The sequence below is a fragment of the Tinamus guttatus genome, unplaced genomic scaffold (genome assembly GCF_059628265.1).
Source record: "Tinamus guttatus ecotype Peru unplaced genomic scaffold, ASM5962826v1 Tinamus_guttatus_pri_ptg000070l, whole genome shotgun sequence".
Taxonomy (NCBI): domain Eukaryota; kingdom Metazoa; phylum Chordata; class Aves; order Tinamiformes; family Tinamidae; genus Tinamus; species Tinamus guttatus.
The window spans coordinates 237,574-381,752 of record NW_028288604.1 but is presented as its reverse complement, the minus strand read 5'-3'; the positions used below and the strand labels follow the sequence as shown (position 1 = coordinate 381,752).

General features: G+C 42.0%; 1 protein-coding gene across 1 annotated transcript; it reads left to right on the top strand.

Moving 5' to 3' along the window:
- The first annotated feature begins 100,633 nt into the window (after positions 1-100,633).
- Positions 100,634-119,180, top strand: TBX18 (T-box transcription factor 18). Its single transcript, XM_088519748.1, has 8 exons — positions 100,634-101,004; positions 101,632-101,800; positions 103,313-103,414; positions 106,399-106,570; positions 112,321-112,488; positions 113,705-113,769; positions 117,224-117,318; positions 118,344-119,180. Exons 1-8 carry the CDS (start codon positions 100,746-100,748, stop codon positions 119,066-119,068), a joined length of 1,755 nt encoding a protein of 584 aa, XP_088375874.1. The 5' UTR covers positions 100,634-100,745; the 3' UTR covers positions 119,069-119,180.
- Positions 119,181-144,179: the final 24,999 nt, after the last annotated feature.

Genomic DNA, 144,179 nt, shown 5'->3' with positions numbered 1-144,179 from the left:
ATCACCTCCAGCTCCGAGACAGATGTGCAGCTGGTGATGTCACAGCTTGTAAGACAACAGGCTTAGGAGATTGATAACGGCATACAGAGTCTTTCCTTTTGGATTGTATTTTCCTCAAGATGCCAGCACTTATGGTGGAAAATTACCATCTGAGATCCATTTGTGACATCTGGTAAATGAGCGATGCAATCTCATCTCATTTCCCAGCACGTCAAGGGTCTGCAATAACTGACCAACACCGCTAGCCCTGTTAGTTGCTGGCACTGCCACAGAAAAATACTCACCAGGTCCCTCCAGGACATCTGATCTGCTATTTTCTGCAGGCAGCCCAAGCAATAGCCATCAAGCTTGTTTTGGTAGCTAAGTATTTTGCTTTGGTAGCTAAGTACTGAGCCTGGCATGAGTCCTCACTACTCAAAGGATGCTCTATCAGAGCCCATGAAAGGCACAAGCCTCCTGGAGGAGCCAGTTTTTTAGCAGCGAGTATGGAGAGACCCTTGGGCGCTCATGCGCCTTGCTGGACGATCTCAACACCTCAAATTAGAAGAGGTGAATGCAGTCTCTATGGCTTCAAAGTTGGAGCTTTCCATAAGGAAATACTGCAACACAGGTACAACTAGGCTGCAAGTTTATCTGCAGAAGAGGGAAAAGTTATAACCCATTTTCATATCACAAGAAGCCCTTATTCATGTAGGATGAATAAGTAGGATTCATCATGTAGATGCTAGTAAAAGCAAACCATATTTTCTTGATATTCTTCTTTTGTTCAGTCCTCTACGAACCCAACTGTTCTTTGGAAACAAAATGACAAAATCGCTCCAAACTCCAACTTAGACGGTGTTGGAACTTCAGCTCTCTTGAGAAACAAAAATTAAATAGCCACACACAGACTAAAATGGTAACACAGCAAATCAGCCAAAGCTCGTCAGCATGTAACCAAGGCTGTATTGTTCTTCCCTTTCTTACTGCCAACAATTCTTGGGTCTAAAGATATTCTGTTATAATTCATTTCCTGTGCCTAACAAATCCTGTCCAGGATGCCAGAATATCCAAATCTGATAATTGCTTCCACTGGCCCACTTGGCACGGCTCGTCATTATCTGCTTAAATGCCCAATTAAATCTTGCAGCAGAGAAGTGATGCTAACACTGACTTAGGACATCAATGAAGTGAAGCAGAAGACAGTTTTGAAGGTTCCCTGAAGATGTCTCTGAACCTTCAGGTTCCCTGAAGATGTCTTAATGGAAGACTCATTCAAAAGACTCAGTCAAAGCCTGTTGCTGGCTTGTAAAAACTTTTCTGTCAAGGTTGTCATTAGTAATATTTATTTCTTCACAGCTGAGACTTGGATTCATTTCACAGTGCCATTGGAGTGAAATGGTAGGGGGAAATAAATGTTGTAAGGTATGCTAGCTTGCGTCAGTGGGTTTTTGAGTTACCAGGAATCTCTTGCAATCCAACTGAGATAAAACAATTAAGTTTTCACATAGGTATTACTCTTAATGATGCCCTTTCCCTGCAGCTATTCAATATTTAGTTTAAATGCATAGGGCTCTTAAATTGAGTTACTGATACAGCATAATCCTGGAGCTATGCTGTCTCTAATCCTATAACAATACATTTTGTCATTTCAAAAAATGTTCTCTCTCCTTTTTTTTGTGTGTTTGTCCCAAAGGCAAAGTTAGGTCATTCCTCAGGAATGTGTCTGTTTTATCCAAAAGAGGAAATCCAACTAACCAAAATGTTATCAACAATTAACAAAATAGTGTAACTATTTTTTTGAGCATTTCAAAAGAAAGAAAATAAAACACTAACTCGGTCTAAGTCTATTTAGTTGCATTAGGTCCTGGTGTGCTGCCAATATTCTTTATAACATAGATTTAGAAGTTAATAGTATTGGAGATTAGAAATTGGTGTCAGTTACAGAACTGTGCAAAGTGATTTCTTTGCATTAAGGCATAACAGCTGAAATGAATAAAATACATTTCTCTCTCATTTTTTTCATTTAGCTGTAATTGCAGTTTTGGCATGCTGGCCAAATCTCTTCATACTAGTGGGATGGCCCCACTCCTCATTCAAAGAACACAGGGAAAAAAATTTGAAAAGGAAATGGATATCATAGTTTATCCTGGGAAAGAACACCACTTGTCTCCTCCACCTTCTTTACACATAGCACGGAAAACTCCTGAAAACAAACAAACAAAATGAGACACTTGGCCTGTCCCAGCACAAAAGCTGAGGCTGCTCCTGCCAGGTGCACAGCTGGGGAAAGGTGGTGCCTCTGTGCTGACCTTGAGAGGCCACGTGATACCCCGGGGCTGGCCTTGGCGCCTGCAGAAGTCACAGCCACCAAGCTGCACTCTGGTGTCACCGCGGTGCTGGAGAAGGTGAGGGCTCGTATCTCCTCTCTCTTGGCCATGCCATAGCCCCTGCACAGACTGCTTCAAATCCATCTGCTTTGGTGCAAAAGCAAGTGACGTTCCAGGTATGATGGAGAGGTTCATAGGTACCCATGAAGCGGGTACGTAAGGACCCGAATAGGTATGTTTTCATGCACAACTGTAGCACTACACTGCAAAGGTTAAAAATGCTATATAAGAACCTCTAAAATCATCCAAAAGCTCTTAATTAAGAGTTACTGGAGGAAAAAAAAAAAGGAATTACAGAAAACCCATTGATTAAGTTCAATAGGGCCTTGTTTTTAAAAATGGAATTTGGGACCCCAGAGTAACCCTTTAAACTGATCTTTGTCAAATACCTCAGTGGTTCAGCACGTGCCATTCCACCAGATTTATTACAAATTTAATAACGTATGTAATTTTAATAGATTGAGTGTGTGCATGTGTGTGTACATGCATGCTCGTAAGGGGTTATAGTTTTCCAACTACTAATTTCCTTGCAAATTAAAATGTTAATATTTGACACACACTTGAAAGCCCCCCCCAACAACAAACAAAAGTTAATCTGAGTTGTTAGCACACAGAGAAGTACAGAAAACCTGCCAACATCAGTGATTTGAGTTTTATGTAACTAATAGCTTATAAACACTTAATTGGAATCTGTGCAAAAATGTGTTTCTGGGCTGAAACCACCTGCCACGTCAAGTCTAGAATAAATGCTACCTGCTGAGGATTGGCTTTGGATAAACGTGGGCAAATCACTCCTTAGTTAGGCAAAGTGCCACCTGATTGCAGAGTGAGTTTTGTCTCACTGAGTACAGCAGGATTTGGATCACAGATAAAAAGAGCCCTGCACTGTAACAGATGCAGCTGTGGTTTAGATAGGAGTGTTTTTAGTGGCTGTTTAACAAGGGATATGTCTTATCAGTAAATCGTTCATTAGCCATTCTTATTTCTGAGTGATGCCAGGCAGGGCAAAGTAGCAAAAAAGTTTTATTTGGGAAAAATAACAATTGGAGCGTGACACAAGATATGTTACCTATTAACAAATTCTCAACAGGAAAGTCAGGCATGCATTCCTTGTTATAAATGCTGTAATGGTCAACCATTAATTTAAATATAAGCCTTTGGGTTGTGAGGCACCACCTCACAAAACTTAGTAGCCCCTTGCACACATGCACAAACTGCCTTGCACACACTAAGGCACCGGAGTCTTTTAACATGGGATCAATCACAGATATGTCTGTAGGGACTGCTCATCAGGTCCAGACCTGTGTGGCCAGGGTAGACTCCTGGCCCTAAGCAGGACCATGTTCACTTGACCAGAAGCTCCTAACATCTGGAGAGGATCCTCTAGAGGACATGCCTGGAGAACTTGCCTGAGTACCTCACTTGTACCAGGATGACCCTGCCAAGGAAAGACTCTTTGCCCCCTGTCATTTCCTAAATCACCCATGACAGTGTCTTCCAAAAGCTGCATTACAGAGAGCTTTCTGTCTTCGAGGTCTTTGGCATACTTTGACTACCAAGTCACTTCTACTTTATCTTAGTATTGTTCAGCTGGAAAATAAATCCTGTTGCAGCACACAGCTTTTCTGGAAAGTTTATGACACCAAACTTTGGAGCTGAATGTGTTTTTCAGTAATGACTAAGCTACAGTGAGAGTAAACATGAATAAAACAGTATGTGATTTATAAACCTGTTTAGACAGAAAAGACGCTCCTCAGCTGCACTGTAGGACAGTGCAGTCCTTGGCCACGTCGAGCTGCACGGGGCCCTGTGCTGCAATCTTTCTTGTTTCCTGCCAAAGAAAATCCTTGCCTGCTCTGGGACAAGCTGCAACCTGGGCTCCTTGGAGAGCAATCCGCTGCTAATGCTTGTGAAGAGCAGCAGAAGATGGGAACATAGCAAACACTTCTGATTATACTTTGCCTGTTGTGGCCCAAAGAAACAGAAATTCAAGCAAACAGCAAAAGCAGAGCGACAAAACTGTGGATTCCCAGACTAATTGGGACATCTGGTCAAGGGTGGCTCATGACCAACCCTCAGCTGCCCCAGGTACAATGCACCTTTTTGTGTACTTGCCCAGAGTACTCAAAGTCCTGTGGATTGTGGATCCACATGAGACCATTTTGTGTTGGAGCAGGTAGTGAGAAATCAAGTATCATCCTACGGATGCTGATCATCCTCAAATTCCCACCAAGTGTCCACTGCTTCCTCACTGCTGGCTTACTGAGTTTGGGTTAGGGGAAGGAGGTACCAAGCTGAGGGCTCAAGAGGAAGATGAGGCTATGCCACCCTGCAGAGGTAGCTTCATCTTCTCTAGAAGCTCACCCTAAACTGGGAGTCTCTTCCACTCGGACAGGAGACTCAATCACCTTCAAGGCACCTCCCTGACTCCAGTTTCAGGATGAGATGAAGCCTCATCTGAAAAAGACTCTTTTGACTATTGACTATTTTGTGTTGTTTTAAATTTTGTACTACACTCGTGCATGCTTGCTTTACTTATATGTGAATATTACCAAAACAATAATTTAACTCAGTGAAAAAAAAGAGGTGTTTTTCTGCTTGAAATGAAGTACTGTGGAATTTATAAACAATTGGAGCTTTTTTTTTTTCTGATTTGTAATAGAAACAATCTTGAACATGTCAAAATATGTCCAGAAATGGCAATTCCATTTTTTGACTAGCTGTATTGCCAATATTTGCTCCTTTCATGGAAATATCCAAAATATTTTCTGTATTTTTTTAAGATCCAACAAAAAAGTTCCAACTTAAATGGTTGCAGAGAAAGTAAAAAGTATATTTCACCCCTGTGGTTCCAAATCAAGAAAAAAAAGAAATCCCTCATATATATGTATACTAATAGCTAATAACTTCTGAGGCAGTCTCATGGTTTTGCAAGTCTATTTAACTGCTCTTGAAACATTTGAAATTGCTTTCTTCCAGCTCACAGGATCCAGCATGGCTCAGAGGGGAGTAAGGACACGCTACTGCTGGGTCTTTCCAAAACCGTCTTCCCTACAGGAGCAAAGGGGCTGTTTGTGAGCCAGCACCAGGAGGCTGGAATTTAAGCAAACGTTTTACACCAAGAGTGCAAAACTCCTGCAATACTTCGAATATTGCTTTTTGCTGCTTGCCCAGAGCGACCTGTGTGCTCTGAGCATCCCCCAGGTCGGCTCCCAAGGACCGCAGTGCTACTCACACACTCTTTTCTGGTACTAATGGCTTGATACGTAAAGTGAGAATTGAGCCGATTAGGATTTGACAGATATTATGGCTCATCCAATGACCTGTCTTTCATGCAAGAAGAGGGAATAATACAACTTGAGGAATCCTTTATGGTTGAGGGAAGGGTACAGCGCAAACTTGGGATTAGCTATATCTGGCAGGGCAAACGCATAGATTTGTGGTGTTTCTGCTTGGGTCCCAACTAATCCCAACAGGTGCCGGGCAGACATACTGCACATAGAAGATTTGTTGTGGGGATGAGAATAAAAATAGCAAGGGAATGGAGGAAAAAGTATACTTTAAAAGCAATTTTCTCCCTGTTGTACTTGAAACAGAGCTTTCTCCCCACACAAGAACCACATGCGCTAATTTTATTTATGCTTATATGCAGTTTGGGGGAGAGTCTCAAATATGCCGATCCAGCATTGTTGGATTTAAAGAAATTAATAAAAACAACTCCAAGCAGCTGGTTGAAACAATTATGCTTTCACAGAAAGCCTTGCAGACTGCACAGAAAGTTATGAAAATAATCCTTTCAATTAGTGTGTGGTCAGTGCACCTGCAAAGGAGACTTGTCCAAGTAAAAGTATCAACCAGTGTCAATGAGAACAATTCATGAATTCATCATGAGGGCCTTTTTCTATTACCACATTTACACAGATGTGAATCCCTGGGGTGCAGACACCAGAAGGGTAACCCTACTGTAATCCAAAGAGCATGAGAAACATAAGTTCAGATCAGGAAAGCTATTAATTCCTGTGTATATTTGACTTCAGCATCCTTTCTCCTCTTGCACATACTGTCTTTAATAATCATATCTATCCACCTTCCCTGCACCGCATGGTCTTCTCTAGAAAGAAATAACATATTATTCCTAGTGAAAAATGACATCAGCTAAAGGACTCTAGAAGACCAAAGGGATTTACAGCTCTGTAACTTTATCACATGTGCTATAGCTGTGAGTGAGTTCATCAAGCTGGTAGAATAATACTTGTACTCTAGTCAGTCTTTAACCCATTGGTGCTGTGTATGTGTATCATATCTTTTCCCAACTGGTCATCACAGTAGAGAGTGTTATGAGAGAGAGATAAGGTTATAATTTGAAGAAAAGTATTAAAAGAATGGGAAGTCCAAAAATAAAATAACTGAAAGTGGAAGCTGTGTGAGGTATATATCTTGCTTGTGCTTCTGCAGCTTCTTTAGTTTTCCTTGCAATTTTGAAAAAAAAAAACCCACATATTTCTATAATAAATTAAGGTTGTACCTAATTCTGAAAACTGTGCAAAATTACTTTACAACATGAAGAAAACTGTCAACCTTGATGGTCAATGAGCATGTAAAGGTAAAGTTCTGATACAGTGTAAACTACTAAGGACAGAGAAGGGAAAGACTGCAGTGATTAATGCTAGGTTAGAAGCTATGTGGTCAGGGGAAATTCTTTTAATTAAAGTTTATATTCACCCATTTTTTCTGTGTCTGAAGGCAATGATCTAGTGAATGCAATATATGAAGCTGTAAAGGTCAGCAAAATGGATACCAAAAAGCCAGGCTGCAGAGATATCACTCTCCTATCAAAGATCTCTGTATGCTGTGAACATATAAATAAGCATTAGTTTATCCAAATTGCCTTCCTGTGAAAAGCACGAGACAATAGGCTCTGTAAAAGCTGCTGTACTTTACGTTTGGCTAGTCTTAGCACATTTACATTTAATTTTTATTGATAGCTGATAAAAGTGCCATGGTTTTGTACATGCTTCCTCATGCTCTCCTTTGAGGATATCTCCTTCATAACTAAAAATAAAAAAGTAAAGGGAACAGTTCCTTGCAACCTACATGGTTGCTGTGCTTGGGAATTGCTGTGCTGTAATGCAGGAGCAGAGACCAGTCCAGCACTGTGGGATGTCAATGACACCCATGATATTGGGAAAATTGGCTCCATCCCACAGCTCCGGAGAGGAGGCCAGCATCAGCGGGACCGTGCTGGCTACCTCCGAAAAAGCAACATGCATGTTAGATGAGGGGAAGAGCAAAGGGAAAATGTAAATCACTTCGGAGTTATTAAATGGTACACAGAGAGCACCGAGCAGAAGCAGCACAGTGGAGCAAATCTCTCCTTCGCAGCACCTGAGAAGGTAACGGGTCTCTGCTGAAATGGAGGAGACTGCACCTCGGTACCTGCTGATCCAACCAGCAAATGGAGGTAAAATCCCACTATTTGGCGCCCTTATCTGGAGCATATTTCGCCTGCAGTCAGCAGCACTCAGGGGTGTTACTGCAGGCAGGGTTTTGTCCAGTGTCTTTTGCTGGAAGGGAGGCCACGTTTCACCAGGGCTGACTGGCCACTGGACCACCCTGCCAAGGCACAGGAGAAGCCATGCCGGCTTTCGGGTTCAGCAATCGCATCCTCACACATTCCTTTCTTCTCCCAAAAGTATCTACTCATCTCACTCGAAAGAGGAGCTCTGTGGCGTTCAGGGGTGGTTTTTCCCCAGAACAGATGCACGGTGCTGTGAACACCAAGAGCAGGGCTCGCGGCTGGAGCCAAAGCAGAGCACTCGCCCCGCGTGCACGCTGGCAAGTGCCGCCGTGCTAATCTTCATGAAAGATGAGCTGCAAGAGGTTCAGCCACCCTCATCCTCCTTCCCCAAGATTACTGCTCGGATCTGGGCCATGGGGGAAAACTGTGAACGCTTCCAGAAATGTTAATCACCACGTGTTTGCAGATTTGGAAAGCAGCATGAAAGACCCTCTGAAAATCAGACCACGCCATTTCGAGGCCCGATTCGTTCCTGCAGTGTCCCCGGAGCAGATGTTTACATCTGCACGGAAACCTGCCCTGGTGCCTTGGCAGCGCTTGAGAGCCCTCGCACGCAGGTGCAAATGGCTGCGGAGGGGCCGCCGCGAGGAGTCGAGGCCTCTCTTCGCCTGCCAAGGTGAACGTGCTCGCGGCCTCCAGAGGAGCGAGCCGAAAGGGCTGTGCCGTACGTGACCTCCTTTCATCACTCCTCTGCAGCCATCTCCGAGAGTTTACTGCCGGGCCTGAGATGTTTTTTCACTTTGTCTTTACAGCTGGTTGGAAGGAGTTTTTCCTCTTTTTTTTTTTTTTTCCTTAAAACCAAATGAAGAACCGCTGAAATCTCAGCTTTTTCAGAGGAGATTTGGCAAATGGATATATTTTTTAAAAAAACATATCACAGTTGTCCAAGCGTTTTATTGCAAAATCTTAAAAAACAAAAAAGAATCAGGCCCTATTGTCTGACATCTATTCTCCTTTAAAAGCTTAGATTGAATATAGCTGTTTTTATTTTTAATACATGTCATATTTTGAAAAATATGGAAATCTTTTATGGATTCAAATGAAACCATTGAAGCAGCCCAGTTGAGTATAAAGCTGACGCTTCCTACCCATAAGCTCTTCTGACTTTCCATGCAAGTCCACCTCTATGGGAGAAAGTCTCTCATTTCTAAAAAGTCTTGGAAAAGCAATACAAAAAATAGCTTTCCCCTCTTTCTTTGTGTAATGCTGCAGAACTAGCCCTTTTGTTTTACTTGCACTAACCGGATTCTGTAAGTATTTAGTATTGCAATTTGCCAGAGGGATGAAATTTCACATCATTCTAATGTGTCAATGGGAGAAAAACTGATACAGGAATTTTTGTTTTTACAAAAAGCTGATCCAGGAAAGATGAATTGTGCCCTGCTGTACCTCACTGGGAGCAGGGATGCAATCCCAAAAGCACCAGCACAGGCTGGATGCCTCAGGAATTCTCTGCTTTAGGAAGAGGCCATGGGTCAGGACCTGCAGCTGCTGCAAATAGTCGTAGCCCTATTTAATTCAGTGCAGCTTTTATTTACATCAGCTGATCTGGCCACGCTTTGCCTATTTTCCTGTGCTTGCTTCCTTCAAGATGTATGTTTATAGCCTTATAAAACTCCGCATGTTCCTGCATGAGTTAGTAAAGACACTAGTGCGATGCAGCGCTGCTGTCGCTGCTGCCCAGTGTGCCTGGCCCAGCCTCGGGCCAGCAAACGGAGCCCAGGGGACAGGATCTGCTGCGTGGGGAAGCCAAGGAGGAGCTGGGGAGGATGAGTGGCCACAGCGGCCGGAAGATGAGCCGAGGCAGCAGGAGCCGAGGGCTGGAAGGAACAACGCCAGGGTTGGAGAGACGCAAGCCGGAGCGGGACCCGGCGCTTGGAGCAAGCAGCCAAGGATCGAACAGGGCCGATGAAAGCTGTGCAAAATCCTCTGCCGCCAGCAGCGCTGACCCACGCCGCTGCTGCAGCTGCTCTGCCGGCATCCGCCCGGCATCCCTCCGGCCCTTCCCTCCCCATGGCCACCAGCCAAGGAAGGGCTTTTCCTCAAACTCCTGCTCCTGGCCTGGGTAGGTGGTCCTCTGGCTTCCTGTGAGAGCAGGACTACCCTTTTGAAAGGCAACCCAAAAGAAGAAAGGCTGGAGTCCCCTTTCCAAGGAAGCAGTGTTGGTTGAGGCTGTCCTGCCTGGATTTTCTTTGCACCCAGCCGTGCTTGTCTTGGGTTTTCCTCATTGCAGAAGGGACTTTGGGAAAATGAATGCCCTCTCAGTAATTAAAACCAATAAAAATATGTCATATTTTCTTCAGACGCTAATGCTACACTTCTAAGAGGCTGTGGCATCTCCTCATAACAAATCCACAACATGGAAAAAAAAGGCTGTACTTCGGAGACAGCAGAGACAACGAGAAGCAGGTGGAAAGATTTGAAGCATCCTGGCTGAGTGTAAAGCTGATACTTCTTACCCACAGGCTCTTCTGACCATCCTTGCATCTCCATCTCTGTGGGAGAAAGCCTCTCCACCAGGCACCTCCAAGCTACTGACTTCGGACCTAGTGCCTACGGCATGCCAAGTACTCTGGGTTTGGTCTCTTTGCCACATTTCTTCTTTTTCTGCACTATGTAAAGGAGGAGTTTGGGAGGAGAGGTGTTCCTTTCTGCAAAGGGGAGGGTGGGATGGAATTTCACATGTACTGCTGTCATTTACAGTCTTACAGAGTAACTTCCCCATATGTCACTTTGATTATTTTTCTTGTAGCATGTATGCTTTTAATCCTCTAGATCTGCCACTTAGCAAACATTTTTATCCTCACTTTTTTATTTTTTTTTCCAAGAAGGAAAAGGTCTTATTTTTAAAACTTTCATTTCTTTCATATGGTAATAAATCTAGAACTGGAATGCATTATGCAGAAGTAATGGGAAGAGTTGCTAACCCATATAAAACTTCACTCAGCTTCAAAGCTCCAGTCCAGCCTTGCCACCCTGCTGCTTCACCTGGGTTTCATCGTCATTGGTGGCAATTGGTGGTGCTATGCCCAGATCCAGGATGCTGCCTTCAGAAGAGAAGGTAGGCCCTGTGTTGCAGTTCCGTGTTGCTTTGGGATGACCAAGAAAAGATGCTTCAGCATGACCAACCCAAAAAGACTGCCACGTGTGAAGGAATTATGGAAATAAATAAATATCAAATGAAGAGAAAGTGTTTAGGAATGAGGATTGCTTGGGGGTAAGTGCAAATGAAAGGCAGTGGCTGGGTGGAAGAAATGCAACTGGAAAGTGGGTAACGAAAATAAAGGGAAAAGAAGAAAATATCTTGCGCAAATGAAATCCGTTCAATCCATACAGAGGACATCTAATTACTCAATAACAACAATCAGTGGTTCCTCCAAGGCCCGTATTTGCTACATCAAGTTAAGAGCTGAGAAATTTCCAGATTTACAGAGAAGGGACAAAGACAGTTACAGGGCCAAGACTGTCACAAGACAGTCAGACAGGGCTGGAGTTGAAAGAGATAAGATGTTTGTTTCTTTTGGCAAAGCATGTTCAAGAGCCTCCAGGGGGGAAAGATTTCCACATGGACAAATGCTGGACATTGCGTGTCCACTCCACCTGCACTCACAGCAGTCTCCAAATCTGCCAGCTTTCGTCCCTATAGCACAGCACAGCACTGATGCTTGAGCTAATGGTATACCTGCTCTAAGCAGGACTTGGGGCTATACTGACGTGATTATGTGCCATGTGGAGCAGAGCTATCTGCGGTAGTGTCTGTCTAGACCTTATGTGTATCAGCAGACTGAGAGACCTTATGTAAAATCAAGTTTAGCTTAGCATCTGCCTGCAACTTTGAAGAAACAAACTTTCTTTTCCTGTTTAGTTCAGATGTCTACCACAGCTATCTCGCATGCTGGGTTATTCCCAAGCACAGACCTCAGCAAGCAGAGCTTTGATTTATTCCGCCAGAAAGATGTTGATTTGTCTGATCTTTTTATACAAGAAGAACCAGCTCTGGCCAAACTTTGGTGAGGAGGGTATTCTCTGGGTCTGACCTCAAGGGAGTTTGGGGTCAAAGCAAAGCAAACTCAGAAGTCTCCATGTATCAGTTACTACCAGCCTGTTGCCTGTTCTGGGGTGCCTTTCACTTTTGAGCTGGCTTGCTCCATATTATGCAAATAAGTCACTCTGAACAGCAGTGCTTGAAGGAGCTGGTCCTCCATTAGTCCCATTTTAAGCATTGCCATTAGCTTACTCAAGGCAACTACCTACTGCAGCTACCCTGAAAACCAACTTGCTACCACAGTAACAGGCTAGGTAGGAAGTCACGGCAGAGAGAAAACCAAGGCAAAGGAGGAAGGATGAAGTAAATGGGGAATGATCATTTTAGTTTCTGCCTTCCTCAGCTGATAGGGGATACGTCTCGGGGATGGTACACTTAAGGGATGCTGCAGGGTAAGGAGTGTGGAATCGATGACAGGTGGTTGTATTTAGGCCAGGCCATTTGCTAACCTCATGCATTTTCATTTTCTTCCCCCTGGCATCTCAAGTATATTCCTCTAGAGATACCTACAACTTGTCAATCATCTAATGAATTTGTTTGAATAAACATCTCATGTCAACTTGAGAACCAAAAGAAAGGGGTCCTAGCTCAGGAGAATAAAGTGCAAAAGGTATGTAGAGCAGCTTTCAGCAGTAGTAAAAATCAGCTCTCTTGAACAAAATTGTAAGGCTCCAATAATAGACCTTGATGACAAGTGGAATTAAATAAAACATGAGTGATGAAACCCTGTAATGTTTATGGTGAGGTAGTCCAGACAGCTGATTATTAACTGTTACCAAAACAGTGTCTTGGCAGTAGATATGCAGTAACCAGGATGTAGACTGGTAGCTAGTTTAAATTATTGGTAAAGATCTGTTATGCTTTTCAAAGAAGTCTTCCAACACAAGGAAATAATATTACAAAATCAGTAATTATATCTGTGGAGGAATAGTGACTGAGAGATCATGTTCAGAGAACAGAGAAAGGTTATTTCCCATTTCACTGTGATTTACTATCATATTGCTGTGTCTAGAACCACAGCAAATATCTAAGCAGTGGGTCTGGGACTTATGTGTTGTTGTTTTTGATTAAGCAGCCATGCACATACTGTGTCACACCTGGCTCAAAAAAGTAAAAAAAAAAACAAAAATATTCTAGCACCTAAGAAGCACTGTACCAACCACAGTGTCTCATAACAGGTATTTTTAAAGGAGAAGCACACTGTAATATCATAAGAAATAGATTTTAATATCATAAAATAAATGTTACTGTATCAGTGTATACAGATTAAGAAAATCTTAGTGGTGAAAAAAAATAAAAAGAAGAATGATCAAGGAAAAGATGCCTTGCTCCAGTTTAAATTGTTATTTCTCACCCTCAGTTTCTTATACAATATGTATGTAAGGATTGCTGACTATATAGCTGAGATGTGACAGCCCCATTTAAACTCAGCTGTAAATGAGGCTTGCTCATCTTAAAACTAATTTCATGCTTATGACCCAAACAAACTTATGCTGCAAACAAGACCCGAGACCTTGACCAGATTCAGAAATGGGAAACAGTTGCTTCTAGCAGCATCTCCAACATTGCTTCTTCTCAGTTTATAGCGAACGGGTACCTGCCAGCCTGAACCAGGCCCTAGCATTAAAAATCTAAGTCACAGGGGGAAAAGAGAAACATCTCTGTGTGTCCTTGCATCAACGCCATTAAAATCTATTTGGTGGCTCCTCCCACACAAGCACGTCACCAAAGCATTGCCTCCTGAACACTTACTTCATCTGTGATATTAACCCTAAATCCATTCCAAGGAGTGTTTATCTGACCCATCTAGTTCCCTCTGTGAATGTGCCGTCCTTGCTGGCAACATCTTCTGGACTCAGTCTAACCTCAGATACCAGACCAGCCTGGACCAACTCGACTCCATCCTTTGGGTCAGTTTTAAGTCTGTCTCAAGGATTATACCAGCAGCCCCTTTCGGCTGCAAGTGCTGTTCATTCCTTTAACAGAATAGTAACCTAAAAGTGCATGTAAGGTCTTTCGGGAGGCTGAGTCTGAAAATTGCATCACACCTAAAACTAAACAAAATGAGCAGAACTATTAGTTGAATCTCGACTGGTACTTCTCTTCCATGCTGAATCTCAACATGACTGGTCCATGGAGACTTTAATTCTAACTGCATTCTAAAACTAAACCACAACCTGTGCTAATCCAGAACCAGCCCTGCATGTCCCTGAATATCCTGTTCAGGACCTGTTCCTGAACCTGTTCCAGCCTGAATGAGATACCCAATTCCAGTCTCTCCTTTGAACAGGACAAGTGACACCTGACAGACTCAGGATGAAGTAAATTAGAGAAGCCCCCTTGGACTAGGAATATCTAGATCTAAGATAGTCAGGCCCAATTCATAGTGGCCTTGATCTGCTTGAATGAACTGTTTTAGACCCATCACAAATCCACAACCACTTTCACCACCCGCTCCAGGAGATGTTCCTTTGTATCCTTGTTCTTCTAGAGGCTTGGAGGCCCCTAGGGAAGACATATAGAAATTTCCATGATGTGTCCTCCTGCTACAAAGCAACACTTGTCTCACACCTGTGACACAGAGATGCTGCTGCTCGGTGCCTTAGCCTTAGTAATGCCAAGGGTCCGCTATCTGCAGCTCTGCCACCTTTCCCCGAGCCACTGAGGCAGTGTTTCCCTGAGTCTCTGGAGTAATATTTTTCCTTAATTGTCTTTATGCTGTTGTTCTTGTGCTGTTATTCTCATGGTCTTGCACCTGCAGATCATGACAGTATTTTTTCTGGCATGTTTTCAAGGGAAGCAACAACTGGTGTGAGATTCATCTGCCACTTTCTCTCCTTCTTTGCCTCATCTTTTAGAGCTTTTAGTTCATACTGGAGAAAACCAAATATAGTATTCAATAAAATGAATATAATAATAATATGAATATGAATAATAATTAAATCTTGGTTATTGGATTTGGACATTATTTATTAATATGCAAAAATATATTTAATTGAAGTAAAAAAAAAGAATAAATGTGAAACATTTTCACCTGATTAGCTAATCAGTGCTGATACCATCATAAACCAGAACACTAGTAGGGAGTTTGGTTGTTCCCCCGTGAAAAATTTGTTGTGCTCTGTGAAAATAATAATAATCACCATAATCATCATCATCATCATCCTTGTCATCTTCATGCTCACATCTACATTTGAGACCTGGTTGCTGCTCTTCCCAGCTGTCCCTGGGCAGAAATTTCCTCTTTTTTCCCTTCCTGTCTCTCTCTCTCTCTCTCTCTCTCTCTCCCCTTCGCCATTAGTTTTTATTTCCCTTCAAAGTAGCAGCCAGTTAGAGTCAACACATGCTTTCAGTTACAGACCCTGCTAATAAATCCTTGTGCAACAGTGTCCATTCCTCTCTTCTCCTTACAGACCAATCTGTTTCCAGGCTGCAAACCATTATTTCTTGGGGCTTGTGGGATAGCCAAAAACATGAAGGTATGATGAGCCACCAGTCTGAGAGGTTACTGATAAGAAGGACATGTATGAGAAATACCACAATGAGAAGGTAGGGACGGCCATGGCCACCAAGGGCAGATAGGTACTGAGAACCTGAGCATATTTCTCCTGTTTTAGCACTTTAGATCCAGTAGTAAACCATACTTCCTACTACATCCCCAAATCTAATTTTGTTCTACAAGGCCATAGAGCTATCCTTGGACAAGAAGAGCAAGCTCTGCCAGATTTCTCAATACGTAGCTGCGTGGCTCCATCAGCATTTGTCCCATACCTAGATAAGAGGACAAAAACCAGGAATCATCCTCATGTTGTCCTGTACCCTAATCTTAATTCTCAATAGAAACCCAGTGCTGAGCATCTCCCCGGAGAACACAAGGGTTTATTGATGTACTTTTAGTGTTGTAGCTGAAATGGACCACATAGTGGTCCACAAATAGTTTTGAGTCTGTCAGGAGCCATGGATCTTACCTAGGGATCATGTCACAGCTGAACATAGGCCTAAGCGTTGAGTTATGGTTAAGTGTACGGCTAGAGTCAGGACTCCTGCCAAAGAGCCAGGAGTCAGAGAGGTTGCCACATCAAGGTGATATTATTGAGGTAGGTCTGAGGGTAGTACCATGAGGGCCCAACTTGTCACATTTAGTCATAGTCGGGCAGTTATTACTGGTCTATTCTTGGGAATGGGTTTAAAGTTAGGCTTCATTTATAGGCAAAATCGGGACTGACTGGCACTGGACATTTGTCCTGAGTTACTGCTAGATCCAGAAATAACTTCTGAGTTATTTTGTTACTGCTTTTAAGAAAAAGGCAGTAAGCCTATAGTTATTTTGGTGCCTGGAAGTGACTGCTGAATGAATTTTAGAATGAAGACTTCTACAATCTAAAATAGCTTTTTTAGTGAAAATTCTACTTCCTGCCCGTCACTGGGTTTTTTAGATGTTGGTTTGCATTCCTTGCTTTCGGTCCCTTTCCTATTGAAGCAATCCACCTGGTTCAGACTGGCAAACTTTCACGCCATCCTGTGCAACCACCACTCTTTTTTGCACATATGGTGCAAAACCACAGTTGTAACCCACACTCATTCCTAATCTGTGGCTGGGTTCACCTGGGTGATTCACAACTACAGCTAAACATTTTAGTGAGTGTGGGGTGAATGTTAATTTCATACCCCGTGCTTCATTTCATGCGGAATGGATGTGGCTTTATATTTTACTGGAAAATAAGTTCTGGTTTTGACATGTTTTTTGTGCGTAGGTCTTAGGCCTCTTGGTGTGGAAATCAAGGCATGCATTTCTTCCTGTTCCTCTCACCGCCCTGAAGTCACCCCAGATCTCCAGCAGTAAGTGTCAGGTAGAGATTGGCTTTAGCACACTGTAGCACTTCCCTGGGCCCTCACATTTGTGGAACCTCAATACTTTCCTTGTTTTCAAGACCATACTGTCACCATATGGTTTTCAAGACCATATGTCATGGGAGCCTCTGGCTCCCATGTTGCTCCTGCACACAGGTGTGGAACCATCTGCATGAACTAGCTTGCTATTCTTTGGGAAATAAAGCTAAGATTTACCACACTGCCCTTGCCTGACCCTCTAAGGGTCAATAGATCCATCACAGTATTTAACTTCAATAGTGCAGTGAAATGAATAGTTCTCATTTATTGTGATTCCCTCTGGTTAGGATGCCTCTGAAGTAATCTGCCAGCCTATTGCTGACTGGCGATGAGGGATAGAGAGAAGCTGTAGCAATTGCAGTTCTTATGAACACTCAAAAGTGTTCAAATAGCACTGAAAGACTTCTGCAGCTCAGGGGAAGTACAGGCCAAATTCACATCAAATTGATCACTGCATGACAATAGCAAAGCTTCACAAGCCCAGCTTTCATTAAATAGTAGGAAGAACTACTTAATTTGCAATATACAGTTTCTCATTGCTAACAGAAACCCCAAGTTATGTTCCTTTGCTTGTACAGTTTGTGTTGCCAGAAAGCCCCCAATAGCCCTCTGGCTCACAGCTGCCTATCATTTATTCTGTGCATAAAGTATGAATTAGCATTCTCTTCCAGTTTTAAAGCTGTTCATCATTACAATAAATTGGATGAATAAACAACACATTGGACAAACTCATGGCTTTAAAAATTATTGTTAGGTATTGTAGGGCTGAGTCTTCTCAGTCCTTTTGGTTTTTCTGTGTACTGTTTTGTCGTTTTGATCTTTGCCGTAGGTCCCTTCCTTCCTCATTTCATACCCCCTCCCCTCCTCAGAAGGAACAACATTTTCCTTGCCCCAGAAAGCAAAGGACAAGACATCAAATCCAGATCTCTTGGAAAGCAGCATAATGCGCAAACCACAGGAGCAATGGGTGTTCTCAGAGCGTCTTTTCAAATGTTAACTCTGTCCTCTGCTTTGATGCTTTCCCATATGTGCTTTTAAAACATGGTGAATCTCTGTTAAAGGTTCTACCTTCTGCTTTTATCCTGTGTAAAAAAGCAGATACTGTAGCCTTGTAAAAGTTAGTAGTACAGGATAATAGAAAAAGTATGGATAAGGTTTACAGGCTAGAGGAGAAATTAGAGTTGACAACCAACATGCCACCCACTTCCTATTAAAAGATAGTGGTTATTTGCCAAAGCCCTGAGGACTAAATCCCAGCATTACCTTTTATATCAGCTTTAACAAACATCCCCTACAAATCACAAACAGATCTTTATACAAATTAGACTAATGTCCCGTGAAAAATGGCAAACATGGTTTCTACCAAAGCTAAGAAATTGTCACAATTCAAAGATAGTTGTGCTTTTTCTCTCTGCGCTGACATGTCTTTCATTCTTTTCTTGCTTTAGGTAATAGAGGCCAAATACTGTTTCCACAGTAGACAATGGAGAGGATTTAGATAAATATGCATATATTGAGCCTCCAAAGCACCATGGGTCAGACTGCCAGATCCCCCATGCCAGGGAATATTCCTTCACTACTAAGTTCTGGAATATTTTTACAGGAGAGCATCTTTCATCCTCAGTGGCGGAGCAGGGCCGGTGTGCAGCCAAGATTGGCATCTATATCGGTACCAGGACACAGGCCAGGCTTGTTTTTCTGGCTTTAAGAAAAGGTGTCTGTCACAGCTGGTATGGTCCCACACCTTCCTAGCAAACAGGGCAATTCCCTCCATGCTGCCTATGGTCGCAGACTGCTGCTGCCCCCTGAGCTCAGTCCTCCCTGAGCTGCCCGGTAGTGTGGGCAATCAGACAGGGCTAGAAAACTGCCCTGCAGTCTGCAGTCTATATAGAGAGGAAGGAGCTCAGTTTTGGTGGTCCAGCTTGCCTCCTGGGAGGCTGCAATAGTGTCCATCCCAGCTGCCTGTAGGGCAATGTAGATAAATGGGGCACCTGGTTTGGCCTGTGGGTGACCGACAGACCGAAGCGATGGTGTGGGCAACCCATGTACATTGCCCAAAGGAAGAAAAGTGAGCACTGCTCCCTGTCTGGGATGCCTGGCATAAATCTCCCTGGAACTTGCCTCTGTGGGGAGGTGTTACCTGCACAGATCTGTGGTGGTATACATGGAAGCAGCACAACCCTCTCTCCAGAAAACATAGAATCCATTGCATTGGCAGGGTACCACCAGATACTGTCATGTGAGCTGGCACCGCTCTCAAGAACTCCTCTGCCTGTAAAATATTTCACAAAAGATACCCGGGGGAATAAGGATATAAAGTCAGAGTGGAAGACAGGAAGAATCACAAATACAAGGGTAGGTCAGATGCTGAAGTATATTGAAACTGGTGACAGAATGACTGTTCCCATGTGTAAGCATAGCTCTGTGTAGCAAAGTAACTTTCAGCTTTGTTCAGATGGTGAAAAGTCTCAGAGTGGCATGAACTCAGCCATGAGAAATCTGGGACTCATCGTACTTGGTGAGAAGCACCTGGAATTGATTGGCGATCATCCAGAACATAAAATTGTTTCTCACTAGTGCGGCTCCAAGACACAAGCTCCCTTTCTGAGTCCCCAAAGAAACAGCTGCATTAACGCACTTGAGCAGAGATGCTGCATCATGATGCATATATACATCTCATGGCCATATATTCCTCTCCTGCTCTACCAGTTTTGAGAAGCGCAATGCTTTGAAAAGTCATTGCCTGTGAAATTGCAATAATCCATTAAGCCAAAAGAGAAGGTCAGCATTGAGGTGAAGTTGTTCCCTTCTTACATGCTATATGGTCATTAATTGTTTTGGACAAATGATGAAAGAATTGTTCTGAGCTCAGGCTCAAGGATCATGATCCAAAGTCTATAGAGGCTGGCCATGAATTTTCAGTAGGTGTTGGAGCAGGCACTACTACTCCTCTCCTCTCTTCTCCTTTTCTCTCCCTCATTTCCTTTCCTTTGCTCCATAATATTTCATACTATTTGATAAGAAAGTCTGTAAATAGCATCACTGGGGTTATTTAATACACTTTATCTAAAAAAATACATACATATATACATATATAGAAGTTCCAACCTGTGGTAGCTGGAAGAGCCCTTCTGGTATGTGTGAAGTCCAGAGTCTCCTTTGCTTGATGGGAAAAGGGTGAAGGGAAGCAAGTATCACAGAGTTGCTTTTCCACAGCCCGAGGAGACTGTTCCACAAGAATAATTATTTCTCATCCAGATTTCTTTCAAGAAGGGACTAGAATTTAGTCCAGTTTTTGATATCTGACAAAACTTACCCTGAGATCTAAAAAAATGTGCTTGGACCTCTCTTTCATACAGCAGCAACCAAAACCAGGGACACATGCATAAAAAGCTTTGCATTTCTTCTTCTTTTTTTTTTTTAATTCCTTTTTAATCAAAGCAACACTTAAGGGAATTTTACTTACATGACCTAAGGTGTTTAACCCTTGGAAATACATCAGAGTGGAAAAGAGGGAACACTTGAGCTTTCCAAGCTTTCCCATTTCTCTCCATATTTTCTTAGTTACATCACTGGAGTTCTTTTTAAGTGGTTTGCTCAGCAAAACATTTTCTTTTTCAAAACCTTTTGTTTGAAAAACAGTCATTTCTTCTATTGCAGAGAGAATGAAGCTCACTTTCACAATCATGCAAGTGAAAGGGCCACATGAGTGAAGTGGACTGGAACCTGGAACATCCTTTTCATGTTGGTGCACTTCAAACTGGCCTCAGAAGAAGTACTTTTCATCACTTAAGCAAGCAAGGCAGATGGAATAAACTCAGGAATCTCACTAACTTCTTAGGGGTGCCAGTTTCACTTAGCTAGTCCTTAAAGTAGAACCACACATTAGCAACTCTGAATTTTCTTCCATTTCCCTGTCCATACTTTGTGGTGGTGAACTTCTTGCCAGACCCACAATGGTATTTAGGTGTCCAGTTCCCCTGTAAGTGCCCAACTTGACAATGCAAAATCAAAACCTTTTGAGTCCTACCTAGATATATCCTTCCTTTCCTTTGCTTTTGTGAACTGCCTTTGGCTTTTATGGCCTTTATTTTTCAAAAGAGGATAAAACATTTTATCACTTATGAAAATGTGGTTACAATTTATATGCAGCTCAATAGAATATTACTTGGAGGTGTAACTCTTACCATGCCATTTTCTGAATAGTCTATTTACTAAGTGTTAATGTGAGCCCCAGCAGGGTGCAGTTAGTAAACTTATGGGTGTTTAGAAGTATTATATTAATGATGGTATTAAGTGCCTGATCCTGCAATTAAAAAACATGTGACTAATCCTTACACACACAAATTGTCTCTATTGTCAGAGCTATTTGGAGCTCTGGTTTAAGGACAATAGGACCAGATCCCAGTGCTAGCTCCAGACTTTATAAACATTTCCATGGATATAAAAGGGCTGCAGGAGGCATCAATGGGACCCTCTGCATTGCGAGCAGGCTGGGCAGGAACAAATTCCATACCCCAACATGTTCCTCCTCATATTTTGACTAAGACATAGCACACATTGCTATCAAGGTTTTGCAAACAAGGAGCAGGGAGGCCCTGGCTATGGCTATATCACATGTAAGTGAAGCCAGTATATAGGCAAGCATATGTTTACATGCATGTATTTGTGGGGGTGTCTCTATCCACACATATGAACTCACATGTGTACACACACAAATGTGCATGCACACTTGGGTAGATGGAGAAAACCCAAGTAGATTTAAATGGCCTAGTTGTGTCTCTGCTGCAGTGTGCAGGTAAGCAGAAGAGCTCAGGAGAAATCAGCCCTCAGATGCTGGTACTGCCAGGATTATCCTCACAGCTGTGCTAGAGATGACAGGTTCACCATGCCTAGCTTCTGCCGCCTAAAACAACGTGTGCAGTCTCAGACTGAGATGTGTGAGTCTCCCTCCACTTGACTGCAGAGGAAATCTGGACCCCAGTTTAGGCTCCTAGCCTTCAGGTATGCTAATTATACTATTCTATAAGCTATTATATAAAATGAATGGGAAAAAATGACTATTTATAATGAACTTATTTGCATTAATCTTTCAGTATCTTTTCAATGCATGTTCCCACTACTGCATGTTGACTTCATTGGCTGAAATTTGGAGTCACTGACACAGATGCATGGACCAAACTGCTCTCTTCGTGTGCTGGCTCTCTTGTAAGCATTTTTTTTCTCCTTCTAAAATGTTGTTTTTATAGCTTTGTATATTATTGTTTGTGAATTATGCGAAAAGAACCAGGTCTTGCCCATGGTCGTAGATCTGCGTTATTCTTAATCTCAGATGTAGCAGCTTTCCAGTATCACAAGTTATTGGTTTTCTGCAAGTGACCTAACTTCACAGTCAGAAGATGGGGAACCCTTGGAAGCAGAAAACACAGGGAGGATAGTACTCAGATAAGAGGATAAGGATGAAGAACAGTGGCTGCCAAAAAGGATGTCCCATTGGAATAAATATAAAATAAATCTGCAGAAAGGATTAAAAAAAATTCAGAGGAGTATTTGCAGTGTGGCTTGCTTTTAATGAAAATGATAATTGTGGAAATTGTTTTTGTTTCAGAAATGTTGGTGTGGCCCAGTGGCCAGGAATGACTAGATTTTGTTTGGGATTGGCGTTAATTCCAACCCTAAGCATTCTGTGATTCTGTGATTCTGTGATTCTGTAATTCTGCCACAGAGCTAAATTTAACCTTTTTATTTAAAATGGGGAAGGGAAGAAAGAAAATCAGAGAAGAAACCTCTGAGGCTTTGATTCTTCCTAATGTTTCCCTGCACACAGTACTACCTGTTGAAAGTACACAAATTTATATTTTTAATTGGAAAAAGGTTGCATGTGCAGATGATTGCACATGACTGTTTTTTGTGGGAATCTTGGTTCTGTCAACGGATTTGGGATTTGCAGTTCCTTCAATGTGCTTTCAGCTATTTCTGTGGATGGTGTGGGCTGCTCCTCACCGGACCGGCAGCGAGAGCCAGGTCCCTGCAAGAGGACGAGAGCTGCCCAAAGCATCACCCAAACCATGGGCCCAAAGCACCACCCTCTTGTCCCACCATCGTGGCAGCCAACGAGGGCCTTGCCAGCAGCCTCCGCGAGGACAGAGGCAGATATGGGGTCTCGGCAGAAATGCACAGAACCCAGACTGTGCCTCGGGTGATGCAAGGCTTCCCTGGACGAGCAAATTTTCTTGGCTAAAACACCCAATGTGATTACAAACAAAAAATACAACATGAGCTCACTCACGGGAACTGGGGAACTGCAGAGGGCAATATTTCCCGAGTCTAGGCAAGGAAAAAGTGCTGCTTTTTCTTTTTCCCCTGAAGTTCCCATGGACATCAAGGAGATCAACAGAAAACAGCCTGTGTTTGTATTAAAACAACTGGAAAATGTTCCCTGGTAGGTGCTATCTCTAGGGCCTTTTCAGTACTTCCCCAGGCAGGTAGCCGAGCAGGCAGCAGACCGCTTAGCTCTGCTTGCCAAAGCCCAGATGTACTTCAGGGAGTGTCAGCCTCGTCTTCCTTTGGATTTCCTAAGCAGCAGTAATTCGGATAGTTATTTATTAAATTCATCTTTTAATTATGGTGGCGAAATGCCAGTAAAATGATCAGATACGAAATATGAGGCATACTTACATGTTTGGAAATTCCATTAGAAGCTTTTTATTATTTCAGGGAATAAATATTCCTTGGGGACATGGAGAGAGGGGAAACCAAATTCTGCCTCTGCAATAAAAGTAGGTTTAGTTCAATTTGTGTATGCAAAACCAATAGACTATGCACTGTCTCTGCAGGTGTAGAAGGCTTCACAGTGCAGACAGAAAAAAAAGCCATAGGTTTTAACGATTGATCTGCTTGTAAACAAACCAGCAAAATAAAGCTACTGTAGTGACCCTGGGATTTCCACCTATATACATTTTATAAATATTTGGTGATACCCTGAATGTATTTTGAACATGTGTTTATTATAATATACTATACTAAAATGAAAAACAGAATAAACTCCAGTTGCTTCCTAAACATTTTGCCTGATAAATCTGGAACACGTTAAAAATATTTTAGGAATAATTGAAACATTTCACACATACAGCATTGATGCAGCATTCTTTTTCATATCTAAACCATCTGTGTGCTACCCCATGCTTGTCAGATGGGCACTGTGAAAGGAGCCTAGTGATATGCTGAGAATTGCTCTGGCTGAGAAAACATTTGACCAAAATAACCACACAGGTCACGATTTATTAGCCGAAGCAGCGCGTCACAGCACATCGGCAGGTATCCAACATTAAACTTGCCACAGAAAACTGCAACCCCTACTGTTTTCCCTTGGAATCTAATCCAGAAAACATGACTTGAGGGAGGGTCCAGCAGAGGAGTTGCATGATCTTTTGCTGTTTCATGGAAATGTTCTTGGAAGCTATTTTCTGGGGTAATCCATCATGAAGCAATCATGGAGCAAATGTGCCTTATATAAAGGTCTTGATCCTTTAACTATTTCTCCCTTGACTCCTCTATTCACTCCAGTGGACCTTCCAGTAGTGGTCCTACTTGTGCCTTATACTGACAGAGTATCACCTTCCCAAGCCCAGCTTCCATATTTATGCTTCCAAAGATTTTATTAAACTTTTTAACCATAAAAATATATTAAGAAGTCATGGACAGTCACTTATTTGTAAGAAAGTCTTTTTCAGGGTTTCTGTGATGCAGTGCCTCATTCTGTAAATATGGTTTCTATACTATTGTTTCTAAATATCAGCTTGTGTTTGGCTGTATTTGATTGAACCCAGCTTACAAACTGATCCAGTTCACCATCACATGTGAGAGGGACTATCTTTACCACTTCCCTGCCTGAGTCATTACATGGGTTACATGGTCCTTGTGATATATATAGATCATGGAGAAGGGTAATTTCCCTTCCAGAAAATCTCCACCTACTGATAAATGCCATTAATATGTTGAAATTTATAGGTGCTTTTAAAAATGCTATTTAAAATATTATATATATATAGTGAGATGACTGATCTATCAGACTTCTAATCTTGAAGTGTTCCTTCTGCTAGTGATAACTGGTTGATTTGACAGGCTTGTTTTGCAGAAGTCTTATTAATTGGCACAGATTTTATTTTCACGTTCAGTGTCAGTCACTTCTTATGTGCCATTCCCAAGCTGAAAGCAAGACTAGCAAGCTAACAATTATTTCGGTCATCCCTCTCTCTTTTTCAATATGGGCACAGCCTTCACTACTTGCATAGAGAAAAAGTAAGTTCCTTAGCTCAAGCCTTAAGAGACCTTGGGGAGAGTTTATCCAGACTTGCTGACTCAAAGAGATATGAATTGATTTGCATTCTCCCAGTTTGCTGTTAGACCAGAAAATATTTCATCAACATCATGTGATGCTCATACTTCCTCCAACTTTGATCCATCAGAACAGGAATACTTATTGAATGCATCTGTCTTACAGTGTCTCATTAGCAGCAATTTAACCATCAACATTTAGTAATGGACTCATAGCAGTTCCTTTTATTCCTCGTGTATATCTCTACAAGATATGTATATCTGTACAAGATATTTCTCAGCTTCAAAAAAGAAAAAGGTTTATTTTTCTCTACACAAACTATGTGGGGAGAAGCAGCTGTTTGGTATAGCTTGAGGTTGATCACAAGCTCGCTTTGAGCACTAAAGGCTCCGAAGAGGCAGAGTTTGTATGAACCATGCTTGGGGAAAAGAAAAAAAAAAAAAATCAAACCTCCAAACCTGGAAGCTCCTTCTGTGGAAATCTGCTAGGGAAGGTTTTGAACAGAGCTGTCTTACAATGTCAAAAGCTGATGCCAACCATAAGTCTTTTGAAACAAATTTTTTTAAATACATTTTTTTTCTTCTCTCAAACTAGTTGAATATTTACTAGCCCTTTCCAACTACCTGACACTGGGTTGGAGGCATTCCATGCTCCCAAGAGGCTGCTGCATACAGTGGTGAAGTCCAGACTTTAGTGGAAAACCTCTCTAAATAGCCTGAACCAGTGAGCATGTGCATGTTTATTATTTTTTGCTGATTGCTAGAAAATGCAAATGAATATCATCTTCTTAGAAAGGAATAGTGGAAGAGATGTCAGATCACCTTATCTGACCTTTTGTGCTTGGCTGGTGGTGAAGTCTCACACATGTGGCTCATGTTGGAGCAGCCAGGAGAAGTGATGCTCTAGCTCTCTCTCCTGCAGAGGCTGGACTGATGCTCCCAGTAGCAGTCAGGAAAGCCAAGGAATTATTGGTTATCAACAGGTCATGGAGCTGGTCATAGCTTGAGTAGAGGGAGGAGGACAATGGACAATTCTTGAGGTTCACATTGATGGAAAAATGCTTAGGCATTAAATGGACTTGCTCCCAGCGGAGACTTCTCAAATAAATATGTGCTGCAATGCTGGCTGCCAAGGGAGTGAGGGCATGGGACATGCTGTAAAGCCAGCAGAACCACCACATTTAGCTCTGAATGAACCATAACAACTGTGTGAGTGTGGCACACCTCACAGTCTAAGCAATACTCTTAAAAAGACTTTTTTTTTTTTCAAGCAGCCTTGAATATCTCAGGGGTGCTGTGCAGGCAGATGCAGGTGCAGGACTAGTAGGTTTGTTGTATTTTCCCTGTTTTCTGTGGCAGTGGTTGTGCAGTCTCTGCTTTATCTTGAAACCACACCAGGATCTTCTCAGTGACCTGGTAAAGAACCACCATACCAGGCTGATCCATATACAGGACTGAGCTGGGAGAGATAAAATAAATCAGATCGACCCATATGGTGCTTACTGCAGGACCTCTGCCAGCATGGAGCTCCACTGGGATCTAGGCCTTACATGTTATATTTTCTGCAGATATTCTTACAATTAAAAACAGGACTACAAAGGAATCTGGGAGGGAGCTCTTGGCAGTATGTTGAAAGCCCCTGAATAATTTTTTAAAAGAAGATTAATGTAACTGTTGCTGGTTCCTCTAGGGAAAAGAACAGCTCCATTCTGCAGCAGGCTGTAATTTGTAAATTGAATCTAATATTGCCACATAAATAATACTGCAGAGATTAAATCTGGGAAAAGGTGTGAAATGAGAGAGCTACAGCATCTAAGAAGCAAATGCAGCAAATACTTTTACAGTCACTGTGGAGCAGAATGTATTAACAAACATTTCTATTGTTCAAGTCAGCCCTCCTCTGCTAAATGAGAATAACATGCACTTTATATCACAGAGAAAGTGCCAAATATTACAATTTTTTTTCTATTTCCTCAGAGCAAGCCTCTTTGGTCTCCATGTTGTAGTCTTGCGTTATTGTTCCAAGAAAACATTTTTTTTTGTCCTCAATGTATTCTCTATAAAACTACAAAAACTCCAGCTTAATATGACGGATTCGTATCTTCTCTGGCTGAGAGCAAAGTCTTGAAGCTACCAAAATGCATTATATACATCAACAACATTGCTGTCATTTTTTTCTTTTTTAAATACCTAAGTGTAAAAAAACTTCCCCTTTTGACCTTTCATCTCTTGACACTGTGACATTCAGCAGAGGCCCAGCTCCAGAGTGTGCAAGTTTATTGGTGCTCAGGACATGCTCTTGTAACATGTTACGGTCTAAAAGTAGTTATGTCTACCAAAAATTATAACTCAAAGAGGAAAAATAAAAGCTCCATGTGCTCTTAAAGTGGTTAATATAATCATTTTTGGACTTATTAGCTCAAATTTTGTCAAAAGAAACATTTCATAGACAAATTTCCTCAGTGTTATCTTACAATCTGTAGTTTTTTTCTTTTTCCTTGCTGTTTGTCAGTCTTCTTGTGATCTTAGACCTCAAGGCGAATTTTTCCTCTGGAACAACAGGGTAGCAGCTGGGTCCTCTCCTTTTCTTTAAATTACAGTAGAGTTTCAAAGCCTGCTCTGGTCCAACCCACTGAACACCCATGAGGTGGAGAAAGGACATTCATAGAGAGCGGTTGTTTGTCAGCCATGGACGGACAGTATCTGTCCTCCACAGTATCCTCTCACTAAGCAGAAGCAGATGAGTTGAACATTGTAACCTTGATATTGGTGATCCAAACAGATCATTTTCATTCACTAACACCACAAATGCTCCAATTTTTCATAGCTCTTTACCTTGTTTTGTGCAGGTGTGATGTTCTGCTTTTGCTTTTTACTCCTGTCAGGATGTCAATATTCAGCACCTTAGGTTATCTGATTATAAAAACTTGTGTGGTGCCATCCATGAAAATCTCAAATTCAGTAACAATTTAGATATAAGTTTCTATTGACATTCCTGGACTTTTTTGAAACCCATGAGAAGTTTGAAAATTTCCAGCCTAGGACGGAACATTTTTGCAGTTCAAGTAGATGACTATATATGTATGTATGTATGTATGTATATACGTGTGTGTGTGTGTATATATATACCTGTATATATTTTAGAGAATTGTAAGGCAAACATTTTCCAAGCCACCCAAGCAGCTGCCAGTCAATTCCCAAGGAGTCTCCAGTATTTACTGAAGTATGTGCGTTATGATAGAAGATTAGAAAGCAGAGAGAGGCTTAGTAAACATACATTATTAACACCTCGGAGAATGTCCAATATTCTGTCCAATCTGCTACAACATAAATTCCCTGATGAAAGAACGTGGAAAGTGTTAATATAGTTAGTTATATATAATACTTCAAACAATAGTACTGAAAACAATCAAACCACCAACAATCCTTTGAATCTGATGCACTCTAGAAGCTGCTTTCCTGTGAAATTTCTGCTACTTCTTGTGAACATCTTGGATTTTATCTTTTTTTTTTTTTTTTGAAGATGAAAACAAAACCCACATGGTACTTGGGCGCTGAGCCATTTCTTTCTTGGTTTTTGAATTGCTTAAAGTCTCATAACTTACAAACATGAGAACATCTGTAGTGGGTGAGACGAAGGGCCCAACCAGCTCAGTTTCCTACCTTTAATAGTGGTGAGAATACCAGAAGGAAGGAACAAATGAGCAAGGCAAGCATATGTGGTTCTTCTCCTTGCTGTCTCCCAGACGCTCACCACCTGTACCTCAGAGATTCCCCAAGGCAGATGCATTTTTTATGAATTCGGTGCTCCACAGACACCCACAGACTGTGGCTTGGTTATTTTTTTCATGGAATCCAAATGTTTCAGATCAATCTTGCACTAAGGGGAATGAGATGTGTGACAGGATGGGAAGGGACCCCTGAGTCCAGTCTCCAGTCTTGTAAATTACTGTGAAAGAACCGCCCACCTCAGAAAGCTCAAAGAACATGTATAGACACACCAACACAATATATATATTTTACTCATGTAAAAACTCAAGATCTAGAGCAAGACCAAAATTTACAGGCATTGTGGACCACAGGAAAAAAAAAAAAAAAAAAACCCAAGGTCTCTACAGTTGTTAACAGCTCTCCTTTGAGATCCATGCTTTCATTACTGTCCCATTCAATTCAAATGAAAATCCTAGTAAGGATCTGAACGTGTCTGCCGTTCCTACACTTGGCACCATGAACTTGCCTTGAAATAGTTCTTTTACTCCGTAAGTGGGGTTAAAGATGAGCTGACATTTTCAGAGCAAGTAATGCCAACCCACAGGCCACTGCTGCTTCAAGTGCTCTCCAGCGATACTTGTTGGCGTTCCCCGCTCTCCCCGACTCCTGACAGCAATGTAATCTATGCACAACTACACAGATTACAGAACTTTATAATAAGATACTAACAATACTTTTTTTTTTTTTTTATCTGAGAAGAGGTGAGGAAGAACAGCCTAGCAGGTGGGTGGGTTAGGCTGCTGTTGGTATCTCCTGGGTACTTACCAAAGACATGCCTGACACTTACCACACACCTTGCCTGGGAGAGGTTCAGGATGTCTGATGAAGATCAGACTGACTCATTACCCTCCCACCTTTGTCCCTTCTGTCCCCCTAGGAAGAAGGTCTGAGAGCCCACATGACTGTCAGCACATATTTTTGCGGTGTTTGGGTAAACAAATCTACTCACTCCAGGGTGATGCCTCCATTTTTTTAGAGATAGTTGGGATGGGAGTGTGGGGTTAGATCTTTGTTGTGTGTCCCATTCCCTTGTTTTAACAGTGAGTGACAGCAGGAAGCATTTGTTCTCCTCCAGAGCATGGTCATGAACAGTCCTTAGGTCGTTGTCCTGGGGAAGAGAGAGTGTCTGAATCTAGATAGGGGTATCTAGACAGGGGCTACTTGTGATCTAGCCTTGCTGATCAAATGCTGATCACATATTCCCGAGAGGGAAGAATTCATTAAAGACCTAGCTCTCACTTTCTCAATGCAAATTCATTCCTTTCCCTTCCTTCTCCACTCCTGGAGAAGAAGGAAAAAAAAAAAGAAAGGGGGGGGTGGGGAGGGGAAGAAGAAAGCTATAAAAATTCAAAGTTCATCTAAACCTATCAACATGTGCATAACGCATGTCTGTGCCTATTAATCACTGCTGGGGAAACACAAAGCCACAATGCCATTATGGAAAAGACAACAGATCATTCCACAGCCATATGGTCACCACCATTGATCCTGACATTCAGGAATCAATGAATGATCTTGACTGGTAAGAATGTAGAATGAAAGCCAATATTATAACTGCACTGCTTCTACAGACTGTGGGGAAATACATTTGGAGAGTAATGCAAAACTGTAACAAATGGCACATGGATATGCTATCAGTATTTGGTATCAAAGGACCTTATCATGTGGCTTGATGTGCTCTAAGAGTGATTACAATACTTTAAAAAAATCTGCATTTCCTCATTTGTTCCTTAATAAATCTGTTTTTAACTGAACCCTGAATGATCTGGAGCTTTAAGTTGTATGGACAATACTCTAAATTCTTGCAGTAGTGAATGATCTCGTTTACTTGGATAGGAATACTCATATGCATACTTATTATAAAATTCATCACCATTAACACCATTTCATGACTGTTTACAGTATATGTGTTGAATATCACAACCGGGTGCAGGACTCAACATCTCCATTTGGGGCCATAAGATAAAATAACCTCCCTTGATTGGAGCAGAAACCGACTTGGGAATTTCCAGCTAGCATAGCAGGCACTAAATGTCTTCAACCATTTTTATAAGCTGTGTTAGAAAGTAGGTGGTCTCTGGCATGGTCTTTAAATGCAGTGGGCCAGATACTCAGCTGGTATTAATTGTCCCTCCTTTGTCTTTGGGAGCGCCATGCCAATTTAACCCAGCATAGGATCTGGCTCAGCATGGTCCTTTCCACACTGTCTGCTTAATCTATTTAAATCCAAGTTAATCTAAATTAGCTTTCAATACTATTTAAAACTACCTCAAGGAACAAACTTTTCTTTCCAAGGATGAAATGGCATTCAGAGATATTTCCTTATAAAGTGGGCTTTCAAAAGCTAGTCTTCCATGCTGCAGAAGTATCCTTCAGTCTTCAGTTCTTGGCTGGCATGGGAAGAGCCTGACCAGTCCAGACCTCAGGAAAATTTGGATTTGACCTGCTACTTTCTATAATCTTCAGTTTAAAAGTTTATATAAATAGATAGGAGAATGTGTCATTATAGGCCACTGTTAACCTGTTATGTCTACATGTACAACAAGAATGAAAAGCAGAGGTAACCAGCTTTCCTCTTCCTTGACACTTGTTTGTCCAATTTTGGGCTGCAGAATGGCACTTTCCTCTCGGTTTCACCATGAGCAATATTCCGGTGGAGGCTGGTGCCTATGGTTTTTCCTGGTGAAGAGCCTGTAGGCTTTGCTCATTTTTCCACCCAGCTGAGTCAAAGCTACTGCCTTCTCCTATGAGTTTAGCATCTCTTTCAGAACTGATTCAGGAGCCACCAAATGGGTTTCTCTTCACTGAGTGTTGCGCAGGTTGTCACAGTTGCCTGCACAATGTAAGGCACGAGTCTCAACACTGGCACTCCCAGGAGGGTGCCGTGTTGCGGAGCAGCATCCACCCCAGGCACACTGATGCGATCACCCACATCACAAAACCATCTGAGAAGTAGATGAGTATGAGTGCATGCAAGGCCAGGAAGACATCCTAGAGCCACAGGGGGTGGTGAAAGTTGTTGAGGACGTGGCCATACCATGTGATGAACTAGCTCAGGGTGAAGACAGTGCCCACCTTGGCCCTGGACACACAAGGGAGGACCCTGGGAATGGTGAGACACAGTGCAGGTGCTCTAGAGAGGTGACAGGATGTGCTCCAGCCCTGCATTAGCCCCGAACCCACCCTGGAACGAGGCTATGGCCATGCTGTTTCCTGCTCTGGACCATCAGAGCATCAGTCCATGCTTATACTGGCCTACAAGACCAAAATAAAGAGGAGGGATAAAACCATTGCTGCCGGGTGACCAGGACCAGTCTGCATCATGTATATAGTTAAACTGGGTTGTGTCCATATCCTGAATGTAGGAACTATGTAGGTGCATCCCTTCAGCTGGTGATCAGGCAAGAATGCATGAAAATTAAACAAATTACTGGCTATTACAAAAAACATATTTCACTAATTGGCTTCTAAGAGTAATGTTTTATTGGGCAACAGCTATCAATAGGCAAAGTGTGGCACTTGTTTAATATTAGAACTTTATTCTAGCCTAAGGGAAAGGAAAGACTAAAGGATCAAGGAGACAAATGAAAAACAAACATGGAAAGCTGCAAAGTTAAAAACACCGAGGGGAGGAAGCCACAAGGGAACAAGATTAGGTTTCAGAGTCTCCAAAAGAGAGCACTAGGATCTTTCTTGTAAATTAATTCCACACTTAATTTTTGGAATTCTTTCTTACTTTTCGAGGCTCCAGCCAAAACTAAGTCAGATGAAATGTTATAAGAAACTGGCATCCTGGGATGTAGTGGTAAACTAGTTTACTTTCACAATTTTCTTTCATATGTAGATTAAGCACTGCATTTTCTGTTGTCATTGCTTGCAAAGATCTAAGTTTCCTTCCTAAGGCATCATCTTTTATTAATCAGCTTATCCACAACAGAGTCCAAAGAAACTGGAAATGGGTTCAGACAGATGTTGATAAATGGCTTAAGTTTCTTATAAACTAAACCAAGGCCAGCCATGTTTTATTAATAAGGTAACCTTCAAACATAATTGCCCTCTGTATACTGTATCACACTTTATATATGCCATCCTGTTTACACTGCTTGCCCCGATTTTATTTAAGGCTGTTAACATCCTTTATTTAAGATGGAAAACCACAATATATATTTTTAATGCTGTCATAAAGAATAAACCTTATCATCTGCAAATATACATTCTACACATTAGGTGTGGTAAGAATTTGGAATGACTTACAACTATGTTATTACATCTCCTTTCATTTAATGTCTTCTTTTCAGGCATGTTGCTCACCGAATGCATTTAAACAACATGCAGCTTAGCTAATACAGTCACCACACCATGGAAAATAGAGCTCAGATATGTCCTTGAAGCATTCCTCCCCATCTGCAGCAGCAGTGCTGAGGAATGGATGCTGGTATTGCACCATCTTGCTTCTCAGCCAGGAAACACTGAAAAGCTCTTGATTTTTCTAGACTAAAAGGCAGACTATTTTCAGTCTATACAAGTCCCAAATCCTTCAGCAGTTGGCAAGCTCCACGCTGATGCTTGAATATGCTGTTTGTTTCTGTAGATCATTGGCATCATTTACATAAATTATAAGCTTTTAGAGTAATATTTCCTTAAAAGTGCTGCATGAATTCATAAGGGAGTGGGTGAGCTCTGTGGCCAAGATGGTTTGTGAAATCAGAGTGTCTAGCACTTCCTGGGAAGTGTTTCACAGTGAGGAAAAGACAAATGTTGGGGTGGTGACTGTCATCCCTGCCTAAAATGCTAGGGAAATGCTGATTTGGATATCTCCTTGTGACTATAACTATGAACTTGGATATTGAAATTATCATCTTCTGAAGAAAGCTCTGAAAATAATTTATTATTTCAGAGTAGGGAGGAAACAGAAGTTTCTCCAAATGGCTTTCAACCTGCCTTTAGAGGCTAGCATTTATGGTTACAAAAACATAGCTGACAGAAGCATGGCTGTAGTTACAGGACCATGGCTGGACAAGCTGTCCTGAAATATGCCTTACAGAATCACATCTGTAGCGGGGAGGGTGTTTTCCTGACCAAGTTCTACCGTTAAATGTTTTGTGATGTAGGCCCTCATCAGAAGGCAGATGCAGCTGAGATCATGTCTTCAAGGCATACCTTTTCTTGGTGGCATTGTTTTGTATAACTTTAAGCTTCTGAAAAATATTTTTTCAGAGATGCTGAGCACTTCAGCTCTGGTTAAAATACTTAGGAGCTGTGATAATTCATAATTTTTGAAAAGAAAAAGGCAAAATCCTGGCCACACCATAATCAATAACAATTTTGTCTTTGACTTAAAATAATAAATGACATACGACTTTTTTATCATTGCTAGTTGGTATCACTTCCACTAAATTCAGGAATTAAGTTTGTATATGTAGAAGAAGGTATGAAGAAAATGGCACATACAGTCAGAAGCCCCTCTTGCAGATATAACTCTAATATATGCCACTGAGGACAAGATGTTCACAAGGCACAAAATCCCAAATAAAAAATATCATGAAACACTTTCAGTTAGATCAGAGTTACAGTGCTTACTCGTTAAAATGCAAAGTGTTGCACTCAGGCTTTGATGTTCAAATGCAGTGTTGTGAAAAATGTACCTTTGTGGCTGAAATTGATCTCTGCTCAGAAGTCACATCATGCCTCCTCCTCTCCTCTCCTCTCCTCTCCTCTCCTCTCCTCTCCTCTCCTCTTTCCTGAGTTTCTTGCAAAATCTTCCTAGGGGGAACGTCATGATATGCAGAATTCAAGTGGAGGAACTTGAAGCCCAGCAAATAATTTATCTCAGTAAAGGGGATATCCATGAGAGATCTAAAAAGACCATTGGATAATCAAAGTGATACATGATTGGAAAATTATTTCTGACTGTATCAATTAGGCATCTGCTAAAGTTTTTAACAGAAACTAATGAAACTGTGGAGAAAAGAGAAATTTCAGAAAGACATCTACAACTTGCTAGATCTATTGTTTCAGAACTGTGTTTTCCATCATATTTCAGTGTGTTAAAACACTTTAAACCTCTTGCTCTTTTCAGCTTCTTGCATAAAGGATCACCTCTGCTCTCTAGGTGCTTTCTGACAAGTGCAAGATTCCTCATTGCTGACCAACCTCAAATCTCACTGAAGCTAATCAGGAAGGTCCTTTGCTGGGCAGGTTTGGACCCAGAGACACAAATGAAAATATTTTCATTTTCTTTATCGTGTCCAAGAGATGAAAGGAGTAACTTCAGTGGCGCTGAGCAGTAACCCTGTAGGCTGTGTATTCTGGACCTTCTGCAGGACATTCAAATCCTTCATGCTGATTTCTCTTATTTTTATTGTAGCTGATGAAAGGTCCCAGGATGGGGAATTAAGAGATGCCAACTCCATCCTCTAAAATGTCAATATGTCCTCCAGAAAGAACAAAGTACGCAGTTTATGACTACTCAATTCAGGATGCCCTGCTAAATAACAGTTTCAAGGACTTTCCTGTACATTCCTAATATAAAGTTGTAGCATTATTTCCTGTTGATCTGGTCTGCAGTGTTGGCTACAGCTAACACTTTACGGCTTAGAATAGATAAAAATAAATATAAAAATATATGTCTTTATTTGTAAAAAGAAAGTGATCTGCAAGAACTAATAAGTAAGTATCTGCAGAATGAAAACTGGGAAGTACCCTGTCAGCAGATGCACTAAACCTTGGAATGCCTTGCTTTTTAAAATCAGTATTTAGCTCTCCATCAGCTTTATTTAAATGTAATATCTGGCAGTTAGAAGCCACAGACTCTACTTGAGCTAGACAAGAAATCTCTTATGTCAGAGTTGTCAAAAATCTGCTAATTGTTAAAACCCAGAGGCTTCAACAGAAAAGTTCAAGCTATGCCTTCCTAGTAAACTAAACAAAGTCAGGATATGGGCATGGGTTTTCAGCCTGGGCTGAAGTAATTCTCCCAAACTGTTCCCAAGCACAGTTCAAGTAAAATGAACAGATTTTTTTTTCTTTAATTCCTTGGGAGGATTTTCATTGCATTTTGGGCTGCTTATTCTGTCGGACTTGCTAGAAACACCCAACTATGTATCTACACTATGGCTGTCCTGGAAGGCACATTGCTCTTAACCTGGTGAACAACCTTCCCTATTCCCTCCAGGCTGGGGCCAGGACCCCCTAAATCCTTGCTGTATGCCAGAAGCCAGAACTCTGTGGTAGTCCATGCACGAGTACGTGAAGATGTCCCATGTGAGCTCACACAGTGCAAAATGGGCCAGCACGTCAACCCGCCCTTGCCACCTTGCCGCCTGGGCTGACGCAGAGTAGCGGTTGTGCAGCACGGTGCTCGGAAGCTGTGTGCTGCCTTATTCTGCACGTTTTGGGCTAAGAGGGAAAACTGCAGCTGTTGGCTTCGAAGGTGTAACCCTAAACCTGTGCCGAGGAGCGGCTGCAGGGGCTGGCAGATGGTGAGGACCCTCCGGCAAGCAGGATGGAGCAAAATGCTCTCTGAGAGGGTGCGTATGTGTGTGCGTGCACGCGTGTGTGTACATGTTTGGGAAAGAATTAAAACGGCTGGCGGGAAAATGGCTTGTTTAATTGCCCAGCAGAGGCCTGGCCCACCTATAGTGAGACTGGAGCAGTGCATAATCACGGAGAGTGTAACTGATGGGAAAAATGTGCTGGTTTTACGGAGTGTAATAGATGGTAAAAGGTATAACCTGCTGTGTTGTTTAACAGCTCCTATTAAAACCCCAGACAAAGTGTTTGCTGGGTTTGTGGAAATTCTGCAAGATCTCCTGTCCCAAAAGTCACTGGAGAGCACAGATCGTTTCCCTTTTTATAAACTGAATCATAAAAATAAAAAATAGAAAAGGCAATTTCTGAATATGTGGCTGGATTAATGAAATTAACAGAACAGTGTGAGTTTAAAAGGGTTTAATGATACACTAAGGGAAATGCAAAATGAAGCCATTCAAACCCCAGCAGCTGAATGAAGCTGACTCGATCCCTTCTGTACTACAAATTGCTCTAGCAATGAAGATTGCTGCTAGAAATGCCATGCTGCTCCAACAGCATCTGGTAATCCTTACAACAGATAAACTGGTGGTGAGGCAGAAAGCACAGGCAGCACGTGGACTGTGCTTTTTTTCTCCCTTCTTGCGGTAAATAATCTTCAAGGCATGTTGAAGCACAAACAAAATGCTGCAGAAAAAAAACAGGAACCACCATCTCACAAGGGGAAGGGTGAAGGATCCCCCCGTCACCTCCTGAAACCTTCATTGTAGCAGCTCTACAGTCAATTAAGTGTTGTTTGTATTTCTCTGCTATTAAAAGAGCAAGACTTAATACAAAGCTCATTTCACAACCTGCTGTTTGTAACTGCAATAACACTGAGCCTGGTCAGAGAAGTGTGTTTGAATTCTATTTCAGCACTACAAAAACATGCACAGAGGAAATCCTTGCTGCATTGACTGTTGCTCCAGAAAAAGTAACAAAAATGCACTATTCGCCAAATATCTGTGCAGCAAGAAGGCAGTATCCCCCTCTCCCAGGGGGTGTAGGGTTTGAACACTTTGGGACTCAGTGCTCTACATCTAGGTACAGCCAGCCCAATTGGGTGTTGTTTCTTCTCAAGCAGGAGTCAGTGTTGAGCTGGGAGCAAGGGTGTCTTCCCGTGCAGGTGCTTATACCTCCTCTGGGCTGCATGCGGAGAAGCTGCGGATCCGCTGCTCCCAGTGAGGCAAAGGCTCACAGGCAGGAGGACATCAGGGATGAGGCATTTTCAGCATGCCAAGGATTGCAGTGAGAAGTTGATGACCATGAAGTCTTCAACAGAAGAAAAGTAGAAGCAACGGAAACTAGGTGGAATTGAAGAGTACAAAAACTATGGCCACATATTGCCCACGTTCCTTTGCTATCAGGAAGCAATTTGTCCAGGAAAAGTGACTAATGAAGAGAAAATTTTGACTATCAGCCAATTATCAGCCAATTGGACTGAGGCAGGAGCAGCTTGTAGCTGTGAAAATCGCAAATGTGACCAGTGGGTGTATTACAGGGAGTACCAAAAAAAAAAAGGCCCTGGCAGACCTACCCAGTCTAACTGCTCTGGGCTACCAATGGCTGCTCTTAACTGAGATCTAAAAATTCAGTGATTTTTTTTGTTTGTTTGTTTTCTTCTTTTTTTTTTCCCAGTTACTCTTCTGAGTTGTTCTCAGAAATTTTAAATTTCTTAAATCCTGATCTTTCAGGATCTCCTATAACAGGAGTTAAGTATTCTGGTTATTCCTGTGGTTTTCAGTCTTCTCCAGTAAATCTGTTGTGCCTCAACTGAAAGTTTGTTTCTGATCCATCAAACACAGACCTCAAGCTCCTCAAACTGCAGCTCAGCTATGAGGCAACAGAAAACTAATTGAATTTATATCCTTCCTGTCACAATCTACCAAAGGAACAGTGTTAGCCCCATCAGGAAGATCCTCTGATCTCTCCTGTTTCTGCTGTTTGCACAGACAGAAAACTAGTATTTGCGTATACCTGCCATACTTATTATGGTCTAGATAGTGATTATCAAACTTTATAATCTCCATCCTTAAAAGCTCTTAAATCTTCAGAGAGGTTTCCAGAAATTTATCCTCTCAAAATCCTATTGCTCAGAGAAGGTGCTGAGCATCCAGCCAAATCAGAGCTTACATGAGTTTGGAAGTGAAGATTCAGCCCTGAAATATATTCTTATTGCTATAAAGACATTAATTGATTCACATCAAACAATTTCCAGGAATTACCCCAGGCTGAATTTAAGCTCTAGTATTTTCTTCTGGATGTCTGGAAGCGCTGACTCATGAAGCAATCATGTTCTTGAGTACTTTGTTTATTGCCATTGTGTTTTTATCCCCACATGTGCAGAAAATAGTCAATAGTACATAACTTTCTAGCCTCTCTAGCCTCTTCTGCATTTGTATGTTGGAGTGCTATTCTTTGCTTTGTCTAAAGGTCAAATTACATTAGCAGTTCACATTCCTGGTCAAACATGCAGGCAGATGTTTTCTTCAGGGGGCAGATCATGTAGGAGGAGGCATCTTTCTCCTCCGGTCTTCAGTCAAACTAGGCTTGTGATCCTCAGCTGTGTAAATGTGCATCTTAGCTGAATGGCACATGCTTCATTTTGGACTAGCATTTCAATTAGCTTAAAACTATTTAAGGGTCTGTTATCTCTTAGCTTAAATCCTAGGACACTAAATTAATGGCAAGTCTGCTGTTGACTTCAGGAAATGGTGCAGTGACTCTTGCCTCCCTCTCAGCCAAAATGTGTTTCTGTTATGAAAAATGGAAATACACTTCACAGTATTTAGCAAGAACACATTCTGAAATGCAATTGAGCACTGAGGAAATAGTCTGTTTCACACACACACACACACACACACACAAAAAAAAAAAAAAAAGAATTTATGTATGCTAAAAAAGAAATGACTTTCTCAAACTCTCTCTTTGATTAGTCTAATAATCCAAGGCTGTGACAGGTCTTCTGTAGAGCTGGAGGTCCTTGTGGATCTAACTTCCAACTGCATATCCTTATTTGAGATCTACTAATTTTCTTCTCCTTTCTGTGAAATTTAAAATCGCCAGTTTGGATTTGCAAGGTCTGGTTGAGTATCCCTGCACAAGGAACTGATTAAAGGAAGTGTTTCAGGGTCAGGTGATAGCAACATAATTTCAAGTTTCTGAAGCTTTGCTTCTAACTCCCAGGAAAGAAAATTTTGAAATCATAAAGAAGAACGTAAATAAGGCAATGCTTCCTCCAGGCAGCTCCCCTGCAATGGTGATTACTGAGAGAGCTACATTTTGGAAAATCTGAGGCAGGAGGTTCACCTATGCTGTTCTGGTAGATTTTATCTAGGCTGGGTCAGGAGGTCTGTCTCTGAAACTGCCCCCTAATTTACTCACTGGGTTTTAGAAGAAGCCCTCACCCAGAAGCAAAATAACCTGCAGAGTCTCCTGGTGGCTTTCTTAGGCACAGTCACACAACAGCTGGTAGTGGTACAGTGGATGGAGAGGAAGGTTGTGTTTTGAGGCAATGCTTAGAGAAAGAATGAGTATGGGGTGGATTTTAGGATGCCACTGTGGAGCTATTTGCACTACAGTGGACACACTGCGTTATGTGAACTATGTTCAGCTGCTAAGAGGTTTGCAACACTGTGTTGAAGTTTCTCAAGTTAGTGAGCCCTGGTTGGGTGAATCTTTTAATAAACAGACATATATTCATTAAAGGCAAAACAACACGGCCATATCCAAGACTGGACTAGGAAAAAACACACAGCTCTTGTAGAAAATGTTGTGACTTTTCCTTTAAAGAAAAAGAAAGCTGAAGTACAACTATGACTGTGGAGCTAAACTTTAAGTCACCTTTCTGTCAGTAATAGGTGTCTTGCTACTCCTGCGGAAACCTTTGGGGAAACCTACCCAAATTAGCAAGCTTTGAAAAATATTGTTCTGGTTAAGTCAGAAGAGTCCAGCCTTGCTTAGCTTGATCACACCACTGATACCTCCTAGCCTGAACGTGCATCACTCTCCAGCCGGTGCACATGTCCCAGCTCAGCCCAGCAAGGGCCCAACAGGCTTTTCCTTATGTGGCTCCCGTCTGTGCTCTCACTGCCACCCACTGGGGAAGCCCTCAGGAAGCGGAGGAGGAAGCCATCTGATCTGAGTGTCAAGGAGGACAAAAGCAAAGCTGGGTGGAAAGGAAAGAACCCCTTTATGGCAGCAAGATGTTTCCTGTAGGAGCACTGGCAAATGGAGTGGAAATGTGGGACTACTTAGGCAACAAGACATGGCTTGAGAGATGGAAACGAAGAAGGAGAGATAGATCAGAAGAGGATTTAGGAAGAGAGAGTTGGATGTGGGTTGGAAAGGAAGTGATGGCTGGAAGGTGAAATCTGAGGAGCAGATCCTGGGATAGTTGAGTAACAAGAAGAAACTTCTCTTTCTCAGCTGCAGCTCTTTTCCTAGTCTCAGAGTCAATCAATCAAAAATTAGGAACTTGGAAAGAAGGTTATCCTGTGAAGGAAAAGATTGCAATCCTGTGGGGAAAAATACTATGTGATCAAGCAATTAAAGTCTGTATTATGATGTATATGCACAAGTAGGCCAAACTGAAGTTGTGCAGACAGTAAATATTATTTTTTAATTATATTGTAGAAGCATTTTATGACCTGATGATTTTTTTTTGTTTTATTTAGGGAAAGAAAATTGTGAAAATATGTACAGCAGCCAAAACAATGAGATAGAGAACACTAATCCTGGAAAACATTCAAGCAGCATTTTGAAGTGACAAGAAACTATCTTGAGAGAACCACAGGCTACCAGAATTTATTTCCACTTCACTTATGAGTTCATGTGATTTCTGTTATATCTTCTTTTCGCCTGGAAACTGACCAAGTATCTATGGGGATATATTTTTAGTCACAACACTGCATTTCAAGGAATAAATAGTGCTGATGTCTCTCTTAATGACACTTTTTTGTTGTTATTTCAAGAGGAAATATGTGTCTATTTGTTCATGATAAGAGAAGAAGATTGCATTATGCAGAAGTTTCTCAAGTCTTCTGAGTGCCATTATGTGAAGCCACAGATTAAACAAGCGTACCCAAAAACATATAGAATTAAGGGATGAAGAGAAAGACCACTAGTATTAAAAGAAATAGTTCCCCAAACACTTTGAATCAGCCTTATTTGTTCACTGGAAACCTTGGTACCTTTTCCATTGGAAACCTTTACAGCTAATAACATTGGTAATATTTAAAATGAGAGTGATGCTTCACGACCATGCTTATTTAAAAATCAGTGTAAAAACTTTTTCGGGGATAGTGTGTCAGCTTCAAGGAAAAGGTTTTTGCCTGCTTGAATGGTTGAGTTTCCTAATGCTGAGGAAACCTGATCAGCTGGTCTACCGCCTAAAGACTTTAGAAGCAGTAGCTCGGTCCCAGCCTTGCTTTTCCCAAGGAAAAAGGAGGCACTTTAGGGCCTGACTTCGATGAAGAAGAGTTATGACAATCCTGAGCATTTCTAATAAACAACCCCCCTGCCCAACATTTCAGGAAGGGCTCAGTCTTCATCATTAAGACCATGTTTTCCTACAGGATCAGGGCCCTCAGAAGATGGCCGTTCTTACAGATGCACCTCTTTATGACCAAAGATTAGTTTTATTAAGGTTCTGGGATTTTATATTCCTGGCCAAATTCTGCATTGATTTATATCCTGTGCTTTTCCATTAAGAAGTTCACACTGAGAAGCACCTGCCCCAGTAGGTGCATTCTGTGAAATAAACTGTGAGTCTCCAGCAAATGGTCATTAATACTGCAGCTCTTCCCCTGGGAACCATCCAGTGAGAACCCGAGTGGCCTATTTTATTATGATGGGAGTGTCAAAATTTGGTCAAGAATCTCTGGTCTCTAAAGCACTCTGGTCAGATATAGCAATCTCGTGGTTTTATCTACAGTGCCATTATTTTCCCCTTCTTTGTGTTTGGACAATGAATTAAATTATTTTGGAGCAAAGCCAACGTGCTTCTCAGACTTTGTTTGAATATATTCCCAATGACTTCGGTTGGAGTTTAAAGAAAAACTAGACCAAATCCACAGTTTTCTACTCCTTTATTATTAGTTTAAAGCAGAGGCTATCTTGTAGCTCACTTTTAAATAAATTAACTCATTAGAAAAGTCAGTGGGAATTTGGCTCTTCTGTCTGCTAAAAGAGTTTTTTTTTTAATTAATGTGTTTTGTTTTAAGACATGGACTTGGCTTCTATCATCATGCCCAAAAGCATGCACCATTGCCCCAACCACGGCCTTTGCATTGATATCAGTTTTGCATATTGGAGACTTAGGGGAGTCAGACCTTTATTTAGCTGTATTTGATACCTCTTAACCAGCGCCTCAATTCGCAGTGACTCATGGAATGGATTTAATTCTTTCTGGGAATTGGCAGAGGTTTTGCCTAACTCTCAGCACTGAACGAGGTAGGCAGCCAGCTCCAATGGACCAAGCAGTGGCAGAGAGTCCCGAAGTGAAGTCCTTGCCAGCCCCTTTTACTCCGAAGCAAGCAGCATGTCTCTACCTATAGGGGCCCGGGATGGAGGACCCTATTGAGCCGCATATGCCTGAGCTGGGAGCAGCTGCTGCACTTGCTGCAGCAACACCAGCATCTGCCTCTGCACAGGGGCAGCTGCAGGGCATCACCAACCCCTTCAGGCACCAAGGCCCATCTTAGATCACCAAAAGTTCAACTGGATTTATTTCTGATTCTTTCAAATGGACATTACTAACTTCATATGTCATTTTCCGGATGGCAGTAGATAATAGCTTTAGTGACCAGCCCCTTTCGCTATAAGAAAAGTTGCTCTTTGAAGCTAGAGCTTGAGATCACAAGTGGAGGATGTGCCCCCAGTCGGTCTGAGGAAAATAAACAGTGAGGTCCATTCTGCAGTGCCACCTTTAACAAACATGCAGCACTATTCAGAGCTTTTAAAAGAAAACAACACAGTTCCTCCTGCCACCCAGTAAAAAATGTGCATTCGCAATCTCCTCTTGTTTTGCATATGATTGGTAGCATACTTTTAAACTGCTGTAAGTAATAAAAATATATATGTGCAAGTTGGCTATAAGAAATGCCAAAGTTTCACCTAATAAAATTTTGGTATGCCTCAATTTTCAAAGTAAATTTGATTTATTTGAGCCACCAGCCATCTGATGACAGCCTTGTGTTTTTTATATGAGTCATGTCCCAAGGGGTCTAGGATATGCCAATAGTGTACCTTGGATCAGATCCAGTGTCCGCAAACAGGTTTTCATTAGACTTTGATGCCAGTTGCATCGGGGAGGAGAGAGGCTGCTGAAAACCAGCTTTACTTTGGGATCATTTCTTTCTTTTAGAAAAAATAACAAAGATCTTTTTTAGAGAAGCTTTACGCCTCCACATTGTAGGTGTATGGCAATATTTTAGGGAACAGTAATCTGTTATTGCAGGTGGTCATGCTTCAAGCACTTCCGTATTTTGAGAATAGATCAGACAAAGTGCAACAACTTTTATTGAAAAATTGCCGAATTTGTAAATTAGAAACACATTTTTCTGCGGCTAAGATTAAGTTAGCATGTATTGCAGTTACTGGGACTTCTCTGAAGCAGTAAGGGGAATATAATTACATACATTATTCCACATATCCTGGGTTGAGACTGTGGGCATGCCTAGGGCACCTCAGTCACCATGTTCTAGATGCATGTGTTTAATATCTGTGGAGATGCCACAGTGTCTTTGCACTTAAGGTCTTTAAAAGGTAAAGTGTACATCTGTCCCCCTCTTCCCACCCAGAGCTGGCAGTGCTTGCTCCCCGTTGGCAGTGTGGGAAGGCAGCAGGAACTGGATTCCGGATTCTGGGAAGAGCCGGTGTCGCGCCCTGCTTTACTGTGGTCACCGTAATTGATTCAGAGGGATCACATTCAGCCTAAAAATGGAAGCCAGGCCTGGCCTCCTCTTCCGGTAAGGTTACCACACTTTGAAATTTTGAGCACGACAGGACCTTAAATGGCAGTTGAGGAAACTCTAAAAGACATGGAGAGATGCTGCAGAATGTATATTCCAATCCTATGAAATAATGTCTTTGAGGCAGACAGATTCGCATTCAGCACTGTGGTGACCAGGCATGAATGTGGAGCCTGTGGCCTATATCTCTTTTTTGATAATGAGATAAATATTTGAAACAAAAGCAGGCTTAATTCTTTATATTTTTCCCTCATAACCCTAGGTCATTTCCATGCCATGGGGAATAGAAAAGCCTTGTGCATCTTTATCCAACACCCTTTTTGATAAGCTCAGGGCCTGGAAAGCCACCATCTTGTCACTCTGAGCCCTAGAAAACTGCAGAGAAAAACAGCCCTGCTCTCAAAACAGAAGGTAAATATGCTATCCCTCCTGTCCTGGCTGGCTGGATTTTTTTTTGCCCTTGGCATTTTTCCTTTTTCTGAGCCATCTCTACTGCCATCACAGGGCAAAGCTTGGAGGGAAGGCTCAGCTCCAGAGGCTTTAACTGACCAACCTAGGAGGTCACCAGCAGCTTTGAAGAGCTTCAAACTTCTCCTCAAACTGTTCCCCTTCCTCCTTTACACCAAAATATATTTTTTGAAGAACCCAGGGCTTGAACAGAAATCTGCATGGTGCCTCTTCTCTCTGCCACTTCTCTCCTGGATTTGAGGCCTCAGGTGTCAGAGGCAGTCTGAGTAACCTAGACAAACCAGAAAACTTGAAAACTTTAAGCTGTAAGAGAAAAATACTCTGAAAATCATAATTCTCTCCACCTTGAGCAAGCACTGAAAGATGAATGCATCAAAATCAGAGAGGCATATAGACGCTGCCTTGATAAAATCATATATATACCATAGATAGAAGCAAATTATTCAGCTTCTTCCTAGGAGCTCTTCAAAGATCATGGTGTAAGCTCAGACCCATACCTCTCTTTTCACTGATGTAAGGGAGGTGGCACACAACTGCTAAGTGTTTGAAAGGTGGTACAGTGTCTGGGGTTAGTATTTTAACAGGCATAGAACACGTGGTAGAGGAAAGATTAGAGCACTGAGCAGTGCATAGTGAACATCTTTTGCAGAGCCACATTATTCTCCAGTGGAATAGATACTTCTCGCAATACAGGTTACTACTCAATACTCATTTTCTAACTTACAGGTAGCATTAATATGCAGGTATTAATTCTCTGCTTCCTCATGCTTCTTGTTTTTCTCATAAATAACTATTAATTCCTGCAACACCCCTGGCAGGTATATAATGCACCCACATTTTTCTGTGCATTTGAGCAGTCACGCAACATCAGGACGTACCAGCTGTGCAACAGTGCTTGTTCTCCATCCATCTCCAACTACGTGAACCTGCATGGACCACTTTATTTCTACCTGTGTTCCTTCGTGTGCTTCTTGCATTCTTCCACAAATGATCTGGTTTCACACACTTGATTCTTGAAAACAGAGTCCATGCAAATACCCCACACCATGTGGTCATTAGTCACACTCGATTACGCTTTTCAACAACTTCTCAGTGTGAACCCTGAAAAGGCACTGTTCTTTTTTTACACTTTTTTTTCTTCCTTTTCGTTTTCTTCCTTTTCTTCCTTTTCGAATATAAGTATGCAACTGGTATAGGTAAAGGAAAGGTCTCTGCTGTGAGATTTTTTTTTATTTATTTCTCTTACATTACATTTTTTTTCTTCCTTTTCGTTTTTTTTGTAAGTATGCAACTGGTATAGGTAAAGGAAAGGTCTCTGCTGTGGGATTTTTTTTTATTTATTTCTCTTACATTTTGGCAGGAAAGAACTGTTTCTGTGAACTTGTATAGTACAATGCTTAATCCATTTAGATATTCAAAATAAAAGAAATTGTCACGCATTTTCACAAATAAAGGTTTTCTTTTGGTTCTGGTAAAAGCTTATGAAAAGCAGCCCCCAGGAAATGCAAGAAAGTGTGTACTTCCCCAAATGGTCTGAGCCTGGAAACTTCAGCAGCATCTACAAGAGAGAAGGGACTAGAATACAAGACTCACCATATAGGCTTAGGAAAAATGCAATCGTCAGTAGCTAACTGAAGAAGCTACATGCAAAACTGAGGTGAAGAAGTATCACCTACACAACCACAGATAAATGACATTGCAAGAGGTTCAGATCTCCTTACACAAAGTAGACTTCATTACGTATTTATAGAGAGCAGATACAGGTCTGAAGAGGCTAAACTGATAGAAACTATATAAAACCCCCAAAAAAGTCAGTTAAAGTGTCTCCCTATGTAAATTCCTTTCAGGAGAATGTGTCTGTGAGTACTTGGAGCACACATTAGGCCAGCATGCACCTGGTTTGCATGCCCATAGATGTGATGCACTTGGGTTTAATACTGTGTTGAGGGTGACCAGAGACTATATAACACACAACATATTATCCAGCCTCCAAAGGCAGAAGATGTGCAGAGAAAAATAGCTGCAGGCCCTGGTACTAGGCATGCCGGATATTGCTCTAAAGTTTGCTTCTGACATGAATGAACATTAAAATATATGCAATATACACTCTGTGTATACACAGACATGTATGTTCCCATGTAAGGAACTTCCTTTCTCAGTTTGCCTTCTTTTGTAAAGGCAGACACGACCTGTCCCATACTACTGAAATCATCTTCCATCACCAGTCCCACCAGTGACCCAGCGGCTGTAGCCAGTGCTATTCCCTATGTAGGGCTCCTTCCCAATTCACTTAGTCTCTGTCAGTTCTGGCTTTTTCTCCATTCTTCAACCACAGGAAGGAAAGGGAAACTTGAGAATGCTTTTTTTTTTTCTTTTTTCTTTTTCTTTTTTTTTTTTTTTGTCAGAAGCCATTTTTCTCTGACCAGAGAAGTGGCAGCAACATGACATATGTCCGGACATTACCACCTGGCTGCTGCCTCCTTCTGGTCGAACTGACAACAGCCATGTCCTCTGGTGACCACTAGGCCACTGAGTGGCTACAGCTCTGTCTCTGTAGTCAGCTATAGATCCTGTCCCTCAGCTTTGCACCCTTTCCTTCTTGTAGCTCTGGGCACTGCAAGGATGAGGGAGGGAGGATGGTTGGTGCTTTTTAAGTCTTGAAGTATATTTTGCATTAAAAATTACTATGTATTAGGAATTTTTTCAGTTTCTTTTATAGGTCAGCTAAAATCCTTAAGACTTCTTTTGTTCCATGAGCTGAAGAGTTTATTCCTCTTGTTTTCATTCGTTTTCTTTCTGCAGGCAAACTTGAAGGATTTATGCTACCCTGTTCAAAAGTCCTGGCTCTCTTTTCTGAGAGTGAAACACGTGTTTCTGAGGTGAAACATGCACCTGTGAAATTTGTGCTTTTGCAGAGTTTGTTGAGTTTCATATTTTGCTCACAAACATTTTTTCTCCACACTCAGTGGATTGCAGGAACAAGTATTAACATATGGACAACTTATTTTACACAGAGTCATCTCATGGATGTCATCTTAAGGACAGTATAAACGCATCTGTGTCAGGGTAACTGGCTTGATAAATAACTGAAAACTCTTATTTCCTTCTCCTGCCTAGAACAATGAAAATTTTGTATTATGTATGTTTAAAAATGAGTCAAATTCCTAAAGAAGAAAGCAAACCTTTTTTCCTCCGTTGCCCTTCTGACTCTTGTTCTTCAACACATAGCATGCCCTCGGGTAGGCAAGGGATTTACCAAGGGTGATGTTACAAGGTGTCCTACAAGGCGAGGCTGAAAGACCTAGGTTTGTCAGATTCGAGAGGAGAGGAGAGGAGAGGAGAGGAGAGGAGAGGAGAGGAGAGGAGAGGAGAGGAGAGGAGAGGAGAGGAGAGGAGAGGAGAGGAGAGGAGAGGAGAGGAGAGGAGAGGAGAGGAGAGGAGAGGAGAGGAGAGGAGAGGAGAGGAGAGGAGAGGAGAGGAGAGGAGAGGAGAGGAGAGGAGAGGAGAGGAGAGGAGAGGAGAGGAGAGGAGAGGAGAGGAGAGGAGAGGAGAGGAGAGGAGAGGAGGGGAGGGGAGGGGAGGGGAGGGGAGGGGAGGGGAGGGGAGGGGAGGGGAGGGGAGGGGAGGGGAGGGGAGGGGAGGGGAGGGGAGGGGAGGGGAGGGGAGGGGAGGGGAGGGAAGGGAAGGGAAGGGAAGGGAAGGGAAGGGAAGGGAAGGGAAGGGAAGGGAAGGGAAGGGAAGGGAAGGGAAGGGAAGGGAAGGGAAGGGAAGGGAAGGGAAGGGAAGGGAAGGGAAGGGAAGGGAAGGTCTATAGGTGAGTCTGCAACCACCTAGGGCAGAGCAGAGGCAGAGCCACCCTCTTCTCAATATTGCACAGTTAAAGGCGCAAAGGCAACAGGAACAACTTAGCAAATCCCCATTATATATCAGGAGAATTTGTTCATAATGAGGCTGGTCAGAGATCACAAAAGGTCACTCAGTATCTTAAGGATCCTCTCTACTCAATAGACCTGACTCTAAACAAATTGACCCAATTTTGAAATTAGATAACTTCGAAGTGATTCCTGCTTTGAGCAGGGGAGAGGAGGACCTGATGACCTCCAGAGATTCCTTCAAGTCTTCATAGACATTCTATGATTCCCTATTCTATTTTCCCGTGGAAATGACATAATTGTAGCTCTGCTTCTCTCATGAGCATGTCAACTGCTGTCTAGCTAGCCAAGGACTGAAACGCTTAAGTGTACAGACAGCTCAAATTTTTTTAGCACTGAATTGTTACTGCCCTGTGGATTTGAAGATTGCATCCGGATGAGAATCAGTCACTCAGGTCAATGAAGTGGTGTGGGATGAATGTGGGAAGGACAAGGACTGGCCTCCAGACAAAGAATCAAGAGGAGAGCTCTGGAGAATTAGCTCGTTGTATCACCTACTGCCAGGAGAAGTAAAGGAAAAGAGCTGGAGAATTTCCCTTCTCTGGGAGTATTTATCCCCATGCACACTTCGACCTTGGCTTTGCAGGGCTATGGCGTAGGCAACTGCAGCATCATGATGATTTATGACCTTGCATTGGATTCAGTCTCAAAGCAACAACAGACCTGTGCTTGAAACTGGTCCTCACCAACTGGACATTATTCTACATTACTTTTTTTTTTTTTTTTTCCCCCTTGGGGTGTCTTGACTATAAGGCTTTGTCATCCTCTTAAAAGAAGTTTTACTGGCTTCTGAAATCTAATTGGCATAGGGCTAGTGATCACTGCCAGACTCCTCATATTCTACTGTCACAACAGAAATGCAGAAGACTTACATGAGAGGGGATGCAAATAGTGGACTCCCTGGTGGCCCTACTTCTGAAAATCCTCTTCTTCCCATTCCCAGTGCTTGCTTTGATATAGACTGAATATGATGCTAAAAATCCATCTCCCCAATTCCTAGCATTCAAAATGAACAACACAGGAGGGAACTGGTAGGGTTAAAAAAAAAAAAGGAATTGATTAGTTTTCCACCAGGAAGTCAGAAAAGGTGGAATTCAAGTGCATCAGGGATGATGGGAAAGTTATGCTCTGGTGAATATGATTATTTAGATTTCTTCTCCTTTGTTGAAGTCTGCAGTAAAAGAATACTTCTCTGGCATAAAGTTCTTTTACTTCACTACAGTATGTCATGCTAATCAAATAAAGATCAACATTTTAAAAGGTCATTAGATCTTCAGCTCAAAAAGGCCCAATTTTCAGCAAAGGTGGAGTATAAAAATGTGCCTCCTCTAGATCGATCAATTCAGCTAACTGAAAACCAAAGCACCTGGACCCAAGCCTCCATGTCAGTAGTGATTTGTGTTTTTCAGAATGAGTCTCTTAGGTGGTAAACATCATTGCCAGAACAGCGATTTGCTGATTAGACTCTAAGACACTTGATGCTAAGTTTCTGTAGTGAAAGTAATTGACAGTTCTAACTACATGAAATTTGCTTTATTTTCAATACCTGTGAATAAAAAGGGAGAATTCTGAGCCTAGATCTAACATAGCTTGTTTATATGATAAAAACAACATTTGGAGGTTTATGTTGGCCTGAAAACAAGCATTATCATGAGAACTGAAACCAACCTCACAACTTATTATTTTGAGAATGTTTTTAAATAGCCACAACATTTGTTCTCTATACAAGGACAAGACAAAAATCACCCCAGAGGGGGAAAATACATTCTACTCTACAACTATTCTAAAGATGATTCTCCACTTTTTTTTTAGCAGAATTAATATCCAGACTTTGACTAATTATGTCTTTTTACATCACCCAATGGGAAGAAATCATAGTTGTTGGCACAACAGAGAAAATGTTCATTGTCTCAGTGCCAATAGATGTCTAGGCAAGCTGGAATGACTGAAATATGGAAACTGACTGAAGTCCAACCTTTGCCTTGAAAGCCAAAGGAAAAGGCAATATTTTGATATCAGAATTCAAGATACACATTCTAGGAGCTCATTCTTTGAACACCTTTCCACAAGCCATTTTAAAGGGAGGGCCTCTTCTTGGCTTCTCTTGGTTCTTTGTCTTTCGAAGTCATGTCATAGATGAAGAGAACAGAGGTGAAATTTGAAGGCTCTATTTTAGGAAGGACTCTCCCAGCAGGATACAGTTAACCTTAGGCCTTCAGCCCCTGTTCAACTTTCTGGGATTCATGCACATAAATTTAAGTTAAAATTAAATTTTCCATTCAATCCCACTTTAGGACACAGATATTCTCTGCAAAGTCACACAGAAAGCTTTTGGGAGAACTTTTACCCACCACTCCCTGCATTTACCAGACAGATAGTTTGAGTTTCCAGAGCTATGTCTATAGTTTTATCCCATGGGAAAGGCAGGACTCCTCATACAAAATTAAATTATTTTTCAGAAAACTGTCTCTTCCTTCCCTTAAGCTCTTCAACAACCTGCTGTATGAAAAATGCTGGACCAAAATAAAGTAACTGGCATAGGTGTACAATTGCTGTCCAGTGTTTACATTGCTGCTCACGTGCCTTCAAGCCTAGTTCTTGGAAAGAAGAGTTTTCTGGGTTTATGGGTTTTTGTTTTTGCTTTTGTTTTTAAACTGGCATTTCTTTTAACCATGAACTTACTTACCTCCTTCCATGGTACAAACTCAAATTTCCCCAGCAATTGCCTCCCACAGTAGTGCTCACCTTCTTGCCTGTGCAGGAGTCCAAGATGGGGAGAGCTCTCAAGACACAGCATCCTCAGGGATGAGGAGAAGAACATTTTCACCATGTCCTGTGAAGAGGACATAAGAGGCCAAACTCTACATTATTACAGTGGTGAAATGCCACAGACCTCAGCAGAATAACTTTGGATTAAAATGTATACTTTTATAACAAAGCTGGCCAACGACCTCCTCAACCAAAAATTGGCTGATGATTCCTTTCCCATCTCCCAAACAAAACACATTAGGGGATGTGTTTCCTGGTTCTGCTTTGGGAATGAGAAGATAAAACACTTTTTTTTTTTTTTCTGTCAGCATGGAAATATGCAGTAAAACACAGCTCAAAGCAAACAAAATATGCAAAATTCCAATGGCTAAACTAGGGAGTCTTTACATCCTTTTCCAGCATATTGACTCATTTTATATCCATTGGTACAACTGTGTAAATCTGATAAATAATGGCTTAAATAACATACACAGAAATCATCATTCATTTTTCCAAATTGCCACTGGAGCTGGCTCAGACTGCATGCATTTATAATACTCCAGCAAAGTTTGTGGTTCATAGGCTGTTGTGCAGACACTCACATCTGCTGTTTTGCTATAGAGCTTTAGAAAGCCTTCTAGTGCAGCCCATAAACACGGCTCCAGAAAGAGAGTTTGGGAAATGCTGAATGGCATACAGCGTGTGGGGCCAAGTACTGCACTGACCCAGATTGCTTTGCTACCCTTCTCTCAAGGCATACCGGTCTCCAAGTTGCGAGTCCCCCACAGCCCAACAGAATCATCTCATTCTCGAAAACCTTTCCTTTCATTCATACTGTATCTTTTTCAAGATGAATTGCAGAGGGATGAGCATATTCAAGTGGAAGATGAATCACTCATATATTTAGCCAATTTAATAAAGTAGAAAATATGAATGAAACGGCCCTTTTAATAGCTTTGGCTGCTTCCACAAGGTGATTTTAAAAGCAGGACTGAAGCACTGAGCTTGGCATTCAACTGGGAACCAGCAACATATGGAACAGGGCACCTGGATGATGTACTCCTGGCAACCTCTAATGGGACATTTGCTTTCAGAGCCATCTGGAGCCTCTTTTTAAGGTCAGTGATTTCATTACTTAGCAATTTCAGTGATTCATCCACAATTCATAGTTATGCGGCTCACTACAGGTAGGTCAAAGATGATGGGATGGAAAAAGTCCCTGTGCCAATAATGGCTGTTTCTGGATATAGGATCAGCAAGCAGAAAGGGCATCAGGATTATGGGAGCCTCCAGGGCGGGCCTGTTTTTACAGAGCAATGTGCTATTGGGGCATCAGTAAAGGCTACTTAACTTCCTAGTTTCTATTTCACTTCAGTAGGAGTTAGAGGCCTAAAAAAAAAACCTAAATCTGGGCCAAAATTCTCTGAAATATTTCCTCTGTTCATGGCATCTATCGCCTGTGAGCCACGTGACCAACTTACATCTAGCAATAATTTTTGAGAATGACTATCTGGTATCTGTAATACGGTAGAGCTACATAAAAAGATCATATGTCAGAGAAGATTCACAAGTATTATGCTAGGCTAGGATGAAACTGGCCATCAGTGCTCTCTGCGTATCTTCCTGAGCAGAGCACACCTCATTATAACATAAAAACTACATCCAAGAAGAAAATGGCAGGAAGAAATTGGCAAGGATCAAGGCTCACCCTCCACAGCCTGCTCTGAAATCCAGCCCTGGATCCAGAGTATAGATTTTCTTGGAAAGCACCACAACTTGAGATGGACAACTGAAAAGAATGAGGGGATATTCTGGGCAGCAAACCAGAGTTTTTTGCTCAAGTGTTTTTGTACACAAGACAGAGGTAGACATTGCTATCTCATTTTAGCCTTTACAAGACACTAGGTAGGCCTTGAAGCAACATCCCTTGATAAAAATCAGTAAATTGTAACATTCGGTATGCATGATTTTATTTTCTTTCTTTGAATATGAATTGAAGAATCTAATCTAAATCACAAGCTGAAACCTTGGGTGCAGACACTGTGATGTCAGATGGAGCATTTTTAAAGAAGAAACATCCACATGAGCAAGAGGAGGATCAGGTTAGGGAACAGATAAACAGATTGAACATATACAAGTTCATGGGACCTGACAAAAATATGATAGAGAGTAATTAGCATAGTAGTTAGCATAGATTTATGACAGAGAAGTCATACTTGACTAACCTGACATCTTTCCAGAATGAGATGACTAGCCTGATGGACAAGAGGAGAGCAATCAATGTTATTTATCTTGACTTTACTAAAGTGCTCAACACTGTCTCCCATGACATCCAGAGTTAGACTGAGGATTTAAAAAATGACTGAACTGCTAGAGTCAAAAGGTTGTGGTCAATGGCACAGAATACACCTGGATCCTGGAAACTAGTGATGTGTGGCAGTGGTCAATACTAAGGGTCAATATCATCTCAAAGCTTTATTGATAACCTGTATGATGGGACCAAATGTACCCTCCGCAAGTCTGTATACAACCCGAAAGTTGGAGGAGTGGCTAGTACACCAGAAGGTAGTGCTGTCATTCAGAGAGTCCTCAACAAGCTGGAAAAATGGTCCCGCAGGAGCCTCATGACACTCAAAAAAGTGAGGTGCAATGTTCTGCCTTGGGGAGGAGTAGTCTCAGGCACCAGTACACCAAGTGGAAGGCAATCATTTGGAGAGAGAAGTTTGTCAGAAAAGGACCTGAAGATACTGGTGGACAAGTTGAACATGGACCAACAATAAACCTTCGCTGCAAAGAAGGCCAACAGTAACTTGGGGTGCAACAGGAAGAGTGTTGTCAGAAAGTTGAGAGAGGTAATACTCTACATTGGTCAGGCTGCATCTGGAGTGCTGGATTCTGTGTTGGGCTCCCCAGTACAAGAGAGATTTGCACTTAGTAGAGTGGGTTAAGTAAAGGACCATGGAGATGGCTAAGGGACGAGAGCATCTCTCACCGGAGCAGAGGCTGAGCAAGCTGAGACATTTTACCTGAAGAAGAGAAGGCTCAGGAGTGGTCCTATGAATACTGGTATAATGTGTATAAATACTTGAAGGCAGGGAGTAAAGAAGACGGAGCCAAACTCTTCTCAGTGGTGCCCAGTGAAAACACAAGAGACAATGGGCACAAACTGAAATGCAGGAAATTACACTTACACATAATAAAAAAAAAACCTTTTCCCTGTGAGGCTGACAGAGCGCAGGAGCAGGTCACCCGGAGAGGTTGTGGAGTCCCCATCCATGAAGATATTCAAAACCCAACTGACAACATTCCTGGGCGACTTACTGTAGCTGACCCCTCACTGAGCAGGGAGGTTGGACTTAGTGTCCAGAGATGCCTTCCAACCTCCATGATGCTGTGATTCTGTGGAGGCTCCTTTCTATTCCAGAGAGTTTTCACTAAGTGCTTGCGTTACTCGGCCAAACCAACTTTCACTGATGGAGGCAGTGTGGCATGAAAGGTGGCTCACATGCTCCATTGGCAAATGAGGTACACTTTAGGAATTAGTCCTTTTTTTTTTCTTAAGAATCACAAACAGTAAACAATAACATGACTTTATTCATTATACAAAATTATTGACCCCACAATAATGATGTTCTTTTTCCCCTCTGTTTTCCTTTTTTATGAGGGGGAAGGTGGAGGAGGGAGATGGGGTTGCATATTTTTTGGAAAGGTTTGACATGACATCATGTGAAATATATAAGGGTTATATGGACCAAGTAGATTACCACAAGGACAGTTAATGTTAAAAAAGAATGAGATTTTAGGATTTGGGGAATGGGAGGATGCTTCCCTAAGGCTGGTCCTTAGGGAAATGAGACTTCCTACCTTCTGTTTTAATCTAACTGCATAATCTGTTTCACAATCAGCTACTGACGGATGTCAGTTTTCCCATGAACACATGATTTTGTCTGCATGACTTCAGCTTAAAGACAGAAGGGCCACAGGGTGGGGAGATTGTTTTCCTTGCTAGTTTTGGGTGGAAGAGGCGGGGAGAAGATGGAGGAGTTAATCCCTCATTGGGTTTAAGTCTTTAAGAACTGGCTGTACCTTTGAGTATAGTCATAGTTGAGTTAAATTAAGTCCCTTCTCACTTAAGCACAGACACTTAAATACTGAAAGAGTAGGCAAAAAGCTTTCAATTATAGGATGATTTGCAAGGTATTTTTCCACTAGTCACTTAGCAAAACACAAATAGCTCTTCAAGCTGATTCATATGCTAGAGATTTTGAGAAGGGTTGACCAGCCTTTCATCTAACCTTTAAGCATGTCAGAAATTGAGATCTTATATCCATAATTTATTCAGCAGATAGTACTTTGCTTGCATGATTTCTTTCCCTCAAATATCCTTAAGAAAAACCCAGTCATACTGAATTGATTTTAGAATTGTCTAATGGCTAATTATACTTTAAGATTGTGGCTTTGGTGATCCATACATTATGATAAATCTTCAGGTTTGCTCTAGTACTTTCTGTACTAGCATCAGAATCTCAGCACACTTTCCACAATCTGCATTACTAATTTTGGATTGTGATAAAATAAAAAATAACCCTTGCACATTAAAATTAGTGACACTAAAAGCAAGAGCAAAAGTCATTCACAGAGCTTGCTTAAAGTAATCCCAGTGTCAATAAGGGAAATATTTTTTTTTCTAAATGCTAGCTGTGAAAATATATAGAGAAAAATTATACTTCTTTATGTTTGCTGCTATCCTATGTGAGAACATGCTGTCATTATCCAACAAATAAGTAGTCGGTATGAACAGCATGGAGCCTGTATAAAAATCCAACATTGCATTTTACTGGTGCAAGGATAGTACATTTAGTACATATAGTACATTTATACTATATAAGGAGAAACACTGAGTGAACAGATATTTGCTAAGTGTATTTGCGAAGTACCTTCCCTCAACCCTTCTACCCTCATCAACAATTAAAAAAAAAACGGCAGGAACTAACAACAAATATGCTGTTCCCAAATATACGGCCTCTGGTCTGAATGACCTTTAGTCTCAGTAAAATAAAGGTCAAGTTTTTAAGCTATTTGAATTAATGGATGTACATTGCTGCTCCGAGTGCTGAATTTCACTGATTTTGCACAACAGCAAGAAGATGGTGAATGTTTGGACGAGGAATACCACCTAGCTGAAATACGGTATTCACAGGGTTCACCAAAAATGGCCCAAGTAATGGAGAGGAAGTAACGTATATCACAGGGAACAATTACTGTTGTCCATCTGCATAATACCATAGTCTTGCTAAATTTCTTTTTTACCCTCTTGGTACTGGCAAAGTGAGTGACTAATATATTTAGTGCTATGAGAACTCCACAAGGCAATGACATCACATTACTCAATTCGTCTCCTGTGTACTGCGAGGAGTCAAAGGTCTCGTGTACACTCAAAAGAAAATCAAGTGACCTAGTCTGAAATGAAAGTAGTTTCCAACATAAACAAACCCAAAGATCAAGTATTTTTGCAGTTATGACAAACTAATTTGAAACTTAACGGTTTGGCCCTTGCTTTGAGTTAGTCATTTAATTTTGTTTTTTTAATTGGAAGAAAAATGCCAAATGTTGTCTGAGAATGAAACTTATTGGTATGAGATTTCTCCATTAGATGATGTTTCCTACACTGATCCTATGCTGCCAACAGCTAAAATACCTTTTAATGTGTTCTGGGTTTTAACGCATAACACTGCCTGAGTTCCATATGTTTACCATTATCCATAGACTCATCAGTCCCCTTTATTTTCAGTAGAGGCAGTTGTGGAAGGCGGCCAGACTGTGCAGCACTACAGTTCCGGTAGTGAAATTAGCAACTGCACAATATTCCCAGAGAAGTAGTCCTGTTCATTTCTGGCGGCAAGCCTATTTCTGACACAAAAATGTCCTTAGGAAAGAAGCTCTGTGTGCACGTATGTTTTCAAAGGCATGTGTGTGCAATGCGGTGTGTACTACACTAATACACAGAAAATACATCATGTATAGCTCAAACCTTCACCAAGCTGGGTAAACATCAGTGGCTCCACGTTGCAGTGCAAGACTTTGAGGTACTGAAGTGCACAGATGCCAAGTAACTTTCCCAGCATCATGCAATGAGCTTGAGCAAAGCTGGAAGCAGGACATAGGGCCGCAGCTCTGTGATGTCTTGTCCCTGATGGCAACCAAGGCCAGAGGAATTTCAGTGTCTCACTCCATCCACTGCACTTCTCCCAGTGTGTGTGGAAAGGCTGTGAATGAGGTTAGGAAACTGATCTGGTTTTAAGAAAACTTTTTCTTTTTTCTTTTTCTTTTTTTTTTTTTTTTCCAAGGCGTGGCAAAAGCATTTTGCAAATCCAGGAGAGGTGACAGGCGAGAGAGGATGAACAGGCAGGAATGCCATAAACTACCATTAGCAGATCCATAGCCTAAGTTAACCATATGTGCTGATGACATCCATGTGGTACTCTGTAGGAATAGGCAGTAAATTGAAATTATCACATGCCTTTCACTTACCTCACTTCCAATTCCCTGTCTGCTCTATAACATGCTCTTCTTGTACTCTACTTTCTCTTAATGAACTATTACTAAAAAGCCCCATAAACTCCTCTTATTCCCTGAACATGGAATATTTATCCTCAGCTTACCCTGTATTTGGTTTTTGCATAAACCATAATCAGACATAGACCATTGGCTCTTAGAGATAAAACTCAGAGTTGCCTCAGAAAAAATAAAAAATAAAAAAAGTATTGGTGGAATAAATGGTAGTGCTGGTTTTGCTGGAAAGGACCTCACCTAGGTGTGCCAAAGACGCGATATCTTTTTCTTTAGGAAAGTGATTCTAGAACATTTTTGCAGGTGCTGCCCTGCACATGTTACAGATCACTAGTCCTTTCCAACAAGGACTGATCATGTGGTTTCAGAACAACTAAAGTACATGGTTTTAAAGAGGAGTCACAAACATTCACTCACATCTAAAGTAGTAATACCCACTTCCCATACACATCCACTGAGCAAATTCATGCTATTACAGTAGTACCTCCTGGCTGTAGGTGCTCCGATAACTGGGGGCTCCAGTACCAGGTTACTGTAACCTCCATGCTCTAATCTGGCCACAGACTCATTTTTTAATTCAAATAAAATAAAATAAAATAAAATAAAATAAAATAAAATAAAATAAAATAAAATAAAATAAAATAAAATAAAATAAAATAAAATAAAATAAAATAAAATAAAATAAAATATTGCCTACGATTACTTTAAGTTGGGCTGGTTTGCTTCTTATCACTTGTCTTCATTGGATCTGTCTTTGTGTCAATAAGCTTGAATTTCTCTAAGTCCCCATCATTTTCCTGCATACTTTCATCTCCCCTCTGCTTAGCTGATGCAGACAGCTCTGTCTAGAGTATTGTAGGGAAAGATGGATTTAAGATGTGATGGGCGGTCAGAGCTTGGACCACGTACAGAACAGACCTCTGTCGGCTTATGTGGTTCTGCTTGTTTTCTGAATAATACAGTTTTCATGTGGACTTTTATTACCACTTCTCCACTATTCGCCTCAGACTAGCCTATCTCCTGCCTCCAGGCAATGCAAGGAATGCTCTTCCTGCTTTGCTCTGTTCATATGCACTAGTTTAACCTGGAGTTATGAGCATGATGCTGACATTTCCCAGGAAATCAGACTGGAGGATCACGACTGGTTCCATCTGGCCTTGGGAGTATTAAAGTTTTTTTGTTGGTGAGTATAGCCAAGTTGCCTGTTCTGTCTGCCTTTTCTTCTCTACTATAAAGTGCAGAAGTTGGATGATTGGGCTTAATTAAAGAAGTCAACATTGAAAAATAAATGTACTTTAAATACATAGTCAATATATATTCTACGCAGAGTGAATACATATTTGGGTGTGTAAATATATATTTGTATGTGTTTATCTATATGAATGCATTTAAATTTTGAGCAGGCTAAATTCTGCTAAAAAAATCTAAAAAAAAAAAAAAGTGGATGGAAACATCCTGTACCTTTCATACCTGACCTAGCCAAAGAAACTACATACAAATTAAGACTGCAAGTGAGGTGGCAACTTAGGAGCAACTTCAGTCCCTGAGCACTTTGGTTATATTGCTACTATTGTACGCAGTGAAGAAGCCACATGCGAGACTGCGAGGTGATCCGAACGCTAAACAGACATTCCAGCTGGTTTTGAATGCTCTCAACTGGGCGTGTTTGCTGGAAATGTGTCCTTTGGAGCACAGCCACTTTTCTCCCTCTGCTCTGAGTGCTGCTGGTGTGTTTGCTGACTTGTGGTAGTTGCGGGACTTGTGTTAGACACAGAAGAAGTAATGGCAATAATCCCTTCATCGTCAAAACCTGACTTGTAAGGAAGTAAAGATCCTGTGCATTGGTTACAAACCAGGTCACTGTCCCTGTGTCTGTAGCAAGGACCACTGAAATATCTCTGCCTCCGCTTGGGCAAGTGCTGTATATATACAGTGACAGTGAATGCACGTATCTAGTACTAGTACTAGCATCATTGCCTTAGGTAAGAGAAGCTGCCCCATAAGAAGACAAATCTTATTTTGTAATTGCTCATTGACTCCTAATTTTGTTGAGAATGCAGTCACTAACACTGACAATTTCTAAAGTTTTTTTAGCAGTTGAGCACAACTGTGTTATGAACACTGGTGCATAGCCATAACCATAACTCCAGCAGAGAACAGGTGAAAATGGTGCCCTCTAATAAAGACCAAAGATGAGTGGGAAAAAAAGTGCTGGGGAAGAAGGCAAGGATAGCTTAAACATGATGCTTGCTCTGAGGTTCTACTGATAAAAATATTGCCAATTTGCCACTCACTACATCTCGCTTCCAACCTCACAACTTCCCTAATTAAAGTTATCTATATTTTTTCTAAACATATCTGAAACATTATATATTTGAATCATGATTATATGATATTATATTTATGTTCTGTGTATACTTGGGGAAAGTATTACAAACTCAAAATATGTCTCATAACAGTTTAACTTATCGAAAATTTAAATAAGAGTGCCAGGAATTTGAAATATGACTTAATGATAGCCAACAGGAAAATTCAAAGACTTCAGACATTTTATAACATAAAGTATTATGATTTTAAAAATGAAAAGGCTGGAGAACACTTCTCAGCAGATCCAATTTTGCAGGACTTAATTAGCTGGCTTCATTCTTTTGAAAACTACCATTTCAGCTTTTTAATGAGGGCTTTGTGTTCCCTTGTGTATTCTAGGACTTTTTGTTTACCCAGAGAGGATCATGTACTTGGCACAGAGTTAGCTGCAATACAAATGGGCAAATAAAGCTACATATATCAATAGCGCAGAATGTTACCATCATTATTATTTGTTGCTCTGGCTTGAGTTGTGAAGGCAGCATAAAAAACAATATCATAATTTAGAATGGACTGACTGATAGATCCCCTGGGAAATGTATGAAGAAGTGTATATAGTGGACAAGTTGAGGGAAAGCTCAATACCACATAGAGAATGGAGTGAGATGTGCATACGCATGAATGAGAAGTAAAGAAAAGTGATCACGTAGGACCAAGGAGTAATTGGCTGTAGTGGATGGTCTGCATTAGCAGAATAAAATGTATTTTGAATGATATCCAAAGCAAAAGTGACGTAGAAACAATGCAGGAAAGAGTGCATCCACCTTACCAGCAAGATGGGACATTTTTGAGATTGCATTTCTATATGCAAGAAAAGTCATGGGGTAGAAGTTGCTGTAGTGGAGCGAAGATGATCAGATCCTGGACAATCCGAATGACAGAATAAAACATGGGCTGTTGTGGAGAGAGACAGCAAAAAGTAGCCATGTAAAACAAAAGGCAAAAAAGTGACAATGGCTAAACCTGAAAAATAGGGCATAGTAGCAGAACTAGTCATATGAAAATTAAGAGCTACAGTTGCTGTAGATCCATTGGCTTTCCAGGACATATCTTATTATTATTATTATTATTATTATTATTGTCCATAATCAGAAATCACATAATCAGAAACTTCAAACAGTTCTGTAGGAATTGCTTTTTCTGCATTATGGCTATTTCCTGGTGGAAGTGTGGACCTTGTTGAGAGTATGGGAATAGAAGGAAGAGTCTGAATTGTAATTAGAACTGCCAGTGTTTCATAAAGACTGATGCAGTTTGCTAGGTTGTCCCATCCAGATAAGATTACTGCATTTTTGAAAACAGTGAGGAGGATGCAGCAATGCAGTAGTTCCCATGTGCGCAGAGCACGTGATAGTGAAGAAAGCTTTTTGCATGTGTTTCAGCTGCCCAAGGAGGACCTTTTCTAGAAGCTCCCAGATGGGCCTCATGGCTGTCCAGAAAACACAACAGGAACACACTTTCTCAGCTCTCAGCCCTCTCTCAAAAACCCTCTGGGACTTCCGAGCATGCAGCCCCTTCAGCCCAGCTCTCCCAAATCTATCCCCACCTTGCTGCCAATACAGTGTTTGACAGCCTCCAATGACAGAGCTCCCCCATCTCCTTTCATTCGTCTGCCTCATCCCGTGCTTCCCAGTCACTCCCTCAGCCCACTGTAAGACATTCAGCACCTCACAGGTAGTTGTTGCTGTAGCCTTTTTTCCCAAACCTACAAACCTCTGAGAATTTCAGGTCCATGATCAGGTCAACTCCTATGGTCCACCAGTACCCACCACTAACATTCTACTGAGCAGCACAGCCAGCCACTACCTTTCTTCACAGATAATAGTTTGGAAATCAGGCACTGGCCAGACTCTGTGTTCACCCAAAACTCTGCTGAAGAGCAGAGAAAGAGCACTTCTGGTAGCTCAGAACTTTGGTTAATAATATATGTCCTTCAATACTTACTCATGACTCATCCTTAACTTTTTTTGTTTTCCTAAAATGTAAGGCAGAAAAAACAACTTGATGACTCACTTTGTTCTCGTGGGAGCTCCAGGCTGTTCAGATAACCATATGCATCTTGCTCAAAGACTGAGGCTCGTCAGACTTTTCAAGATTATCACAGGCAAAGAGCAATCAGACAGGAGATCCCCGCACTGTGGGGCAGGATATACGAGGCATAATGTATACTATATTATATCCTGCCTAACATGTTATTAGGCAGGATGTCCAAATTTGTTCAAAATATTCCAGTGGACAAGCCAGTACCATAGTAAAGAATATCGCTGGAGTCACCACTGACCTGATAAAAAGGAAAATCCCTTCTTCACCTGAGTGCACAGAGAAGCCTGGCAGTGCAAGGTAAGCAGTGCTGATGTGCTAAGCATCCCTATCAGCTTTGCTGCACCACATCAGAGCATGGGTCTGTCCTGTTGTGTCAAACCCCTCACTAGCTCAGAACTCAAGCTGTGCTAACTAGACATTTACCCATTTCTCTAATGCGTTTTGAATCCTTTCCTAGGCTGCATACTGCTGCAGCCCCGCAGCTATCTAGTTTAGTTCAGACTGGACAGTAAAAGCAAAGTCACCGCAGTGAGATGCCCAACCTCTTAGTTTTTCAGAGGAAGGCAAAACGGAATCATAGCATCCCCAGGTTTTATCCAGACCACCACCTACAAGGCAGCAATTTGCTCTCTTCTAATCAGAAATACAAGATTAATTTGAACTGCTGTCTAGTGGAATAAACGCAAGAATTACGCCCTTCTCTCAATGGCATGACCAAGGGGACCAACCAGTTCCCAGAGTCCAAGGGCAGTGAAGACCACTGGGACTGAACAGGCCAGCCTCCTCCTTCTCCCTGCAAACCTAGTCCTAAGTCGCTGTGTTGCCAGGAGCAAGAGCATGCTTTTTATAAACAAACTTACTGAGGAGTCCAAATGGCTGCAACCCTCAGCCTTGCACAGTGAAGTGCTCCCATGTTTAATGGCTCTCAGAGCCACAGCTAGGACGTCGTTTCTTATGCAGGTCAGGTTGGCTGTGTTGAACTTCGGCTCCTGGCTACTGGATACTCTCACGCCTTTGTCAGCGGGTCTGGAAGGCCGCTGTCCCCGAGGAGCGCAGCTGTCGCACTTGTTTAGAGATCAAAACTCAGCCTTTGATGTAGCTGGGATCTGAGCCATTAATTGCTTCAAAGATTAAGACTGTGTCCTCAGACTGACTTTGGAAGTTGACGGAAAGCCATCAGAGGGATTTGAATACAGAATGTAGAGAGAATAGGGAAAGGAAAATGATCAGTGGCTTTTTTCTGTACCAGCTGGAGCCCGTGCATCACCTGTAAATTTAGCTGCTCAAGACACATAAAGCACAACAATCCAGTCTCAGGGTGGCTAAATCACAGTAGCTTTGCTCCCACCTGAGAGGAAGGATTTTTTTTCTCTACCAAGCAGGGAAGGGCATCATTTGACACTATGTACCTGGACTGCCCAACTCAAGGACATTCAAGAAGTCCAGTACAGCTCCCTATGTCCCTCTCGGGCTGTAAGCCTTCTCTGCGGGGCGGAGAAAACAACTCAGCCAGCTCTTAAAGCATTTCCATTTTCAGACCAAAGTCTCCTCAGCTTTGTTTGCCTTTGTCTTCAGCATGGTTCCTCTCCCAGGAGCTGACTGCCTGAGGACATCCACCCACATGAGAGCAGCTGCAGCATGGGAGGTGCACCTTCCCTGCTGAGCAGAGAGACAGAGAGCAGTGATCCCAAAAGAGCTGGGATACCAGGATTGAGCATCAGATTAACAAAACACCTCAGGAAAAGAAAAGAAGAAGAAAAAAAAAACTTAGTAAATTAGATAATTTAGAGGAAATATTTGCTCCAGAAATATCTCTTATTATGAGGTGGATGCTTAGAGTGTGTGATCACACAAGAAATGTACTCTCTGATAGACATGTGTGGTAGGGGAATTGCAGGGATTAGCAAGGAAGCTTATTGAAGCATGTAATCTATTTTTGATTTCCAAGAAAACTGTTAGGGTGGGGGTGGGTGGGAATGGGAAATTCTGAGAAAAAAAAAAAAAAGCAGATAAGGTAGTATTCATCCAAAAAGGAAGAATGACTCTAGCTATTACTGTCACCAGGGATTTTTTTTAAATGCCAACAGATAATAGACTCCTGAGCAATACCAGAGCTCATTGTACTTAACAACTTTCGCTTGATAAACTTGACTGTTAGAAGAAGAAAAAGCAGTAGCAATCATACTTGGAAATATGTGCTTGGCCTCCATGTTTTGCAAAGTAATAAAACTGTCTAGGTCATATCTAGCTCTCATGGAGACTGAGAGCTTGGAAAAGGGCAGCAGATAACAAAATAAAGTAAAATAGCAAATAGTCCAGAAAGAAAGTATCTAAGAGTTCAAATCACAAGAACAAAGTACTCTATCTTATTTGCACAATTTACATGCACACTTTCATTCTGCAGCAAAAGCCAGGTAATTCAGCTTAGCATCAGCCACTACAAATGTGAAGGTCTTACCATGACTCATGGTAGGTTCAGACCTGTAAAATACTTTTCTTGGTGATTTAGGAGAGTAAGATACAAATCTTTCATCAAAAAAGTCTGAAAATGTTATGATTGCATATATCTGCAATATGGTTGCAAAGAAAACGGGAGAAGTGAGCAGATGTTTGGAGGTCAAAGAAATTTCTGGGAATCAGATATCTGTAGAGGTAGCCACTAGGCAAGGAAAATTGAGCTCCTGTTAATGACCTCCAAACATCTGCTCTGCTCACTCCCCTGTTTAGTTTCTACCATGATTTGGGGGATGTCTTACACAAACATGATTTGTTGCGCACAGTTTAGGGGTTTTGGCTGACTTCCAGTCTCTGTTTCATGTGGATGTTTCTGCTATGAAGTTTTGCTGTACCCTTTGCAAATGATTACCGATATCCAGTCTCATCTTTCTTGTAACATAGAATTGTGTTCCTGCCTCTGTTTCCTTCTCCTTATACTACATTTTTTTTTCTTAAAAGGTTATTTCCTAATGTGATAATGTGGTGAAGCAATGTAGGTTTTGCTGTTGCAAGGTAGACAAACCATCCTATTCAAAGCTTGCTTCATTATGTTAACCGGCAGCACAAATTAGAAATCAGAAATTACTTCAGAGTGTTCTTTTGTACAGTTCCTTATGTGAATGTAATGAAGCTTTATGTCATAATGTTATATAAGACTTTGTATCCACTGCCAGTTATGTGTCTGCTGTATCTTAGCTGCAGGGAAAAAAAGAAAAAGAAAAAAGAAAAAAAGAAGAAAGCTGAGTTTTCTCAATTTGTAAAATTGAATTCTGCACTGGTGGAGATGAGCAAACTCACAGAAGAGGGGTGGTTTTTCTTTAGTGGTTTAGTAAAACCTCACCAGTCGAGGAACTGCCTTTGTGAAATATTGGAAGGGCTTGTTTGAATAAAATGTCCCCAGACTGGCTGGGAATGAGTGGGCAGCTCTGGTAAACTGGTCTATTGCAAGCTGTGTGGTTATTTTTTTTTCTCTCTCTCTCTTTTTATCTAAAAGATAAACAAAGCTTCATCTATATCTGTTTTTAGCCTGGATGACTGACTTCATATGACCAAAAAAAAAAAAAAAAGAAAAAAAAAAGAAAAAGAAAAAGAAAAAGAAAAAGAAAAAGAAAAAGAAAAAGAAAAAGAAAAAAAAAAGAAAAAGAAAAAAAAAGGAATAGCAGTCAGATGGAGAAGATTAATATGAGAAGAAGATGTGAGGAGGATATTGTATAAAACTGAGTAGATAGTCAGGGGAAACACAAAGCAGCACAGGACAGCTCTTTAAAAGAGGTGATTACAGTATACAATTCACTCCACGTGCAGCAGAGCTAAACAAACTTGGTTTACCACAAAGTTTTGTCCTACATCCCTTAGTATCTTTTCCAGCATTTCCATCTCCCTAGTGTCATCTCCTATTCAATAGTTCAAGCCCTCTCATAGCTACCTGTTATTTTGTTGAAGGACTTCTGAATCCTGCAGTTCATGAGGGGTCCCAATATTTTGACAGGCTACCCCAAAGATATCATCAGAAAGTTGCTCTACAGCTCATACTTATTAAAACAAGTAGGAAGAGGGACTGAGCATGGCTCAAGTTATCTATCAGTTCCCTCACCACCAGACCTGTCCAAGCAAAATCTGCCTCCTACTCTTCTTTGCAAAACTAAAGCCGAAGACTTCTTAAATTACTTTCTTGAACTGTGTTCAGTGGGAAGTTCCTTCACGACCAGAGATTGACAGAAGTTCACCACAGTGTTACATTTCATGGCTTTTATTTTTCCTCACATAAGCATATGAAAAGGAAAAAAAAAATCTGTCTGATTTTTCATCTTTTTTTTTTTTAACTTGAATTTATATCTTTGAAAATCATGCTCTCCTAAGAATGTCATTGCAGCATTTCTAAATGTTCTCAGAATGGATATTGCTTTTCTCAGCTGCCAGTTTTTACACAGACTGTAAGAATTTTAGTGCCTTCTTCCTACGGGTGCCACTATAATGGTACCTCTGCATGAAATCAACAGCCACTAGGGTTCAAAGTCAAGAGAGTTACAATAAGAAGAGTCAGAGAAGAGTCGTATGTTTTAGGCTCTGAAATAAAATTGACTTACTGGCTCATGGAAGAATTGACTCAGATGATGATAAGCTTTGATGAAGCTAAACCATGAGTTTAGATTCATCCAGTCTTCCTTTCAAGCATTTTTAAACTGTAATTCTCATAACCCCTCAGTGAAGAGACCACCCTCAAGAGAGATGTCTTGCTTGGGATTCATCCACGTGTCTACCTCCCCTTTTTTAAAAAAAACTTAGGATGAGAGAAAGGAAGATCTTGAAGATGGTTAATCTAGCTGTAGACACTGATTTTAGGGTGGGATCTCTTGAGGAACCTGTTTCATGTCACTTATTTTAGCACGAACTTGCTTAGAATAGACACCTAATTTTGGCACAGATACATTTAGGCAAAATGAATCCTACCATTAAACTTTGTAACAAATTTACCAAGGTAGAGGCTTTATTCTATAAAATGATGCTATTCGCTGCAAAGAGGGCATGGCATTGAAGAAACTAAGCAGTTTTAGATTGAACTATGAAACAATGAAAGGCAAATATTTGTTTTCGACTGAGAGTCACATCGCCATGGCATTAGGGTGCCTTCCTACATCAGTTTTCAGGCAAAAAAAAAAAAAAAAAAAAAAAAAAGTTTTATAAATTTGTTAAGAGAAGTCCCAGGTTTGATAGGTTTGATAGGCTTGATATTATGGCCAAGGTCCTCATCTTCATTAACAATTTCAGGCTTTGCCAGAAATAGCTGTTGTGCAAAGGGAGAACAGTTTTCACTATGTTAAAATTAGCTAGAGTAGAGTGTTTCCTAATCAAAAACTTGTTCAGTATTGCCAAATGACATATAGTTGTTTGCATTGCAGATAACACTGCAATGGGGACTATATTAAAATCCCTGAAAACTCATATTATGCAAGACCTCTGGATGAACCTTAACTCTGTGCTTAGAAGTGAAAGACTGGTGCTATAAGCCACCCAGATCTACATCAAATGCCTTAATTATACACTTAGCTAACAAAGATTGATTTAGTCAGATTAAATGAGCAATAAATTCCCATCTATGCAAAAATGAACAAAACATTCCAAATTAGTTGAATCTGCATTTGAGGCCACCTACAGAGGTAATGATGGCAGAAAGGGGACAAAGCAGCCATCCAGACTTTAGTAGACTCCTAGTACCTTTTGTCTTTGCATGCAGCAGATGTTTCCCTGAGTTGATCAGTTGTATCATATATTCCATAAAATAAAGACAGAAGGCTTAACAAATGATTGGCACTGACCCAAGATCTAAATCAGTTTCAAGTAGTATGAGAAATGATGCTGCTTTGAGGACAACTGTAATGGAAATCTGTTCTGATCAAGCATACCTATTCCATTTTGGCTGATTGCTGTTTGAACTCCCCCTGCTTACTAGCACATTAGGGGGTATATATTTCAAAAAAAAAAAAAAAAAAAAAAAAAACTACAGCATTTTTAAGCACTCCACATGTATTGATCCTGCCTAAATGTTCAAAGTTACAAGTCACATATGAGTTTCTAATTTCTTTCTATTTTTGATATGCACCATTGGAAAACATCACATTGTACTTGTGGTACCATTCCAATGTTAGGTATCATTTTCAGTAGGCAACATAGAGTCAGGAGCTGGAACAAATATCTCCTAACCTGAATGTTTATATGAAGCATCTGTTCTCTTCTGTTTTCTTTCCTGGGGCCTGCACAGCCTCCTTCATCATGCTGCCACTCAGTCCTAGCTCATTTCTGTTCTTACATGACCTGAAGAGGACTTTTCAGACCTGGAGATTCAGAGGACTCATGCAATGGAGATGTATATGAAGGATTTTGCAGTTGGAACTAAGCTGACTTGTACTGATTCCTCCAGCTGTCTGGTCATCTGGAGAAGGAGCAATATCCAAGGGCTCCCTACTCATTTCAAAACATACTTTTACCTTCTGCTGAAGGAAAAGTCCTGGCACCAAAGTCTTTCCATTCTTGGGTTGCTCTGAGAAGAGGTCCATTTCATAAGCTCCCATATCCCACTGAGCCTCAGCTGCCTTCTGCCTCTAAGGAGCAACAGAGCATCTTCTTCTTGTGCTGTGTGATGGAGTTATGTCTCCACAGAGCTCTGGTGAGCTCATCAGTTTATATTATAAGGACACTCTGGGGCTTAACACTGTGCACATGTGCAACCCCTCCACCACACACTCAAACCACTGCCATTTTTACACCGTGTGTGCATAAGCAGATGCCCCCAAGACCTGTCAGCATGCTCCCACCTGAGAAACATTGTAAGACAAACATAAAGAAGATTAATGTCTGAATATAACAACGCAGAAATCCCCATTAGATGTCATGTATTTCCCTATCATAAATTTTTTGTTCGGATGAGAACCTTCAAATATGGAGTTGACCAGAACAGCAATGCAGGGGCTCCGGGCCCTGAAGACTAGACGAGCTTTCCACCAAATTAATATAAGCCATCATAGGTGCTTCCTTCCTGTTATCTGATCCTTTCATTCACTATTGCTTTTGCTATTATCTGTTTGCTATCAGCTTTTGTTGTTGCTGTTTTGCATCTTCTATTTTAAATTGATCAAGAACCATCACAGTAACTGCCTTGTTCCAGGCTGACACCTGGGACACCGTCCCTCACAACATCCTCCTGGGCAAGCTCCGGAAGTGTGGGATAGATGAGTGCACAGTGAGATGGATTAGGATCTGGCTGGATGGCAGGGCCCAGAGAGTGGTGATCAGCGGTGCAGAGTCTAGTTGGAGGCCTGTAGCTAGCGGTGTCCCCCAGGGGTCAGTCCTTGGTCCAGTCCTGTTCAATTTATTCATCAATGACCTGGATGAAGGCACAGAGTGCTCCCTCAACAAGTTTGCTGATGACACGAAACTGGGAGGAGTAGCCGATACCCCAGAGGGCTGTGCTGCCATCCAGAGGGACCTGGACAGACTGGACAACTGGGCAGTGAAAAACCTCATGCAATTCAACAAGGCCAAGTGCAAGGTCCTGCACCTGGGGAGGAATAACCCCAGACACCAGTACAGGCTGGGGACCGACCTTCTGGAGAGCAGCTCTGCAGAGAAAGACCTGGGTGTCATGGTGGATGATAAGTTGACCATGAGGCAGCAGTGTGCCCTCGTGGCCAAGAAGGCCAATGGGATCCTGGGCTGCATTAAGAAGAGCATCTCTAGCAGGTCGAGGGAGGTGATCCTGCCCCTCTACTCAGCCCTGGTGAGGCCGCATCTGGAGTACTGTGTCCAGTTCTGGGCTCCACAGTACAAGAGGGATGTGGAGCTGCTGGAGAGAGTCCAGCGCAGGGCTACAAGGATGATCAGGGGCCTGGAACATCTGCCCTATGAGGAGAGGCTGAGGGAGCTGGGCCTGTTCAGCCTGGAGAAGAGAAGGCTGAGAGGGGATCTAATCAGTGTATATAAATACCTCAAGGGAGGGAGTGCAGAGGACGGTGCTGGTCTCTTTTCAGTGGTGGCCACTGATAGGACTAGAGGAAATGGCTGGAAACTGAAACATCAAAAATTCCATAGGAACTTAAGGAAAAATTTCTTAACAGTGAGGGTGACAGAGCACTGGAACAGGCTGCCCAGAGAGGTTGTGGAGTCTCCTTCTCTGGAGATCTTCAAAACCCGCTTGGACGCAGTCCTGTGCCACGTGCTTTAGGTGTCCCTGCGTATGCAGGAGGGTTGGACTAGATGATCTCTAGAGGTCCCTTCCAACCCTAAGCATTCTACGATTCTATGATTCTATGAAACAATTACCAAAACCCCAGCTGTGGGAGAAATACTCTTCATTGCCATGAGATCCTCCTTTGGAAGTAGTTTACTGCAGGATAATAGTTATCCAGAGACTGGCCACCTTCAGAACATGTCACAAGTTTTCGCTTTGTGTATTCGTAGTATTGGGTGCCAGAGCACTGGAACAAGCTGCCCAGAGAGATTGTGGAGTTTCATCTGGAGATCTCCAAACCCACCTATATGCCACCCTGTGCCACATGCTCTAGGTGTCCCTACTTGAGCAGAGGGGTTGGACTAGATGATTTCTAGAGGATCCTTCCAACCTCAACCGTTCTGTGATCCTGTGAAAATCCAAGTATATGGAACATGAGGACATAAGTGTGACATGCAACTGTCTAATGATATTTCAGTCAAGATGTTTTCCTGCAGTAGGGGAAGGAAAAGAGTAAAAGGTGCTGTGAACAATATTAAGCACTGTGTTTTCACCTTGGGAAACACTCAAATATTCTCTAAACGGATGAAGAAAGCTCAACAACAGCTAAATAGAGTATTTTATCTTTCATGAGAGTGTTAATTTTTTTTGTTTTATAAGCAAAAATAGAAAAGCCTTTGATTTTTCTTAATACACAAATAGTCTCTTTAAGCCCCAGACAAGGGAGGGTGACCTTTCCTTGGTGGATGCCTACAGCCTCAGAGATCATCCTATGTGGTGAGGACTCTTACTAAAGCACTCTGCTACATCCTCAAAACCTGGAAAAGTCACCTTTTTCAGCAAAGAGGCATTCATTTGAGTGTAGATGTTATATTTTCCTAAGCGGGGCAAATCTTACACTCATGTTGGTACACGTCAACCATGTTAGCATAATAAGGTTGTTTTGTGTATTATGTATCATCTGTAGAGAGTACATGTTATAATGCTGGCTCTTCCAGAAGCATTGGCTTCATTGCATGCATACCAGGGGATTAATCAATACTTAAGCATCAGAAATGTAGTTCTTGAACATGTAATGGGCAGGTGTGAGTCATAGCTGCTGTTTTGACTTAGTTTGAGACACATCCATAAATGGTAGGTGAATATGCAGGCTGATCTACTTGTGTATAGGTGCAAACCTAAGGAAAATTAAAAAAAAAAATGCAAGGAAGTCTGCATTTCTCTACCTGTTCAATTTGCATTATACACTGTGTTCCACTGGAAGCAATGGCAGAATTTCCATTCCCCGATAAAGCTAGGATTTAACTTCTTGCATTTACTTGCTAGTTAACTTACTGAAAGTACTTAGAGACAGAACAAGCAAAGGTGAAAGGGAACAAGACTGGTGAGACCCAGATATCAACAAGTTTGCAAATTTCTCAGTTGGTCATCCCTCCCCACAAGCACGAAGTAGCCTTGGTTGGAAATTCCTGTGCCTCTGTAGCATGTTTCAGAAACTCATAGAAATGTCACAAATGTAGGGTGATATTGAGCACAACTAATACTATCACCTCCTTATAGTTCTGTTGCTGGAATTCAATGGAGTCATAGAATCATAGAATGCCTAAGGTTGGAAGGGACCTCTAGAGGTCATCTAGTCCAACCCCCCTGCACATGCAGGGTCACCTAGATCACATGGCACAGGACTGCATCCAAGTGGGTTTTGAAGATCTCCAGAGTCTTGGATAAGATGCCAGAAAAGACTATTTTGATCCAGAGGTCCCATCTGCTGCATAACATTAGATATGGAGCTTCAAATTCAGTCATTACATAAATGATTGAGATAAGCAAATGAGTTAGCACTACAGTCTCTACAAATCCATTGGTGATTTACTGTTACTACACCAAAAAAGCTGGTAAGGTGAAATCAGGACTGTGATGGATTAAGAAATTTTGGTGTGTGTCCAAAGGCACATAGCAAGGTTTGCTACAGATTGGTGACCAAGGACTCCCCTGTCACCCCACCTGAGTAGGTTCTTATTCACCCTCACTGAGAAATCAGAGGTAACTGCATGTGGCTCCAGCCACAGTAGTAGCTTGCCACAGAAAACATAGTTCCTTGTCCAGCCTGGCCTCTGGAGACAATTCCCTCTGACAGGCCCTATCGGAGGTTAAACTGCTTTCTGACATTTCCAAATACCACGTGCGTGATATGGTAGTATTGCATCATAATTATAAAAGCATCATGCAAAATGCTCTTCTATAGCACTTTTGTCCCAAGAATTTAGGACAGTTTCCAAACATCAAATATTTGTGCTTTGTATGTCCTGAAATAAACAAGAAATATTTTTAAAAGAAAGAGTATGTGCATTTTATTACTTAAATAAAAACTTTACAATCTATTTTGATTCTTGCACTCTTTTTTTTTTTCCATTGCTCCACAAGTGTGTAATATTAAGCACACTACTTTTCTGCAAATGCCTGGGAAAGGAGGAGTTAAGGCATCGTGGAAAATAACCTTGTGTGGAAGACATTTATTTTTATGAATCTGGCTCTAAGACTCACTCTCTAGTTTTAAAATTACTATCACAGCCAGATTGTGCATCAAAAATATCCCACTTAGCAGAATATATGATCTCAAAAATGAATATCTGTTAGATTGTTCATACAGAGCGCTTTAAGAAATAACTTCTCACAGATGGAAAGCTATAAAAATGGTGTTCTGCTATCTTGTAGTTTGAACCACAATCTCAGAACATATGAAATATTGATATTGAATCAAGCTGTACCTGGTTCCCCTTGAATGAATTCTTGCAAGTTCTTGACCTCTGTTCTGGTGCTGTTTCATTTTAGGCTGGAATCCAATGGAAAAAAAAAAACAACACAAAAAACAAACAAACAGACAGACAACCTTTTGTCCATGAGCAGAAGCAAATCAGGAGTGACACACTGTTTTCTAACCACCTGATTTGATATTATATTCTACCCTTGGAGAGACTCATTATAATAAAGCATAATGACATGAACGGTCACACACATGAACGTTTAGTTGGTGTGAAGTGTTTTCACTGCTCTTCCTACAGAGGAGATATATCTTGATAAGGAGACATGGCATAGAAAGCACTGCTGACGTTTTTAGGTGATGGAATAATGAAAATAAATGTTCACTATTGCTAGCTTATTCTGGAGAAGATTCTCTACTGACAATAATAATCAGGAAGAAAAATGCTGACATCATTCGAAAGCAAGTCTATCTGTGAACAGGGAGTTTTGCTCTTAAGGATTCTCATTCCAAGCACCAATTCAGTTTGGGAGTGCACCATAAGGATGCTTTCAAGCACATTGCCTTTAGTTACTGACTAGCCCACACCAAAACTACTGGCGTAACCATTTAATGGAACGTTTTTGATGCTCTCAACAGGTGTACCCAGATTTCTTAACAGTATCCATAGTGTAACAGTCCCATTACTTACCATGCACGTTGTTCAAGTGTTCACAGAAAGCATCCAGCATTTTGCTCAAAGGTGCTATTTCCCAATCAGTTCCTGCTGCCTAGTGCATTTTGTTCTTAGTTGCTATTTGTGAGTTACAGTGAACAACAAACACTTAGATCTAACACCTCAGAGAAAACTTTTAAGCTAATAGAGATGCTAAAGAACCAGCTGAAGAACTAGCGAACCAGAAAAAGAGCATCCCTGGTCAGAAATTGCTGCTCTGTACCATGGATATTATGTGTGATTGCTACAGTTTGCTCTTTTTTTCTTTCTTTTTGGTAATAAATAAATATGTCGTATGGAGCAACTTGTCCCAGTCGAGCTGTTGTTTAGGTCAGTTCAGTATAACAGACCATTTACAGGCATATTACTTTCATTTCCCATACGTTTCTTTTCTACATATTTATTATCCCCCACCTAATAAATCTTTTATCAAGTAATACCTGAAGCTTGGATTGTTTTAGAAAGGGGCTGTGGCAGATTTTATAGCAGAACATCTTAAAGTGGTATTTTATCACTTCTGCATTTTCCAAATTATTGCTAATACGCGTTGATCCTTTTCTGCAAGACACAAAACTGTGCCTTTGAAGACACGGTGACCATTTCTACCAGTACGTTCACTCTTTGCCCAGTTCTCGACTCACTAGCTTGAAAGACACTCACAAAATCTAGACACTAAAACCGATGCTCAAAGCTGTTCTTAGGAAAGTGTTTGCATAATGAGTGATACTCTTGCAGTTCTCCACAACGGTCAGGCAATGCCTTTCCCTGCATGCAGTGGTCACATGGACTATCAAAAGGCACCAAATGCTGCCTTCTTCCTACTGAGCAGCCTGTCCCTCTTCTGAGAGGGAGCTCCAGGTTGGGCACAGCTCAGGGTTCATCAGCGCCCAGGTTTGCCTTTCCTGGGAAAGGAAAGGAGGTGCCATTAGAATATAGAGTGGTTTCTTTACAGCCTGTGGATTTCCTGAAAGATGTGTGCTACTCTGAAAGGATCTCTTAAACATAACAGAGAAAGACAACCTCCTGTTGCCTGGAGGCTCACATTCGTGAAGAGTGCTTTCTCCAGAAAATTAAAAGAGGGTCTGTGTAATGAATACAATTGAATATTGCTGGGCGAGACATATACCTGGTCCAGAAGGGCAGGTGTGAATTCAGAGTTCCCTGGTGTGCAGAGGTGTTCAGCTCTTGGCACTGAGCTGCGCTCACACAAGCTTGTACTTGAGATGAGAACCAAGATTTTTTAAATGCTTATTGAAAAAGAATTAGGATCTTATGGGAGCCAGTGTGACCTCAGCTGGACTGGAGTCCCTTAGGGCTGCATTAATCTCCGTGTGTAGAGCCAGACCTAACCGATGCACCACAGCTCTCAGCTCTGGAAGAAGCCGAGTGCCCTTCACATTGCTGCAGCCTTGCTTGAAGGTGCTTCCCCATAGGCTGTGATGTGTGCAAGACAGCACCAGAAGTAATGCAGACCTCACATGGGCTGACTTAACCTCTGGAGGTGCCTTGTTATGGGAAAAGAGCAGAACTATATGCTTAAATCAGGTGCCTGAAGTTGCCACTTGTGCCCCAGATTTCTTTTATTGGACACTTTAGAGTGTTTCTGTCTTTTAAAACACGGAAAGTGTGCCTATGTATCCATCTCTCCTCTACAGTGGAGGCACTGCACTGGAAATAGGGACAGATCTGCAAAACAGTAAGACAAATGCCAACTACATATCAAAAACATGTAAAGATGACTGAGCAGTGAGAAAGAAGAAGGGGCAAGGACGAGGAGGAGAGGGAAATCCACAGTGCTTCTTTTGTGGTCTGCTGATGCTCAGGGGGTTGGAGGATCTGGAAAACTGTGTCTCCTCGCTCACCCCAGACACCTGCAGCTGCCAATGCTGTTGGCTCTGGTGTTACCCACACTGGTGCTGCCGAGGGGGCCAGGCACAGGCCCCCGGGCGCCTGAGCAGCTTCTGGCTCCCTTGGGCCGTGAGCTCACATCCACACGGACAGAAGAGGATGTGAAATCCAGCCTTGCGGAGCTGTCTGGAAACAGAGCTGTCTGGAAAAGCATTAGGGAAGGGCCTTAAAACCTGTCCACCACAGCAGGTTTAGATTAAAGCAGGTATGTTGCAGGCTAAACCAAGCCCACTCAACCAACTGGAGCCCCTGGACTGCTGCTCAGCTTGCACAGATTATGTGCCTTGTGCTGACTGACTTCACGCCAAAAACCAAAGGCCGGTACTGCTGGACTCCTGACTATTATACATCCCACCAGGGCTCCTTTCAGCAGGTGATAGTCATTTGCGTTGCAAAGTCCACCTTGAGTCTACTATATAGTCATAATATGCCACTGTGGAGGCCACTTTGTACCACTTACTTGCAGGTACACCCTGATTCCCGTCCCATGGTACCATAGCAAGAATCACAGTGTGCCCAGCTGCCCGAGTGGCTGTAGTGCCGCTGGAGAACATGTTCTCACCCACACACCAAAAATTCCCCAGTGTAGATGCTTCCACACACTCCTTGCGAACACTTCACTTTTGTTCTTTCTTGTTTTGCTTCCCTTAATCTAAAAGAAGTTACTCAAACTGAGAACATATTGTTGCTCTTTGTGTGTGGAAAAACATAACATAGCAACTTGTCTTAGCTTTCTAATAGTTTCACGATGTGCTTTTAAACAATGTCAAACTTGTTCAAGACTTGTGACATTTGAAGTTGGCAAGTAAATTGATGTGTTTTTTTTCTTGCAAAAGCAAATCTTTAAAAAAATAAAATGTTATGTTTGCATTTATTTCAAAGGAAAATATTCATCCCTATTTTTTCTGTTTTTTTTTTTTAATATAAGTAAGTGCTGTGTATGCAGGATTATTTTTATTTTGTATGTATGTTGCAGTGCTCAACATTTTAATTGCCACTTCCTCAATAAAACTATTGGAAATCTTCCATCTTGCCATTAGCACTTACAAAATAACTGTTAACAATATGCTATCCAGACACAGAAACTTTATAATTAACATTGGACTAGTCTTCAAAGCCGAGTGACTAAAATATATCCTATAAAATTACTGGACTTCATTCAATGCTATTCTGCTGTTTTAATGTTCAATAAATGTGTTGAGGGGAGATATTTGGCAACACAGATTAGTGTCTCTGGCAGAGAGAGTGACTACAATAGGGTTTGCTCTCCGCCGCACGGCAAAAGCGCCCACGCTCTCCGAGGCTGCAGTGCAAACGCTGGAAGGTTGCTGGTGGTGTGAAATAACGTAACTCCCAGCACACTGCGGCGCAGTCCTTCGGTGCTACGCTCCTCCCGTGTCGACTGACAAGGAGCTGGACGGCTTTCACATGAGCAATAAAACGCAACAGGCAGTGTATTTCTGGATGATTATAGTACAACTGCGGCGGTGTCAGAAGTCAGAAGGCTGAAGGCCAAGTGTCTTAACTCCGGGAGAAATACAAGATTGGCTCTGAAGTGTCTTATTGCTATCCTGAAATGGAATTTCTACAGTACATTAAATAAAGAGGAACACTTAGGCCTATGCGTTTAACGCAGACATGGACATGACATCATTGACAGCTAATTAAAACTTATCCCAGCCAGAATTTTGCTAAAGCCATACTAGACCAGTCCACTGGTAACTTGTTTGGAGGACAGGATAGAAAGGATAGGGATGTGCTTTCTTTTAGATTAAAAAATGAGAAAAGTATCACAGTTGCTAAGGGAAAAAAAAGCGTTTTGCAGGATCTACATCATTTAAAGCAGCATCTCCAAATAATCTGGCTATGCAGAAGCTCTTATCCCATGGGAAACATATGAATAAGACCTCTGCTTTTTTTTTTTTCTTTTTTTTTGAGCAGAACAGGACTAATGGGCCAGCATGCATATGGACAGAGTCCTGGAAATTATTTTTACTGGGGAACGGCTCTAACTCAAGCCAACAGTCTCATTGTGTTTAACACTAGATACTCATAATGAGAAGCAGTTCCTACCCCAATGTCCTTCCAGTCCTTCGGAGGTATTAAATGTTTCACGTGCCAGGTAAAATTTACTCTAGGAGCTGAGTCAAGCTCCCCTGGGCTCACACCCAGCAAAAGAAATTAAGGAGTCAGCAGCAAAATCCTTGGCCTTTCAGTCGTAGTAATTTGTGGATAAACTAAGGATCTGCACATGGAGGTGAATGGAATATAAGGGTGTAAAAAGAGTTGTAAGGGCCCACTCTGGAGGTCTGGCCGGTGGTGTCCTGTCCCCAGGGGGGCAGGGAGTGCCCACGCAAAGGAAGGCGTCCCAGGAAAGTGGCAGTGGAGCTAGAGCACTCTCTAATCCCAGTTGCTCAGCCTGGATATATTTGAGTATATATAGAGAAAGTGTATAAATCTAAAATATAAATGTATAATCTTCCTATTAAAACCAACCAACCAAACAACAACAACAAAACACATGATTACGTCATTTTCCAGGCCACCCTACTTGTCAGACAGATAACAGACGATGTGCAAGATGTAGCTGTGACAGACTTTATTCAGAAAAGAACACTTAGGAGCAACCTTTTTCTTACGGTCTCCCTGCTTTCTGCTCACAGGTCATGTGGACACAGGTCAGAGTAAGAGCTCCAGTGGAAGCAGCGCAACAGGGAAGGACTTTCATCTCTCGTGCTTGCATACATCAACATTTCCTTTCTGTCAACAATTCTGACACCCGGGCAGACCAGTTATTTTCAAATTATTTGTCACTGTCTGAGCAGGTTCATTCTCTCTGTAAAATGTGATTTCTCGACTCTGCCACAAGCAGTAACAGACATCCCGGTGAGGGATTGGGCTGCTGAGGGGAGATGTTTTGGCTCAAAAATTTCTGTTAGGATGCAGCACAAGCTCATATTGTCTGCAGCTTTCTCTAGATCAAGCCACTGGGCTGAATCTGTTCAGCAATCTCCTAATATTAAATTCTAATAATAAATTAAGTTACAGACCATTGTGAAGACAGCTAAGTTATGCTAGCTTAATATCACTATAACATGAGAGTCAAGTCTCAGATGAAAAGCATTAACATTTTCCTGGGGAAAAATATTCTTTGTTGGCTCACTGGCTAAGGAGAGCCAAAGGATTTTGGGGGACATCTTTTCTGTGTTTTTTCTTTTTGCCATCATAATGTAGTCAGCAATCATAAGATCAGAGAAAACTAATTTATGAGGGTCACTAAGAAACTATCCAGTTGATTATTCTCTACTATGATAGGACATATAGCTATATGTACATTACTGCTAGCATGTGTTTTTCTAACCTGTTGCTTAGTGCCTTTGATAATTAGGCTCCTCAGTTTCTCCAGGCACTCTATTATCTTATTTATCTATTACAGTAGTGACATTTTTTCTATGATTCTGATACGTAAGATAATTTTGCTTGTTTAAATTCCTGGTCCTCTTATGTACAAAGGGCAGAAAAACATTTATTCCATTCTTCTTGCACTACCTTCATGTGTCTCAAGACTATAATCATATATCCTTTTTATTCTTCTCTTCTGCAGTTAAGACTCAAGTCTTACTTTGACCACAGTCTGTGGCAAAAAAAGAAAACAAAAAACAAAAACACTTATTTATGCATATAAGCAATGCTTCTATCTAGGACCTGAAAAGGAGGGGGTTTGACACAGAGGTTTGTCCTTTTGTGAGGCTAACTGATCTAACTGAATAAAAGATACTACATCTGCCCATCAGTCATGTTTCTGCAGTGTTTATCACTATGATATTTGCTGCTGTAATCTCCTAGAAATTCACAGATCCCTCTCTATCTCTCTGACTGTCAAAAAGAAAAGAAAAAGGTTAGATGAAATCCCATCCTGCTCTGGGGGGCATATCCGAGCTTCAGACGAGCTGGCATGTCAACCCTGGAAGAAATGTCAGTTTGAGTGTCATGGTCCCAGAGCTACGAGATGGGTGCTGTAGCAGGCAGTGATACCATGTCCAGCTTTGCAGAGAGCTCTCCCAGGGCTCCTTTACAACCCCTCTCCATTCCATGCTGTGGACATTGCCCAAACATCTGCGACACTTTGGTTCCTGTGGTACATGGTGCCTTTGGAAAAACATAGTCTCTATTCACCAGCAAGAGAAAAATCACCAAGTGATTGGCTACAAATTATTCGCCATGCTCTAAGAACAACGAGATCTGCCCCCTTAGAGGGCAGAGAAGTTTTCTTCAGCACGTAAGTTGTTTTTTACCCCAAGGAAAATTTCATAATGGTTAATATAAGCAGAACTACAGCAGTGCATATGGTTAACAGCTGTTTTAACATTATATGGCATAACAACTGTCTGGAAGTGATTAGTCTAACTTTTCTTTAATATTTGGATAATTAACCAATAGACAGAATCATTTCAGCTTATCAGATAATGCAGATCATTTCAGCTTATAGATATATATTTTTACTGTACTATTTACAGTAACAATAGTCCCTTTTCTCAAAGTAATGCATAAAAAGATTGCTGAATGGATGAAACCAAATATCATAGCTCTCAATAGATATTTAACAGCTATTAGATATTTCCAAAACATTGAAATACCCATGGGTTCCAGAGAAGACATTCCTTTAAGGAAATTAAAGCATAAAACTCTATTACTGTTAAGGTTGTATAGAGACTAACAAAAGCCAGGAAGATATATATATGTGTGTGTGCATGTGTATATATATACACACGCAGTTTGTTAAATATATTAAACCATAAAGTGGAGCTCTTAGAAACCTTGATAATGTAGATCGCCTTTTGGTACAAAGTTTTTCTGCCAGGTCTTTATTGGAATTCACAGCTGCTACATTTCCCCTCTTTTATCTGCCCATAATAATTGCATTGGAAGTACAGACATTGTTTAATTTGAACCGTGGTATCAAGAAAAGCCCTTTTATAGTGTTAAACAGAGACAAAATTGAAGAGGAAGGAGACTGTACCAGGTATTGAGGGCAAAATGAGCTTTCTGGCCTTGTGTGTTGATCTACAGAAAGTTAGATGCCATCGCATGGAAATATCTATAAATATGTACAGAGTCAAGCAATTATGTGAAGGCAGCTTGAAAACATAATAACGTAACCATCCAACAGCTCTGTGATTTGATAGTATTTTTAGTCTGCAGATTATGCTGCATATTTAAACTTTCTTCATTCTACAAAAGAAATAAATGATAACAATAATATCATTGTCAAAAGGTTCCTTAGGAAATAAATAAGGTTAAAGAAGCAACCTAAAATTTAGATTGAAAGTAAATAGCAGAAATACTTTAAATTTTAGATTAAATACTTGTTAACTTCCCCTGAGTTTGAGTAACAGACACGTAAGGAATAAAGTTTTAAAGTTTTCCTTCCTGCTTCCCAGGATGTTTGCAAATGTGAGTTTGCTAAATCCACTGCCTGGTGTAGGTGCATCCCATGTCCTTCAGAATGGGGACGTGAAATGCTTTGAATAACTTATTTGTAATGAAGCATCATTTTGTAGAAACAAATCAGCTGAAACTGTGCTACGGCTTTGGGTGAAGTCCAAAAGAAAAGAGGGAGAAGACAGATGACAAGAATACAATGGGTCACTCTGCTGTCTGAGAGCAAGCAATAAAGTAGTTTGACCCAATTGGCTTTTCTGATGGATATTTTTAAGGGCAAATGCCATTCTAGCTGTTTCACAGAGTGTAGCTCATTTTCTCCTTTTGGATCTTGTAAGTACCAGAAGATACATTTCTTTACAACAAACATTGAAAACACCCTGGTAAGTGCTAATCCTACAAAAGGATTTTGGAGCACAGGTGTTGTTGCTTAATAAAGATAAATTCCATTTAACCAGTAGCCATTTAATGAGAAATATGTCTAATACATTGCTGCCTGAAGCTGATATATAGTGCTTCTGCTAATGCATCATGACAGCAGAAAAGACAGAGAAAAAAAGGGTTATTAACTACCAGCAGCTTTTCCACAAACTCACCACCACTATTAATTAACTGCCTGCTAATGAGTGTAGCATGCTTTCCAAAGTGCAAAGAGTGTATCTGGTGATTTGGATGGAGTTCAGCAGTAATCCTGCCCCGGTAATACACTCATAAAGACTCACGAAATGCAGTCTTCATGGGACAATATAGTCAGTAAAGCTATCTGGTGACATTTCTACATGTATATGGCTTCTGTATGACTAACAGTCCAGTATGTGTAATGCTTGTGATTCCTGTAAGGTCACAGAGTACACATATTTCATGGGTTTTAGTGAAGGGGAATTGCCACACCACAGAATCTAGAGCTAAACCAAAATGCCAAATTTCAAGAATAGATACAAACTAAAATTGCTTCTAGTTCTGGTTTCATTGGGAGAAAGAAAAAAAAAAAAGAAAAAGAAAAACTCCCATTTCCTCAGAAATATCTTGAGCTGAGCCATTCCTCCTAGATCTCCATGCAACAGAAAATGCTTGTGATCTGACTGTCTTGCGCAAAGTTAGGTGTTCAGTACTTAAACCTCAGAAGAGCAGGTGGTTTCATTTTGTCATCTTCCAGGCTGAGCCAGCATCCTGGCAAAGGCAAAGAAAGTCAGCCCACTTCGAGGTCCAGGCATGGTCCAGCTGAGCAGAGAGCACCAGGACATGCTTGGAGCACCCACGGCCGACTACCATACATAGACATGCTCTGATCCCTGCGATGGGGCCAGATTACAGCTCTTCATGAGGGGTTTACACAAGCTCCATGTGAGACCTCCAGATGTGTTAGCATTGCTACCACCTTTGCACAAATGTATGAGGTCACATGTACCTGTCACACATGACAGGTTGCTAGAGAGCTTGATGAGAGCAACCCAGCTCATAAGGATCTTGTGATTAGGGGTAGAAGGTGACTCCTACTAAAGAAAGAAATTTTACCTCACTTGGCCTTTTCTTCTCTTATATGACAATAGCTGGAGCAAATCTGCACATGGAGTCAGATATCACAAACTAACGTCTCCATTCACAGCACTTTGCATAGGAACAAAAAATTCTATTCCCTTTCTCCCTGCTGGCTTGTGGCCAAGTTCCATGTGGGTCTAATACTGCAATCTTGAGTCGGATAAGAAGAGATTTATCAAAATAAGGATCAGGACTTATGTCTATAAAATCAGCTGGTTCCCGTTATAAGATTCATTCAATCATGATGACATTTGTGATATCTCCACCCAAATCAGCAAAACTCATTTCTTTTGTTTTGCAAGATTCATCTCATTGTGTCTTATCAAAGTCTTTTTTTTTTTGTTACTCAGACCAACGACTGCAAGAAATTATCAGAAAAAAAAAGATCTGGAACTGTTTAACACTACTGATTTCATGCAAGGGAAGGAAGGAGAGCATTAAAATCTCCTAAATTGATAGCATTTGAATCCTGAAACAAATATAACACCATGAAATTGTCTTCCATATATCAATAAATGTAATGAACCTTAGAATGATTCAGTCACAATTATAAAACAACAAAAGCAATACATATAACACTAATAGTAACTACTAGGAGTGCTAGTAGTAACCGGTAAATCATAAGATCTGTCTGAAAATAATAATGGCAATAAGATGATAAATGAAATCGAATCAGAAAACAAGCTTCAATGGGAAGCTTACTATCAAGATAGTTTATTATTTAAAATATATCTAAAATAAAAGCAGCAAGCAGATTTGATCCTACCATAATGTTCATATGTTGAATTTTTGTATTATTATCTGTTCCATCTTTGCTTTCTACATTTTAATAGAGTTTCCTTGGAATGGTCTTCATGACTATCTTCATATTTATTTTCCTCTTCTGCTATTTGGTCCTAAGTGGATACAAGAGTGAAAAAATGGGTCAGTGAAAGAAGAAACATGTAGTCTTAATCCTATTTTCTGTAATATTTTAATTTGTGAATAATAGGAAATAACACTGTATAATTCTTGTTAAAGGTTGTTAACATCTGAATCTACCCATCCACATTCAAAGAGTGCCAACAATATTTTTGAAAGGACTGCTGCCAAAGAAAAAATAATACTTAGGCTTCAAGAAACAAAACTTGCTTCCTAAAACGTTCTCCAAGGAAAAGCAGACTATTACTCGTCATCTTTACCGGTTTCTGAAAACACATTTAATCCATGAGCTAATTGATTTATTTTGGCAGAAGAGCTATCCTTTTTTTCTTTTTCCTGTGAAAGAAACAAGTTATCAGGACAGCTTTTTAAAATATGAAGATCTGTTTCATATAATACTTGAAGTTTAGTTGTGACGCAGATGTTTCTTATAATTATTAGTTCTAACTTAAGATAAAACAATGGCAAATTAAAAGTCTGAGTTTTATATTATGCCCGCTGAATCATTTTTCTATTGATGAACTTATGGAACAGTATGCAACAAGCGTGCATTTAAATATACCACACATATGTAGCCAGAAAGTGGGATAACATGTAAATAATGCAAACATTTGCACTCTTCTTCCACAAAATGAACATTTAGTTCTCCAAAGTAAAGCATTCAACAATTTAATATACAAAAGTTTATCTGATGCAAGAGGATGTTGTTTTTTCCGCAGCAACCATGTAGAACTTGCCTGGTGGATTTTTTCCTACAAACCGTAGCAGGGAGGGTTATTCTCCCCAGGCTGTTTGAAGAAATAGGAAAGTTTGCTATCGCCCAGAACAACTAGCCACGTTGGACCATGTGTTTTGGAAACGGGCCACTCAGTATGAACTGCTGCCTTAGTGCAGAGTTTAGCAGTCTGCATTAGAGACCAGGACCTGGTTCTTCCAGGCACTTTGCCCATCTACGGTAACAAAGTTGTTCCTGCCATAAACCTCGAGAAGGTCACTTGCTCCTCAGCCAAGGTTGGGAGCTCTCTGGATGTTACTGCTGTGAAGTCCAGGGCTCGACGCTATTTAGGGCACGTTTCTCCCCAAAGCAGACTGAGGTGTCCCTTAGCAGTAAGAACACATGGCTTTTGTTTTCTCTCTGGGTTATACTCTGCACAGCTGCCTGCAGACATCTCTGATTTTCTCCCCTTTTGCCATGTCAAAGCTCAGTGGCTGTTCCTGCCTGCCTTTTTTTCTCCTGTTCCCTTTCCAATCCATCACTTTTTCCTTGCACAACTTCCTTTAAGACAGCAGGATTTTAAATTAGTTTTGACAGGAGTTAGAGGATATGTTTCTGTTCCTACAGTGGTGATGCCACACATCCCTTGCATAGACACTTTCAGGCAAGACAGTTCTTCTGGGCAGAGAGCAAAGTCTACCAATTTTCCCATGGTCTCAGGTTTTGCATTGGCATGATCACTTCGTGTTTTCCCTTGTACTCCTGGAGCCCAGTCTGCAGTTGGTGTGAGCCAGCATGACCCAGGTAATCAAGACAGAGCTACCCCACTGTCACCTGAGGACCTGACCCCTGGTCTCAGTAGCCCCTCTCGAAGGTCACCAGGAGATTTTCAGCCAAAGACTTCCCTTTTTCTTCTAGTGCTGGCTGCTTTTCCCAGCGCTGAGAACAGAGTTCTCATAAAAATATGTTCTCTTATTATTATGGTACAGTAATGCTAATATTATAGCAGTACCCAGGGGCCTGAGACTAGGTCTCGTCAAGTTAAATGCTGAACAAACATAGTCAGGGGCCTTGTCCAAGGATTTAGCAGGCCAGGCTTCAACTCTGCTGTAATAGAAATTATTGTCACACAGATGCAGTAGAACTATTATTATTTATTATTGAGCAGGAGGAGACCAAAGGAATTGTGAGGGAGATGAGTACCAGCCATTTCTGGACTTGAATGTCTACCCTTTCATGTCCTGAGAGTGGATTTTCAGCCTTCTTTTCATAATCTGAAGAAATCTACTGGCAAAAAAAAAAAAAAAAAAAAAAAAAAAAAAACTTATAGGATACAACATAAGGTGGAGAGTAGGATCGGAAGGTCACCATAATCCTTACAGAAATAAGTAAATATCCAACCTGCCCACAGGTTTTATTGATCTGTTTTTCAAGAGGAATATTTCAGTTGAGCACCGGCCCTCCCAGAGAGGCTTTAATAGCTTAGAATAACCACTGTCTTAGAGTCCCTCCTGGGTATTAAGATCGACCTCACAAACCCAAAACGGAGCTAGAAGTCTCTCGTCTCAAAGTGTCTTGGTCTCTGTTCAAAGTCTCTGGTCTCATGACACACCTTTGGAAGTGATAGCATGCCTTGCCAGTAAGAGACTGACAAAGGAGTTCCTACCAAACTGAGCCCATCTGAAGGAGGCCTTCTATGCTCTTGACGCGTGATGCTGCAGAGACACGGGACTCCACAGTTTGTTTCTTCGTGTCAAAAATTTAAAAAGTATGTATTTCATTAGCTGTGGTTTAGTGGGGTTTGCAGAGAAGCAATTGCTGATTGGTACATGTCATTTATTGGTACTCTCTAAATGGTAGATCCTATCTGACATTTTTCAAGTAAAATTTCAGCCATAGTTTTGCTGTCTATGCTGAGGCACCCGGAGGCTCCCCTTGGGCTTCACCAGTGTGCAGGTTCTCTACAGGCACACAGTGTTTCACAGACCCACTTTCAAAGACTTCTAAAATGACGTTCACAGTTTCTGAACTGGATGCTCTCTTAGTTTAGATTGGCAACCCTACACTGACTTCAGTGGAAGTCTGGTAATTTACACCAACCGAAAATTTGGATCTTTATTTCTTCTTCTTTTTATTTCTGAGGATAGATTGGTTTATTTTAAAAGCTGGCTGCTGACTAGAAATGTGTGAAATAGCTTTTTGTTGCATAAATATTTTTAAACAGTATATTGAAGGATTTTGCAATGAATTACATGGAGCTGGCAAAGCTCTGGTACCCCCTTCATCTTATGCAAACAGAATTATGTAAAGACCAGGCCTTTGGGACATCAGCATGTTCAAGCAAGAACACTAAAAGCAACTTTTTTTTTTTTATTTTCCCCAGAGATCCCAGAGGCCTTTGGGGATGGAGAGATCTTTTCCCATCCTTGCTGCTGGAGTGATGCTTCACTTCCCAGAGGTTTTACCTGATTTATCCTGACCACCTTGATCAAATATTTTTATACCCTGGACAGGGCAAACTGGCCAGGTTTCTTCTTGTGTTTGCCATCACTCCAATGAATAATTAATCTCATGCTGTGGGTCTCCCGGTCTATAAAGCCTACTCCAAATTCAATTAAATTTCCAACTGTAGGCACAAGGCCATCCAAGAGTTGTTTTTCTCTTGGATTTAATAGGTTTTGGTCTAGATGACTGGTCCTCTGGCAGTTTCCTTCACACAATGGAGGCCTTTCTCGTTCTTCATAGTTCAGAATTACCTCAAGATCTTCTTAGCAATAAGCACTCACTTAGCCATACACCCTTCCCTCCCCCTTGCCAAAGTTTTAATGTGATGAAGCTACTTACTATTTCTAAACATGGATACGAATGTTTATGAGTGTGCCGTAAATGGTTTCTGTAGCCCCAGGAGCATGTCTTAGGCCAAAACTCATAGACAAGGAGTCAAATTTTAAATGGACAGGAAAACCGGGGCTTGCCACCTGGTCCTCAAAAGGCTGCTGCACCCCTGCTGAGGCTGCAGGGAGGTTGTTGCTGCTCTGGGCAAAAGCTCTGGGCTTGTCTTCCCTCTTCCTTGGATGGAAGTAATTTTGGGAAGTCAGTCTGTGCAATACCCAGTCTCTCTCCCACTGATGAAGTGATTGGCCTCCTCGGTTCCCACCACTCTTATTCCAGGATCCCAGTTGCACATGAGCGTTGCCAAAGTGAAAAGGTAACAAGCTGGGCAACAGCCAGATAAATATCACAGAATCACAGAATCGTTGATGTTGGAAGGGACAACTGGGGATCATCTAGACTAAATCCCCTGCTAAGAGCAGAATCAGCTACAGCAGGTTGTCCGGGATTGTATCTGGCTGGCTTTTGAGCATCTCCAAGGATGAAGGATCCATAGCCTCTTTGGGTGACCTGTCCCAGTGTTTTTCACCCTTGCAGTAAAGAAGTTTCTCTTCATGTTCACATGGAACTGACTGTGCCCACTGTCTCTTGTCCTGTTGCTAGACATCACTGAAAAGAGATTGGCATGATCCTCTTTATACCCTCCTTTCAGATATTTATACACATTTATATGAACCTTCCAAGATCTTCTCTTCTCCAGGCTGTCCAGGAGAAGAGCCCCAGTTCCTTTAGCTTTTTCCTTGTGTGAGAGATGCTCCAGACCCTTAATCATCTTAGTAGCCCTCACTGTACTCACTCCAGTAGCTCCACGTCTCTCTTTTACTGGGGAGCTCGGAACTGGACACAGTACTCCAGATGTGACCCCAGGCCCATACATGTACATGGAATGTCTTTGGTCCTTCCATTGATTTTGAGGTTCTTTTCCCTTCCTCATCCTGGAAATGCAGCCACCGGAGCTGCTCCCTGCTGTGGGAGGTGGGAAAGTGCAAGGGGCCCGGCAAGGAGGGCTTCCTCCTGGAGGCAGAGCCGCAGTTTATGGGTGGGCTGGAGCTCTGCCTTCAGATCTTTCCTGGCTCTGCTCCTGAGAAAACCATGTCAGAGAGAAGAGCTGGCAGTGCCAACGGCTGTCTCTGGCTCCCCAGTCCATGAGGATCTGCTCACCATGAGGATCCGTTACCTCCACATGCACAATCCCTGCAAGTTACAGGTGTTGTGTGTTTCCCTTGGAGGAGCAAAAGGAGCTTTCAAGAGCTCCAGAATCACTCGAGGTTAATGGGAGCCAGGAGGAGCTGTGCTGCCCAAGCGCTGCTCAAGCACTGATGATCACCGCAGCCTGGATCCCTAAGTCACAGGGTGCTTTTAAAAAGACATTTCACTCCCTCACATACGCTGAAGCTCGCAAGTCCTGGTCTTACTTCTGCAGTTAAGCTGTTTGGAGGCTTTTAGGCAAGTCACAGCCCTACTGAGTCTCTTTTAGCATCTGTAAAGTGGAGATAACAGCACTCAGCATCCTTCCAAAGTAGACATTAATGACGCTTCAGCACCTTATGCCTATGCATAGAGTCTTAGAGATACAAGGCACGGGAGAGTGTTATGTGCTGCTGTTACTAATTGTGAATATCTTTTGCCTTGGTTTGCTGTCAATTATTATTAAAAGTGAGAATTTGTGATCCAGTGTAATGCTACCCTGAAAAGACTTAGTATCTTTCACAGCCTGTAAATAACTTGGTTGTGTTTGTCTGATGCAGCGATGGTAATAGGAAACAGATTTCAAAAGTGGTGCAAAAAGGAATGTGTGGTTCTTCCGACAATATAGTTTTCTTAAATTTAAACCTGATAAATCAGCTTTGTGCTCATATTTTCTCTGAAGAGGATATTTTTAAGTGAAGCAATATAAATGGATTCTTTAATTAGAACATAAACATCACTATGTTTCTGGATCTCCTTTCATTTTAATGAATAAGAAGACACATGTAAGGGCTTTAAGAAACATTTGTCTAGAAAGAATTGGGAATTTGTTCCCAAAATGCAAAAAGAATTTGATGGAGGTCTTTCCACTGCACACTTACTGACTCTGACAAGTGAAAAGTGGCACATGAATTGCAAGGCTAGGCACTTCGGACGTATCAACCTTTAACAAAAACATCTATCAACATTAACATGTAGTACCTATCTGAAGCCATGTATAATCCTGCAAGCGAAAATTAATTGGGCTGCAGTAAAGACACTAGGTCAACTGTCCCCCTCCTACAGGAAGTTGCTCAGGCACAGGAGGATTCTGCTCTGTTTCTTTCATCTTATTCCATTATTTTTCCTTGAGAACTGCAGGATACTAGAAAGACCCACATAGGGGCTCTGCATCTCCAGCATAAACATTGTTTTTCCTCCCCATCCTGTTCTTCCAGGGGGTTCATGCTACCAGGAGCTTCCTTCTAGCTGGGTCTAGACCACAAAAACAACCTTAGTGTGAAGGGCTGGGTGGCTCTTGACAACAGTGCCATAAGGAAAGTGCTCTAAGAAATGCAGAGATTTTCTCGGGAATATGGCATTGCTTGTTTGGGTTTTCTTCTCATAAATTTCCAACCCCAGCTGACTTTGCCTGTATCCTCAAGCACCGCAGAGTTTCCAGCCCTTCTAGATCATGATAAGACACATGAAGGACTGCTGGTCATGTTACCATTCCTCTTCACATATGAAGGACAGAGCACAGAGCATAGATCACTGATATGAAAAAGTCGAATTGTCTGTGGAAAATGAAGATCTTCTGTGGCTGAGGTTTCTTTTATGCCCTCAAACCTCATAAAGTCACCGTGTTGCTCCAGGTGTATGTGTGCGCGTGCATTCTTTTGGAGTATCTATCTTCTCAAATCCCTCAAATTAAAATACTTACTGTATCAATATAATAGCAGCTTCAGAAAGGCCAACTCTAGTGAGTTTTAATATACTTGGTAGTGGCTCTTAAAAGTACATGGTTCTTGAATGCAAGCTTGACTTCCACGGAGCCATGGCAGATATGAATTCCTCAGAAGAAGCAAAAGGAGTCGGAATCCATGTCTTTCCCATATTTTTAAGCAGCCAGATATTTTGGAATCTCTTGCAGATGTATCACATTAACTGTCAAGTTATTTAGTAAAGCCACCAAATTACTAAACATTCACTCAATAAAAGTGCTAGATATATAAAAGAGCAAGGAAGTTCTCAAAGTTTTTCTTAAATCTAGAAATGAAAAAAAAAAAAGTGTTTTTTTTAAGGCAAGGAATACAGCCAGGGAAAATGAATGTTAAAAACAAGCAGCGCAAAATGAGGGCTTACATTTCCAAGCCTCGACATACCACATGTGCCTATAAAATACAGGAAATGGGTACAAATGTGAAGCTGCACACAGGATTAGAGGCACATGAACACATTTAAAGCAGGTGGAAATAATGTCAGCTGGAACTGTAACGTTAGGTTTGTACCAGGGGGCAGAAAGTAGAGTAGATTGCGCTCTACTACCATTGTGATGTTCCTGATACAGTGTTCTGTAAAAGAAATCACAAACAAACAATTTCTGGCATTCTTAAACTGGAATACAGATGTTAATTGCATCTCTTCCCATTGCTTTTAAAACAGGAAGGCCCTCAGGCCTTCAGCTCAACTGCAAACACTTCCAAGTCCAGTGAGATACTTTGTCAACAAAAGGAGCCTTGGGGAACATCGTTAAAGTGACCTTTTTATTTTATTTTATTTTATTTTATTTTTTTGGTCGACTGGCGTTGCAATGTCATGCAAGTCCAACACATGACTTCAAGCTATTGGGAAATCTGTGGCCTGGTACTAAATTATCCTGGAATGAGTGTGTCAGACCTTAAAACAAAGATGGGATGTGCGCAGGACAAATAACGTGGCCTCTACTGCCCCCGCAGACTCATCCCTGCAAGATCAGCACTGGCAGGCACACACCTCTGGAAAATGTAAAAATGCCTCTCACTTTTGCTACCAGTTCCCAAGGAGTACATATATATGTATATTAAATAGTGCCTGGCAGATCAGGGTGAGAAGAACAAACATCTCATCTCTTCTCAGATAGCCCTGAGGCAGTGAGAACAAAATTTGTCTTTAGCTCTTCGAAGGATGTTGGGGGCAGCTGGACAGCCAGATTGCCAGAGGAAAAGGGATCAGCCTGGCACAGAGGATGGAGCAGGATGGCTCCGACTCTGCTGCATCCTCGGGATGAGCATGGCTCCGAGCGCGGCCTGCAGCTTCCTGCACCTCTCCTGCCAAGATCCCGCGCGCAGCGAGGATCCAAATCAAAGGCTCTCCCGCCTCTGTAGTCCTGTGTCCTCCCAGTTTAGATTACACATTTTCCATGGACTAAAGAAGCACCCATGTCCTAGGGCTTAAAAGCAAAATCCGAAGAATTGATTGGGTCCAAAAGAAATGCGCGCTTCCAAAAAAGACAAAATGTGAATGATTTCAGAATCTGGAATCCCTTCAGTCGAAGCTTTCCAAAAGAAACTCCAGCCCTGCATCCAAAATCTACTGTGAGAGGGAAAACAAGCAAACCTTCCCTACTTCTGAAGATATGGCATTCTTGCCTCAGTGCTCATTAAATGGATAGTAAGTTTTCTTCCTCTTTGCCAGGTTAAACTACAAATATCCCTTCCTATTCTCTTGTACTGTCTTCCAGAGCACAAATAAAGCACCATCTGGCCCTTCATTAACTCTATTTGATTTCCTTTGATCTCATGTAAACGATGAGAAAAAGATCTAAGACTCCCTTCTCTTCTTAGACATGTGCATAACTCACATCCGTGTCAATGGGAGCTAAACATGCCTATGGAGAGGAAGAAATAGAAACCTCTTTGTGCTGCACTGTAGCATCTTTGCATCTGCAAAATGCAAACAAAGTGGTCCAAAAGCTAATTCCCAGAAGACATTCCTTCAAACCATCCAACTCTGCAGACTGCAAGTGAACTTCAGAGATGATGTAGAAATACCAGGATGCTGTGATGGCACACAAGAGGACAGTGGATGTTTTTGTTCATAAAGCAAAATAATCCAGTTATTATGTATTCCAGTATTATGTATTCCAAAGGATGAGAATAAGATTTAAAATTAATTTTGAAGCTATCTATAATTTTTTAATCTAAAAAAAAAAGATACTGTGAATTGAAGCCTGAGGTCACAGAGCCTCCCAATGTTCCACTTTTTATCTAGCCCCACAAAACAGTAGAAGGAAGCAGGATTGCCCTCTCTCACTGCCAAGCAAGTGTGCACAAAGAGAAGCAGCTCTCTACTTCTCACCAGCCGCAGGAGCAGCAGGTCCAGAGAGCTGCAGGCTGCCAGCGACTGCCCATGTGGGATGCATGTGTGTCCCCCCAGGAGAGCCACGGGCACTGGGGGAGTGGTGGGAGAAGGTTGGCACAGGTTACCTGGCATTCCTTGGCGTGGGATGCTCTCAGCAGGCCTTCACCCTGCCTCGCTCGCCAGCGTAGCACCCGGTGCTCTGGGCATTCCCTGGCTCCTGGCGGAGTCCGCACGGCTCGAGCGAGGCCGTAAGGGATGGGTGGGCACCCACAGAGGCCGTAAGGGATGGGTGGGCACCCACAGAGGCGCCGTGCCTCGCAGCATGTGAGCGCGTGCGCCCTTGTATCTGCACACACACATATATAACCCAGCCGTGCCCGTTCCCAGGGGAGTCCCCAGCTTGTGCCTGCAGGCCACGTGCCCTGCATGTCCTGCGGCCGTGGGACACACTGGGCGGAAGGAAAAAGAGGGGGAAAAGGGATAGGGGCAGGAGCTGCGCACTCACGGGCAGCTGCCGCGTTCTGCGGGCTCTGATGCGGGCTCTGATGCAGTGCAATAATCAATAACCATCCCTCAGCCTTTGAACACCAGGGGGCTGAGAGGACTTTTCAAGACAAATTCCTCAGGCGATGATGTATACTTCACACTTACTGTGCACTTCCCACTGCGAAAAGGGAGAGAAAGAGAAAGAAAGGAGGGGAAAAAAAAAAAAAGCGAGAGAGAGAAAATGAAAGAATCGCATTTATTTATGGAAATCAGCGACCGAAGGAATGCCGAGCGCAGGGCGCGCCTATTTTTAACGGGAAGACTTTTATCTGCATGCATATATGTAGGCGTGTATGCGTCTGTCCGTACTTATGCACGGCTCTATACGTACATACAGATGTGTATGTTTATTTTTATGCCTGTGCACGCACACACACGTATTCGTTCGTTTGTAAAAAGTCTCCAAGAGGCTTTAGGGAGGCGAAAGGCTCGACGGAGAGTCGCTTTGACGCGCGTATCTGGAGCCCCTGCGCGCCTCGCCCGCGCCCTGCGCCCCGGGTAATTACAAGCAGAGCCCTCGCCCCGTTTTTAATAACTGTCTCCCTTTCAGCACATCGGAAGAGCAATATATTTAAAAGATATATTATGTATGCAGCACTTGATAGCGAGCTCGGGGGAAATGGTCTCCTGGATGTTCCTCCGAAAGTATTTTGGTCTGGCTGATTACGGAGGAATTTAATTTTGGGGGGCCAAATCCCTTCCTTCAGGTGATGCGAGGCGCTCTCGGAGGCGGCCGGCAGCCTCGCTGCGCGGGACGAGCGCAGGGAGCGCGCAGGAGGGCGCAGGGAGCGCGCAGGAGGGCGCAGGAAGCGCGAGTGCCGCTGCCGCGGTCCCTACCGCGGGGAAAAGCGGAGGCGAACTGAACCGCAGGCGGGGATCTCCTTTCGCCTTGTCGCCGTGTGCTCCCCACGCCAGAATCCTGCCCGCAAAGGCGCCCGCCCGCTCCCACGCGAGACGCCCCCGCCCGCAGGGCCGCGGGGAGCGCGGCAGGGACGTGCGGGAGCGCGCCTGGGCTTCGGGCGGGAAAAGGAAAAATAAAAATAATCTTAAATAAAGAGCAATGTTGGAGCGGTGCGGGGGCTTGCACGGCGCGGGGCTCCTCCGAAAATCCACCCGCGGGGCCCCGCGGCTCTGGGCTCCGGTTCCCGCTTCGGATGTGCCAATAAAGGAAAAAGGAAAAAAAAAAGAAAAAAAAAAAAAGGGAAAGAAAGAAAGAAAAATGAAAGAAAAAAGAAAAAAGCAGTTAACGAAGGTGCGTTTTAGTCAGCGAGTCGTTTCAATTCCCCGCGCATATAAACACAGGAACGGCCTTTCAAGAAATTCAGACGACTTTGTAAAACACCATCGACTCACACGTTCACACCGAGAAGAGTAGTAAAAGGGTATGAGTGCAGGGTCTGGATTTTATATTTTCCCGGCCTCTGGGGTCTGCTTTTAGATGGAGGGAATTGTATTTTTTTATTATTATTATAAGGATTTTTTTCTATTCTCTTTTCTTTTCTTTTCAGCGCTATCTGGGGGAAAAGTAACTTCGCAAGGCGAGGCTCACAGGTGCTCCCGGGACCACTCCGCTCCCGCCACACGACTTTGTCGGGAGCGGGATCGCGGCGGGCAGGATGGGGACGGCCAGGGGCAGGTTGCAAAGCTCGCGGCTGACCCGAGGGCTCTCGCGTTTCGCAGCGCGGGGCTAAGCGGGGCGGTGAAAACGCCAAGTCCTCAGCAAGTGAGAGAAGCAGGAAGAAAGCCAGATCCAGGAGGAGAGACAGCGACTTTCGTTGAAGAATTGATCTGCGTTTGGACCAGGAAAAAGCGACTTTTTTTTTTCTTTTACATCTATACAATTAGTTCGCTTTTATTTATAGTTCGTGGTGAAATACCCCTCCCTGGAAAGGAGAGGAGCATTAAGAGCTTTCGCCTCGAGGAGCGGCTTTTCTGCTGCTCTTCTCAAGCGGGTGGCGGGGCCGGTGCCCGCTCCAGTCCTCCCGACAGCTCTTTCCAGGGCTCGTCCCGCCGGGATTTCCGCCCCTCTCGCCCCCTTCTTCCCGGCAAAGCCCGTTCTTTTGGACGGAGTAGGGCCGTGTTTCAGGGGAGCTCCTCGGGGCGAGCAAAAAGTGAGAGGGAAAAGGAGGCCCGATCATAGCAGCGGCTGGAAAGGCAGCGTCCAAACAGCCTGATCACCCGGGGGCTTCGCGGCCCTGAAGTCCTTAAGTAACCTTGAATTAAAAAATAAAATTAAATAAATAAAAGCAAAGGAAATAAAGGAAGAAAAACCCCGAAGTCTTCTCTGACACGGTTCAGTAATAAAACAAACGAAAAATACTAACATCTTCCACAGGAATCATCCAAGAAAGGAGTTTACAAGTAGATGCAAAATCCCACTGCGCCTTAATGATCTAATTTGTGAGGTATAAATTCACTAGTTGCCTTTGTCCCCTTCCTTTCTTTCCTTTTCTTTTTCTTTTTCTTTCGTTTTTTTTTCTTGGACCTCCATGGAAATGACTTTATTCATTTGTTTGCACTACACCAAAACTACGAGCGCACAGTCTTCAAAGAACGGAAAATAGCCGCTTCGGTACCCCTGGCTTTGTAAATAACTGCATTGCCAATAGATGGCATAGTGTCCTTTCCATTGCGAGGAAGCTCCTGATCCCACTTTATTTACCTTGCTTGTTTGTTTTGCGCTCAGCGCGTTTTTTTGCGCATAAAAGTCTCTTCGCATTTCCCTCCCTGGGGTACAGAAAACATAGGTATCTTTAAAAAGGTATATTGCAAAAATTAAAATTACAGATGTAATACATACTGTGAAACCTATAAAAATGCGTTTACAATGGTTACTTAAAAAAGAAATTTATAACTTTCATATGTACCTTACTCGCGCAATATGCAACTGCCATATGTTTCCTAGTTCCATAATTCAGTTTTTCCTGGACAGCTGGAGCAGGTAGTACTTCTTAAAGTACATTTCATGTAATATGAGAACTAGCCCTGACTAAAGACCGAGGGTTACCATAAAAAGACACAAGCCTTAGTTAAAAAATGTTGTTTAACTACACATCATTTCTTATAGTGGTACGATATGAGCGTTCCCGTGGTCCTGCTTTGTGATAAAATGGGGATATCTTTTTACTGCTGAAATCCCAGCCTCGCAAACATAAATATTTCCAATTAATGCCTCCACGCTAAAATAAAGTGATTTAAGGCTACCTAATTTAATTTAATTTAATTTAATTCCATACATGTTTTCACATTTTTCCTGAGACAATAATGAAAATATGAGTTGAATGTATAGGAAAGCAATAATAATAGTAATAAAAAGTTAAGCCAGGGGTTTCTTCAACCCTCATTTAGCGTTTGCAAACGCTTATTTTGCAGGAAAAGGCTGTTTGCAAACCCCGCTTGTCCGAGACGAACAACAAACATAAGTGGGAGCGTCGTCTTAAAGACGGGAGATTTCCCTTAAAACAACGATTCCCTCGGAACGAAGGCAGCGATTTCCGCGCTCTAAATCGCAGCCGCAGAATCGCAAACCGCGACACGGGAGCCTTCAAAGGGCGCCCTTCAAACCTGCCACCCTGCGATGTCGCACCCGCCGGGGGAGTGCGGCGCTCCCCTTGTCCCTACCCCGCGCCAGGGCAGAAAGTGACGTGATTATTGTTGTTGTTGTTGTTGTTGTTGTTATTATTATTATTATTACCATCGTTTCAATAGCAATAATAATAATTTTTGTTATCCCCGCTGTTTTGAAGAGCGCCCCGGGGCGGGCGGCCCTGGCCCTGCGCTGTCCGCACGGGCGGGCACAGCCGAGCAGGCCGCGGGGACACCCGTGTCACCTCCTCGTGCTGCCGGTTCGAGGCGCGCTCAGCCTCGCCCGGCTCCGCAGCCGCGGAGGGAGGCGCGCGGGGCCGGGAAGGAGCTGGGATAGCGCCCGGGGCTCTCTCGTGGGATGCGTTTTGTCTGCCCGGCTCCAGTCCCCTACCTGCAGCCACCTCTCCTGCTCTCATCTTTATTCGTCGCGTCTCCCTGGAGGGACGCGATGTGGATCGCCTGGGAGAAAAACATGGATGATGGCAGGAAAACGGTTTTCCCTAGTGACCGCACCTACGGTGCCTTGCCGGGAAGGTACCGAAATTGGTGTCTTTGAAGAGGGAAGGACCTCGTGGAGGATCCGCTGTCCTCCCCTGGCGCTCGAGTTTAATGATTGCCGAAATGTTGCAGAAATTGTTCTGTGACCGGTAATAAGTAGCCAGAAGCCCCTAAATGTCACCCGGGTTTTCGAGCACAGCGCAGGGAAATGGCTTGCGGGTGGGAATAAGTTTTTTTTTTTTTTTTTTTTTTTTTTTTTTTTTCCTCCTCGGAAAGTCTAAATGTGCAACTCTCCTCCATCAAATGAGTAGCACCTCGCCCAGCCGCCTACAAGCCTCGTCTGCATTTTAAAGCCCGGAAATAAAACTAACCCCCAAAAGGTGCTTTAAATATATCTATTATTACATTAGCAGAACGCTATATATAGGGAGATTCCCCTCTCTTTCATCATCCCATAAAAAAATTAATCGGACAGACATATGGATCACAGGTTGCTCAACAACTTTAAATCCATCCAGTTATTTTAGAAAGCCGAGAAATGAAAGCAACATGCCACATATCAAGCTTCAGAAATCTGTGAGGAAAAGTGTGTGTGAGGGGGGAGAATCCACAACAACAACAACCGCAACGACCAGCGCCCACCCTCCCTGGGGGGGAAGAGAACTCTCTATGTGTATGTACATATAATATATGTATGGGCAATGCGTCCCTTCGCCGTTACGCGGTGCGGGGCAGGAGGTCAGGCCCGCACCAGTTAGCGCTGTGCTGGGGGGAGCCCCAAACCGCGCAGCACGAGCCGCCCCCGTGCCCAGAGCCTCCCCGCGGGGTCCGGCCTGCGCGTGTGCGCACGGGATCGCCGTGGGAGGCGGCCCCGCGAGTGGGGGCGTCGGGTCCCGCGCAGCCCGCGCGCCTCGTCCCGCGGCCCCGGCTGGGTCGGTACCTGCGGGCCCGGCCGGGCCGTGGGCGGCGGGCGGGCGGCGGAGCCTCGCGGAGCTCCCATCGCGTCCATTCCCGTCCTTCCTCTCCCTACGCATCTCCTCGGCGCGGGCGGGATCCGCGGGTTTAGCGCGTCCCGACCACTCGCGCACATCTGATTTCCTTCACGTTCAATCACGGCTGGAGCAGCCGGAGCAGGCAGCCTTTAGACCAGGGAACACTTAATACGTCCCAGATTTAATGTAAAGATAAACTAACGCCGCAGTGCTGCGCGCCGGTGACAGGCACCAGGCAATTTATGGGATCCTATCGATTCGAAGCGACAGCGACTGCACTGGGATTTTTTCCGTAGTGCTGAATTTTCCCAAGATAAATCGCCACCGCTTCCAACGCGGGCAGGGCTGGCGCTTCGGCGCCTCTTTCGTTTCTCTTTTTTTTTATCATTTATCTATGTGTCACGTCCCTGTATTTTCATGTCTCGGTAACACTCGTGCAAGTGAAGCGCTGATAACCTTATTTGAAAGGATACTTCACCTCTAGGGCGTATTTCTTAGCCAGCCCTTGCTCAGATCCTGTGGTGAAGTAACCACCTCACTGCTGAAATTAGTGATAAAATTACATTTTAAGGATAGGAAAAAATGCACAGTGGAGATGCTAAAGTCTCTTAAACGGCAGTTCCTGCCTTTTCATGTTCAGTCAGAAATCTCAGCTGTGCCACTCGACGGTCTCAACGAGACGGTCCTAACTGCAAGAACAGCGAAGCAAACTATGAATTCATCTCTCTCTGCAGCCCAAAAGAGCGGAGTAAACCCAGTATCCTCGAAACCATGAGTTTTGCCCGGTGGGAACGGGTTTCTGTTCTGCTCCCTTCAACGCACATGCCACCATAACGCACCACTTCGTTTACTTCCGCGTAAATAAATAAATAAATAAATAACACAAACTCTCTCAACGAGAAAAGAAATGAAAATCGCAACAAAATTCTCCAAGTCAATAACTTCTCATTTTCTTGGGAAAGCGAAGAACAGAATATCTGGCTCCAGATCTGTAGTTTTTACTAGCCTTACTTACTGGAAAGATACGAAAGGATTTCCCCACCTCCCCCTCAAAAAACTATTCAATGCACTCGAATGCGATTATTATTAAGGTTATTGCGGCTGGATGGATGCAGCGATGCTCATATAAGGCTGAGTTTGATTCTCTCGCTATTGCAGCTTCGCTGTCTAGTCTGAATTGAGTTTTAAGTGGGGGCTTTGAATGTTGCGCTTAAACTCTCCGCCGCCCGCGTTTAAGGAAGGGCTCGAGGAAAGCCCAAGCGCAAGAGCCGAGCAATAACCATAAGCAGCAATAACAGCCCTAAAGCGGCGCAGGAGGTGATTTGTGGGGGGGACAGGATATTTTTTTCCGGGCACAACGAGATCCCGGTGGCAGCGCTCGCCCTCGCTCCCCGTTTCGGGGGGCAGCGGGGAGGGCGGTCGGCCCCGCGGCCCGGCGCTCCGCGGGCGCGCAGCGGAAGCGGGGGGTGGCGGGGGGCGCCTTAAGTGCTTATGGGGGGGGACGAGGCCTGGGGCCCCTCGCTGCGCGGTGCCGAGCGGAGCGGGGCGGCGCGGGGGGGTCCCGGCCGCCGCTATCGGCGCTGATTGGGCCGGGGGGGGCCGGGCCGCGGGAGCCCCCGCCCCGCGGCTCCGCCCTGGCCCCCGCCGCCGCCGCGACGCTAATGAGCGAGTTCTTCCCACCGCTCTCCTGCCTGGAAGTGCTGACAGATCAAGGCAACAAATTTCAATTACAAGCCCTAATTTGTGTCCGCAGAGCGTTTGTTACCCATGTCAGTCCTGTTTGGCCCATCAGACGAGGCAGAGCGCGGAGGAGGAGGAGGAGGAGGAGGAGGGGGAGGAAAAGAGTGCATCTGCAAAAAGGAATAGATTTTTTTTTGCCTCTTTAGAAAAAAAAAAAAAAAAACTTGGCTGATAACTCGGATTTAAAAAGAAAGGCGAGGAAAAGGCGCAGCCCCTTCGCCTGCGCGGCCGGGAGGACGGGCGGGCGGGCGGCTCGGCGGGCCGGGCGCGGGCAGCGGCGGCCGCTGCGCGCCTGGATGCGCGGGCTCTAGGGGGGCGGGCATGGCCGACAAGCGGCGGTCCTCGCCCTGCAGCACCATGAGCCTCAAGGCTCACGCCTTCTCCGTGGAGGCGCTCATCGGCGCCGAGAAGCAGCAGCAGCCGCAGCAGCCTCCGCCGGCGCGGCAGCCCAAGCGGCGCAAGTTGGGCGGCGAGGACGACGCGGCCGAGGACGACGCGGGCAGCGGCTGCTGCGCCAAGAGCTCCGCAGGGGGAAGCGACGCGGAGCTGGGCTGCGCCGCCCGCGGAGCCGCCGGTGAGTGCGCGCCCCGCCGCCCCGCGCCCCCTCCCCGCTCCGGAATCGCGAAACCGCTTTATTTTTTTTTCTTGCTTATTTTCCCTTAGTTTCTTCCGTAATGCCAGGAGAAATTTTTAAAACGCTGTCCTTCCTCCCTCCCCCCGAAGCGTGCCAAGCCACCCGCTGCCTCAACCCTCATTTGGGGAGTGAGGGACGCGACTCGGGGCCCCCGTGTCCCCCCCGCTCCCGGGGCCTCCCTGCTCCCGGGCCGGGAGCCGCCGCGCCAGGCGGCCCAAGGGGGAACGACACGCGGCGGGCCGCTCCCAAGGAGCGAAAATCTTTATATCGAATATATATATGTGGATACATATATATACGTGCCTATTAATGCACACTGAGATTTTTAAAAAATATATGCCTATAATGTAGATGGCATATAATATATATGAGATTGCATGCACGCGCAAATGCGTATACGATGCACGGGCATCTGCGCGCTCCTAGATGCGCGGCCGCCGTCCTGAGGAGGCCGCGTTAAACCGGGCCCTTCCAAAAGGCGCCGGCGGCCTCGCGGCGGGCAGGGGGTGTCGCGGGGAGCCCCCGTGTCGCGTGTGGCCCCTCGGGCTGCCCTGGGCTCCGCTCTCTCCGCAGGCGAGGACGGCGTCGGCGGCGCCTCCCCGCCCGCCTCGCCGGGCGCCTCGGCCAAGGGCTCCGCGGCGGAGCCGCCGCTGGCCGCGCCGCGCGTGGACCTGCAGGGCGCCGAGCTCTGGAAGCGCTTCCACGAGATCGGCACCGAGATGATCATCACCAAGGCGGGCAGGTAACGGCCCCACCGCGAGCGGCGCCGCGCGGCCCCGGCCCACGCGCGGCGGGAGCGCCCGCGCATCAAAGCGGGCGGATTTACGAGCCCGCGGGAGGACGGCGGCGATTTCGGGTGGGCGCGGGGGTTGCCGGCGCTTCCTGCTCATTAGGGCCGAGTCTGCGAGCGCCCGGTGCCTCTGGAGGGACCCCCCCTTTCCCTTCCTTTCCCTTCGCTTCCCAGTGGATACACATGGCGAAAACCTGGATAGTATAAAAGTATCTGAACTTATTAGAAATTACAAAAACATATTTTATTGAATCCATATGCTACCTTCTACGTTTTCAGAGCGGTTTTATTAATGATTGAAACGCAGTCTCAAACAGCACAAAGCAGCATTTGTCTTAAAAGAGTCCAGTCGAGAGATTTTCCTTTTTATCTTACAGGTGCACTGAAACAACAGCAAAAACTAGTTAGCCGTGGTGAGGTTTCCCCTCCTGTTATTTTTTTTTCCAGAAATAATAGCAATTTTTTTTCCCAGTAATGAGTTTTAATTGATTTTTTTTTTAGAATAGCAGTAAATACGGCATAAACTGGAATGGCTTTCAGGTCTATAATGCAAAGAAACACACCCTTCATTAGCTAGTGGTAAACTCCTTGCTAGGATGTGTCTTTTGGGCCACCAAAAAAAGAGAATCTTTTTCGATAAAAGTCTGTCAAGTGTATGTTGAATTACAAAATGTATTTTTTTAGGATAAAATCTGTGCATTGGTTAATTATTACATTCCGTACTCCCAAAAATGATCTTAATTGTGAAAGCATTTTCCTTTTTTTTTTTTTCCCCAAAATTACCTTGCACATTCGTTTCTGCTTCCAATAAAGAAGTTTTACTATAGCTTTCAAACACCGAGCCCTTCTTGCACTTCACCTTTAGTAGGTTGCAGACAGGAAGTCCCGTCTCAATAAAGACCATATTGTTTGGTCCTTGCATGGCACATTGCCTTTTATAACTGCATCCTTGCCGTGTTATAATTGCATCGCCGTGGATTTAACGTTAGAATTTGCCGATGTATAAATGGCCCACCATTTGCTGCTGTCTGTTAAAAGCTTGCTGACAATTTGCGTTTCCGTCAGGACTGGTCTTTCTGCAGAAGAGTGGGCATTTGCACATCTCCAGAAATACATTTCGAGCTCAGACCTCTTAATGGGCTTGAAATGCGCGTGCTGCAATAATGAAGTCTCAAAACAAAATGATTTACTGGCTAACAATAAAGCCGAAATGATGTGGTAATAGTTGTACTCCCCAAGCGTATCTCAAAACATACGCAGCATTGTTCAAGCAAACGCACTTTTAAAAATCTGTTTTGACATATCGAATGGACCATTTCATGGCTATGTAGCTATAATCGTCCGCAAGGACTCTATAGGCTAAAAGGAAGAACAAGAGAAATCCCACGAACCGGTTCCTTCGCCTATACGACCGTTCCCGAGTCTGTTTCATATTAAAAATGACCTCTCTCTTTCTATGTTCAGGCGGATGTTTCCCGCAATGAGAGTGAAGATCTCAGGTTTAGACCCACACCAGCAGTATTATATTGCTATGGATATTGTGCCAGTGGATAACAAAAGATACAGGTACGGTGACTTTAAGGCAAAAAGCTTATCGTGTGAGCCATAGGGATCTTGGCTATTGGAAGAAAATATTAACAGTATATAAATTAGCAGAAGGCAGCATTTAACTCTCCTTCAGATTCTTATTTTCAACCCAGCACAGTTAAAGATTTTTTTTTAAAAAAAGTGCATTCTGCCAAGTATGCAAAAAACAACTGCAGTTTTATTGAAGTTCTTTATACGTTTGGCTGATGTTGTATATATACTGAAAGCAAATATTCAATGTTTTTTTTCTTTCACTGACTGCACTTTTAGAGTGATCAAAGAGATGCTGTTATCAGATTGCACTCCTCATTAGTATCTTAAATCTAATTCACGTCAGTGGGAATTATTTCAGATTAACAAAAAAAAAATGAAATACACAGTTTTTTTTCCCCAATGCTAAATGGTATTAACCTTAACATTGATATCAGCAGCATTAAGAGTCTATTAAAATATATTAGAATTTAATCCATAAAAACTTTCTTGGTCATGCTTCAAGCTAATTATTTATGCTAATAGCTGTTTATCATTCATATATTCACTAGCAATAGTCACATATTCATTCAGATGCACCAACATTTCTATTTATTTATTTTTTCAATAAAGTAATGGCATTTAATTAAGTGAAGCATAATAGCATGAAGAATCATAATAGCATGAAGAGCTATGAGAGGAAGGAAAACCAGATATCCTTTGAATGTTTGAAATTAGGAGGTATGTGCTTGAACTCGATTGCAAGGACTGGCCTGTTTTGGGGAGCTGCTGGATGCTGCTGAAACTGCAGTTCTGCAGGAAGTTTTGCAGGATCAGGCCCACAGAAATGACCATGACGAGCCCTGCACGTGTTGCAGACCTTGCTTTGCAATCACCATCCCATCCTCCACAGGAGCCAGGAGGACTTTTGCCAAGCAGTTCAGTGGAGGCAGGATTGGGTCCTTACCAATTGCTGCTTTCGTGATTTCAAGCCTATATTTAGTATAATTTAGGGAAAACCACGGCAGATTTAATTGTTGAAATAGGAACATTTCAGACGGAGAACAGAAGGTTGGTTCTTCAGGAATGCTGCCATTTTTCCTCTGCCCTATGTCTTTTGCGTGTCCTTACTTCATTGACTGTATTTTCGTCCTTTCCTATAGAGGTACATGCGACATTTTTTATGATGGTGTTTTTTTTTTTTTTTTTTTTTTTTACAAGATGAATATATAAATGCTGAGGACATACAGTTCTTGTAGTCAGAGGAGGCTTTTTTTTTTTGTCTGTACCCTAGGGAAAATATCTTTTTTTTGAACCTGTGCAGTTTGGTTAAAATGGGAAGTCCTTGTGTCGCTTTTATGTTGCAAGTGTGCATTTCCTTAGCAATCTCAGCATGTCATTTCTTGAAGCTCTGAACTGTTTCTTACTTCATGCAAAAAGCAAGGCAAATGCTTCAAACTGAACAAAAATGCTAATATTAAAAAGGACAGTAATATTTAGTATGAGGCTTCAAACAGAATTTCGATTAAAATAAATACATTTATGCTGATCTGTGGTGTCTGCCCAATGTTTTACGGTGGTCTCCAAGCAATTGAAGTAACTTAAAGGTTGTGGGAAGGGCAGTATTTTTTTAGTTGGCAAACTTACATGTTTGCAATCATATATCAGTATATTTTTGCTCTATCATCCTTCTAGATGCTGGTGTTTAACTTGATCTCCCTTTTCGTTGTTTGTGCTAAAATCTCTGCATTTTTTTATTACTGACTGTTATTTACATTTGCTGCTCATGTGGCTTTACAAACTGACTGCCCTGTGGGCTTTTTAGGTTTGAAAGACCCAGTGGAAGTCATGTATTGAATCTTTTGCTGCCAGAGCAGATCCCCAAACTAAATAGAAATGAAGAAATTTATACCTAGTTCTACATTTCTAGCTGTAAATTTCTGCAAGCTTAAACTTGGAAACCTGTTATTGGTATTTAGGAAATTATCTACTTTGGTAGAAAAAGGCCGAATTTCATATAAATTAAGAAATATAAAATAAATGAAAAATATTAGGACTATTCGCTGTATGATTTCGGGCTAAGAACTTGTCTCTAGGAAAAGACCTCACCATGGTTCTAGATTTTAGTTTTACAGCTTAGTCTGAACTGCACGAAAATATATTTTGTTTTCATTTCTGATTATTGTTTGTGATTTTCTAATTTTCTCACAAGGAATTGAACTGTACAAACAGATGATTTGATGGGATCTTTCATGCTTTTATATATTATATATAAAAAAACCCGGATTTTCAGGATTTTACTGTATTTGAAAGACAATATACCTTGCTGGCTTTAACTAGTCCTTTTTAAATTGTCTCATGAAGTATCTGCCTTAAGAATAAGTTTCCTGCTGAAGCTGTCACTGTTTTTATTTGAAAACGACTTCTCCAGCATTGGCCTATTGAATGAAATATGGGCTGTAGTTTATTTTTATTTTTAAGCCTTTTTGCAATGCTATTCATTAAAATTAATATAGTCTGACAGAAACAGTAAGAACATAACTCGATATAGTTTCATTATTTCTCAGAATCCTAATCTATGCTTTCCCTATGCTTTAGGCATAGATATTTATTTTAGACTCAGAATCTTCCCAATACGGAATTACTGATATGTTAAATTCAGAGCCAGATCTGCCCATGAGCTACTGCTTGTTTAGAGCAGAGCTGCGGCGCTCGGAGAACTTGGAGCAGCTCAGAGCTCAGCAAGCAGGACGGTGTAAAGACCGTTCCTGATTATAGCAGAAGTAGGGTCAGATGAGAGTGTGTTTTTTAGCCTGCCTTTTTTAGTTACTGAAACTGAGGTTTTGCAACTTAAAAAAAAAAAAGTCGTCTTTTTGTGTTTGCTGGCAGATGGGTCCTTTCTTCCTGCCTAGGCCCTACTATATGAATACAGATCTGGCTGGATAAATTATTCCAAGTTTCCTCGTTGCAGACCCCATTTTTCCTTTCCACAGGTACGTCTATCACAGCTCCAAGTGGATGGTAGCTGGCAACGCGGACTCGCCGGTCCCACCTCGCGTGTACATCCACCCCGACTCGCCGGCCTCGGGCGAGACGTGGATGAGGCAGGTGATCAGCTTCGACAAACTCAAGCTCACCAACAACGAGCTCGACGACCAGGGGCACGTGAGTACACGCGGAGGAGATACGTGGGGCTGAGCGCGGCCTCGGGGAGCCAGGGCGTCTCGGAGCTCTCTGGGAATTTGCCGCGCAGACCTGAGATCTGCCTGCTTCCTAGGCTGGTAATTAAGCGCTTATTAGAGCATGCTGTTTTACTCCCCCCGCCAAGGCCTGCAAGGGGAGTCTTTACAAGGCAAAGCCTCCCAGTGCTGAGGGCTGTCCCCCCGCGCGCTGCTCGCGCCTCCCGCGCTCATCAAAGAGCTCGCCTAAGCGCGCAAGCGGCCAGGAGAGATGTTAGGAGCGCGCCATAACTTCACGGGAATAAAAATACGCCTCGCTATTTTCTTAACCTAAACCATTGTGCGAAATCCCACAAGGTGCTAATAATTGCAGGCAAAAAAGGAAAAAAAAGCGAACAACATGAGAGCTGGGCTCGCCCCGGTAATGATTTATTGCGTACCTTATGAGGCAAGAGCCTTTCACAGCTGAGGCTCATTACTTCTGGAAACGCTGGCGAGGACGTATGCAGCGCGAGCGTTTCTGTTTGCAAGTTCTAAATTGTTTAGTTATGACATTATCTAATGTGACAAAATGTGTTACGTTAATATTTCCTCTTCTCTTCAAAACTGTTGAAACGTGACAGATGTAAGGCAGTATCTTTCCGGCAATCCTTAGAATACTTTCACTTGACACCTTAGGAAATAATTAAAGAATGAGAATTGCTTTTAGTCAGGGTCGAAGCCTTTAATTTTGTAAAATCCCGTAATAAATAGCAAGTGTTGGCTTTCTTTCAAAGGGAGTGCTGAATTCCTGGTGGTGGAGTTTTAAGATGTAAGAGGCAAGTTTTGAGACAGGATGGATTCCATTGACCTTAACATAGCCCAATTTATTAAGCAGGATGCCTTCTCTTTCTCTGAAAAACGTATAAGGAAAATATACCTGCCACACAGCACAAGGGCACTGCATCTATCTCTCTGTGCAGCTGCAACTCTGTGACATTAAGCCAGGTGTTTTGTCAAAATTTATTCCAAGTATCAGCATGAGGGATATTTTTTTCCTATGTGTTTGCAAAGGAGATTAGCTCAAGACTGCGGTGAAACTGCGCGGGAGTTAAGACATTATGTTACAGACACAGGATATAGGAGATGTGCTGGACTGAGCTAGTTAATCTGGTAACTTGGATGGAGCATCTCCCTTTCATATAATATTGTTTGCAATTTTACCATGTTCTTCCTGAAAAAAGACTACGTGGGTGTTGCATCTTTTGAAATAGTGTTTCTGTTTAGAATTGTTTTTTAAAAAAGAAAAAAGATTCACTCCAGGATTGCAATTTTGGGATCTGATTTGGCAAGGTTTATTTGAGTAAATACCTGCGCGGGTCATTCCCGTAGTTCCCCCGATACTTGTGTATTTGTGATGTTTCTCAAGCGCGAGTTGCATGGGCTGAGTCCTGAGCTTCTCGTCGAGTCTTTAGCCAGGGAAGCAAATGATGCAACTGCTTCTGCAGTGGAGAAGCTGGTTTTTGTACGAGGGGCAATATGTGGATGCAGGGATCCGGCAGGCACTTGCAGTCACAGCCTGCCCTGTGATAACAGCTTGGATATGTAGAGAACTGCATTACCCTATTTTTCCATCATGGATTGTAGCTTTGTTTTCATTCCAAAGCTGAAACCTGCGTAGCGTATGCAGCACACACCATTATTCATAATGTGGAGGAATATAAATTTTCAGGTCTTTAGTTAAGTGTTTCGATTTGGAAACTACTGAAGTAAAAGCTCCAGCGCAGTGATGTGAGACACATTGAACTGATTCAGTGCTACAGCAGCGCCCCTCCTCCCCAAAATGGAAATTTAAGTATTAAAATAAAAGGACAAAAGAAGGATGACTGTAAAATAATTTCATATTTCTCAAATCTGGGAAATTGCAAACATGTCATTCATAATTACCAGAAAAGGCAAAAGCAGAAAGCAGAAAAGTGTCTCTTCCAGTGGGTACATTTTTTCTTTTAAAGCTATGGTAGTGTGGAATGCTGTATTGAAAAAGCTATGTAGCCTCTGAACGCCTCCAGCAATAATGGAAAACGAATAATCATATTTTGTGATGAATATAAAAAACAATTGTTTTTCATAAGCAGGAAGGAACCATTTTTTCTCAAGAGGGTACCAGGGGAGGGATGGTGGATTAAAAGATCTAGGGGTCAAGGCCATACCATGCTTGGCATGTTTATTTTTATGGAGATGGGGTGTATTTTTGGTTATTAGAAAGCTTTTTTTTTGCCTTTTTTCAGATTTTTTTTTCCTGCTTAGACAGAATGGCTCAGGGAAAGCTCCATGTGGTCTCTACATGCTGCCTTCATTCCTCTGGTAGTGTAATCACAGGCGGGATTTAGTTGGTTTTCTCTGGTGTACTTTCCACGCTGTGTCTGATTCTGGGGCTGCGGCAGTTATTGCAGATGCTTCTTTGCTCTTACTGTCCTGCTCAGGGGCGGCAGCTTCTGCTGGGTTTCCCTGTTGAAATTCAGGGGCTGGGTTGTTCTTTTTTATTTTTCTTGCATGCGTGATTTTCTTTGACTTTTAGGGAGTCAAAGTGAGATTGACCCAGAGCCCTTTGACTCATCCCAAGGTATTAGCTCTCAGAGTCACTGACAAAGGTGGCTCATGCCTGTGGGCATGGGCACTACATTTGCAAGCAGACGATAAGGCGGTGTTTCTACGTAATATTTATATTCTGGCGTAATTAAAGGCAGCTTGCTCCCACTGCGTTGCTCTGGGCCCTGTGCTAAGCGGCGGCTTCGCATTCAAGGAAAGCAACCAGCTCCGGGACGGCTCGTTCCAGAGCAAAGGCCCTGCCTGGGAGAGCTAGGGTGTCTACAGAGATGTTAAGGCTTGATGACATCCTTAAGACACATACTGCAGCATTTGTGTCATTTATCTGAGTTACTGAGATAAAGAAAGGTAAATGGGTGTTTTGCGGTTGCCGCTGAGCAGCGCGTGCTCTTGACATGCCTTGTATCACATGCTAGTTCCTCTCATCTCCCGGTAGCGGAATAAGCACTGTATTGTGAAGTCATTCTTTTGGTCTGATTTGATTTTTTTTTTTATTTTGATGTTGGTTTATGTTTGAATTTCAAAAGAAGGGAAAAGTCTATTTTTACGCTATTCTTACTGTGGTATTTTTACGCTATTCTCTGTGCTTGTCAATCTATGCTTATGCAAAGGAACATCTTTTTAACTTTCAGTGAAAATTAGATAGTTGTTTTCTTAATTATTTCTTGGGTTTTTTCTTTCAATCTTCCACGTGTGACCAGGCTGGGCTGGAAGCAGAGGCAGATCGTTACGCTGCCCAGACTTTGCTCCGAGCTGTAAACTCTGCTTCCAGTCAGTGGGTACTTACGTGTTCTTGTCACAAGGAAAAGCTGGAAAACATCAGCATTTGCAATTGCAATTTTTTGAGAATTCGTGCTCCCTGACTCCTGGCACTTCCCTCCCTGCCAAAAGCTTGAACGTGTGGGCACTGCGAAGAGGGTAAAGGCAGATTTGGAGTGAGAAGCCGCGAGGTGAGGACCTCACGGCTGGTGGGAAGTGTCTACACAGCTGCGGGGCAGGAGAACTGAGATGTCTTGTGTGATGGCCTTGAGACTCGTGTGATGACAGTGCCTAAGGTCACCATCAGGACGGCGGCCTTGCCGTGGCAGCAACTTACACAACACTTATTATGAGGATTATTCTTGCCGGAAAGCAGTCAGTGTGTTTGTAGATGCTTTGGTGGTTTGATAGAGCTGTGTGAGACATATGTGTGTGCTTTGGTCCTACAGCATGAGGGGCTTTAGGCAGAGCAAGGTGTTTAAAGCCAATTGAAAGTAGTGTTGGGCCCTGCCTGGCATTTGGTGGCACCTGCACTGCGTCTTTCTGCTGTTGTTTTTTAAGAGTGCAAAAGGAAAGTTGCTGCTTCTGCAGATAAAATGTTAAATGTTGTTTGTGCTATTAAATGTAAACAAAACCAAAGGAAAAGCCAGGATCTCCTTTTCCTTAGCCTTTCCCTGACAGGAACTTTAGGTAAAAAGTGTCCATGCTGCATGTTGCACCTTCCTCTCATTTTATACACAGCTCACACAGAATTGCTCTTCACTTCTCTAAAGCCCTGCAATTGTGAGTTGGATAGCTAGAATTCAGCATCCTAGCCAGGAACCAAAGACCCCCTTCTACAAGATGCCATACAAAAAAAAAAAAACATTCTCTGCTACTGATCACTAATGGGCTAGCGATGTTTCAACGCTGGGAGATTTCCATATAGCCTGTGGGGACGCCAGGTCCCTTTCCAGCAATAACCAGGGCTAACGTAGCTCCGATAGCCCATCGGATGGGGAGTGGGCAGCGCACATCTCCCTGCTGCTGTGACTTCACTGCTTCTCCTGTGCGAGCAAAATTGCCCAGAGCTACGTGGCTTGTCAGCGGCAATGGTCAGGTCTGCAGCGTGGCCGGGTACCCGCTTGCACCACAAAACCTGTGGGGAAACTAATCCCAGAGGGAGCTCTGCTGTGCTCGGGCAAAGGCCTCACGCGAGAACGTCCGCAGGGCAGGCCTTGAGCAAACGCACCGGAGCCTCCGGTGTCATTCTCAAAACCCCACTTACTGGCTAAGAAAAACCCCGATTATTCAGAAACCTGGCTTTTTCAAAATGGGGTCATGTTGTCTGGCCAGAAGTGAGCATATTAAACTAGCCAAACTGTAGTTTATCGAAGGGATTTTGATGTCCCTGTGTTGTCTGGATGAACAGGCTTGCCTGGGACCCGGTGTGGAGGCACAAGGGCTCTGTGAAGTGCCGGAGCACTTACACGTTCTGGGGCTACTCAAAGAGCAGGAAATTAAAAAACTTCCCCTGAATTTCGATTAGCATTTCCACAGGCCAATAGCCACAAGCCTATTTATTTATTGAGTTACTAATTTATTAGACCTTCCAAAAATAATAGTTAAGCTTCCAATTATATTATTTTCTTGAAATTTTCTATTTTAGTAGTGTCTAGCTGAAGTGAAATAGAGGGAAGATTCTGCATTTTAAGCCCCCTCTAAAATTTGGGAGCAATAGCAGAGAACATTTTCATGTTTAAATTTATGCCCTGTGAGTTCATAGAGTTCTTGTAGGTTTATCCTTATACTTGTCTTTTGTATGTACAGAGGAGATTGTATATTGATATTCACTGTGCCTGTATGCGTATTATAAACCGAGGGTTATTAACTTCTTGGAGTTTGGGGATTTTGGTGTTATTTCACTCAAAGTTTCTGCTCCTTCAGAGTGTGAGAGTCTCAGCTTGCGCTCAAAACAAAGTTATGTTTCCAGCCTCCAAGATATCGGCAGGGAAAAATGCTTCAAGCATATCCTGAAGGTTTTGAAAACAAAAGGCAATGCTGCTGTTGTTAATCTCGGCAGATCAAATCCAGACTCAAGTGAAAAAAATCAACTAAACTTTCCTAATTGCAGTGGGACCAGGACTTCACTCCTGATTTCGTTAAGCCAGTCTCCTGAATTTGAAGCTCCCAAGTCATAATTTTTAAATGCTTAGGCTTGGCAATAACGTAAATGCACAGGGATTAGACTACTGTAATAAGAACCTTCAGAGGTTAAAGAAAACATTTCATTTCCAGTAAATGGCATGGTAAACACATGCCACGATCTGTTCCAAAAAGCTATTAGTCCTGAAACAGCAGGGTGTCCTTTCTAGTAAATGTTATCTTTTCCCTTTCATTTTGATTGCACAGATTATCCTGCACTCTATGCACAAGTATCAGCCTCGTGTCCACGTCATCCGCAAGGACTGTGGCGACGACCTGTCCCCCGTCAAGCCTATCCCTTCGGGAGAAGGGGTCAAGGCGTTCTCCTTTCCGGAGACAGTTTTCACTACTGTCACAGCGTACCAAAATCAACAGGTAACGTGGACTTTCTATTGGAAGTTTACAGGCTTCTCAGAGGAGACGAGAGCAGTGCAGGATAGCAGAGAAGGAGATTCTTTTATTACGGCATTTAGTAAAAATGCATTGAGTAACCCTTTTAATATTTAATAGTTTTCACTAGCAGCCTTGCAGCAGCGCCTGGAGGCTATAGCTGAGACTTCAGGCTATGTGAACTACGTGGCGTGTATAAAAGTTAACTCCTGTCACAAAGACCTCGCAGCCTGATAGACATCATTAATAGCGTCCTCATTACAAATGCAGCATTGAAGCAAAAAGAAAAGAGAAGTCTAGTTTTTAACGGCATTTTCATACTTTCAAATGTAGGTAAATGCCCAGATAGATTTTTAAATCATATCGGGGCCAGATTCTACTAATTTCTAAACTCTTTCTGCAAAAGGTGTCCCAGGATCTTTAAGGAGTGGGTGAGGCGCAGAGAAAGCAGCAGCCACTTTCATTAACTGCATTCATTCTTCTTTATTAACTGCAGTTTATCTGGGCCCCAAGGCAGCTTTAGAGTCAAAAATAAACTGCAGGTTGCCTGACTCCAGTGTTTGTCTTTTACTTGCTGCTTGGTAAATATTAACACTGATAGTGACGCCATATTCAGTGTTGTGGCATTTTATCAATTCTACTTATAATATTTCAGCTATATTTTAGGAAGTTATATATGCCTTGTTGTCTTTACAGTGAGAAGGCATTTAAGGGGGCAGTAGCCAGTCAGAGATGGAGAGCATGTAAATAATGAAATATAATTATTTGGTGCCTACCCTATTTATTTAAAGAAATTGAAAATATTAATGTTCTTTTGTAGTTTTTTTATAGAAAATAATGGCCTGCAGGTAATATTCTAGGCCTATATAGAAATAAAATTTCATCTCAGTTTTGTCACAGTTAGGCAATGTATTCTCTTAGGTGAAGAATGACAGTAATGAGAAAATGTCTTTTGCAAAATGCCTTTTGATTGCACAAATGCCTGTAGCTTATCTGAGGATCTGGAAAAGCAATGATCATGAGGCTGGCCCTTATTTTGCTGTGTTTCAAGAAAATTATCGTAAACGATGCAAATTGAAAGATGTTTCTTCTTCAAGGGGAATAAGAAAATTTCATTGTTATCTCCATTAGGAGAGTCGTATTTTGAATTACTTGAAGAAATTGGAGAACTTTCACTATCTCTCTTTAATCATCTTCACAGATAACTCGTCTGAAGATTGACAGAAATCCATTTGCCAAGGGATTTAGAGATTCAGGACGTAACAGGTAGGTGCTGGGAAAGTAGATAGGCTTTTTAATGCAAACAGAATCAGGTTTCAAAAGCTCTTGATGGATATCCTTCTTACAAAGGGGAGTATCTGTATTTATACTCCAGTTAGTAGCAATTCAACTAGCCAACAAGAGAGGTTGCTCTTGAAATCTCCTTTCTCTGGCAAGAGAGAGAAGTTGCAGGATACCAGTGTGAAACGACAGTGCCAGACTCTTGCGCTTAAATGGCATTTAAGGTAGATGAATGGCTCACTGTTTTCTCTTGAAAGCAGAGAAGCCAAGTCCCTCATGCAGTGGCAGGGTGCACTTGCTAGGAGATGGGAGGTCTATGTTTATGTGTCCCTGTAGCCTAAAGAGTTTTAAATTCACAACATGCAATTCCTAGGTGAGTGCTGTTCCTCCTAGGTTATAGATGACCTTGAAACAGGCCTGTTTTCCATCTCTCACGTTGCAGTTGGACTGATTAATAGCTAGCTAGCTCTCTCTTGGTCCGTGAATCTTTCAAAATAGCAATGGGGAATCTGAGTACTGCAAAGTGGAGACTTGGGTCTAGTCCCTGCTGCCAGTACTGATGAGGCATTTTATCCAAAGACTGTTTAATGCAAAATACTTAAGCCTGTTATGAATTGTATGCTAAACCATTTCAGCTAAAAAAAGAAGCATTTAATTGTGGTGCATAGTATACATCGGTTCCAGTGACCACTTTGCGTTTGGTTTCTACAGCTGCTATATTTATTACCCAGCTTCCTAGAGAAGGAAGCAAACTGTACCGGTAGGAATGCTCAGAGAGTATCTTTGTAAGCTGCTTTACTGAGCTTTTTTTATAGTAGAGGCTATAAAGCATTAAAAGCCATTTTGTTTCCACCTGAACAGCAAAAAGGCTGAGCTTGCTTAGCAAACTAGAATTTTATTTTTATTTTTTTTAATGCAAGAAGAAGAGAGAAACATTTATAGAAGAGGTGGGGTGGTTATAAAGATGGACTGGAATCATCTGGAAGTATCTTTTCACTTGCATTCCGTATTTGCTGTTTTCTGAGTTTTCTGTCTTCCATCAGGAAGCAATTGGCCATGTCCTGTCTGCAGACCTGGAAGTAACCCCCTTCCACAGGCATAAGTGAGAGTTTTGTCCTCCTTTGTAGCCTTCTTACTTCGAAAGTAAGAAGTGAGCATTAACTTCTAGATAAACCCAGACTGAGGAAACAAAACATGCTGTGTACACTTGGGGAAGAAATAAATTGCCACACATCGCCTTTTTGACAATTCCCCACAGACAGTGTCTCTGCTATGTGTGCTCGTTGCGGAGCTATAAAATAAATACTAAGAGAGCCTTCAAAGACATGTGTAGGTAACAGCCTGGCTCCATGGAAATGTTTGACTTAACGTGAGGTTAAAGTTTCACCCGCAGTGTTCTACAAAGTAAGAGAAGATGTTCTGAAAAATAGAGGATAAATAACTGTTTAAAAATCAATCTTAAACTAGACAGATTTTATCTAAGTGCTAGGTAGATGCAATAGCACTGTTTCATATGCAGCCATGCAAACATAGTTGTAGGAATGGGGCTACAGGGAGGGTTTTTTCTTGATTTAGCTAAGAGCTGTTTGATTTGGGTGTTAAAGAAAAGCATGACATTTGAATTGAAAGACAGTTATAGTCTGCAGAAATGGATTAAAAGGTCAATCCTATAGAATGGATTTCTGTGTAAAGGTATCCGGACTGGTTTTAGAAAATACGATAAATGATTTTGCATATTTTTATCTGCAGTAAATCAGCATTAGTTTACCAAAATCAGTATTCCTGTTTTCTTTGGTAAGCTCTGAATGAATATACTTGTGAATATAGCTCAGATTTTTAATTCAGTAGGAAAATTTCCTTTTAAATTTAAGTTACTAGTTTACTCAGTTGATTATTAATTTATATGGCTGTTAAACATAGAAATTAGAAATTAAAACTTAGAAATATTTAATTAATGTTATCTTCAATGCTCTATTATTTTTATCATCTAGACATTTTTGTGTGCAACAACAGGGTTAAAAAGATACTGTGGTACTACTATATGCAACTTTTCAGTATCGTTTCATTTACTTTAGCTATCATACTCTAACACTGCTTCATGCAATAGTTCTGCTTAATTAAAAATAATTCCTTTCAGTCCCACAGGCTATTTTATAGAAATCAGTAGCTTCACCTTTTAAACGCATTCCCTGAACATTTGCAAAGTGAAACAGAATTTATGTGCTGAGAATTGTTTCATTCTTCAGTTAGGCCTTAAGTCTGACCCTATAAAAACTTTTACTCAGGAAAGGACCAGAATTTCTCTCTTTAAATACTTCAGGAAAAACATAACTGTTTTGTTAAATAAACTTGGCCATTTGATAGCGTAAATTAGGGTGGTGATAAAATGTGGAAATTGTTCGAAGGCATCTTGTATAAATTATCGCCTTGGCTACACTCCTCCAGGAGGTGGCTTTTATCTCCACTTTAACTAGAAATGAAAATTCACCATTACTGCAGCAAATGAAGGCTATCTTTTTAGGCCAGGTTTAGCTAATAAATACTTTATAACTGTTTCCTGACATGCATTTGTGCTCCTGCTGGAAACACAATGTGGAAGAAGCCGTATTAGAAGAGCATGTTGGTAGCTTCAAATTGGGCTATTTGCATCACTTCGGTTTACAGAGTGTTGCTGCTCAGAGGCAAGCACTTGTATTTGGTATGTGCCTGATGTTGACACTTAGCAGGCCTTTGGGACTCAGCAGCCAAAAGTAACAGCAAAATTACACCTCTGAGCTGCATTATTTAGAAAATTCAGTCAGAAAATGAATGGCCCATTACCTGCAGTGCACAGAATTTCTTCCACATATTGCCTGTTGCAATTGTCTTGACAGTCATTTTCATTTTGTTTTGCCGAACTGTTGGAAGAAAAACACTGAGCATAGTTAGTTACTAAAGGCATTTTTTCCTAAGATAATAAGTGAAACACAGCATTGCTTATAAACTTAGCATCAAAAAAGCGATATATTCATGCTTTGCTCATGTCAGAAGCATGATTTTCTAACTCATGGGTAATGGCTGGGAATCCTTTTTAAAGAAAAGTTGCCTGTGGATCACCTTTCTTCTAATCAGAAATAGGAGATCATCCCTCCGGCAAGGAGAGCAGCTGCTCTCAAGGAAATGTCATACTAGGAAAATATTTAATGTCATTAAAGCCAAAGTAAAAAACAAATCAGAGAGCCAGACTTTGGAATTGGGAAGCTCTTTGCATGCTACCAGCACAGGGACCATAGATCGCCTGGATTGGGATGTTAGCTCTTCTCTAAAAAGCAAAACAAACTCCCTCAAAATAATCCTGAAATGCTACAACTTTTCATGTGTCTGAGGTCAAGAATCCAGAGCAATGTGAGACAAGATACAGCTTACTATCATGACATGATGGTGGTTTTTTTCTAAACAGGATGGGACTGGAAGCTTTGGTAGAATCTTATGCCTTCTGGAGACCTTCACTGAGGACACTTACATTTGAAGATATACCTGGGATACCCAAACAAGGTAACAGTCTTCTTTGTGTACTTCTGGCACAGAAGTGCATGAAGATAAAACTCTGACCACCATGCTTTATAAAATCTAGCATAGTTCGTCACTTGCAGAAAAATATAACAAACCAAAACATTTAACGTATCATAACATATGTTTGAAAGCAGGGCAGTCACAGTCACGCCCTTCCCGCTTCCTTTCCTGCTGCTGTCTGAAGTTAAGGGGCTTGTTGAAGTTATTAAGACGTTCAAAGAATGGGAGCTAAATGTCTTGCACCATCTTTAACCTACTACACCTTGGCTGGGTGTGCAGTTTAGAGCTTAGCCAGAAACACTTGCTGGAAGGCCCCTCTAGAAAATCATCCTATTAATGCTGGAATTGCCCATCTGCAGAGAGTGGAGATGTTGATGTAGGCTGAAAGAAAAATAACTAGGATTTACGCTAGGATTTTTAGTATGTAGAGGTGTCTGATGGTGTTTTGGAATAGGCAGAGTTCACTGATAAAAATGTATTCTTTCTTTTTACTAGTTCACTTATGTTGAAATCCTGCTAAGTTATTGACAGTCTGTTTATCCCTTTGTATCACCAAGCTGTTTAAAGAGCTGGTTCCTTAGCTGGCATACACAGAGCAAAGGGCTGCGAATGCACTACAGATTTTAGTAACAACTTGGATGGCACAAAACCGGGAGTAGTGAAGAAGGCTTGCTGTGATGCAGTGCTTGCTATGTCCTAATCACCATGCAATTTGCTTCCAGTCTCAAATAAAAAGTAGTTAACCTCATAAGCAGGAGTTGTAACTTTGGATATATTGAATGATGGTTGATGCTTGTGTTCCAGTCTTGAATAGGTCATTGCTTTAAAAGCCCATACATGCGCACATACATATTTGCACAAAAATGTAAAATCATTTTTGAATCTCTTTGCATCAGATGTTTTATGTCAGGGGATTATTTTATCAAAGCAAAAGGACCTTGTTGTGCTGCAGTCTAGGAAGTGAACCTTTCTCGACGTGCTTCTTATGCTTTAATGTTCTCTTCCAGGAAACACAGGTTCCTCTACTTTACTCCAGGGATCTGGCAGCGGAGTGCCATCTACCCACCCGCACCTTTTACCAGGTTCCCCTTGCTCATCTCCAGCCTTCCATCTCAGTCCCAACACCAGCCAACTCTGTAGTCTTGCTCCTGCCGACTACACAGCTTGCGCCCGCTCCGGCCTGACCCTGAACAGATACAGCACGTCTTTGGCTGAGACCTACAACCGGCTCACAAACCAAAGCAGTGAGACGTTTGCGCCCCCGCGGACTCCCTCTTACGTTGGCGTGTCGAGTAGCGCAACTGTGAATATGTCCATGAGTGGCAACGATGGGGATGCTTTCAGCTGCCCACAAACTGGCATTTCTATGCAGATTTCAGGGATGTCTCCACAGCTCCAGTACATCATGCCATCCCCATCCAGCAATGCCTTTACCACTAATCAAAGCCACCAAGGCTCCTACAACACATTCAGACTGCACAGTCCCTGTGCACTCTATGGATATAACTTTTCCACATCCCCTAAACTGGCTGCCAGTCCTGAGAAAATTGTTTCTTCCCAAGGAAGTTTCTTGGGGTCCTCGCCAAGTGGAACCATGACGGATCGGCAGATGTTGCCCCCCGTGGAAGGAGTGCACTTACTTAGCAGTGGGGGGCAGCAGAATTTCTTTGACTCTAGGACCCTAGGAAGCTTAACACTCTCGTCTTCTCAAGTGTCTGCACATATGGTTTGATGAAGCCTTAAGTAAAAGTACAGTATGTTTGGTGTCTACAATCTATTTCTTTTGGAATATGAAAGGACACTTGATGTAGCTTGTAAAGCATGTGTATATATAATATGAGAGGAAGTTTCACTGAATTTTTGATTTGCTTGTGGCCAGATTATTCTCCTATTTTGAGTTACATGGAGTTTGTTGCGGCACGGACTGCTTTAGTTTTTCTGGTATAATACACTTAGTTGTATAACACGTCGGGACATATGCAACAAATTAAGTAAGACTTCCTCCCCTTTTCCCCCTTCCTCTGTTCTAACCCCTTTAAAGAATGAAATGACACTTAGAGTATTGAACAACACAAACAAGCCCACGTACATGTCCTATAATACTAGGGAGTTTCTCTAAAACAGTCTTGCAATGCTAAGCTGATGCACCAAAGACATTTTACAAGTTTCTTCTGTTGTAAGGGATATGAAGGGCATTTGGACTTAAAGTGTTAAACGTCAAGCATCCAGTCTGAAACAGAAGCTTAGCTAATGGATTATTTATACAAAGTGAATGGAAGGAATAGTTTGCCTCCTCATGATATGCTGTTTCTAGCATATCTGGCATTCTTACTAGGATCTTCTTCGGTGTTAGCCTAGATTTATGATTAGGTGTTTAAAGAAAGGATTTAAAGACAAATAATGCAGATTCAAACTGTGGTGATACGAGTGATTTTAAACCAACAGCAGAAGCAGCATCCCTTGGGACAGAATGAAAACTTCGGGATGCTTCATTTTGTTAAAAGAAAGGCTAGATGCATTTTTTTTCACCATAAATATTACCTATAAGACATTTATTGGACAGTAGGATATTCTAATGTATCTTTGTTTTTGTATTTTTACTTTTTTTAAAGAAAAATGCAGGTTTGATTAAAAAAAAAGTAAGCAGGATAAGAAATTCCTGTGTTTTGGGGTATTTTTTTTATAAGAGCAAAATGCCCCTCATCCTCAGAATCTCATAAATTAATTGCTGATACCAACTAGGCAGATAACCCAGTTTGCCCACAAACTGTTGCTGGAAGCAGAACTTTGTGGTAGCTGCCTCCCCGTAAGTCGGCCAGGATTGGGACCAGGATTATGATAGGCCAAATTCCCATAATAGTTTACTTTGAATGCTACAGCATGACACCTACAGGCTATTTCCCCGTCTCCAGAGAGCCATCTGTCTTCCTTTCTTGTTCCTTCTGCCATGAGGTTACTGCTGTTTTGTTCCTTAAACAGTCTCTGCCATGAAATTTAAGCAGTTCACTTCCTTCCCATCCCTGGTTTTAACCAGGATTTGTTGAAACTCGGATCAAAATCTGCTCCTGACCAGGCATCTCCAGAGTGACAAGGGCATGGGGAGATCCTTGTGTCTCTGGGAACCTTCTGCCCTTGTCCGTGCCTGCCTAGTGGCTGCGTCCATCTGCCTGCTGCGGAAGCCGCCCTCGGCTGCCCACCTGTCAGAGTGTTAAATGTGGAGGATACGGGACGTGTTTCAGTGCTTGAGAAAACAGCTCTTCCTCCACGCTACTCTAGGCCTCCTGTGTATTCTGCAGGTGGTTTCAAGACGTCTTCAAGTGGGTGCAAATGCAATTGAAAATGCTTCCCTGGCTAGCACTATGGCAAGGGGAATAAGGCCTGCTAAGGTTATGTCTTTTTCTTCTGTCAGATTTTAGCAAAAGTAAATCATTTTGTTTCTCAAAAGTTCAAATATGTTTTCTGGCAAACAGTGACCTAACCGCTCCCAGTTTAAGAAATGCTCATTGCAGCTAATATTTCTTCGTGGGGAGGGAGATAATGGAAGAGAAACAGACCCCTCTCTAGCTCTTCTTATTATTTAGAGAAGAAAAACCACGATAGCATTTAATTAAGCTCTTGCACAGAGAATACTCTATTTTTACTAGTTATATGTATGCTTGTGTTATACATATAAAGATGCTGATTTATAAAGTTCTCATTCAGAGCTGGAAAGTCTAGAGGATGAGTTTGGAATTTGCAAGATGTGGGTTTGCTTCTCTGCTCTGTCACAAGCTACCCAAGTGACACTGGGCAATTCCCTAGCCCTCTGTATCTGATTTTTTTTTTCCAACTGTAGAATGGAATAGCACTTCTGTGCCTCACAAGATATGGGAACAATATGCTAAAGACACAAGTATGTTTAGACAGTCTTCATGTATAAAGGTAACACGGCATTCATGTACTTTGGATCTGCAGTTGGTTCTGGTGTTCCAGTCTCCTTTGAGTCAGTTCTTCAAGTAAAGGCTTCCAATGCTAAAACACTGCTCAAACAAGACAGAACAAAACAAAAACAAAAACAAAACCCAAACTAATAATTTATAAAATAGTTTTAAAATGTGCAGAAGATGGGCAAATTTTGAACTGTGTAACTGCATAGCTGCATTGATTTAATTAACAAGATGCAAGTAGAGTAATTTCTGCTCTAGTCAAGACTTCGAAATGTTGCAGTTGGACAAAGCTTTAAATCAGGGGAGTGGTACAATTAATCTGTACTTGAAAAAGGATAAGTGAGATAATTCTATATGTCATCTTAAGGGACTGTGGCTGGGTGGAAACATGGAAGAGCTAAATCATGCATATTTCTGCAAAGGAGAACAAAGGTTTATGCGTGGAGGTGCTCCTGGTAATAGTACGTATTTTGTCATCTGGGATTTTTCTAGTACTGGTTTCTTATTTTTCCTCAAATTATTCTTATATAACCACACAGTATTGTTTGAAACATTTGTTCCTTAAAATTTGAATCATATTGTAAATACTTATTGGTGTGTCATTGTGAAAAGACTAGCTTTTTATTGACATAGTAAATGCTATATATGCATTATATCTATAATTATATATCTGTATTTTGCAAAAATGCCACAGAAAATATATTAAAGTGTGTATCTAAACACTTCTTATTACATTTGGAAAATTAAGGCGCTTGTGCCTTTTTTTTTTGTCTGCATCTTCCACAAAAACAAAATAACTCACAAGTGATCTCTGAAATTCAAAGACCTGATAACCTGCAAGGATTGAACTAGTCCACAATTCTTACACGTTTCTATTTAAGTATATGGTGTTGACTGTCTCTGTCATTGGTATGTGAGGTCCATGACAGATGCGGAGCGCAAGGATGTTCTGGTAGCTGAGCTGTGAGGGTTTTTGTTACAGAAGGCAGCAAGGAGCTGGCAAAGCCCACCAAGCACTCATGAAGCCTTGCTAGTGCTTCATCCTGGTTAGCAAGACAAGTGCAGCTGCCCATGGTCAGGCAGATCGAGAAATTTTCGCTTACATGTGATTGGGTGCTTTGATACCCTGCATATTTTCTCTCTGTGTTCTTATTTCTCTCACTCACTCTTTGGTCTTTGTATTCCAAATGCTAAAATCCATTGATTTCCAAGAAGTAATTTGCATATAATCTGGGTATACCGCGCTGCCCTTCTGCAATGAGCAACATTTCTCCTTTCAGAAATACTGTTATCTGTAGCGACCTTATTTCCCATTGTACTGAAATAAATGATTCCATGTGAAGTCAGACACAGAGCCTGAAAATATGATTACTGCAGAATAATAGTGTTTCATAGGCACTTAATATCAGCATTGTTGCAAATGACCAGAATTAGGACAAGAAAAGTGGGCATGAAATGTTTGATCATAAATATCTGCCCTAAAAAAAATCTGCTCTAGAGGGAATTAAAATTTCTGGTTTTAATAAGAAGAGAAGCAGCTTTTAAAATAATGGAATGATCAGACTCTTGAGAAGTAAAATTCCCTGCTTAAAAAGAACAGGACCGGCTTCAAGATCACAGACAGTGTTGGCACTAATGCTAGCAAATCTATACTGAGAGTAGTTCAACAGTGGAAATAAGTCATCAGGAGAGGTACTCCACAGTTCTGTGATTAAATTTGATATTACATTAGGATAGTAGACCTAAGTATTCCATACAGAAGTGAGTTTCTAAAAGCTACAGAGTAGTTACTTTTAGAGGCTTGTATATCAACTTCACATATGAATTCATTATTTTGCTGCATTCCTATGAATATGCTCTCAAACTCTCATGGCATGATAATGAGGAGGTAATCGCTCATGCTTGCAGATAGCCTCTCCACCTCAACTGACCCAATATGTTGATTTGTCAACTGAATGCTTTGTTAATATGATCTTTAGACACAACATTTCTCCTTGTGCGTAACACAAAGTCGTTGATATGCAAATTTAATTTATACCAAATGACATAGTAGTTAATACTTTACATTCTCCACTGTACCTGAATGAACACAGAACATCCGAGAGCTCACCACTTTAGTAAATTCCTCCTTTGATGGCATTTCTAAATCTTGGAAATAACAAAGCACCTAGACTAGCAGCAGAGAATATCACGTAAATGGAGGTAGCTGATGGTCCCACCTTACACTTTCAAAGTATAATACCATTAACGTAAAGAAAACATGGACTGTGACAGCACCCACAGTGAGGAAGTCTGTCCAAATATATCTCAATGTACTTCTCACACAAGTCCAAAGACTGATATCAGAACTGACAGCAAAGACTGGTGAAGAAGAATATTGCAGCAAGTTAAATGCAGGCACAGCACAATCTTAAGACAACAGCCATTTCAATTTGCTGTGCCCTGATGTTCATTTCTGCACCCCTGAGTTTTATTTGCATGCTATAATACAGGTCCAATAGTAAATTTTGAAGCACATCGGAGGAAATCCATGTACATGCCCACCTGTTGGGCTCTACTGTGGCCAGTGGTTGTGCTGCCACTAACTTGTGAGAGATTTTGCCCATTATGTCTTACAGGTACCACATTCTCAAACCCAAAGCAATTCCACTTTCTGTTGCAGAGTGCTTTACGCATGCAGCTGCTGTAGTCATACTGCTTTCAGCAGGGAAATTCTCCAGGCCCTTTGAGGTGTTTTTCAGGTGGGTAACAGGCTTTATGCATTTCATATGCTCATATTTTGATTTTAAATTTGTGCTCTTGAAGTTTTTGAGCTGTCTCACAGTGAAAGGTAAGATGAACAGGGAACTTCAGGCTCCCTCTCCATCAGAATCATTGCCAATGGATGGTGCTTTCATTTCTACTGCAGATAATTGACTATATATTTCCCACAATGTTTTTTATTGCATTTTACAGAGAAAAGTAATAAAAATAGAGGCTATATCACAATCAAAGCAGTGTTTCCATTCCTCGGGCAATATTTTTCACTAACCCAAAAGAAAACACTTCCCCACCCTTTTCTGGTCATTCTGCTTAGTATATAGCTCTCAGTAAGAAGAAAACCAGATGCCACTTCTTTATGTAAGAAGGCAGAAACCAGAAAATCAGAACAATGGCTCCCAATTCATGGAAATGCTCCCCAACAGCCTTTGCATTCTTTGAAGCACAACATAGACAAGAATGTTTCTAGAGACATCTGCAAAGACCCTTAGATACATCATCAAGTAGATAACTATTTGGTAGGTTTGTGTGCGTGCGTGCCTGTCTCTGTGTGTGTATGATAAACAGCTTGTTTAAACAACATGTAGTCTGGATTACCTGCATGGTCAATCCCACACAAAGATGTGTGAGCCCACGTCATTTAGGTGGCCCTAATAGCAGTCGCAGCATAGCTTCACACAGGTTGAACAGACCTCCAAATTATGTTAAGAGACTAGTTCTCATAACCAGAATGACTGTAACTTGTCAGGGAGAAGAGTTACATGCCAAGCCCATGCAATCCAGCCATCCTTTTAGTGGTAATTAAGTCATATCTTGCAATGAGCATAAAAGCGATTGATCTAAAAGAGTTGATATGTAAACAAAGAAACTTTAGACTTGGCAGTAAACTACCAGAAATGTCTAAAAAATGGTCTATCTGTTGCATTCAGCAGAAAACAGAATTACAATGTTAAGGAGAGAAGTAGATCACGTAGATACCTTTTAATTATGGATAGAAGGAAAGTCTTGGCTTGGTAAATTAAAAGGCTGAACAACTTATGACCCTAATTCAGAGTTAAATATCCGCCATTTTTAGTCTTTAACATTCTGTTCTGTTTTTTCTTTGAAAGATACTATTAGTAAAGGTGAGATGATGCTCAAAAATTCCCAGCCAGATGTGTCTCCAGACTTTCTCAGAAATGAAGAATATTCAAATACAGATTGCCTTCAACTTGTTATGTGGATAAGTTTGTTTTATAGCTGTGAAGTTGGGATTCAGATCTGTAACTCCCCTAAGCTGTGAAGACTATAATTAGATCTGTGGGCTTGAATTTCCAGTTGCTTGTTGCATCACGCTGTCATTCACATCTGTCCCATAGGCAAAAAAAGTGCAAAAAGCCTGATAGCAGTTTTGGAGCCTGCAAAGTTTAATCTGGGAAAGGCTATTCCTCAGGCACACGGTTCTGTCTGAGCAGTGAAAACAGCATATTGTAGGTCTCCATGTTCACAGGTCTCCACGTGGCACCTGAGGGCCATTGGTGACCCACCATAGAGCACTGGCTGGTGGCTTGCAGGTTGTTGGCTCTGGTGCTGCAAAGCGTGTGTTAAATATTTCCTTCGTATTATGTTTCTTTGTAAGCGATTGCTGCAGCTTCCCACAGGGGTATCACACAGTCCTGTGTGGAAGGCGAGAGTTGGTGTAATTGCGAATGAGATGAAATCAGGTCCTTGAGGCACTCTCTGAGGGTTTCCTTATGGAGAGGGCTTGCTGTGAATAAACTGGAAAGTGAATTTACAACACCTCAGCTCCACAGGTGGGCACTCTTAACATGCAGTAAGCAAGAGGCGAAGGGACTCCATGCTGGAACACAGAATGAACCCGTTTGCACAGCAGAGGTTTCTGGGAGGATGTGGTGCTGTGAGACTGAGATCTTGCAGTTTCCCTCACTTGTTTATTCTGCAGACTGACCTTCAAGATTTCTGCCACGCTGTAAAAACTAACAGCCTACAAATGTCTATCTGGGAGGGTGTCATTGGTTGTCACCATGGCGTACACCAACTGCAGTGACAGACCCACCCATGCTGGACAACTCTCCTGACCTGTTAATAGCTGGCAGAGTATTTGATGACAGTTGCAAGAATCTGATGCACAGCAGTATCCTTTACAGCAGTTTAATCTTTGTCATCAAATCCCCCAACAGCCATGATTAATAGCAGCACTCGAGCTTGTTTTGAAAGTTGTATATTTGGCAGCTATGAACTTTGATCTGTGGTTTCACTTTAAAGAATCACTATGGCACAAACTTTTCCTGTAATCCTTCCATCTAATTAAACTGCACACAAATACTATGTGGGGAAATATGATGCTATTGATATAAGCTGTGTGTTTATTACAATATTTTAGGCACTTTATTAAAGAGGATAGTTGTTCCCAGTGAGACAGCAGATAAGCTCCCTAAAAACAATAACATCACCCAGAAAGAATATATAAGAGAATTTCCCAAGGCCAAATTTGATTAGAAACTTTCTATGTTGATTAATACCATGCCCTTGATCCCATTAAGGGCATAGATGTTTTAACCTGAGCTAAAATTACTAGAATTTAATGAATCTACTCTACTAATGTGTACTTTTCCATGAAAAGTTTGTCTTTGTTCCAGATAGTCAAAAGATTTCCATGTCCAACAAGATATTATCTGTGTTCTAGTATTAGACTGTTCAGTACTAAGGTGCAATTGAATGGGAAGCTTTTCAAAGATCCAAGAAAAATTGACTTCCTATAAATATTTTAAGCCATGAAACAACCTTCTGTATTTGAATCAGCCCTAAACCACACATTCCTTATGGATTTTTATCCTCTGTACATTGTATGATGTATGATGTGTGATACCCATCAGATGTATAAAGCTCATATTTTCAAGCCTGGAATATGGAACAGGTTGCCTTGAGATGTTGTAGAGTCCCCATCGTTGGAGATATTCACAAGGCATCTCCTTAGGGTCCTGGGCACTTGCTTCAGTAAGGCAGTTGGACTAGGTGAACTCTAAAGGTTGTCACCTCAACCGTTCTGTCATTCTGTGGTTTTGTGAATATGAACTGTGGATAAGAGCGTGAGCAGTGATGATTTTTAGGGCTGAGGTGCAGGGTTGCATAATCCAGACCAAACTGACTTGATTTTGAGTTGCATCTTTCAGTCCCCTATGACTTTTGCATAAACGCAGAATAGGGAACCTTCCTCTAGGGTAGGCTCTCCGGCATGTGAGCAGCAGTTTTAAGGAATTGCTTGGAAGTTTTGGAGTTTCTCCTAATTGGCACAAAGTGTGATCTGGATGCCATAAGGCTGAGACATAACAAAGATGTAAATCACCACCTCGAGATCTGAAGGAAAGGAAGACAGCTTCTCTGTTAGTCGTGGCTGAGTGGTTCTTCCAGCTAGTGATACAATCTGAACAAATAGTTTGTACCGTAAGTTCTTATGGTTTTGGGCCACCTTGGCATCAGTCAATCATAGGACCTCAGCTGATAGAAGAGTTCCTGCAGCTGCCGGGTCTAACATTATTTATATTTGCTGATCACCATCTTCCCTATTTTTTCTGGGTAGACTTTCAGCCAGCTGGCTCTTGCCTAAAACATGACTCCTGTCAGTACTGGTTAAGTTCAGTAACCATGGTGTGTGAGTCAGTTGGAAAGGAGACAAAGAACTGAGTGTAATAATTTTCCCAAATTGTCTCACAAATTTCCAGAGACTTCATATAAATGCAGAACAGCTGAAGCAACATGAGCAATCCCTTAGGGAATTCACAGCTGAGCGCCCTCGAGCAGAGGGAATAGCTGCCCATCACCACTCTCTGGCCTTGATCAGAAAGGAGTGAAACAGAATTGCTCTAATGCAATTCCATTGCCTCATGCCAGGTTTTCCAGTCTTGGTATTAATCCCTTATGATTAGCTGTGTCTAAGGCTACCACAGACTAAGCAAAATTAGCAGAGACATTTGGCATTTGTCCATTGTCATGAGGGATAATGGATCAGGGGCCAGAACCTGCTCCTGAATAGCTCGACACAACTTACTTGAGCTGTCATCCTCTCTTCAGTGTCTCTTTGAAAAGCATCATAGAAAACATATTCAGGTATGCTGGAGCCTCCTACGTCTATGTAACCAGTGCTGTAAATGACAGTAATTGGCTGGGCAGAGTGGAGGCATCACATTATTCTCAACCAGTTACAAAGTCTTGTGGGTGGATATAGGGTCAAAATATATTTCATACGCAAATGGAATAAAGTTTGGTATAAAGAGCTTATAAAACTTCATACGGCCTTTTTACTAGATCAAGGGCCTTCTCTTGCTCTTATTGAACTCAATGGGAATTTTGCTACTGACTTCAAAGGAAGTTGAAAGGAGCCATGAGAGGTTGATTTCCACTCCTACATGTGTGCTTCTGCACACCAAATTTGCATCTGGAAAGACTGTGTTTTAGTTGTTTTCTGCTGTAGTTGTTAGCTTTTTTTGCTGCTTGTGAGTCTGTATAAGCAAAAGATCTGCTATATGTAGATTGCCTGTGTACATGAGCAAATGGCTCATTCACATTATGCAAAAATTAAACATTGCACATATGTCTTTAAACACATTCACTGAGCCACCTTCTCTAAGTGGTATCCTTCTACTAGGAGATAAAAAGCCTTAAGCACATCATGACTGGTTCCACTCTGACCAGTCAGCTGCATTAAAACAAATCAGTCATAAATGAATCCTCTGCAGATATTCTTATGGGTTGGAAAATTGAAAGGTTTAGTTCCTATTTTACAAGAACGAGTAGAGCAGCCTTCAGATTAGATTCAGTTGTCATATATGGTTTAAAACTTACTTTAACTCAAACAGTGTGCAATATTCCATTCCTTCTCTACAGCAGCTTGTAGAGAAAGACATGTATCAAATACATCTAACATAATGTTAATGTTTTAGGTAAGAAGAGTATGAGTTAAGACTTCAATACTGCAGAAGCAGATATGAGGTTGTTCATTTCTATGTAGCTAATAACATGCTCTGTCTATTTTACAGATGAGACTCTACCACTGAGAATTTTCCTTTTAGGGATGATTTCACAAACCACAGATCTTCATTTTAGAAATCGCTCCTGCAACGTGTACTTAGATATTTCTCACTCCCTTATTGCCAGATACACATTTTCTATGAGCCTAAGAATTCAACTATTTCATAGAATTTTGAATACTTCTGATATTATAAACATTATTATAGCCTTCCTCAGTAATTCATAGTCAAGTCACGTGCATTTAATCCCTTGAACCTTCCCATGTGAGAAGATTACAGAGAGCCCAGGAAAAAAAAATGTGTCTATGTCCACTTTTCTGGGGGTGTGACTGAATGGAAAGTGCTCAGGACTTCTCAGCCATTCAGGTCTATGGAAAAACTGCTCTACTTGCTCACTCACACATGTGTAGCTCTGTTTCTGGGTTACCCAAAGTGTGGGTATGGAGGAGAGAACTTGGGAAACTCCTTATAAGATGACTCTGGCTAAACTGGAAAGCATTTAAGGGAGGGTTTAGACACCTGGAGCAGGAGACTGTAAAGTAGCAGGTAGGGAGATCTGGTGAGAGCCTACACAAGTTTGGCATAAAGAGCACAGGCTGTTCCATAAAGCATCAGCACATGGCTGTTGATGACTGAAAAACAGTGTTCTGAACTGAGTGATGTTTCTTTTCTCTTTATAAAGAGCATATATTTATGATCTCGCACTTTGAGGCTAAACCACTCAACTTTTCAGAATAGCTTTTTTTTTATTCTATTTTATTTTTTTTTTTGTATTTGAGGTCAAAGGGCTTTGCTGCAGCTGCAGCTCAGCCAAATAATATGGACTTGTTGCAGGAATTCCTGGTCCGGCCTCTGATCTGTGTCAGGTGTAGGTTCAAACCAGCTGTGACAGGGATGCTTTCTGGTGCTGAAAGCTAGGGAAGGTGCCCCACACTTCCTGGGAGCTTAGCCCTGGGAGGTATGCCTTGATGAAAACAGATTTCAAAAGTGACCAATAAAAAATGACATTGGAAATCAAGTTATAGTTTGTCCAATAATCATCTGAAACTGGAAGCATCCTGTATCATGGCTGCAGTTCTGCCTGGAGCTGATCTTTGTGTATGTGTGTGTGTGTGTGTGCTTTCTGCAACTCTTGCTAAATGTTCAGGTTCAGCTTTTCAACATCCAGCAATGATGAAGGCTTTCAAATGGATGTAGGTAGCTAGCTAGCTGTAAGAAAAAGGAGCGGAGCAGCTAGTATTTTTCTTTTCTTTAAAGGGATCATATCTATCAAACTGGAGAAAGACAATTGGTCTGGAGACAGACACTGACACCAAAGCTTGATTTGGAGACCTACATCTTTTAAAAGATGGAGTTTGCACTGAGCAAGAAGCCTTCACTATGAAAGGGAACGAGCAGCCTGAAGGGATATCCGCTTGTATGATATATGGATAAACATAAACCAGAGCTCACGCATCAGAGCGGTGCTAAGTCTGTGTGTTGTCTTTGCCTGGCAGCCCTCGGAGCAGAGCGCACAGGTAAGGACGGAGCACAGCTCCTCATCTCCCACTCTGACCTGGGAGGCAGATGTTTCAAGCACGGTGTTTCACACCACTCTGGCATAGGCCCCTTGCCTCTATGCCTCTAGGTCCTGATAGGCTGATCCTCACTTTATGTTAACAGCAGTGCTTCTGGATAAAAGAATGAGTAACAGAAAATACGATGCTAAGCATTTTCACTGCTAAAATTAGCAGCAGTTTTCTCACCTTTATACATTAGATTTTTTTTTCTAAGCTGTTCAGGCTATTTCCCTTTCACTGAGTGAAGTACTGCACCATTTCCCCCAAACGTCAACAAAAAGCAGGAAATGTGTGAAATACCTATATGTTACTGTCCGCTCTTTAGAAACCCAGAATGCCCTCTACATATGTAATAGGACTGCACAGCTCTCTTCAATAGGCAAAACGACAACACATGTATTTAAATATCAGGCTTCAGAGCCTGAATGAAGTCTGCTTCTTTTCCCACACCTCTGTAAAAATCAAAGTTTGAAACCCCGTAGGAGCTCTTTTAAAATATCCTGGCTTCCTTGCTGCCGACCATATGTTGTTTCAAAAAAACAGGACTGCAAACTCGAATAATTGCATGACTTGCATTCTATCACTGTAGACTGTGCTCCACTGGCTTCAGCTGGCATGGTTTGGTAGCTGTTACAGATGCCACAATTCATTGCTTTGAAGTCTGCACATTAGGGGGAAAAAAATAAAAAAAAAAGGAGGGGGAGGGGAAGAAAGAAAAGGAAAAAAAGCTTTCAAAAGATTTGCCCCGACTTTCTGTTATGAATAAATCGACATTTTGCAACATCTGTCATAGTCTCTGCCACTTCAGCTTCCTCCCTCCGCCCAGGCTTATGTTTTTTTTCTGTTAATTATGGAGCAGCTGCAGATTCCTGCTCCAGGGCAGTTGAGGTGATAACGGCAGGTAATCACTGTCCAGAAGGATCAGGGCCAGGAGGTGTTGCCTTGCTCCTGCTGACACAGGGTAGGGAACAGAGATAGCCTGGATATTTTAGTAGAATCTGTCTGGGAGCAAATTGTCATTACAGAGGTCTGAAGTAGCCACCATGGAAGAGGTTGAGGTTGTTGCTGGGTCCAGGTGTTATGGACAATTTTTGTGTTGGGTCAGGGGGCTCCCAGCACAGGCGTGCAGCTGACCTTCCTCACTTGCTGGTCAGGGGCATCTCATTCTGACCAGTTCAAGTGTTAGCAGCACAGAAGATAAGTCTTTCCCGTGCCTCTTGGGTTTGGTTGGTTATTGAATACATCTAGGAATTATTCCATAATCCTAGATGCGCTCAGTATAATCTTGTTCTGCTGTCAGATGAAAGGACGAGAGAGAGTATGTGCATATGACTTATCTCTTGTCTTAATGAGTTTTTGAATATAAACGTTGCCACCAGAAGACAGTACGGGTATTAAAACATTAGGTTTTTACAACTGAAGTACTTAAGCACCAAGGAGAAGCTCTAACTACCTTCACTTTGGCAACTCCAGATGGCTCCCCTGGGAATTTGCAATGTGACACTCTTGGCTGCAGTCAGATCTCCCCGTTTAAAAGAAAATGTGACGCCAACAACTCCTTGGCATGTTGCTAGCAGGTTCCCAGCATAGTGCTCATGCCAGGGGAGGTGCCCTGGCAGGACCCTGTCTGCACCCAGTGTTCGCTCCCTAATTCAAGCTCTATGTGAGATAATTCCACCCAGGTTGTTTTCGGCTTGGGATTTTGGGGCTGGAATTCATCACCTCAGAGGCTGCTTCTCCTGGCTCAGTGGGGGTTCAATCACAAGCCTCTGTAATCCCTGTAATCCATTTCACCTTGCTCTCCTCCTCCATGAAGGATGGGATGAGAAACATTCTAGCTCCATAAAAGCACCTAACACTGCCTGTGACCCAGCTTAAAAGCCAGAGGAAGGTGTCCTTGAAGCTATTAAGAGGAACTATGTGACAGCTCTTTACACTGTTATTATAGGTATTATTAGTATCAGCTTCAGCTTCCTTATTCATTTCCAGTATATTTTTGTTTTGTTTAGTTTTGTTTTATTTGGTAATAATATCCTGAGCACTTCACTCATCTGGTTTAGTTGAGGTGGTGCTACCGAGTTTTTTTTTTTTTCCTCTATACTGTTGGTCTGTTTTATAGAACATGGGAAAAGGGTCAGGGCAAACATAATTAAAATGCCAGCACATGAGCAGATTTTGTCCACATGTTCTTAAGATCTTGTTGTTCTCGGGTTTGCTGTTTCTACACACCAGGTGTTAAGACTAAGTTGTATTAAAGGAGTTTCATATTAAAGAAGTATATTTGATGTGGTATATTATTAAAGTCAAACTAGCTGGCATCAGTGCTGCCTTATCCTAGTGAGGTGAAATGGAATTTTGTTTTCGCCTATCTCTGCACTTTGCAATCTTTTGCCATGTGAAATATGTCTTGGGAAACAGGTCTTGGGAAAATGAATGCATTTCAGCAGATACTGACTGTTTCGACTCTCCCCTGTCCGCCACGATTTGGGAGAGTTTCTAAGTCTTGGCCACTTGAAATCGCATTGAGCTGAACCTTGCCCAAAAAACTGTCAGATTTGCTCCTTTTTTTCCTTTTCTTTCTTTTTCTTTTTATAAATGTTGTTTCCATACACCTTATACCACAATAAAGAGTGGCAAAAAGGGAAACAAAAGACTTTTTAAAACTGCTAAAAGACTGATCTCTAACTAGAGATGGTTTACAATCTTTGCAAACAATTAGGCCTCAGTAAACATGGGGATTTTTTATTTTGATGACTAACATTGCTGAAGAAAAATAATTTGGAATCTCAAGATAGCAATGTTTAGAAAAAAAATCAGCTGGACCAAAATTGCTACTTTCATGAGGTTGTTATTGTCATCATGATACTTGCAAAAGATTCAGATGCAAAGTTCAAAAACATTTATCCAGGATCCCATGTGGACTTAACAATCAAAGTAACAGGCAAGCATGAATGAGAAGTAGTTAGAGGTAGAAGGGTACATTTTTCTTCTGTAAAACTCAACCAGAAGCCACTTTTGCTCCTGTTTATGCCCAGTCTGATTAACTGAGATCCCTAGACTGGTGTTGGAAATGATACAGAAAAGGGATTCTAGGGTACCTGAGTGCAGGATCCAGATGGGGAAGGCAGACATGGGAATGGGGCAATGTCGAGGCAGTGAAACGTGAATTTATCATGCTGCAGGAGTTGCCAGGGCTGTGTCATTTTGTCTGACAGATCTTCTACCAAGAAAGTAACTTGGGAACTGTTAACTGAAAAGGCTCCATTTGTTAAAGACTGCAGTCTGTGCCCATACACAAACTTTGTACATGTTCTTTATAGATACCTACATATGCACTGGTTGCCTAGTTACTGTTTTATATTAGTTTTCCATGGCAGGAAATGGGAACTTCTAGGTTTCCATTACTCATCTTGTCTCGAAGAAGGTATGTAAATTAAGTCAGATGAATTACTTTTTACAGATATTCCCAACTCTCCAAGAAACACAAAGGGAGCCTAGGAGACCTAGCTCACACGTAACATGTACAAGTCTGTAACTAGGTGAGGTGAAACCTACCTGAACTCACTTTGTTAGTGGTTCTGCCTTCCTATGCATTTCTTTGGATATACATAAGCATCATTTTCTATACAGGGGAACATTTGACCACGGTATCAACTTATCATTTTTCCGGGTTTTGCTATTTTAAGCCCTCAGGTGGTTCCTCCATAAAAATAAGTGCTTCTCTTTGGCTGCTTTGCAAAGTAGTACCCAGTAGATAGAGTGACATGTGTACCTGTGCCTTGAGCAAGAGATCCTCTGCACTTGGCTGAGCTGAACATGAGTCTTAGCTGCTTCTCTTCCTGAAGCAACACTGAACATTTCTCTCTTGATAACTGACCTCTGGGCATCACAGCCCAGATATTTCAACCCTTAGATTTGTACATCATCTGAGGGCTAATTCTTCAGGAATATCAACGAAAAATAATACTAATAAATGATTAAACTACTTAAATTCTTAAAAACTGGTCTTGACTCTTGCTGGTACTTTGGCTTTTTACAAGACCTGAGAGCTGAAGTGGGCTATGATTTCAGTGAAGTTAAGATCTTCTTCCCCAAGACCTCCAAGAGCCATAGTATGACTGAGAGTCAGTGTGTCAGGTTCTTCCTCTCTTTCTTGCTTTTTTTGTCTCTACTGACACAAAATTGTGTTTTTATCACCATTAGGCTAGTTAGGACAAAGCGTAAAGTTGCAGACTCGCTTGATGTAAAACACTAGCAGTGTCCCTTGTCCCTATATTTACATATCTATACTGAAGTAAACACATTATACCAGTTGTGTCTGTTAGCGTTAGCACTGAAAGGAAATTTCCCCAGTTGCAATTCCCACTTCTATATCTACTTATAAAATTCTTAAACTCATTCAAACTTTACTTGGCTGAAACATTACATTTACACTCAATCAAAAACAGCATTCACGGTTTTATCAGTCAAAAGTCTATTTCATACCAATACCCACACAATCTTGAATTCTTGTTATAGATACTATGTTTATATGTAAAAGTTTTTATTATTTTATATATACATACATGTATATAAATATATTCACATATATACATGGGCACATAAACTGATAAGGAAAAATATTTCAGCATTAGGCTTTCAAAGAATTATGAAGTTAGAATGAAAGGTTCAAAATGAAACTTAAAACTTGACTGGCTATAAGATTTCATTACTAACACAAAACTCGGTCCAATACTTTGCTCAAGCCAGGAACAATTTATTTTTAGCAGGAAAGATGGCCCTGTAGTTAAAATGCAAGGCTGTGGGAGTAAGGTTTGATTTCCACTATAGATTCTTCACATTATTAACTTCTTAGAAATATGTAAAAGAAAAAAATGAATAATTTCCTTTCATTCACAAGAATGTATCCTTGGTAAATTCAGTGTAATAACTCCTGGTTTACCTTGATCTGCAGTATATGGGAAGGTTCTCTATGTTTGTGTCTTCATGTCATTTCCTCTCCTTTCCAGTCTGACTATTTTACTCTTTCACTACTACTTTCACTACTATTTTGACTACTTTACTCTTTCAGCATCACTGTGGGGGAATCATCCCCACCATTTCAGCATCACTGACGGGCATGAGATAATAGTTCATGCACACAGGAGCTAGGAAAACTTTTTAAATAAAAGTGTCGGTGTTGTCAGGTTCTGCTCCTTTCCCCTATTCTCATGTGAATGCTTTCATGCCAATGAGAAGGTTTTTTAGGAAAAGAAAGTGGTGTTCATACATGCACAATTACACAAAGTTCTATGTCTTGGAAGCAGCTTTATAGTTTCAGGAATTATCTCTTCAGAGAGGAGACAGGAATGATTCTAATAGTTTTTCCCCTGTTAATAGTTCAGCTCTCTTCACTGGTGTCATGCAAGAAAATTGTTTTTATTTAAAAAGATATCTTAATAAAACTACATAAAAGTTGACGACTTTACTGACAGATCTTGTATTTGAGAGAAGTTAAGAGGGGTGAATGAGTGAGTTATGTCATGGAATAAAGATTCAAAACATTCAACATTAGGAATTAGGTTCTCATATCTCCAAAAATATTACATAGCATGGACAAATCTGTGACATGGTCCTCATAAAGATTTTAAGTATATAAATATATATGTACTGAAATTTTACACCTGCCATCATTTCCCTCCCCTGTGTCTGGGGAAAACTATCTTTTGTGAGGAGAGACACTTCAAAAACCTTTCACAGAAAGACAATTGTGCCTCATATTGTGCTAATATATATATTTAATCTAAGCAGTTGTTTAAACAAAGTTATAAGACTGCTGCATCCGGGCTGCTGAGAATTGAAGTTTACATCGCTCTTCCAAGGCAGGATCATGGAAAGCTGCCAGAAGGAATTAATCCTCTGAGAAAATGAAACATAGGTTTGGAGGTGACAGACTACCCTGGAGAAGAAACAAGAAACCCTTGGAGATGTTCTTTTCTTTGGCACTTGACTTTATATGACCTAGAAGCCTCCCGGGTCTTCTGCAATTTTTCCAATGGGTGGGAAACACAGTTAACATTTAGGAAAAGCAATTTTTGATTGCCAAAACTGCAGTGTCTGACAGTTTTGCATCCAAGCAGAACTGATGAAAATCCAAATATTTGTGAATTTTGCTTCAGATGCAAATATTTTGTACGGCTCCAACCCCAAACTGAAGTCCCAATGAGAGTTTGATTAAAACTTCCGATATTCATACCTCAGTGTTTCCCTCATTTCAAAAAATATCATGCTGAATCTCGCCTAGTAACTTTCTAAGTGGATATACATTTCAACAATGTTTTAGCCTTGTACGTGTTCATAAAATGGTATGTGTTTTTCAAAGCAGACTTCAATGAGAATTTTTATGGAGGGTGTGTTCTATGGCCAAAATAACAAGCAGAAAAGATGACTATTTGCCAGGAGGTATCATTCAAATAACCAAACCGCACACTTCTTGGCCTTAAATCAGTTATGCTATCAATTGTCTTACACAAAATCAAGCTCTGCAGTGAAAAAAGTCTGGGCTAATGCAACGGCGACCTCATGATGCAGGTTCAGGTTTGCAGAAAGGATACAGTCAAGCCCTAGATATGTATTATTGCCTTCTGTTAGCTGTACTAGTACAGCGGAGTTGACTGATTGCTTGAAAAAGAATCATGTGTGAACTGAACTAATTTAAAACAAAACAAACAAACAAAAAAACTCAATATTTTGTTTAATGTATTCAGTGATTACAGATATGCTTCTTCATATTAGTTCTTTGAAGTGCATGGATGAGGGAGACTCGGCTGCTATGTCCTGTTTCAATATCCAAAAACCTTTCATCAAGGTTCCTTCACCAATGCCTCTTGAGGGGCCATGGGATGAGAACCAAAACTCTGACATAACTAAATAACTGATTAAAAGCTAGGAAAGAAAAGGTTAGGAATAAAAGGTCAGTGTTCATAGTGGAGGGAAGTCAGAAGTGAAATCCTGCAGGATCTGGGCTATAGTCTGTGCTGTTCAACATGTTCATAAGTGATATGGAAAAAAGGGATGAATAATGAGGTGCTAAGGTACAGTGATGATAGTAAGTTATTTAGGCTGGTAAGGACAAGGGCCAACGGTGCCTCTTCATGGTCAAAGAAGGACCTGATAAGATTAAGTAACTGGGTGAATGACAGATGATATTTGGTATACGTAAATGTAAAATAATACATATAAGAAAAAATATATAACGTTGCCTATGCAGTAATGAGCCCTGAAATCACTGCTTTTTCGCAAAGTAGATTTCTGGTTTACAGTGCACTTCCATAGAGACACCAACTCACTACTCAGCGGCAGTGAAGTGAATCAGATTATAGGCACTGGCAGGACACAGAGACCAAAAACTACACATTATTATGCCACTGCATGATCTGTGGTGACCCAGTTAGTATTGAAAAAAGACCTCTCTGTCTCCACAAGGATGTAAAAGAGCTGGAGAAGGGCCTAGTGAAGGGCAGCAAGATCATAGAATCATAGAATCATAGAATGCTTAGGGTTGGAAGGGACCTCTAGAGATCATCTAGTCCAACCCCCCTGCATACGCAGGGACACCTAAAGCACGTGGCACAGGACTGCGTCCAAGCGGGTTTTGAAGATCTCCAGAGAAGGAGACTCCACAACCTCTCTGGGCAGCCTGTTCCAGTGCTCTGTCACCCTCACTGTTAAGAAATTTTTCCTTAAGTTCCTATGGAATTTTTGATGTTTCAGTTTCCGGCCATTTCCTCTAGTCCTATCAGTGGCCACCACTGAAAAGAGACCATCCTCGTCCTCTGCACTCCCTCCCTTGAGGTATTTATATACACTGATTAGATCCCCTCTCAGCCTTCTCTTCTCCAGGCTGAACAGGCCCAGCTCCCTCAGCCTCTCCTCATAGGGCAGATGATCCTCATAGGGCAGATGAACAAAGTCGAGCACAGCTTCTGTGTGAGGAGTGAGTGAGTGGAGCAGGATCCTCAGGAGAGGAACAGTGGATAAAAGACGCAGTACTGGTCTATAACACCATGCTTGTTGTATGGAAGGCAAACAGGAAATAAATAGCTTTGTCTCTTCCAAAACAAAGCCAGGCAAGGCAGAAGAATGAGACCTCATATAAAACTAATAGGTGTCAAGTATGAAAGAAACATAAAACACCGGTAGACTATGGAGCACCTTGAGAATGGATAATCAGGATGCTAAAAGTTGCTTCAGTTAAAAAAAAAGCCATTGGGTCCTACAAATACAACAGTTCAGAGAGAATACTCCCTGAACTGCCAATAGCTGGAGACTAAGATTGTATTTTTGGGAAATACTGCTACAGGCTTTCCCTCTTACTGCCTTCTAAAGACATCTGCTACTGATACTCTTGGAGGCCAATGCGGCCCAGTAGAACTGCCTTTATATTCTGTATTCAATATTTGCCTTAGCTTGGCCACAGCTCAGTGGATGAATGGAGTGGATGAAGGGAGCGGAGAAGAGAAGAGAAGAGAAGAGAAGAGAAGAGAAGAGAAGAGAAGAGAAGAGAAGAGAAGAGAAGAGAAGAGAAGAGAAGAGAAGAGAAGAGAAGAGAAAAGAGAAGGAGCTTCTGATGTGAGACTGGCTGAATAATGAATGAATAATGAATAATCACCAGAAATATTTTGATGGTCACAAACATTTCCTTGGGTATTTGAATTTCACCTGATAAAACAAGAAGAGAATCACTACTTCCAAACTCCGGGAACTCACCTTAAGTTTTCTTTCTCCATCAAATTACCCCAATGTCCTTAATTCTGCTCCTGAGAAAGTCACAAGAATACTTCCACTGGTCACTGCTAAAAGTTTGTTCTTTCTCTTTCCTTTTTTTTTTTTTTCTTTATAAAAATAAAATGGCTTTACATGTCAAATTGGTTTGGGACATTGCTTAGACACATCACAGAAAGCTACACTAAGACATTAGTTTCAAATCTTTCTACAAACCTCTCCCCTATATTAAAATAACTTGACCTGGCAATCATAGAGAACACAGGAATGAGTCAGTTCTGGAGTGTGTACAATAAACAGGAATAGCAGCAAGGCCATCAATCCTGACAAAAATAAGAAATTCAGAGTCGTTGAAATGACAGACATGAACACTGCTCTTGTAGAGGAGATAACAATGCTACCAACCAGAACGAAGAACAGCAAGAGCAACTGTTGCTAGACATGAGGGGATTTTTGACAGGCTGTGATGATAAGGAGTTCTCAGCTGGCAGGCAGACAAAGAGCATCCCTGCAGAACATCTTTAGGTCTGGAGATGCCTCTGAGCCAAAGAGGCTGCAAAGGAAGAGTGTGATGCGAAACAGGAGTGAAAGACAGAAATCATTTGGCTGCAACCAGCACCAGAGAAGGAAATTTTGAAAAGTAACATACACACAGCCTTGTGCCACTGTGAAGTCTGTACTTGAACTTTTCCTAGCCTAAGTTGTCTGCTGCAGCAAAATCTGTTCCTGGCATTTCTAGTGTTTCATGTTTATGCTAACTGTGCTGTCAATCTCAGAAACACTCTTAAAAATCGTCAATAAACACTGGATTATGAAGCTCCACTACTTATAATTTCACTGTCTTCAAAGGAAGGACATTTGTATCTAGCATTTTTCAGCTGAAAATGCTTTTTATATTGAAGCTGAACACGATCTAGTACCATATTTTGGCTTGTTGCCTGAAGAAAAATAATGAGATTCTGTTCTTTTTTTTTCTGATTTAAAATTAAAGAATAATCCAGAGATCTCCATGCCTTTCAGGATAAGAAAGAGAGAGAGAAAGCAAAACAAAAGAAAGAACCTATCACTACCAACTACCCTCTTAGTTTAACAAGAATTAAGTTTAACAAGAAAATACGTTTTACTGTAAGACTCCCCTTTACAGCTCTATCCCTTTAGCTAATCAAAAAGAATTACAGGATCACTTGATAACAAGCTAGGGAGAAAATAATTTTGCTTAGAGAAAACTCTGAGTTCTGACAAAGCTACAACATACTCCAATAACTGGAAGCTCAAGATAAACAAACTGAAAGATGAAGCCTTGGTAACCAACTACTGAAATAACTGATAGGGTAAAGGTTTCCTTCCCTGGAAATTTTAAACCAGGGTTGGGTATTTCCCTAGGACGTGCATTTGATTCAATGCAAGCCCTTGAACTTGAAACAAGATTTCATTCAGGAAAGTCCTATGTCACAGAAGGCCTGAAAAGCAATGTGATCCTTTTATAGCTAGAGAAAAGTAGAGCACGTGAAGTGACTGACACTCATGGCTGGGAATTGGCACCCTGCCTGGCAGACTTAGCTATCAAGTGGGCTCTTGGGGAAGGGGCCTTAGTGAGCTCAGGGTTCTTCAGGCAGCGCAGACAACAGTCTGAAGGCCACACTTTCAAAAACCAGTGGTGGTTGCTTGAATACTCCTAAGTTTCAGATAGGCCTTGTTAAAAACAGGGAAATCTAACTTGCTACCCACTTGCCAGCCCTTTCTGAGAATATTCAACCTCTCTTTTTCAGACCTCATGACAAGGGTAACCTTCTGTGCAGAACCAGAGATCAGCTTGTTGGCACTGGAATGAGGAACTTCCCAAAGCCACAAGAAATTGGAACGATGATCCTCCCTTTTCCAGAATGTCCATAAGATAACCAGACACCCAGGATGGCCACAAGCCTGAGCTTGTTTTCTGTAAAGGATTTTCATTATTCCACAATAACATGTCCTGAAGTGCCTCTTACATCTTCAACTGTTAATGCTGATCCTGAGCTGTCACAGAAATGACAATGTCCTGTCCAGTAGGCTGGACAGCTGGACTTTGCAGGATACCAGCATCTTTTTGGGTTTTTTTTTTCCTGCATTTTTTCTTCCCTCCTCTCCTCTCCTCTCCTCTCCTCTCCTCTCCTCTCCTCTCCTCTCCTCTCCTCTCCTCTCCTCTCCTCTCCTCTCCTCTCCTCTCCTCTCCTCTCCTCCACCCTGATGGAATCTGATATACTGTTTGTAAGCATCTATTTTGGCTTCTGGAAGAGCTCTTTATTTGCCACACAGCAACATTAGCGAATAACATGCAATAGGTTTGTTCACACATATTAGTTAATATGACCTAAACATGGGGGCCCCTAAATGAGATCTGCTTGGACTGGTGGTCCTCCATAACTCTGATCGACTCTTCCACTTCTCAACCAATAAATAAGCAAAAAAAAAATCTGCTCAGAAAAAGGTTATGACACAGGCTCTCTGCCACTGCAGCTATGTGCTAGCTTCAGCAGGACTGCAGGCTGCTGCGCTTGAAGCATGCTGACATTTGCTGATGCCTCTGTGAACAACTGGTGTGATTTGTGATCTGTTTTTTGGGGCCATGAATGGCAGGCAGTGCACTTGGTTGCTGGGTCCTGTCCTTGCAGGCTGGCAGCCAGTGTACTGCCATTTCTGCTCCCTTGGTTTCTGATGCCACCATCTTAGTTATTTATTTTTAGCTGGGACCGAAAGTGGCACAGCAGACTACCCAGCAAGTTTACAGACAGTTTCCTACCAGCCTGTTTGTTGGGGTTTCTCATGCTAAATATCACCTGTGAAGTGCTATGTTCCAACAGAAGGAAGGAAACAAGGAAGGAAGCATGGAAGAACAGAATCAATGTCATCAAATACAGCTTTTCAGATTCAGACTCTAATTCTCTGCACTGTTACACTAATGTGTAAGCAAAATGCATTTCCATTTCATTTACACATAGTTAGTGTACATGTCTGGAGAATGTAGTAATTTGTCTTCAGCAAGGATCTTTTACACATATTTGCCATCCTTGACCAGAAGTTTTCATGCATGGGAATCAAAAAAAAAAGAAAAAAAAAAAACAAAGAAAAACAAGAAAAATAGAAAGAAATTTAAATACATGCCCTCCCCTGTTTCATCACTGGTGTTTTCTTTATCAAGATGAAAAGCAGACTTTGAGTCACATTCCTGCCAATTTGCAAAATCGTGTTGAATTCACTGTATCTGGGTCAAATTTGGGGATTCTAAATGTGTTATGAGATGACTGAAGCTCACAAATGTTGGCTCAGTTTCAGATTCTCAGAACAGGAAATATAGAAGAATGCCCAGTCGTATTAGGAGAAAGATTCTAAGGACAAACTGAAAGTGCACAGCAAACTAAACTCATGCTCTGAAGGGAGTCACTGTTTTCTTCTTACTTTTTTGGTGCCAGCTCTGAAATGGCTGAAGTCTCTGGGAATAGGAAGCTTGCTATTGACATCTATTGATGAAGAGGGAGAAGAGCAGCTCCACTTGGCCTGAGAGCACCACGTACCAGAGGGTGGATGGGACTGGGAGTCCTTGGTGAGCATCTGCTGGTGAACAAAGGGAAATGACTGAAATAGTCAAAACTTCTTTCTTTCTTTTCTTTTCTTTTCTTTTCTTTTTTTTTTTTTTTGGCTTTCTTGTGGCCTCATTTGGTAAATTCAGCCCTTGCAAATTCCTCTTCAATGGGGGATTCTGGGTGAGGATTTATTCTGTGTTTCAGTTTTACTCCATAGGAATTAAACTCAAAAAACAATTCGTAATAATCTACACTTACAACTATGTGGGTATAGTATTGAGTCCTGTACACCATTTGCTATTTATCTCCTTTGAGTCGCTTGCCCTTATACTAAGATGTTATCCCACACGGTAGCGTTTTTCTTCTAGATATTCAAATAATGTAATAACTAGTGTTGGGCTTCCACAGTGCTTACAGTGTTGTCATATAATGATAATGTATATACATAAATCCTGACTTTCATTGTGCATGCACACTGCACAACCAGGGGGATCATTTTCACATGTAGTTATTTGCTATAGTTCCATCATTAATGTCTAAGTGTGGTTTCAGTTCATTTGCCAATTTTTCAACATTGCAAGACGAAATACAGGCAGAAATTGCCATCAGGTTCCCATTTCTAGTGATTCAGTTTGCCCTATGTCATAAAACCCTTTGATACACATAAATACGCTCTCACATGCATGCAAAGAATTGTTTTCAAAGTACAGCGTGGTCCCACAGACAAAGAAAACTGCCTGAACACACTTCCAAACACGGACCAAACACAGTCCTGCTGGGACTGACTGTGGCACTTCTCAAGTAAATAAAGTTTCATCCACTTGCACCAGGTCTCAATTTAGCCCTGCACTTGGTTGAAAAGAACAAACAAATCCCAACAAAAAACAGCAAAAACAACTCTGAATGTATTAAGCAGCTATTTAAACCACTAGACAATATGGGCTTTCTTATGCACCAGCGGGGAGCTGAGCTTTCCCCAACACCCCTCAGTGATGGATGATGGTGCCGGCATGGTCAGTCCTCTTCATTAGTGTCAGCTCAGCAGGCAGATCCAGGTCTTTAAGGAGGGTCAGGCATCTTCCCCAGTATGTACCAGTCTGCACTCAACTTGCAAAAGATGGGGAGAAGGAAGCAAGCTTCCCTCTTCAAGTCATATCAAGGAAAGTGTTGGTTATTGTCCTCTCTTAGGCAGGCCCTGAGATAGCAAGTCACTGCACTTGAACTCAAGCAAAGAAGCAGTAAATGACA

Bases quoted from the DNA above. Each gene is read 5' to 3' on its own strand.
- TBX18 (XM_088519748.1), top strand. From the start codon at position 100,746: ATGGCCGACAAGCGGCGGTCCTCGCCCTGCAGCACCATGAGCCTCAAG. The intron at 101,005-101,631 runs GCGCGCCCCGCC...CTCTCTCCGCAG, and splicing joins CCGCGGAGCCGCCGGTGAGT to GCGAGGACGGCGTCGGCGGC. The intron at 117,319-118,343 runs GTAACAGTCTTC...GTTCTCTTCCAG, and splicing joins ACCTGGGATACCCAAACAAG to GAAACACAGGTTCCTCTACT.